General features: G+C 56.0%; 41 protein-coding genes across 41 annotated transcripts; 19 read left to right on the forward strand and 22 right to left on the reverse strand.

Moving 5' to 3' along the window:
- Nucleotides 1-88: 88 nt before the first annotated feature.
- ColSpa_03856 (uncharacterized protein) lies at nt 89-2,087 on the reverse strand (the record flags this gene model as incomplete). The annotated part of the gene is made up of 4 exons (XM_049270068.1): nt 89-658; nt 953-1,087; nt 1,155-1,301; nt 1,395-2,087. 4 exons carry the CDS (start codon nt 2,085-2,087, stop codon nt 89-91), a joined length of 1,545 nt encoding a protein of 514 aa, XP_049126025.1.
- A 2,709-nt stretch (nt 2,088-4,796) lies between these two features.
- On the forward strand, nt 4,797-5,519 carry ColSpa_03857 (uncharacterized protein; the record flags this gene model as incomplete). Its single annotated transcript, XM_049270069.1, has 2 exons — nt 4,797-5,143; nt 5,330-5,519. 2 exons carry the CDS (start codon nt 4,797-4,799, stop codon nt 5,517-5,519), a joined length of 537 nt encoding a protein of 178 aa, XP_049126026.1.
- A 2,648-nt stretch (nt 5,520-8,167) lies between these two features.
- ColSpa_03858 (uncharacterized protein) lies at nt 8,168-8,503 on the forward strand (the record flags this gene model as incomplete). Its single annotated transcript, XM_049270070.1, has 1 exon — nt 8,168-8,503. One exon carries the CDS (start codon nt 8,168-8,170, stop codon nt 8,501-8,503), a length of 336 nt encoding a protein of 111 aa, XP_049126027.1.
- A 5,986-nt stretch (nt 8,504-14,489) lies between these two features.
- ColSpa_03859 (3',5'-cyclic-nucleotide phosphodiesterase regA) lies at nt 14,490-17,283 on the forward strand (the record flags this gene model as incomplete). Its single annotated transcript, XM_049270071.1, has 4 exons — nt 14,490-14,661; nt 14,717-15,535; nt 15,596-16,191; nt 16,246-17,283. 4 exons carry the CDS (start codon nt 14,490-14,492, stop codon nt 17,281-17,283), a joined length of 2,625 nt encoding a protein of 874 aa, XP_049126028.1.
- Nucleotides 17,284-19,559: 2,276 nt separating this feature from the next.
- ColSpa_03860 (carboxypeptidase Y A) lies at nt 19,560-21,250 on the forward strand (the record flags this gene model as incomplete). Its single annotated transcript, XM_049270072.1, has 2 exons — nt 19,560-20,040; nt 20,094-21,250. The coding sequence occupies 2 exons, from the start codon at nt 19,560-19,562 to the stop codon at nt 21,248-21,250; spliced, it is 1,638 nt and encodes a 545-aa protein (XP_049126029.1).
- Nucleotides 21,251-24,162: 2,912 nt separating this feature from the next.
- ColSpa_03861 (40S ribosomal protein S18) lies at nt 24,163-24,942 on the reverse strand (the record flags this gene model as incomplete). Its single annotated transcript, XM_049270073.1, has 3 exons — nt 24,163-24,479; nt 24,602-24,700; nt 24,918-24,942. 3 exons carry the CDS (start codon nt 24,940-24,942, stop codon nt 24,163-24,165), a joined length of 441 nt encoding a protein of 146 aa, XP_049126030.1.
- Nucleotides 24,943-26,072: 1,130 nt separating this feature from the next.
- Nucleotides 26,073-27,507, reverse strand: ColSpa_03862 (uncharacterized protein; the record flags this gene model as incomplete). The annotated part of the gene is made up of 3 exons (XM_049270074.1): nt 26,073-26,966; nt 27,047-27,390; nt 27,450-27,507. 3 exons carry the CDS (start codon nt 27,505-27,507, stop codon nt 26,073-26,075), a joined length of 1,296 nt encoding a protein of 431 aa, XP_049126031.1.
- A 1,621-nt stretch (nt 27,508-29,128) lies between these two features.
- On the reverse strand, nt 29,129-31,552 carry ColSpa_03863 (putative O-acetyltransferase SAT14; the record flags this gene model as incomplete). The annotated part of the gene is made up of 1 exon (XM_049270075.1): nt 29,129-31,552. The coding sequence occupies one exon, from the start codon at nt 31,550-31,552 to the stop codon at nt 29,129-29,131; it is 2,424 nt and encodes an 807-aa protein (XP_049126032.1).
- A 2,065-nt stretch (nt 31,553-33,617) lies between these two features.
- On the reverse strand, nt 33,618-34,685 carry ColSpa_03864 (uncharacterized protein; the record flags this gene model as incomplete). The annotated part of the gene is made up of 2 exons (XM_049270076.1): nt 33,618-34,327; nt 34,400-34,685. 2 exons carry the CDS (start codon nt 34,683-34,685, stop codon nt 33,618-33,620), a joined length of 996 nt encoding a protein of 331 aa, XP_049126033.1.
- A 2,141-nt stretch (nt 34,686-36,826) lies between these two features.
- On the reverse strand, nt 36,827-37,252 carry ColSpa_03865 (uncharacterized protein; the record flags this gene model as incomplete). Its single annotated transcript, XM_049270077.1, has 1 exon — nt 36,827-37,252. One exon carries the CDS (start codon nt 37,250-37,252, stop codon nt 36,827-36,829), a length of 426 nt encoding a protein of 141 aa, XP_049126034.1.
- Nucleotides 37,253-38,450: 1,198 nt separating this feature from the next.
- ColSpa_03866 (uncharacterized protein) lies at nt 38,451-39,794 on the reverse strand (the record flags this gene model as incomplete). Its single annotated transcript, XM_049270078.1, has 1 exon — nt 38,451-39,794. The coding sequence occupies one exon, from the start codon at nt 39,792-39,794 to the stop codon at nt 38,451-38,453; it is 1,344 nt and encodes a 447-aa protein (XP_049126035.1).
- Nucleotides 39,795-41,389: 1,595 nt separating this feature from the next.
- Nucleotides 41,390-41,937, reverse strand: ColSpa_03867 (uncharacterized protein; the record flags this gene model as incomplete). The annotated part of the gene is made up of 2 exons (XM_049270079.1): nt 41,390-41,671; nt 41,722-41,937. 2 exons carry the CDS (start codon nt 41,935-41,937, stop codon nt 41,390-41,392), a joined length of 498 nt encoding a protein of 165 aa, XP_049126036.1.
- Nucleotides 41,938-43,328: 1,391 nt separating this feature from the next.
- Nucleotides 43,329-44,113, forward strand: ColSpa_03868 (mitochondrial import inner membrane translocase subunit tim23; the record flags this gene model as incomplete). The annotated part of the gene is made up of 2 exons (XM_049270080.1): nt 43,329-43,991; nt 44,051-44,113. 2 exons carry the CDS (start codon nt 43,329-43,331, stop codon nt 44,111-44,113), a joined length of 726 nt encoding a protein of 241 aa, XP_049126037.1.
- Nucleotides 44,114-44,660: 547 nt separating this feature from the next.
- Nucleotides 44,661-45,000, reverse strand: ColSpa_03869 (uncharacterized protein; the record flags this gene model as incomplete). The annotated part of the gene is made up of 2 exons (XM_049270081.1): nt 44,661-44,897; nt 44,953-45,000. The coding sequence occupies 2 exons, from the start codon at nt 44,998-45,000 to the stop codon at nt 44,661-44,663; spliced, it is 285 nt and encodes a 94-aa protein (XP_049126038.1).
- Nucleotides 45,001-46,838: 1,838 nt separating this feature from the next.
- ColSpa_03870 (uncharacterized protein) lies at nt 46,839-48,135 on the forward strand (the record flags this gene model as incomplete). The annotated part of the gene is made up of 2 exons (XM_049270082.1): nt 46,839-47,366; nt 47,653-48,135. 2 exons carry the CDS (start codon nt 46,839-46,841, stop codon nt 48,133-48,135), a joined length of 1,011 nt encoding a protein of 336 aa, XP_049126039.1.
- Nucleotides 48,136-49,276: 1,141 nt separating this feature from the next.
- ColSpa_03871 (uncharacterized protein) lies at nt 49,277-51,871 on the forward strand (the record flags this gene model as incomplete). The annotated part of the gene is made up of 2 exons (XM_049270083.1): nt 49,277-49,574; nt 49,647-51,871. 2 exons carry the CDS (start codon nt 49,277-49,279, stop codon nt 51,869-51,871), a joined length of 2,523 nt encoding a protein of 840 aa, XP_049126040.1.
- A 675-nt stretch (nt 51,872-52,546) lies between these two features.
- ColSpa_03872 (putative exo-1,4-beta-xylosidase bxlB) lies at nt 52,547-53,876 on the reverse strand (the record flags this gene model as incomplete). The annotated part of the gene is made up of 2 exons (XM_049270084.1): nt 52,547-52,834; nt 52,893-53,876. 2 exons carry the CDS (start codon nt 53,874-53,876, stop codon nt 52,547-52,549), a joined length of 1,272 nt encoding a protein of 423 aa, XP_049126041.1.
- A 2,280-nt stretch (nt 53,877-56,156) lies between these two features.
- Nucleotides 56,157-57,976, reverse strand: ColSpa_03873 (putative sterigmatocystin biosynthesis P450 monooxygenase STCB; the record flags this gene model as incomplete). Its single annotated transcript, XM_049270085.1, has 4 exons — nt 56,157-56,334; nt 56,403-57,066; nt 57,142-57,271; nt 57,347-57,976. 4 exons carry the CDS (start codon nt 57,974-57,976, stop codon nt 56,157-56,159), a joined length of 1,602 nt encoding a protein of 533 aa, XP_049126042.1.
- A 609-nt stretch (nt 57,977-58,585) lies between these two features.
- On the reverse strand, nt 58,586-58,914 carry ColSpa_03874 (uncharacterized protein; the record flags this gene model as incomplete). The annotated part of the gene is made up of 2 exons (XM_049270086.1): nt 58,586-58,812; nt 58,884-58,914. The coding sequence occupies 2 exons, from the start codon at nt 58,912-58,914 to the stop codon at nt 58,586-58,588; spliced, it is 258 nt and encodes an 85-aa protein (XP_049126043.1).
- A 546-nt stretch (nt 58,915-59,460) lies between these two features.
- ColSpa_03875 (UPF0619 GPI-anchored membrane protein) lies at nt 59,461-60,437 on the reverse strand (the record flags this gene model as incomplete). Its single annotated transcript, XM_049270087.1, has 3 exons — nt 59,461-59,737; nt 59,793-60,037; nt 60,093-60,437. 3 exons carry the CDS (start codon nt 60,435-60,437, stop codon nt 59,461-59,463), a joined length of 867 nt encoding a protein of 288 aa, XP_049126044.1.
- A 571-nt stretch (nt 60,438-61,008) lies between these two features.
- ColSpa_03876 (telomerase reverse transcriptase) lies at nt 61,009-64,284 on the forward strand (the record flags this gene model as incomplete). The annotated part of the gene is made up of 2 exons (XM_049270088.1): nt 61,009-61,080; nt 61,111-64,284. 2 exons carry the CDS (start codon nt 61,009-61,011, stop codon nt 64,282-64,284), a joined length of 3,246 nt encoding a protein of 1,081 aa, XP_049126045.1.
- A 2,502-nt stretch (nt 64,285-66,786) lies between these two features.
- On the forward strand, nt 66,787-68,695 carry ColSpa_03877 (putative amino-acid permease; the record flags this gene model as incomplete). Its single annotated transcript, XM_049270089.1, has 6 exons — nt 66,787-66,961; nt 67,018-67,088; nt 67,143-67,270; nt 67,327-67,840; nt 67,882-68,364; nt 68,456-68,695. The coding sequence occupies 6 exons, from the start codon at nt 66,787-66,789 to the stop codon at nt 68,693-68,695; spliced, it is 1,611 nt and encodes a 536-aa protein (XP_049126046.1).
- A 599-nt stretch (nt 68,696-69,294) lies between these two features.
- Nucleotides 69,295-71,265, reverse strand: ColSpa_03878 (uncharacterized protein; the record flags this gene model as incomplete). The annotated part of the gene is made up of 1 exon (XM_049270090.1): nt 69,295-71,265. One exon carries the CDS (start codon nt 71,263-71,265, stop codon nt 69,295-69,297), a length of 1,971 nt encoding a protein of 656 aa, XP_049126047.1.
- Nucleotides 71,266-71,496: 231 nt separating this feature from the next.
- ColSpa_03879 (serine/threonine-protein kinase prp4) lies at nt 71,497-72,580 on the reverse strand (the record flags this gene model as incomplete). Its single annotated transcript, XM_049270091.1, has 2 exons — nt 71,497-71,624; nt 71,674-72,580. The coding sequence occupies 2 exons, from the start codon at nt 72,578-72,580 to the stop codon at nt 71,497-71,499; spliced, it is 1,035 nt and encodes a 344-aa protein (XP_049126048.1).
- A 780-nt stretch (nt 72,581-73,360) lies between these two features.
- ColSpa_03880 (protein MAK11) lies at nt 73,361-74,830 on the forward strand (the record flags this gene model as incomplete). Its single annotated transcript, XM_049270092.1, has 1 exon — nt 73,361-74,830. The coding sequence occupies one exon, from the start codon at nt 73,361-73,363 to the stop codon at nt 74,828-74,830; it is 1,470 nt and encodes a 489-aa protein (XP_049126049.1).
- Nucleotides 74,831-75,791: 961 nt separating this feature from the next.
- Nucleotides 75,792-75,971, forward strand: ColSpa_03881 (uncharacterized protein; the record flags this gene model as incomplete). Its single annotated transcript, XM_049270093.1, has 1 exon — nt 75,792-75,971. The coding sequence occupies one exon, from the start codon at nt 75,792-75,794 to the stop codon at nt 75,969-75,971; it is 180 nt and encodes a 59-aa protein (XP_049126050.1).
- Nucleotides 75,972-77,564: 1,593 nt separating this feature from the next.
- ColSpa_03882 (uncharacterized protein) lies at nt 77,565-78,763 on the forward strand (the record flags this gene model as incomplete). Its single annotated transcript, XM_049270094.1, has 2 exons — nt 77,565-78,329; nt 78,413-78,763. The coding sequence occupies 2 exons, from the start codon at nt 77,565-77,567 to the stop codon at nt 78,761-78,763; spliced, it is 1,116 nt and encodes a 371-aa protein (XP_049126051.1).
- Nucleotides 78,764-79,559: 796 nt separating this feature from the next.
- ColSpa_03883 (uncharacterized protein) lies at nt 79,560-79,757 on the reverse strand (the record flags this gene model as incomplete). The annotated part of the gene is made up of 1 exon (XM_049270095.1): nt 79,560-79,757. The coding sequence occupies one exon, from the start codon at nt 79,755-79,757 to the stop codon at nt 79,560-79,562; it is 198 nt and encodes a 65-aa protein (XP_049126052.1).
- A 244-nt stretch (nt 79,758-80,001) lies between these two features.
- ColSpa_03884 (uncharacterized protein) lies at nt 80,002-80,238 on the reverse strand (the record flags this gene model as incomplete). The annotated part of the gene is made up of 1 exon (XM_049270096.1): nt 80,002-80,238. One exon carries the CDS (start codon nt 80,236-80,238, stop codon nt 80,002-80,004), a length of 237 nt encoding a protein of 78 aa, XP_049126053.1.
- Nucleotides 80,239-84,013: 3,775 nt separating this feature from the next.
- On the forward strand, nt 84,014-85,669 carry ColSpa_03885 (LON peptidase N-terminal domain and RING finger protein 1; the record flags this gene model as incomplete). The annotated part of the gene is made up of 1 exon (XM_049270097.1): nt 84,014-85,669. The coding sequence occupies one exon, from the start codon at nt 84,014-84,016 to the stop codon at nt 85,667-85,669; it is 1,656 nt and encodes a 551-aa protein (XP_049126054.1).
- A 2,022-nt stretch (nt 85,670-87,691) lies between these two features.
- Nucleotides 87,692-88,183, forward strand: ColSpa_03886 (uncharacterized protein; the record flags this gene model as incomplete). The annotated part of the gene is made up of 1 exon (XM_049270098.1): nt 87,692-88,183. One exon carries the CDS (start codon nt 87,692-87,694, stop codon nt 88,181-88,183), a length of 492 nt encoding a protein of 163 aa, XP_049126055.1.
- Nucleotides 88,184-88,724: 541 nt separating this feature from the next.
- On the reverse strand, nt 88,725-88,985 carry ColSpa_03887 (uncharacterized protein; the record flags this gene model as incomplete). The annotated part of the gene is made up of 1 exon (XM_049270099.1): nt 88,725-88,985. One exon carries the CDS (start codon nt 88,983-88,985, stop codon nt 88,725-88,727), a length of 261 nt encoding a protein of 86 aa, XP_049126056.1.
- A 446-nt stretch (nt 88,986-89,431) lies between these two features.
- ColSpa_03888 (uncharacterized protein) lies at nt 89,432-90,670 on the reverse strand (the record flags this gene model as incomplete). The annotated part of the gene is made up of 3 exons (XM_049270100.1): nt 89,432-90,346; nt 90,406-90,546; nt 90,605-90,670. 3 exons carry the CDS (start codon nt 90,668-90,670, stop codon nt 89,432-89,434), a joined length of 1,122 nt encoding a protein of 373 aa, XP_049126057.1.
- Nucleotides 90,671-94,610: 3,940 nt separating this feature from the next.
- On the forward strand, nt 94,611-96,380 carry ColSpa_03889 (oligouridylate-binding protein 1; the record flags this gene model as incomplete). Its single annotated transcript, XM_049270101.1, is given in 4 exon segments — nt 94,611-94,979; nt 95,095-95,208; nt 95,220-96,114; nt 96,181-96,380. 4 exon segments carry the CDS (start codon nt 94,611-94,613, stop codon nt 96,378-96,380), a joined length of 1,578 nt encoding a protein of 525 aa, XP_049126058.1.
- A 1,964-nt stretch (nt 96,381-98,344) lies between these two features.
- Nucleotides 98,345-98,962, reverse strand: ColSpa_03890 (uncharacterized protein; the record flags this gene model as incomplete). Its single annotated transcript, XM_049270102.1, has 1 exon — nt 98,345-98,962. The coding sequence occupies one exon, from the start codon at nt 98,960-98,962 to the stop codon at nt 98,345-98,347; it is 618 nt and encodes a 205-aa protein (XP_049126059.1).
- A 3,864-nt stretch (nt 98,963-102,826) lies between these two features.
- ColSpa_03891 (dual specificity protein kinase YAK1) lies at nt 102,827-105,743 on the forward strand (the record flags this gene model as incomplete). Its single annotated transcript, XM_049270103.1, has 5 exons — nt 102,827-103,594; nt 103,635-103,855; nt 103,930-104,089; nt 104,146-104,884; nt 104,938-105,743. The coding sequence occupies 5 exons, from the start codon at nt 102,827-102,829 to the stop codon at nt 105,741-105,743; spliced, it is 2,694 nt and encodes an 897-aa protein (XP_049126060.1).
- A 1,158-nt stretch (nt 105,744-106,901) lies between these two features.
- Nucleotides 106,902-108,399, forward strand: ColSpa_03892 (uncharacterized protein; the record flags this gene model as incomplete). The annotated part of the gene is made up of 2 exons (XM_049270104.1): nt 106,902-107,325; nt 107,378-108,399. The coding sequence occupies 2 exons, from the start codon at nt 106,902-106,904 to the stop codon at nt 108,397-108,399; spliced, it is 1,446 nt and encodes a 481-aa protein (XP_049126061.1).
- A 678-nt stretch (nt 108,400-109,077) lies between these two features.
- On the forward strand, nt 109,078-110,277 carry ColSpa_03893 (putative RNA-binding proteinc; the record flags this gene model as incomplete). The annotated part of the gene is made up of 4 exons (XM_049270105.1): nt 109,078-109,120; nt 109,143-109,330; nt 109,386-109,961; nt 110,038-110,277. 4 exons carry the CDS (start codon nt 109,078-109,080, stop codon nt 110,275-110,277), a joined length of 1,047 nt encoding a protein of 348 aa, XP_049126062.1.
- A 523-nt stretch (nt 110,278-110,800) lies between these two features.
- On the reverse strand, nt 110,801-111,694 carry ColSpa_03894 (uncharacterized protein; the record flags this gene model as incomplete). The annotated part of the gene is made up of 1 exon (XM_049270106.1): nt 110,801-111,694. The coding sequence occupies one exon, from the start codon at nt 111,692-111,694 to the stop codon at nt 110,801-110,803; it is 894 nt and encodes a 297-aa protein (XP_049126063.1).
- Nucleotides 111,695-111,702: 8 nt separating this feature from the next.
- On the reverse strand, nt 111,703-112,935 carry ColSpa_03895 (pentatricopeptide repeat-containing protein 2, mitochondrial; the record flags this gene model as incomplete). Its single annotated transcript, XM_049270107.1, has 1 exon — nt 111,703-112,935. One exon carries the CDS (start codon nt 112,933-112,935, stop codon nt 111,703-111,705), a length of 1,233 nt encoding a protein of 410 aa, XP_049126064.1.
- A 366-nt stretch (nt 112,936-113,301) lies between these two features.
- ColSpa_03896 (DNA polymerase alpha catalytic subunit) lies at nt 113,302-117,942 on the forward strand (the record flags this gene model as incomplete). The annotated part of the gene is made up of 5 exons (XM_049270108.1): nt 113,302-113,593; nt 113,652-113,755; nt 113,810-114,773; nt 114,851-116,142; nt 116,197-117,942. 5 exons carry the CDS (start codon nt 113,302-113,304, stop codon nt 117,940-117,942), a joined length of 4,398 nt encoding a protein of 1,465 aa, XP_049126065.1.
- Nucleotides 117,943-120,363: the final 2,421 nt, after the last annotated feature.

Consider the following 120,363-nt stretch of genomic DNA (forward strand, 5'->3'; position numbering starts at 1 on the left):
TGAACTCGGCTACTTTGCCGAGACGACCGATTCGGGTCTGCCAACCGGCTGGCACTCGGTGGACGACAACAAGACCTTCCGCCCTCTGTCATCCCGTGCCCCGGAGACCGAGCAGGACTCTAACAGCCCTGACTCCACCAACAGTGCGGACAGCGAGCGTGACAGCGTCAGCGAAGAGCAATCTCCGCAGTCCGTTGAGGAGCAGACCCGCATGGCAGACGAGTCGGAGGAGGATGAGCCCGTCCGAGTGATCAAGGTATGTGCAGGCAAAGCAAGATGTGAGGGCGGAACTAACAAGACCCAGCCTACCCGGGGCAGAGGCAACCACAAAGTTGGCGGCGCCCGCCGCAAGTTCAACAAGGGCAACAAGACGTACGGCAAGAAGGGCGGCAAGCGTCGCAACAAGGACATGCGCTCGAGCAAGGAGCAGTCCTTCCAGGTTGTCGACGTCGAGCCTCAGCCGTCGCCCTTGGACAACGTTCGCGGCGGCCCGCTTGTTCGCCTCGGCGAGGGCATCGTCGTCGACTGGAGCGAGGAGACCTGGGACTTGGTTTTCGGCAAGGAGTCGCGCGATGCGGAGGACAACCGTGGCCAGAAGACGTTTGGCGACGTGGAGAAGCTCAGAGACCCCGCCTTGGAGCAGAAGCGCAAGTCGCGTCTGGCGCGCAAGAAGCAGGGCATCACCCTCGAGGAATGCCTGGACGAGTTCGAGAAGGCCGAGGTCCTCTCCGAGCAGGACATGTGGTACTGCCCACGCTGCAAGGAGCACCGTCGTGCCAGCAAGAAGTTTGACCTCTGGAAGACGCCCGACATCCTCGTCGTTCATCTGAAGCGCTTCAGCAGCGCTGGCTGGCGCCGTGACAAGCTGGACGTCCTTGTCGACTTCCCCATCGAGGGTCTCGACCTGCACAAGCGTGTGCTCTGCCAGGAGACGGGCAAGGAAGAGATTTACGACCTCATCGCGGTGGACGACCACTTTGGTGGCCTCGGCGGCGGTCACTACACTGCCTATGGACGCAACTTTGTTGATGGCCAGTGGTACAACTATAATGGTGAGTGGACATCCACGACACGAGACGACAACGTGCTAACCTGTCGCAGATACGTCGGTCAGCAAGACTTCGCCAGAGAGCGTCGTCACTAGAGCTGCCTACCTGCTCTTCTACCGCCGTCGTTCCGAGGGCCCCCTGGGTGGTCCCCGCTTCAAGCAAATCTTTGAAAAGTTCGACAAGGCTGGCGAAGACGACGAGGAGGATGACACCGACTCGGGGGAAGATCAGCGTCTCGTCGGGGGCTCCTCCCTAACTGGATCGTCGAGACTTGGGATCGGAGCCGAAGCAACTCACCCGCGCGGAAATCGTGGTTTGGCTAGTAGCACAATGTCAACGACCAACCGCGGTGGCGATGATGAACTGCCGCCCTACGAAGGCAGCTCCAGCACCAACGTTGGCAGCGACAACATCCAAAACAGCATCGAGGATGAGGGCATTGGCATGACGGACTTCACCAGCGGCGCAAACGGATTCCAGGCCGCGCAGCCATGGAACTGGAACTCGCTGGAGTCCGCGGACGGAACCAACAACTCCCTCGGCATGGAGGGCTACGGCAGCGACGACGCCCAGCCCGACTCGTCGGATGATCGCGAGGTTGGCAACGACACGGACATTCAGTTCGACGAGACCATGGGAGACTACGAGACTGCCCAGGAGGAGGCCCCGCCGCCACCCGACTTTGGCGCCCAGGTCGGCCTCTCGGAGATTCAGAACGCCGCCTGGGACCGTCAGAACAAGACCCAGGTCATCTCTGTCCCGGCCGCTGACGCCGATGCCGCCTCTACGGAGGCGGCTGAGATCCACCTTGACGACGAGGTCGAGCAGCAACAATCCACCCGCACTCGGCCTTAGGCGTTCTAGGTGCTGGGCCTTCGAACCATAGGATACTGCGTATTTTTGTGAAAGAACGGGGGGGATGTTTGCCCGCTTTGGCGTCGCAAGGGAACGAATAAAAGCCCAGGCGCATATCAAGACACGAGCACGACTTTTCTGCTCATGGGGTTCATGAAGATGGGGATCAGGAGGGGGAGGCATTACACAAAAAAAGCAAGAGGATACAAATGAGGCGTAAATAGAGATAGAGCCCCCTCATGCCCTGGCATATGCGAGGCCGGCCTCGGGCCTCGCTTTCATTTTGTCGGAGTCTCGGATGCATGAGGCATGTGTGTATGACCTTTGAGTATTACGGCTCGCTATAGAGGGAATATAGCCGGATTCGTACCCAGCTGCTGCGTGGTGCCTTGTGACGGGATGTGAGGCTTTGGTTTGCCCCTTTGTCTTTTGTGAGCATGTGGCTGGACACTGCTACTGCATTGCTGCCGATGTTGTCCTTCAAGCAGAGATGCAAGACGCGTTCGTGTCTGGAACGGCACAGTACCGTCCCCCTCTCTGACCGGCGCCTTTTCAATGCGTGCAGGTTGCTCTTGGTGAGGTGGACTCGGCAAGGTGTCGTGAATTGGCCCGTGACTAAGGTCGCCTGGGGAGGAGACTCCGTTGGACAGGGGGGGGGGGGGAGGGGGGGTTGGCTGCGGCGACTGGGGCGAGCATGGGGTTTTCGGTCCTGGGGCCTTTCAAGGCAAGCTCTGTCTTTCCATCCTGTCTTGGACGTCTCTGGTGGTTGCGCGAGGGGTTTCCTCGGCTGCCGAGCGATTTCTACTGGAGACTTGCGTCGTGGGTCGTGCATTTCTCACCTACGGGGAAACGCACATGTTTTTGGGGACGTAGTGGAAAGGGGAGTGACTCGGTGGCGATGCTCTAGGTAAGAGATGGTCTGGGGTCCGGCGAGGTCGTTTGCCTGTGGTCTGGAGGCTGCTGGGTAAGAAACCCCTGGGCTGCTCTCAGGGCTGCTTCCATCGGCTCAAGGGCACGTGGGAGTGAGGCGGGCTATACACGCGTGGGCGAAGGGTCAATCGTTCTTCTTGTGTGCAAGACCTCGGTGGGACTTTGGCTTCTTGCATCTTTGTCTTGGTGCGCGGCTCTAGAGGCTCGAATAATGGAGGTGTTTGGTTCCATCTACGGCCCGAGTCGGATGTACACTGTCTGGTCTCGATTTCCAGAGTCCAGGAGTGGAATTCAAGCGTGATAAAGGGTGTTGAGGGATGGCAGTCAAGCCAACGGCATCGAGCAGTTTGTACAAGAGGGCATCGTCGGCCCTGGAAGCCGGAGGCTCTGGCCGGGGCCCAGCCGACCAACCAGCAGCTGTCACGACTAGGCTCGCAGATAGCGTCGCACTTATCTCGCAGAGCTGCAGAGTTTCGAAGAACGACGTTACTCATGTGCCGTCTGGAGGTGTGTTTCGCATGTCTGTTCCGGTATAGAGAAGGCTCCAGGTTCCATCTAACAACTCTACTAAACCGATGCAATTTCCCGGCGTGTGGCATTGGCTATCCTTAGTCCCTTGACCAGAGAGGCTTACCGGAGACACATGGGTAGCCGGAGGAACTATCACTTTAGACTGTTGGCAGTCTATTCTGGTGGACTTGATGCTGGTTTCGTGACTGTCGCCCTGCTTCCTTTCCATCTCCCTAGTACTAGGTCATGCAGGAGTGTAAGGGAGGCAGGGGGGATTCCGGCACGCCTTGTTTCCTTCCATTTGTCCAATCAACAAATATACTTCGAACACTTGGTAGGCAGGAACCAGTGAGGGTGTTCGTCTGGGTTTATCCGCATAAGTACCGACAAAGACGAAGATTGCTACAAGACAGAGATAAAGGCCACGCCGACCAAGCGTCTCCATTCGTGCGGACTCGGTGAAGCCAAGACTTGTGCCCATGGAGACCAGTCGTCCAAGCAGGCGGTGTTTTGTACCTCAAGCAAAGGACTTGGCCTAGTGGGTGGGAAGAGCTGACCAGAACCGCTCGTTGGACGAAAAGGTTGCGGCAATTTGGAATCCTCCTTGGGCCGTTACATCCAACCCATCTACTTCAACCGCACTCTGGCTCCTCCGTCCAGTGGCCCGAGACCGGGAGCAACACAAGTCGAAGCTTTGAAGCTAAACAGCGAGAAACAGTCTGTCGGCGCGGAAAGCACTTGTTTGTCGAATGCCTTCAGTTACTCGATTATTCCGTGGTCACTTCAACGGAGGAAGAATGCCACTAGGCAAACATCTGCCTCGTAGAGAACAACAACGGACCAAGCCTCGGGGAACGGACATGCCCTGACAAGCACGGCCACATTGCATATCAAGAGTCTTCTCCAAACTGTGTAACTCTATTTCTGTTTCCGCAGGCAACAAGCTATCTACAATATGCCCATATATTAGAAGGCTTGTGAGAAACTCTCCGCAATACAACATACACCATCTTTCACCCCCCACGCAGATTTTGGGGCGTTAGGAAGACGAAACACTAAGGTTGGACAAGTATACACTGCCATCCTCGTGCCCCCTGTTGAGCATGAGGAGGCTTGATCTGGGCTGTGAGCGCTGCTATCCATTCGGCATCCAACGGAGACCCAGACAGGTTTCCAGAACGGCTCTCATGACCGGCGAGGTTACCGTCACACGTCTCGCAGCTAAAGCACCTGAGCCAACCCATGGGTCTCTTGAATGCCAGAGAGTGACATCGTGTGCTGGTCCGGCCTTGCCTTCTCTGCCATAGCCGGCAAACGGACATTGACTCACTTACATGCCCCAAGTCGTTGTGGCACTTATACAACATGGAGTCAGAGTCACCAAGCCTTGAACCCGTACAAACTCCACGCCGGTCCGAGGATGTTACAGTTCAATTGGACTACATATAAACAATGGCGCATGGGGAGAAATGGAGCGGTCGATCAGCGGCTACGCCGTGCGTACGTCCAACACGCCAAGCAAGCACGGCAAGCTTCCATCATATTCAACATCTACGGAGGGATGTCGCCAGCCATCGTATCTCCAACAAGTACCAGCCTGGAACACACCCGGGGCCAAGGGCGACGACCAGACAGATCGCCGTCCTGGGGCGGATGATGCTCACTACACCCTCCGAGGCCCCTCAGGAGGCACGCCGGCCGCCGCCTCGCGACATCGACTCAACAAGGCTGCCCAGCCCCGAAGACCTTGAGGTCGTGGTGCCCTTCAACTCCCAGGATTATCCTGTGTTGCCGTGGTGGTATGACACTCTTAGCCATGCCTTCGTAGCTTCGTTACCGTGGAGAGGATGCTAGTACCCCCGCACCCGATAGCCCGGAATACCATCACAGCCCGCCAAGGTCAACGTCTCAGCGTCACTGACGTCCTCGTAGACTTTCAATCAACTCGAGGCACTGCGACGATGCTTGTCCTCGCCATCAAATAGGCGCAGCATCGAATCGACCCCCACCATCACAGTCCAGATTAAGCGCGGAGCGGAGCCGCAGCATGAGCGGTCCCTCGACCTCATCAGTAAGAAACGCCCCGTGCCCGCGATGGTCAAGCCCGTCCCAGCATGGTCCTCTACCGTTCCCGCGCCCACGCTTGCAGTCTCGCAGGACATTCTACTCCAGTAACCGCCAACCTCCCAAGCTCATATGCCAGAAACCAGCCCGCGTCTGGCGTAGAGAAGAGCCAACGCGAGCGGGGTTCTACTTGTAGACAAAACCGTGTCTCACGAGTGCTTCTAGCCCGCGAGCACTGATCACCGCTCAATGCCCACACCGTCCTGGACCAAACCCACTCGCCAGCCAACAACACCAACGATCAGAGCCCGCATGAGTCCACGGTCCTTATGCTGGCTAATGCCCCCAAGCCGGTCCGCGCCCCCGAGATCTTCCCACCTTATACAACCAGCCCTAGCGTCCGCCGGACTGCGCCTGGTATCCAAGAGCCCTGCCGGGCGAGCGGCCAACGTCTGGGCTGCCCTACCCGACACTCGCTTGCTCGACCCAGGTATGATAGCCATGAGGATGGGAGACGTGGGGCGGCCCAGAGCCCGGGGTCGCCCCTCCCGGAACCCGTACCGAACTTCGTCTCAAACGAAGGCATCCCGAAACTTATCAGGCGCCCATTGCTACCGTCAGCCTCTGTCTTGCCGTCTTTACAAAACTCCTGTCGCGGCTGAAGCGTTCCCCGGGCCGTCAGAAGGTTGCCGTGGGATGTGAGACGCGGCCTCTACCTTCTTCCGCACGCGCTACAGGCCGCTGCAGGCGAGGGTCAAGAGTTGCGACTTTAGGAAAAAGAAACAGTAGGGAACATTCGGCCCGTGTCTCTCCTCCCGTCTAAAAACAAATATACATAATAAAGAAGAAGGAAAAGAGAAGGAACGGTGATTTAAAACCACGCTCGTTGTGATCACGGCGGCCAAGACACGCAGAAATGGACCAAAAAAACAACAACGAAAAAAACAACAACAACAACAACAACAACCCCAAGGGTGAGAGCATGAGACGTTTAATCAGTTGTGCCATCCATAGTGGAAGCGATCTGTAGGAGAGTTTCTGATTAAGTGCTGAGGAAAGGCCGCTTGGACCGAGCACGGACGCTTGTCACATTGCGTGCACCAAGATACGAGCAAACAGATTTGCTTCTTTGCTTCTGCGCCTTTTCCCTCAGGGTTAATAGGATGTGGTTTAACGGCTAGAAGACTTCTCGACGTCTTGTCGAAAGAACCCTTTCCCTCCCTCGTCCGACATCTAATGGCGAGCATAAAGTCGGACGCTGATGATTCCAGAAAAACTCAAGGAGGGATGAAGGGCTTCGGGGACCCCGGAGGGACAGAGGATTTTTGGACGGATCGACAGGGCTGAAACGAACCGTGGGCAGCGAACCACCATGGGCCTCAACTCAGCGGTCTGGGATTCCCCCATGCCATTCGCATCCTCCAACCCCCTATTGCTTGCCTGCTAGATAAGGTTACTTTGTCGGGGTCGCTAACATCACAACTGCGTCGCGGGACCCAATCGTGCCGAGACCCTTATCTCCGCAGAGCGAGCTGAACGCGCATGTCCAGCCGGACAACTTGCCCATCTGAGAAGTCCCTCGGAAGGGCACGTGGCCAGCCGTGGACACCAAAGAGAGATAACGACATCATGGACGTCGGGGGAAACCACGGATGGAGAATTCATTTGGGGTATAGCATGGGCAATGGCGATATCTGCATCCTCCAATAACGGGCAGTAATAAGAGGTGATCGTTGTGCGGGGACACGGTGCATGTGTCTCAGGTTGGCGCACTGCGCCGAAGCAACGTCCAGTGAGGACGTAGAGCGGTCTGATGCTGAAAACTGACTTCGAGTTGAGAGGCTGTCATGACTGGATAGCAGTAGGCAAGCGTGATTGAGATCCACCAGTCAGTAGATAAGAGCGTAGATAGAATGAGTAATTTGGCGGCGACGAGTCGTCCAAACACCGACGTTGTGGTGAGGCGCTGGCCGGGATACCGCTCTATGGCCGATATGCAGGTTGCAAACAAGATGGGAGTTTTATCAAACATTGTGGTTGGGGCAACCAAGGCTTCTTGGCTCGGTTGCACACTCTCGTCCGGTGCAGGTGATCGACGGTGTGGGAGAGGAGGAATGCGGACGGCGGCATTTGTGCCGGCAGAAGAGTTCCTCGGAAGGCGCGGGCGCAGAACTGCGGGCGTGGTGATGAAGCCGATCAAGTCGCGGACCTTGAGTTGCGGCCGGGAATCTCAGGAAGCGGGGAAACGGGGCGTGTCAAGTCCTGAATTGCCAAGTCAGACAGTCACGGATTTTGAGGTCGCATGACTCCGTGGCCCGGCTGCGCACGTAGGGCGAGACGGATACGGCAAACTTGGTGTCAGAGTTAGGGAAAGAACCCTAAAAACCTCACCTGCAAGAGATTGGTGCAGACATGAGCACACTATGGGTTCAGTGAACAGACCACAGCCGTGTGGTCGATTTGCTGCCCTTGCAGGACAATGTCGTCGCCGCAAGGGGATCAATGGAACAAGTTCAAGCCTACGCACTTCTCCGCCAACCACATCGGTAATGGGCTGGAGGGGGGCTGGTTGTCGTTTATCGCCGTGGGCTACACGCGATGCCATTGGCGAGTGGGCGAGAGCTGAGATGAACCCTGGAGGCATTGCAGTAGATGCAACGAAAATGGCAGTGGTGACCTCCATTTGCGACCGGACAACCAAACGAAGATGGGTTTCGCCCAGACGGTAGAATCTGAGCTTGTTGAGAAACACACATGAGATGGTGTTAGAGCTGGTCACAAAACCACATTGGTCACTTGTTGGCTGGCTCAACTGCACTCAGCCGCCGGATGCCCTCGAATCACTTGTTGGAGGGCCAGCCGCGGAGGAGGAGGCCATGGCATGGATCATTGTCAAAAGATACAAGCAGTCTACGGTGCAAGATCTAGAGCGGGCCCAGTTGCCGACCGGAGGATACGCTAGACGAGAGGAAGACGACGCCTCGATGAGGAAGGTCGACGAGATAGACAGGTATGGGATAACGAGCCAAAGAGTGAGACTCGCCGAGCGCGGCAGGAGTGTGTTGGTCAGAATGGTACTGATTGTCGAGTGCTGAAGAAGGGTCGCGAATCGAATTATCGTTTTCATCCGAGAGGCTCTTTGATGTTTGTCATTCTTGTCGCAAACAGACGAAGGTTTTTCTTAACTTTCGTCAGAAGGATCGGGTAAATGCCAACTGGGTCGATCTCGTCTTGTGCGTCGCAGTGGCGGGACCAAGAGCGCAATGTGACGTAGGGAGCCGGGTGTAGAGTGGTAGGGTCTTGCCCACATGAAGCAAAGTGTTTCTTGACAGCCCTGGACCACGAATAAGATTTAGACGTCGGTGTCAAGGGCGGTCGGTATATGTCGGTCCTCTGTCGGTGTCGCAGTGTGAGGAGCGTCAACGGCTATGTGGACAGTGGAAAGTCTCGAGGATCCTAAAACCCTGCCACCTTTTCGCGAAATGCCCATCTCCGGCCAGATGCGGTTCCATTGGGGGCATACCGCGAAGTCGAGAGTTGGCGGCGGTTCCCACAAAGATTGATTGTGACTAAGAGTGTTTAGTCTCGCTTTTGGTTGGTCAACCGCTACCCTCAAAAAGAGTAAACCACCTAGGGTCGGCCATTGTCCAGATTTCCAGGGACGAGCGCTTTCTTGATGCGTGTTTGTGGGAACGTCGAGACCCAGATGGTGTCCAGCCTCTGAGGCAGAGGGAGAAGGCCTGTAGTTGGTTGCGGGTGTGCAGCTCTAGGCTAGTGTGTAGCGTGAGGGGACGCCCGTGTCGTCGCAGCTCTTGGCCTGCGGACGGGCAGGGTAGCGCCGGGATTCCTTGCCGTCTGATGAACGACCTGTACGCCTTCGCATCGTGTTCGATGCCGTGATGTGTAGGCATGACAGATGCGATGAATGTCGCAACGGCCGAAGCAGATGGTGGCGGTTTTGAGCGTACTTGGTGAGGGGAATCAGAGACCAGCCGATAGTGCGTATGTGCCCGACAGGGGCGCGAGTTCGTCGTGGTGTGCGGTGTTCCGCGTCGTATTACGGTCAGCCGAACCAAGGGGTACCAGGGCAGAACAGGGCAGAACCAAGCATGTGGCAGGCAATTAATCAAGGCGTGTGGAGCAGATCAGGGACGTTTTCCACCGAGGGATCACGAAAGGCGACGATGATGCCCGTAGCGAGGCATCTGTCTTTGCCCCTTCTCCGCCTCCCCATTGCTTCTGGAAGACACGAAGAAGAAATGGATCCGGGATCATCGGCGATACTACGAAAAGTGGATAGCAATCTGCGACCAGGGCAACAGAAGAGCCATGTTTGCCATGATGCCATGGTGAGAAAAGGTGGACGCAATGTGGATTCGTTGCGTGGCAGGCCGATCCCAGCCGCAGTTTGGTGCCTGTGGGAGGCGAGCATCGGCAACGCGAGTCGAGGTCTCTCAAGACGCTGTTTTCCTACTTGCTTGTCCACCGCGTGATGCGAAACTCCGAACGCTACGTAGTAGAGCAACCGTGATTGGGAAACGCGCAAGTAGCACAGGGACGATAGGTGGGAATGGGTCGATGCAAGGCAATCTGTGTTTGTGACCCGGTAGAGCAGATGGGCGGGAGTGAAACGTAAGTGCGGCAAGGCGAACGCATGCAGCGCGACTGATGACTGCAACATGAGATGAGGACGGCAGGCCTACATAGAGAACCAGCTCGCGGGGCTTGGGGACTGGCGGCGACCAAAGACGGAAGACCTGCTAGTTGCTGGTTGCTGACTGACACGTCTGGATGGGTGGACTGGAATGCGGTTGTGTTTGAACGGTTGGACGGTTCCGGTGGGTAGTAATGAGGATGGCATGGAGAGTTGATGAGGTAAAAAAGATCAGATATCGACGAGGCAGAGGATACTTTACCGAGCTGGTGGGTTGGAGCATGGGGGGGGGTGTCCGTTTGTTCCTCGGGCAAACAGACTGCGTTCGTGTCGATTGCGAGCCTTTGGTAAAGCGTCCCCATAGAATCCGTTAGTAAGATGAGGTCCCCTCCTCCGATACCGTGGGAGTCTTGGAACAGGGGGACTCCATTTTGGAGGGAGCATCCAGGCCTCGTCAGCGTTCTTGGTCTCCAACAAAAAATGAAGACGAAGATGAAGCAAAAACAACAAGCCATTTCTTTGCCCGGGATAACGTACCATCGAAGAAGGTGGAAGAAGAACTGTCTCATTGCCGCGCATTCCCAGCAGTCGGCTACGTACATGCGTTGGCTCTTGCCGTCGTGCCTCACTCAACTGGGGCAGGCACGCAGACCCGGGAGCGAAAACGTATACCTACTCTCCGTCCCGCCAACGGCGGTGGTGGTGGTCCGTAAAAGACGCAGCTGTGTTTGGTTTGCCCTCGCTGGCGCCTGCCCTCGCTGGGGAACCCGTACGGGGACCCGGGCACGTGACAGGGTAGCAGCCACTAGGAGTCACCCAGCAGGCCGCGCGAGCCACTCAGAGACGGCGGCGGGTGGGAAGGTGGGTGCCGAGGTGCCACTGTGCAACCGCTCTCCCTCCCGGGATGTGCCCTTCGCAGTGTTTCTAGTGTGCTTCTCTGGACTCACACAATCGCTCGGCCTGCCCTTTCCTTCTCCTCTTCGGTGCTTGGCCCCGGGCAGTCGCAGTCACCGTCATTGGATCCTAGCCCCTGTCCTTGCCTTTGACGTGCTTGTACCCTGCAAACCCTGTTTCCAGCGGTTCCAGTGTCAACCCCCCCTGGCGCGCCCCCTCCAAAAGTCTCCATAGTGGTCCCCTCGAAGGCTTCCATACTTTCGATCGATGTTCGAGAAGGCAGCCAGAAAACCGGGTGCAAGGCCCTTCCCCTTCCTTCTTGCCCTCTCCCACCGGCCCCCCGTTGTGCCGGCCCCCGTTGTGCCGGCCCCCCTGCCTCCTTCTCGCACGAACAGATAGATAAGCAACTGCCTACGTACATAGGCACTATAGTGCGTGCGTACACTCCAGCAGCTTGTCGGCTAGTCATCCAGCGACGCTCGTCGATTGCATCCTGTCTCGACCAAGCCACGGCTGGTTACGGAGTGTTTTTCGAAATTCTTACTCTGTCGAGTCGAGAGCACATCAGGTACTATGGTACGGATGCACAGGGTGAAGACAGCGTGGCAGGTGGGACGAGGTACCAGGTACAAGTATCTTTGGCAGGCTCGATTGGCGCTTTCCCCTCTCCGTGATCATCCCTTGCCCGCTGGGGCTCAGGCTTGTCTGAATTCGAATGTGGCATTTCTGATTCCGACCTGGGCTTTCCGCGTCTCTCCCTTTCCCTCTCTCTCTCTTTCTCTCTCGCTCCCGACCCACCGAACCTACCTACCTACCTAGTGTGCCTCTCCTATGGGTGCCGTGTAGCGTCCAGGTATCCGCTCTGGGGACTTCGAACTGAAGTCCACGGCCTTGCCCTGCGCACATACCTACACTGCCTGTGCCCGTTCACTGACAATCGTTGCAGCTGCCAGCGGTGGCGCGCCAGCACCATCCGGTCGAATCCGTCGCTCCTTGTCCGTTTGGTTGCGTGCCTCATGTCCGCACCCGTCGCGGTATCGGGTGCTCCTCGAGCCTCGAGACGGCTTTGGTTGCCACGCCGGGACATCGTGCATTTGCGTGCCAGTATTCTTCTCCAAAGCACCGGATCACAAGCTCTCCGTCCCGGCATATGCTTGTTGTTTCCCACGGCTCTCAGCTTGCGGCCATCTGTTGTGGGTACATGTGATGTGGAAATCAAACGAGAGAATAAGAGAGACAGAGCGATAGTCACAAAGTTTCCCGTCCAAGGCTCCGTGGCCTGAAGCCCATGGTGCCTCGCCCTGTCCTGTCCTGGCTTGTCTTGCCTTGCCCCACGTAGCGTTGCAGTCGTGCTGAGCAGTTCCGTCTCGAGGCCAAACTGGACTGCACCGCATCTGCATCTCCTTAACACACAGCACGGAGCAGCGCAATACCTGGGCTTTCAGTCTCTGTCTCTGCCTCTGGCCCTCCGAGTTTGTGACTGGAGGACGGCTTACTCTCTGTTGTGTCTGGGTTGTCTGGGCTGTTTCTTTGACGAGGACCTGCCACTGGCCCGCCTTACCAACTCTGGGTCGTCGTCTTCGGTCTCATCCCTCTGCATCCATCCATTCTTCCACAACATGCGCCAGTAAAACCTTGACCGTCTGGAACACACGTACGCTACGCGACCAGACTTGGCCCTTTCTCGCCTTGCGCGAGGTAACTTTTCCAGATCGGGATATCCGCTAGGCGCTACACACCACAGCTTGACACCCCGCCACTGTCATTGGATCTTTACCTCGACTGACCACCACCTTCGTCCTTGTCCTTCTCCTCTGCCAATCTCATCCGCATTCGCCAATTTCTCGCCCATTCCTCTTGTCCCATTCTCTCTTCTCTTCGACGTCCTCGTCGCCTTACATCCTCTCGTCTCTCTTCCCCCGTCCGACGACGTATGGGTATCACGAATAAGCAACAGGACGCCGGCATCACATCACACCCTGTCGCCCCCCTCTCACTTACTCATTCGCTCGAACTCAGAGTCGCCACCGGGAAGGGCGAGCGGGAAGGGGGAAAAAAGCATTTCGAAAGAGTCTGCACTTTTCAGTAAGTGGTCGTCGTTCGTTGTCTCGCGGAATTAGTCGCGCTCCTCTGGTCTCTCTTCCCTGTCTCGACGAGCCTTCCGTGTTGATTCCTGTTCTGCTCCTGCCTTGCTTTGTTGGGACCGAGTACTTGAAGGCGTGTGTGGTGGAGTGTGAGTACTACACGAACGGGAGGTGGAAGGCGAGGCGAGCCCACCCGCACAAGGAAGGCCTCTAAGCCTGAAAGGCAAGGAAGCTTGGTCTGGTGCTAGTGGAGGTGCCCCGTCCAAGACGCCGTACCGTGGTACCTTGCTGCGGTACTTCGCCGTTGCCGTCGCCGCCCTCGCTCTTTGCAGCTCTGCGCTGCGTAGAGCTGCGTACCTAGCCTTTCCAAGTCCTCTGCAGCCTGCCCGCCTACCCACCCCACCCACACGCATGCACACCACACATTCCCAGTCGTGGTGCTTGCACATACGCACACCACTCACACCCACGCAGCAACACACGCACATAGCACACACACACACACTCTCTCTCTCTCGCTCTCTCTTGCAGCGGCAGCGCAGAGTCTGTCTCTCCCGTCTTTCACACTCTCGCACCCACCCCCCCCCTTGCTTAACAATTTCGTACTCGACCCGGCCATTGTACTCCTCCTGCGACCCTGCAGTACCCAAACTCCAATCCTCCCCGTCCAAGTTACGCCCAGTTGCCCTCTTTCCCTTCTTCCCACCTCACGCCCGGTTCGTCCCAGCCCTGTTGTACGTAGTCTGCCTCCATGATATCACGTCCATTTGTCGTCGACTTCCTCTTGTGCTCCGCTTCTCTGTCGTCGAGTTTTTGCATCTACTCGTCCTCTCCCCTCTCCCTCTTTCATGCAAGACTAACAAGTCGACTCGGTCGCCTGTCAACAGCACCCAGCATAGCGAAGCCTCCACCTTCGTCTCGAGTACATAACGAACTTTCCGCGCGACGGTACCCGCAACTGCGAAACGACAAACCCGTCCCCCTCCCGATTGCTTCAACTCTCCAGTACAACGTCTGGATTGGTTCTTGCACACGTCGCCCATGATCTCGGCCAATCCGATTTCGTGCGACCGCGATCGATGTCAATTCTGGTGACCGTCGAAACGACTGCGCTGCCGCTCCATCGCCTGCGCCTGGGGGAACAAATCCATTGATGAGAGTTTTGCCTGACGCCCCAACCACGCTTGCGTTCCAATTGCCTCGATCCTTCCACTGTAAAGCGTACGGCTTTGAGCTGCTCGCCGCAGACTGCGCATCCACTGGGACACCTTGGGCATTGCGCCGCCGTGCTACGACTCTTGATAGGACCGGGTCGCCGTCCTCGACTTGCTCCGCTGCAAAGCCCATCGACTTGTATCTTGATCAATCGCATCGTCACGCTCATAAACTTCCCTTGCCCTAGTGGCCAGAGCGCTCCGGTCGCGAGACTGGTTGCTCCCCAAAGCCATGATGGACAATGCTACGTGCCACGTCGTCTACGTGAACCGCAAGGTTCTCCAGGACAGGCTTATCCGACCCGATGCGAAGGACACCCATTTATCCAACGGAAGCGCAACCGATGTGGAGGAGAATGACGATATTCAGAAAGACGCCACGCTGCTGCTGGAAACCTTTGGAGAAGGTAGGCTCGGATCGAATTCATACCCATAGCATAACGTACTAATGATCTGCCTCAGTCTACTTGTGTTCCACGGGCTCGGCATGCATCTCTACGCTCTTCCAGCTTTCGGACGATGCCATGATGGACCTGACGCCGACCCTTGTTCTTATTGACGTGCCCCACGATGAACGGCTACCCAAGATCCGCTCAAAGTCTAGATCGCCTTCGCCGCATTCTCGCCCAGCCACTGCCGATATCGACATTCATACCCCGGAAGAGGAGGTGTACGGCCTCAAACTGCTGCAGCGGATCATGACCGAGGCGCATCTCCGCAGCCTGTCTAGGCTGATCGTCCCGGTGCCCATCATCAGCTTTTCGGCCCCTGAGGACGCCGCGCCGGCTAGCGACGATGCGAAACCCAAGTCTTCGTCTGCAGTCGATCGCCGCTTAATCATTCGTTGTCTCGACCTCGGCGCTGTCGATGTCGTCATCAGCCCTCTGCATCTGAGGTGCATCACGAGTCTGGAGATCCACGCTTACCGGGCGCATAAGGAAGCTGCCAGAGAACAGCAGGAGATGCTCGAGGTACGCCGAGGACGCAAACGATCATGGGTCGGAGTGAACGAGGAGAAGCCCTTCTCCTACCTCAGGGAAGCCATGGTGTCTGGATTGATGAGGGGCATCTGCCGGTCTGGCGCTGATTCGGACGATGACCGGATCGCCAATGTAAGCATCTCCGTGTCCACCGATCGCCAAGCTGCGGTTGCTGCGGCCGTCGGCCAATGGCACTTTTGCGCGCACAGCTTCACGGACGACGAGCTCCTTGTAGCAGCCATGGTCATGTTCAAGCATGCTTTGACTATGCCGGAATTGGACCGTTGGCGAATACCGACAGGTGAGTGTCTTGCCCCCTTATCGCGGGCGCTTGCGGGCAGTTACTGATAACTCTCCTCAGATCAACTCATTACATTTTTGGTCGCCTGCCGGGCTGCATACAACAACTTTGTTCCCTACCACAACTTTCGGCACGTCGTCGACGTCTTGCAGGCCACCTTTCACTTCTTGGTCCGCATCGGCACCCTCGCGCCCTATCCTGTCGACCCCTTGGCAGAAGGAGACACGATCGAGAAGTCACCAATGGCAAGCCTGCTCCAGCCGTTTGAGGGCCTGACGCTCTTGATCACGGCGATAGGGCATGACGTTGGTCATCCTGGTGTCAACAACGGATTCCTAGTCACCCTCAACGCTCCCTTGGCGCAGTTGTACAACGACCGTTCCGTGCTCGAGTCGTTCCACTGCGCTGCTTACTCGCAGATCCTCCGAAGGTATTGGCCTAGCGCATTTGAAGACACCAAGATGAGGCACCTAATGATCAGCTCCATTCTTGCTACCGACATGGGTCTGCACTTTGACTACATGAAGAGGCTTGGGGACACCCAGGAGAAGCTGGGCGTTAACAACTCAATCGACGGGTGGAACGGGCGTATGCTGGAAGAGCAGAAGGCATTGGCTTGCTCCATACTCATCAAGTGCGCAGACATCAGCAATGTGGTAAGTAACGCGAATCTCCTTGGTATCGGCAGGAAATAACATTGCGGTCCGCAGGCAAGGAAACATGAAACCGCTCTGAAGTGGATGCACATTCTTTCGGACGAGTTTTCTCGCCAAGCCTCGATGGAGAGCGAACTGGACATCGCATCGTCGCTGCTCTCGGCTCCGAAGAAGGACACGATGTCGCTCTCCAAGGCGCAACTGAGCTTCATGAACATGTTTGCCATCCCTCTCTTCCAAGGTGTCGCGGACATCCTCCCGGCAATGAAGTACACGGTCGATGAGCTCGAGATCAATAAGGGTCTCTTCGAGCAGCGCATCCGAGACGAGCAGGCAAAAGAGGACCCCGTTCGCAAGAGGCTTCTCCGCGATGGAACATTCTCCCCGCGAACTATGAGTTTTGTTTCGGGACCAGAGAACAGCAAGGAGTCCATAACCCCGCGGGTGACCACGCCGCTAGCGGAGATCACCACGCCACCTTCGCTGGTGGACGAGTCACGGCAGGAGAATCAGGAGGTTGCTTCGGAGCTGGCGGATTCGGTGAACACGCCTTCGCAATCATCAGACACTCCGGAGGACTTCAAGGAGGCCAACGGGATTGTGACGTCGTTCGACTCAGTGGCAGACTTTGCAGCGAGCGACCCTTTCCACTGCCGTGACAGGGCGAGCAGCTCCCCCGACAACCACCACGGCCACAACGGGAAGCAACGATGTAGCGAGACAACGGACGGAAGCACGACAGGGCCATACACTGGAGATTGGGCCTCGCAGGCAACAAGTGCCACTACCGGCAAGATGCCTCTGTCACCAAGCACCCAGGGCACTAGCATTGTCAGCAGGGAATCCACGGAGCAGCTGCCGGGCGTGCCCACGATTTCGGAACCGAAACCTTTCGCCGAGTCCAAGCCCGAGCCTGCGTTTTTGGACCACGAGGTCAACGGCGCTCACATGTCGCAAGGGACTTTTGGCAAAGCGGAAGGCGCCAAGGTGGTGAAGAAGAAGTCTAGCAGATTCCGCATGAACGCTTTCCAGTTCTTCCGGCGGAACAGGGCGTCAAGCCCTTCCATGTCGGCCGCCGACACAGCCGGCTGATGATTGCGGAGGCTTGGAGCGAGTTTGGGCCGAATCTGGCAGCCGCAACTAGATGGCGCCCCATAGGCGTAGGAAACTCACACAACTGCGGTGGTTCACACAGATGTCCCAGTGTTCGATATACCCGAGCCACCCCGTTGTTAATCTAATCGCTATCAAAGATGGCCGGAGTAGCGTCGCACACAGACGAATCGGCTTGTAAAGCACAGTATACGGAGCTGGCTATATATGTACAGTATTGAGGACGGAGTTAATGCGTATTTGGGGTTTGAGTGTTTCGCCCAAAACCGGCGGCGATAACGAGGAGACACGACCGCGGAAGTCTTTGGGCTGGATGGCAGGGCCTACGACTTTGTTCTTGGGGGCCTCGACCGCCTGTTCAAGAGCAGGCTGGGTGGGAGGCCGGCGTTCTGGGCAAGTCGGCTGGCTGTGACGATACGGGCATCGGAACAGATGGAGAGGACATGGGGTTGGGGAACGACTGCGGCATGGTCACGTCTGATTTATTTATTTTCTTCTTGTCCAGGCCAAGAGGCATGCCCCAAGGGCAGAGTATGGAGGAGACATATGATGGCGTACGGCTGGAAAAGGCCGGCATCCACGGTAGATGAATACAAAGTCTGGCCAGCTCACTATGGCATTTGGTACTACGAACCTTTTTATTGTTCTTGCGAGTCGAAAATGTGGAAACGTCAAGACAATGATACTGCAGCGGTGTTATACTTGCCCATGCTAGCAGCGAAAGACATGTTTATAGGTCGTAGTGGGGGGCCGGAGTGGTGGGGGGATAGGTAGCTTTGGAGACCGCCAACAACTGCAAGACACGAGCAGAGAGCAGAGGATGAGCGTGTACTGACTGAAGTGAATTTAAGCGGACCAAACGACGGTCCGTAGAATGGGTGGCCGCAGAGGTTCTCACGCAGTTGGACTTGGGCCGGGGTCGGCGTTAGAGTCGTTGGGGCGGACGAGGTTTTGGCTGCGCAAGGATGCAGACGAAGAAGCCCACAGTGTACCGTGACCATGAGCGATACTGATGTGTTTTCGATCTCATTGCACGGAAATGGCCGAGATTGATGATGTATGGCACGTCTGCTATCCCCAAGGCCATCTCGGTTGCCCGTCAACTGGAGTGAGCTGGGTGTGAATCTTGGGCCTTGCTTGGTCTGCACCGCAGCCCGCACGCGACACCAGCCGATTGCTTAGGCGGGGCAGTGATTTGCGGGTTTGCCCCGGCATGCAATATACTCCATGGTTTCGCTGGCAAGTCTCCGGACAGCTCGCTAGATTCCCTGGGACTTCGTACATGCCTGCCATGGTCGGATGGTCCATGGCAACTGGTCACTAGGCAGTTCGCGGTTCGGCGTTTGTGTGCTGTCGTTGGGGGGGTTCCTGGAATCCTCCTCGTTTGGGGAGGGCGCTGTGAGGGGGGCTGGGGGTTGCAAAGGCGGCGAATCGGAATGCGTGATAGGCTTATCAGGCAGCGGCCAAGTGGAGTATCTACCGCAGCAAAAGGTCCCAGGTCCAGGCACAGGTTTCTTGTGCCTGAGGTCGTCGGGGTTGTGTACGGCGGTACCTGGCATGACGCAGACGACCAAGCCTGGGCGAGAGTGTTGAAACGTAAGCCCGCCACTACCAGAATTGCAGCGGGCAGGTGGTGGGACGATGTTAGCGAGTCTGCAACAGGCAGGTTCATGTTTTAGCGTCTGAGGCGCGCGGGGAGGGATCAGGTGGACAATGTTCCCGACTATCGTTTGGCCAACCCATGGGCCCTGGGGCTCGCCAACCAGTCATTGCTCTGCTTTCCGAGCTGGAGCTCCCCACAGCAACAAAGTGCATGAGCCATGACAGCGGTCCACGGGTGTGTCGAGCTGTTGCACGAGTGTCTGCCGCTGCGATTGCTGCTGCGACAGACAGCGGGCCCAGCTCGGCCAACGCACCCCAGCCGATAGCCAGCTTCACTGTCACTGCTTGGGGAGAGGGTGGGACATGCGCAGCAGCAGCGGCGGCGGCAGCAGCACCCAGTCAACCCGCCCACCTCCGTCATGTTTCATTTATTACGTCCGCGAGCTTCCTGCCTGTCTGCCACACCTTACGCCGAGCTCTCTCCTCCCAAACTCCCTCAACCTCCCCTCAACATCATCCTCTCCCTCCATCCTCTTTCCTTTCTTCTCCCCCATTCCCCCGTCGGATCCCATCACCGTCTTTCATCTCGTTTCCATCCCGAATCCCATCACCAGAGCTTGCGCCCCCAACTCCTCTTGAGCTAATTGCCCATCATGAGGTTTTCAACCTCCGCCCTCGTCCTCGGCGCCGCTTCCACCGCGGTGGCCCTGGACCAGCAGGTCCTTGGTGGCAATGACAGCCCCTTCGACTCCATCAAGGTCGCCGGCCAGAACTGGCTCTCGACCTTTGAGGACAAGTTCGGCAAGATGACCTCGGAGGCCAAGGCCGTCTGGGACGAGATCACCCTGCTCGCCCCCGACGCCGTCGAGGCCTTCAAGAAGAACGCCATCCCCCCCAAGCCCAAACCCGCCCACCGCAAGTCCGACAAGAAGTGGGACCACGTCGTCAAGGGCGCCGATGTCCAGAGCATGTGGGTTGAGAAGAACGGCGAGAAGCACCGCAAGATCGCCGGCGACCTCAAGAACTTCAACCTGCGCGCCAAGAACGTCGACCCCAAGGCCCTGGGCGTCGACAAGGTTAAGCAGTACAGCGGTTACCTCGACGATGAGGAGAACGACAAGCATCTCTTCTACTGTAAGTTGCCATCAGACGCCGGTCGCCCATCGTCACCATCTAACCTCGTGCAGGGTTCTTCGAGTCCCGCAACGACCCCAAGAACGACCCGGTCGTCTTGTGGCTCAACGGCGGCCCTGGCTGCTCTTCCCTGACCGGCCTGTTCATGGAGCTCGGCCCTGCTTCCATCGACAAGAAGCTCAAGATCGTCAACAACGAGTGGTCGTGGAACAACAACGCCTCCGTCATCTTCCTTGACCAGCCCGTCAACGTCGGCTACTCTTACTCCGGCTCCTCCGTCTCCAACACGGTCGCCGCCGGCAAGGACGTCTACGCCCTGCTCTCCCTCTTCTTCCACCAGTTCCCCGAGTACTCCAAGCAGGACTTCCACATTGCTGGCGAGTCGTACGCCGGCCACTACATTCCCGTCTTCGCCTCGGAGATCCTCTCCCACGAGGACCGCAACATCAACCTGAAGAGTGTTCTGATCGGCAACGGTCTGACCGACGGCTGGACCCAGTACGGCTACTACCGCCCCATGGCTTGCGGTGAGGGCGGCTACCCCGCCGTTCTCGACGAGGGCGAATGCCAGGCCATGGACAATGCTCTTCCCCGTTGCCAGAGCCTGATCAAGAACTGCTACGACTCGGGCAGTGTCTGGTCTTGCGTCCCCGCCAGCATCTACTGCAACAACGCCCTCATCGGCCCCTACCAGCGCACCGGCCAGAACGTCTACGACATCCGCGGCAAGTGCGAGGACAGCAGCAACCTCTGCTACTCTGCCCTTGGCTGGATCAGCGAGTACCTCAACCAGGATGAGGTCAAGGACGCCCTCGGTGCTGAGGTCGACAGCTACGACAGCTGCAACTTTGACATCAACCGCAACTTCCTCTTCGCTGGCGACTGGTTCCAACCCTTCCACCGCATCGTCCCCAAGCTTCTTGAGAAGATCCCTGTTCTCATCTACGCTGGTGACGCCGACTACATCTGCAACTGGCTCGGTAACCGCGCCTGGACCGAGGCTCTCGAGTGGCCTGGCCAGAAGGGCTTCAACAAGGCCGAGGTCAAGGGTCTGACCGTTGGCAAGGGTGACGAGTACGGAAAGGTCAAGTCCAGCGGCAACTTTACCTTCATGCAGCTCTACGGCGCCGGCCACATGGTCCCCATGGACCAGCCCGAGGCCTCGTCCGACTTTTTCAACCGCTGGCTTGGTGGTGAGTGGGTTGCGTAAATGCACTCACAGTAATGAGCTATGTACAAGACGAAGATTGAACAGCGTGTGGGGAATACTGTCGTAACAGTGAACGCTTGAATCGGTCCGTAGTACAAGACTGGGCATATTGGAGTTTGTCAATACGGGAGCACCCAATCGCCTCGGTTTATCGGTAGCGCCAGTGTCAGCCCGGCGCGGTAGAATCTAGTTACACTGTTAGAATATGACTCTTTTTTCTTTCCATTTTAGTAAACGTTATTTGGTGCTGAATCGAATACGTGATGCCGGATGGCGCACTTTTGACTAGTGGCAGCCGGAGATGAGTCGACATGACGGTATTAGTCACCGGCGTATTGCCAGGCTGGTGGTGCAGCTTTCCAGGCCCGGTCCCCGCAAAAACAACGTCAGACCAGCGCCGCCCGCCTGTCGTACAGATATTTCACCGCCCGCTGCCCCTCCTTGCAGCTGCGCCGTACCACGTCCTACCCCGCCAAAACTTTTCTGAGGACCCAAGTCCAACGTCACCAACGAAGCCGAACCAACCTCGTAATAACTGCCACAGACTCCCTACGCAGCACACACACACGCGCGCACACACCGCAGCAGACCTCGCCACGAGACGAGCCCACACGAACATAGAAAGAACGCATACGCACAAATCGACCCATCTACCGCCGCCACCATGTCGCGGATGATCAACCAGCCGTCGAACCAGATCAAGCTGACCAACGTGTCGCTGGTGCGCCTGAAGAAGGGCAAGAAGCGCTTCGAGATCGCGTGTTACAAGAACAAGGTCATGGAGTGGCGGTCCGGGATCGAGACGGACCTGGACAACGTGCTGCAGATCCCCAACGTGTTCCTCAACGTGTCCAAGGGCCAGACGGCGCCCAAGGAAGACCTGGAGAAGGCGTTTGGCAAGGGCAAGAGCACGGACGACATTGTGCTGGAGATACTGAAGAAGGGCGAGATGCAGGTGGGCGGGAAAGAGAGGGCGGAGCAGCTGGAGCGGGTGCACAACGAGGTCATTGGGATCGTGGCGAGCCGGCTCGTGGACCCGCGGACGAAGAGGGTGTACACGACGGGGATGATTGAGAAGGCCCTGGACATGCTGTCGTCAGCGGCGCACGGGGAGGAGGGCGGGGACCCGAAGAAGGCCGGGTCCAAGACGGCGAGCGGCGCGGGCACGCCGGCGGGAGGGAGGAGGGGGACGCGAAGCCGCGCGACAAGGGGTTCCACTGGACGGGCGTGACGACGACCAAGTCGGCCAAGTCGCAGGCGCTGGAGGCGATGAAGGCGCTGATCGCGGCGCAGCCGATCCCTGTGCAGAGGGCGCGGATGCGGCTGAGGGTGACGTGCGCGACGAGCGTGCTGAAGCAGGCCGTCAAGGAGAAGCCCGCCGCCGCGAAGGACAAGGGCAAGGGCGGGGACGACGACGACGAGCCCAAGCAGAAGCCCGGCACGGTCAAGGACCGGATCCTCGGGTTCGTCGAGCAGGTCGAGAGCCAGGACGTGCTGGGCAGCGAGTGGGAGGTCGTCGGATTCGTCGAGCCCGGCGCGTTCAAGGGGTTGGGCGACTTCATCGCCGGGGAGACAAGGGGGATGGGCAGGGTCGAGGTTCTGGATATGGCCGTCATCCACGAGGATTAAGGGGGCCTGGCATATGCGGAGGGGGTGGGGGAAGAAGAAAAGGAACGGCTTATGATTATCGATACCCCTTTAGACTAAGGGTCTTTGTCAGCTTCATAATGAACAATGAATCACTCATCACGACGTTTCCCGGCGTTCTTGGGGGTTGGAGGGGCCTGGTTGAGGGCGACGAGTAGCAGTTTGAGGGTTATTAGAGTACGAGCTTGGGATGGTCGAGAATTCCCACCAGGTGATGGACCACCTAGATAACATGGACGAGACGCTACACACACGGCATGCGGCACAAGACTCGCGCCAGGCGAGCTAACGCCGCGCCGACGTACGAGGTCTGACTTGCGGGCCGTCCGTCACTTCGAAGTCACATCGGCGGAGCGCTCTCGTCGCGAGGCAGCATGCTAGCCGTCGTCGACGTGAAGGCGCTTTGGGTCCGGGGCGGGGCCGACCTGACGAAACTACCGGCGGCACGGGCTCGGCTGAAGATCGCTGGGCGGCTCATGTGTTTCTCGTGAGAAGGGAAGGTGGCGGAGGGCATGGTAGAGGTATCTTTGAGAGTTGCGTGGCTGGTGTCTAGTTCATGGCTCTATCCTGAGCGAGATCTCGAACGCCTTGCTCGCGCAACACGCCCATCGAACCCCACACTCGCATCGGCACTCGAAGAAGGTCGGCTGGGAACTTTACGTTGTCCTCACGATGCCACGATCTATGAGGTGCGTCGTGTGGAGGCTCAACGGCACGCCGGGTAGTTTCCTGACGCTGGGCCGGAGCCACCGAGTTCGTCATGATACCCACAGGTCCGAACACGGGGCGGGCTCCGCCTCGCTTGGGAGTCGCACAGATTTTGCAAAAGCTGAAGACCGAGTGGCACGCTGCGGTATGTCACTGTTTCCACCAATCTGTCATGTTCTACGAGTCTGTCAAAAGATGTGCAACACCAGCGTTGCTACTGTAGCACTCAAATAACCCATACGTCACACATATCGCCTGCGGCGCCCTGGCTGATTCCCAGGCCGTGCAGGATCCAGTTGTCACTTCACATCACGTCGGGACGGGGTGTACTTTTTTAGCTTTTTGTTTTTTGGTATGATGGACTCTTCCGATTCGTTATCTAGAGACGCCACCATCCTGCGCAGAATAGCAATCCCCTCGTTGTAATGCCAGCAGCAGAGTTTGTCATCATGAGAAGTGATGAGAATGGAGAGAAAATGTCCAGCCGTATCGCGCCGCCATGATTGTTCCCCCCCACGCCCAAACCCCTGTTTTTATCATCCTCGGTAACGTAACGCTTAACCACCCTTCTTCTTGGAGACACCGACCGTACGGCCGCGGCGACCGGTGGTCTTGGTGTGCTGACCGCGGACGCGGAGGCCCCAGTAGTGACGGAGACCGCGGTGGGCGCGGATCTTCTTGAGGCGCTCGAGATCGTCACGGAGCTTGGAGGCGACGCCGTTGGCGAGAATCTGGCTGTCCTTGCCGTCGACGATGTCGCGCTGACGGTTAAGGAACCACCCGGGGATCTTGTACTGGGTGGGGTTCTGGATGATGGTGACGATACGCTCGAGCTCTTCCGAGGTGAGCTCACCGGCACGCTTGTTCAGGTCGACTGTGAGCGGGTTAGCGGCCGCCCTCTTGCTTCAATCCTTCCTCTGCTTCCTTCGCGTAAAGAGTGTGCCGGGGCAGTCCTCGTGCGCGGATTCTGCTGGCCGGCGGGAATCGTAGACGTACCATCGGCCTTCTTGCAAACAATGTTGGAGTAACGACGACCAACACCACCAATCTTGGTGAGCGCGTACATAACCTTCTCCTGACCACGAACGTTGGTGTCTGCGAGCAAAGAAACGTTAGCTACCAATCTCCTTCTTCCAGCTGTCGACTACTGCATCGCGATCGGGGATGGGTCGTCGGATTCTTCGATGGCGGTTGAGGGTGTGGCGTTGGAGGGGAGTACATACTCAGAAGACGGAGAATGAACTGGAAGTTCGCTGCAGCCGGATGGTTAGCAGTTGCACATTGTTCCGGGGATCGCAAAGGCAGGACGAACACTTCTCCCCCGAGACGAGCGACATGCTGGGCAACTGTCTTGCGAAGGCTGCTCCTAGATGTCGGGAAGTTTGATGATTGACGACGGATCGGTCGAAAGGTTAGTCTCTGGGTGCGAATCGACAGTGGTGGAGGGAAGGGACAATTTTTTGGGCGTGGGCTCGGTAGGGTAGGGTCACGTGTTTTCTAGGCGCCTCCTTCCCGCACAACCTGAGTTTTCCGGCGCTCTCATTGGCTGGTGGGTGCTGTGCGTTTACAAGACCGGCTTGTCTCCACCGAGGCACGCACAGTGGCAGAGGTGCGCTTGCAGGGGTCGGCGCTCGATTGGTCAGGGTCGCTTGGGGATGGTCTCGAACACACACTTTCCGAGTCCACAAGTCTGGCGGATGCATCCGACAACTCTGAGTGACAGGGAACGCCGTGGGCCTTGACCACAACTCTGGCTGCGAGAAGACAACGACTCGAAAACCAAACACTACGCATTTCTTGCTTCACTGCGTCGTTTATTGCTCCTTTTTTCTTGTTTCTCTACTCACACTGCCACCGAAACTTCTCGGCGCAGTTTCTATTCTTACTTGTCTGACTTTGAGGATGTACGCTTTGTGCTTCGCTCTTTTGCTTTACCTCACTAAGAGTCTCCAGCATACTGCCCGGGACCAGGCTTTGAGATAGTCGCGCGCCGTATTTGTCACCTTACGTTGAGAATCTGAGCAGCAGTGTCGCTAGCTCTCTGAGCATAAGTGTGCCTTGAGCGGCTCCGGAGTGTGCTCGACATAAGCAAGTTTATACAATGTCATTCATATAGAACAAGACATCACACAACGCTTCACAGACTCGTTAGAAGGTAATTGCTTCATTTGACCAAGGCACTTTGGGCTTCATTTGACCAAGGCACTTTGGTCAGTGCCAAGGTCCACTCATCTTTACAGTGCGTCTCATACGAAGTCGTTGAGGCGTTACCACTGAAACTTGTACAACCAGCATGAGCCATCATGACACGTTCTGGCATCGGGTTAATCCACTATCCCCTTCTCTCTCATGACTTACCGGACCAACGCCCCGTGTGATACAAGAAAACCATGCCCTTTCGACCTCGCTCCCTGCCCAAACCCAACATGTCTTCCTTTCCGACGCTTCACCCCCATCATCACGTCGGCTAAGCCGCCGCAGACACGGCCGGGGCCGGGGCCGGGGCCGGAGCAGCCTGGGGCTGTGCAGCACTCTGTCCTCCTGGGCTCGATCCCACAATGACCACTCCAGACCCGGTGGCTCCCTGCGGCGCTGGCGTGCCGGCGGCTTGGTTCGCCCCGACGGCTATGGCTGCTGCCGGCTGCGGGGCCGGGGCACTCTCCGGTGGCGGTGCCGCCACGGCCTGGGCAGGTGGGGCGCTTGTTTGAGGCGCCGCCGCGGGTTGCGCGGGAGGTTGCGCGGCGGCTGGCTGTGGCTGCGCCGCATTGTTGCCCTGGTAGATGCTCAGACCCGAAAGCGCCGCGTACTGCGCGGCGGCAATTTGCTGGAACGACGAGAAGATCTGGGCCGCGACTCCGGCCAGAGCTTGGTTTCCGCCCGCCGCCGTCGTCGCGCAGTCCGAGAGGAACGTCCCCGCGTTCTGCACAAAGAGGCCCTGCTGTCCAGGGAGGATGATGGCGGCCGGGTCCGGAACCGAGGTGAGTTGCGGGGCCTGCGTGCCGGCGGGGAGGATTACTGACTGCCCGATCTGACCGAAGGGTGCCGCCTGGTTGAAAGCGGCGAGGCTAAGGGTGCTGTCGTCGGCGGGGGCTGCGTTGGGGGCTTGGGCGTTGGAGTTGTTGGACCCGCCGACTGCCGGAGCGTTTTCCAACGCGACGTTGGCGGCGCCAAAGGCATTTGCCTGTGAGGAGGCAGCCTGCAGTGTCGAGATCTGCATGGGCGTCGGGTCTGTGACCATGACGAGAGTCTGGTTCCCCGGCACGCCGTTGTCGGCAAGGAGCTGGTTGACAAGGTATCGCTGGTTCTGCTGCCCCTGGTTCCTGTTGTCGACTAGGCCGGTGACGGTGACAATGACGGTGTTCTGTATCCGAATGAGCCCCCATTAGCATATCCGCTCACGTCGTGTCCAAACAAGCATAGGGAAGGGCAGGAGAGACTCACCGCCTGGGGGAACTGCGCCTTGAAGTGGTTGATCCGGATGTTGTCCTTGACGGTCTGCAGCTGCGTCGCTAGCGCGAGCTGCGACTGCACCAGCGCCGCGAGCTCCTGCTCGTTTTGCCGTTGCAGCTGGTTGATGGCGTCAAGGTTCTCCTGGACGACGATGATGTTGGGCCTGATGATGTTTTGGATGATGTTGATGTTTCCATTGTTATTGTTGTTATTGTTGTTGTTTTTATTGGCGTTCTTATTATTATTGTTGTTGTTGTTGTTCTTGTCGTTGTTCTTGCCTTGGTTCTGCTTCTGGTCTTGTCTCTTGACCGCGACTCTCGAGTCTTGCGCGGGTGCTGGGAATCGTCCAACGTCAGCCCGGCCTTTGGCCCAACATAATGTGCACAATGCTTACCAGCAGCAGCTAGGGAGCTGAAAGCCACCAGGGCGGCAACGATGTTTTTGAGATGCATGGCTGTTGGAGGCTCACGCGACGATTACGGGTTACGGTAGGAGAAAGGAACCAAAGAGTGTCGAAGGCACAGCCGACTCGAAACCGATGATTATGTTTACGAAAAGACTTGCAAACTATTAGGTGAGCTCTGGGGTTCACGAGAAAAGAAGGAAAACGGAGGGAGTGAAAGAAAGGGAAAGTGAAGGCGAGAGCCGACAGATCGTTTCCAACGAGGGCGATTATGATATACTCTGATCTACCGTCACGTTGTTGAGAAGCGATGTGAGCCATGTCCATATGAGCAGACCATTGACCTCATCCGTTCGCAAAGCACGCAGGCCATACCCATTCCCGCCCTCTGTCGATGAATCTCTTTTGCTGCCGGAAGCAAAAGTCCCGTCTTTCTGCACCATAGTCCACCCCAAATATCAAGCGAACGAGCGATTCGCAGGGTGTACGGGGCAGGGCGATCTAGTAGACATCGTCTCGTCATCCACCCCGGCCCCAGCCCAGAAGAGTAAAAGCGACGAGCTAGACCTCAAAAAAACCGCAGTCAAAATCTTCAGAAGGAGGCGGAAGGGCATATGCCTAGGGGTTTCCCGTCCCTTCGACAAGGAAAGGGCTGTTCGGGAGAGGGGTAGTAGGCTGTACGCCACCACGCTGCCACTCGAGGCCGGTCCCGCAAAACCCTACTTTGCCTGCCGTCCAACCTTGACAACCGCTTGACATGGCGTCACAGCCGTCTCAACCGTCCCATACCACATCATCGTCTCACCTGTCAAAGAAAACGCACAGTCATCGTCCCATCGAAGACAGGACGAGTTTCGGGATTGGCACCCGATCACCTCGTGTACCGACGGGCCCTTGCCCCGACCTCGCGACCCTACGCGAAACGGCAACCGGCAAAGGAGTCTCACTTGGGTCGATTTTTTTATATATATTTTTTTTGGCTGCCCTCTCGGCGACTGCCACTCGCCTCCAGCTGCCCCTTTGTGTGAGTCAGGACGGAGGCGAGGACAGACACAACGTCATGCGACGCACTCGGGCAACTCGTCGCGAAGATTCCCGGCGGCGCATCTGCGCATCTGTGTCGCTCGCCAAAAGGGATCGCAGCCAGAACAGAAACAGAAACAAGCAGCAGGTCGGGAACCTGTAAAGTCTGATTGCGTTGGCCCTTGGAAACCCAGAGGAATATCCGACCTGCTGTGCCGCTCTTTCGATGTGCGACCCAGCGACATCAAACTTGGAGAAATAAAGTGGCCTTTTGAGTTAGGCTCGAGCCGACACAACCACGCCAAGTCCAACGTTAGAGCATGAACTGTGCTCCGCTCTATCCGATGGCCATTTTGGCTTACGGAGTCGCCAAAGCTTGTTTTCACGCGGCCAGATTGGAATCTGAAGGGGGGGTGGGTGTCGAGCAGATACGAAACACAAAAGTGAGGGTTTCATCCCTGTCCCCGTCTGGCAAAGCAGGCAAGTTTATGCATGTAGCTCTCCGAGAGCTAGGGACTGTGTCATCCGCAACCCTGCGGCGTTGCCTCGTGTAATCGTTACTGCTATTAACTATTCCTTTGCTGTGCGGCGTGCCGGTCGCTTAGAGGGAAGTCTCCTGTTCCGGCCCCCAAGTCATGCAACTGCCATCAAGCGCCATAAAGCATGTTTCCAAACCACAACATGGCCAGCAAGCCCACGATCCTCAGCCGCAAGGCGCTGGGCGAGACAGATGAACCGTCTACCGTCCTCCCCTCTGCCGCCTTCTCCGCCGCCGCTGCACTCTGCCACGGAACAGGACTCCTCCTATCGTCCTTAACTGGCAAGGCCCTGCCCAACGAGATGTCTTCGGTCTGCTCCCTCTTCTGCGTCCCAGTCAGCCCGGAGACGATTGTCAGCGTGGCGCCGTGACACTTGGAAGAAGCCCAGACGAAGACGGCGGCAACGATTAGCACCTCCGCTTCCCTGGGAATACGGCTTCGGCTGCCAATCCTCAAGACTCCCGCCCCATCGCTTGCAAGCCAGATGTGGTGGTGCAAAACGTAAGCCTCCAGAGAAATCTGCCCTAGGGACGCTGCAAGTGGAATGTGGAGCTCACGCAGAGCTCCAAAAGAGTTCCTTACGATGATGGCCGACAGCACAAACCACGGGCTGGTGTATGGGTGGTAAGCGTTGTATGCGTCGTTGTTGCGGTAGACCTCGGTGATGAAAGCGAGTGTGATGAAAACAACGAGATAGGCAAAGGAGAAGAGGATCATTATCGGCTTCACCGGTATCGCGTCTCGTTCGGGATAGACAATCTCCAACAATGCACGGTCAAGCGCATTATTGGTCCTCTCGAACGACGCCTGGGAATTGACGCCGAGTTGGCGACGCCTGAGAACCGAGACTCGGTGTGTGGCCGCAGCCGTGAGTATGCCAAACCACGGGATGAAGCGATCCAGCTTGAAGTGCGCGCGAAGAATCTCCAAATCCCAGTAGATACCGCAGGTTGGTTTGAGCATCGACATGAGCCACTCCGGAACGCGCGTGCTTTGCACCAGGTAGGTTATGCAAGTAGCAAACGTGATAACTTTTAGGAAGAAAGTCACAGGGTTGCTGTTGGCCTTCTTGAAGCACGCCAAAGATGCGTAGGTGGCACCAAACCAAAAGGTCATTAGCGGCGCAGTGTAGACGATCCATTCGCTGGACGTTGTGAAGGCCAGGAGACAGGTGAGCAAATTCAGTCGACACAATACAAACGCAACTCTGCGCAGCGAGTAGTCCTCGGTCCGAAGGAAGTACATCGTTTGACCGTAGGTGAACAGGAAGATGAAAGTGGCGACGAGAAACTTGTGTACCTTATACATCGCCAGGGACTCGGATGCTGCGTGATAATTGTACATCAAAATAAACACCAGCATCCACCCTTTCCATTCATCCGTCTGCTCACGAGACAGGAACGACGTCGTTGTAAGGCCCCTTGTCGATGACCGGACGGGTACTCTGGAGCGGAGAGACAGTACTGCAAGCATTGCGAGACCGAACAAGGGCATGACGAAGTCGGACACATCAAAGTGTTTATCCTGTTTCGCAAGGACGTGAGTCCGGTCAGCGAGAAGGCAGTATACTGCGGCAACGAGCAGCGTCGCTACCGCCGTAAGGGTGTCCATGATACGGGACGTTCGAGGAGACGGAAACGCCTCCTGCTGCCGACTCAGAAATAGAACAGGTAGAGTCAGTATGTTGAGACCAAGAAGTAGAAGCTGCACTCGTCCAAGAGGTGGATACGGCACGCAACAGGTGATCTGGTTAGCGTACCCTCGTCTGATCAGCCCGGCATTGCAGTGAGCATTGAGAATGACGTCGAGCTTCCTTTCGGCAATGATGTCGACAGCATGAATACCATCATCGAGCAAGGCGTTGCCGTAACCCTCGGTCATGGCATGGTAACCCCAAACGATGTGCGATTGCTCAGACTGTTCCAAATGCTCCAGGTTCCAATTCATAGCGCCGATCCTCTCTGGCGTCATGGCTCGCGCGCGGGACGAGGTAAGCTTGTCGTAAGCGGGAATAGGCACGGGTGCGACGAGCACATGGTTGGATAATTCGTCAAACGCCGGCTGCGACTTGCTCTTGGGTAAGACCATCGATGCGTCGATGCTCTTGTGCAGGTACGGCAAGAGGACATTGATGCCTTCTCTGAAGAGCTCCAAATACCGATCACCGCCCTGGCGGGCCGCCCACAGACCTGAAGTGCCGACGACGATCAGGGCCGGCGAGTCCCTCCCCTCTTGTCGGACGAGTCTCTCGTAATCGGCGGAACCGGGACGTTCCCGGAATCGAGCCAATTGGTTGAAAAGGCCGGTGGAATTGAGCCACGGGTCCCATACAAACTCAAGTTTGACGCCTTCAACCTCTTTTGACAGATTCTGGTGCTTGTCAACAGAGACGGCAAAGTCGAGGATAGCTCTCTCGGCGACGTGGTGGTCGAGGCGCGTCATGGCAGCGAAGTAGATCTGGCGCATGGTCGAGTCGCCAACAATGATCAGATGACGGTCCTTGAAGCAGCTCGAGACATTATCTCGGGACATCTCGTGCATCCTGCAGCCGTGAGGCTCCCACTTCGCAAATACATCCCGAGGCAGGTTAGAGTCGGACCTGGAGTTGGCTCTGGAGCGCCATGTGCCATTAGAGAGCAGGGCGTTGCAATTATAGGGGTCATGTTGGCCTGAAACTCATGTCAGCCTCTCGATTCGGTTGAAGCTCGTCTGGGACCTGAAGTGGGGGCGGCTGGGGATCTGCATAATCGCACCGAAAATGAAATACTGATAAACGACAGACAGAAGCAGTATCACGAGGGAAGCCCGCGGGACGGTCCGGAGAAAGAAGGGCGAGGTCGCGGCCGAGGCAGCCAGTCCCTGGATGCGGAGCATCGGGGGCTACGGTACGAGGGATGAAAAGGAAGCACGCGATGCGCGAATCAATGCTCCGACTGGTGGCGGCGGCGGTGGTTGGCAGGAACCCGCATTCTCTTCCGTCTAGTGGTGACCCCGCTCCGGGCCGCTCGGGAGTATGCTTCGAGGATCGGGCGGTGAGACACTCGGTGATATCGTTGCTTCCAAGGCAAACACACGAAAAGGGGAGGGGATGGGGGGAGATTCGAGGTCAAGCTGCGGCGAGGTTGGAAGAAAGGAATCAGGTCGATTGCCCAAACCGCCAGGCGATCATCCAAGCGCGGCTGGTGTTTCCCTTATAACACCAGCAGTAGTCAAGGGCATCGAAGCCAAGAAGGGGACAGATGACAGGGCTGGCGCTGCCAAGGAGCCGCTACGGAAAGAGACCCGTTCATGTTTCTTGGGGTCTCACTACTCGGCCTGTCAGCCTGAAGGAAGGGTGGACAGGAGAGGCTGGGTCTCGGAGGAGGAAACACTGCCGACAAGATGGAGGGGGGAAATCACCGTCAACAAGCGAATTAGCGAGATGGACAACACCCCCAGATAAGACGCCAGAATGCTCACCAGGCCCCTTTCCGTGAATCCCTGTCGGGCGTTGAGGCAAGTTCTGAAAAAGGATAACCAACACGCGACCAGGCCACCTCGGTGTGGGGGAAGGAAGCATCTACCCGGGCACAGTGTCGTCATCAGGCACCACAGGCACAGTAAAAGCAGCCGCTAACCCCGCTATTGCCGCCAATGATATTGGACAGCGGTCGCCAACCGCCAGTTCCCAAAGTCCTTCCTCGACACTTCTAGGCCAGGCAAACACAGTGTGACCCACCTGCTTGGCCAGTGCTGCTACCCTGACGGCCAAGAAGGCGCCGCGCCTTTTTCTCGGCTAAAAGATTTTTCTTCCTCACTCTTCCTCCATGTCTCTCCGACACCATTCATCTGCGTTCAGCATTGCCTTCGCAACCAGCGGCGCAGTAGTCTTTGGTGTTTCTCAGACAAAGTCTCTCCCAGTCGTGCCCATCAGCTCGTGGTACCCTACTCGAAGCAAGTGGCATCGGCGAAGAAGGGCAATGAAAAAACACGACGCCGCGGAGAGAAAAGGTAGGTACGGCCCGCTTGTAGGCTAGAACAACACAAGCCTTGTCGTGATGATTGTTTTCCAACCCCTTGAAGCCGTCTTTTGCCATTGCTCGGTCAGTTTAGCCTCTTCGCCTTCTGATCTTGAGCCGGATACGCCGCGCCTCGTGTGCGGTTGTATGAGACAAGATCAACCTCCAGACAATGCTTTTTGAGTGCGTAACCTTTATTGTTGAAGTGAAGGCTTGCGTAATTTATCTGTTGTCACATCCCTTTGGTCAAATGTCCTTTGTCTTTCCATGCAATGATTTTTCGTTCTATCGAGTCTGCCTCTCTACATAGGAAAGAGACGAATAGCAAAGTGCAAAAGAAGAAGACGAGAAACCTTTGTTCCTCGATACCCATCAACTCGAAGTACCCGTCCATCCCCATTTCAAATCAAAGTAGTTGTTGCCCTTCGCGCTACTGGTTGCCAGCTGGAGGCCCCTCGTCAAAGTAGAGGTTGCTGACCAGACTCCGCTGCTGACCTCAGTCTCGCTTCGCACTTCATGCCTCATCTCCATTCCCCGTCAATCTTGGTTGCCGACCAAGGCCCTCAATGCTGGAGTGTCATCCTGCCCAGTGCCGCTGCTCAGCGAGAAGTGAGCGGTCGCCAGCCAGTGTGGACGACGGGCTTGGGCAGTAAGACAGTGGCCTCCAAAGCTGAGTGTAGACCCTGACGGTCGAAGTCGGTCAACTGAAGCTTCAGAGCCGAGTGAATATGCTGGACATCCACCTCCTTGACGCCCCGGATGGTGAAGAGCTCGTCAGCGCCGAGGCTGTCTGTGACCCTCTTGTGCTTGTAGTCGAGGGGGAAGCTAGCTTGGAGCTTCTCCTCGCGCTTGTTGAGGATGGCGGTGGTGCCCTTGGAGAGTTTAATGGTCAGCTCCGTGAGGTTGGGGCACTTGGCCAACTCCTTGAACGCTTCGTCAGACCTAGGACCGCACCAATGGACCTCGGCCTTACGCAGATAGTCGCGAAGACACCGGTTGGTGTGAAGCTGGCTGAGGAGGTCGCAGCAACAGGCGAAGTATTGGGCCTGCCGCTCGTAGTAAATGGGATAAAACTCGTCACGCAGCGCTCTGCCGAGTATCTTGTAGATCGCCCACTGCTTGCCCGTCAGGAATCCCACATGGGCTCTCTCAGGGTTGGCACAGTTGCACGGGTACACCTGCTGAGACCGCTTGATCGGGGGCATGCGGCAGCTCTTGGGCTCGGAGTCGATGATCATGCCCAACACACGGGCTCGAAGCTCTCGGGGCAACTTCATGAAGGGGAAGTGGTTGTTGGGAGGAGGCCGATCTGTGACGCAAAGATCAGGTCCTGTCTTGACCTTGCAACGGCAACAAAGGGGGGTGATTGGGAAACACTTACTGGCGATCTCCAAAATCTCGGTGCACATCTGAATGACCAGAACGCAGATTTCAACCTCCTCCTGCTTCTTCGCCATCATAGTCGTGCACTTCCGAATAGTATCAATCATCGATTGGCGTCTGCCAGGGCTCAGGCGCAGCATGCGGCCGATCTCGGCCTCATCGATGGAGGTGCACTTATAGTCTTCTAGGGCTTGCAGCATTACCTTGGCATTCGCCGAGAGGCCGAGGCGCTTGGGGACGTTGCGCACCGTCAGGACATACCACGAGTCCATGCCGAGAACCATCTTGGCGATTTTCCTCCTCTGATGAGGTGAAGGCTTTTTGGTGTTATGTCTTTGGTAGTCCTTGGAGTGGATCGATCTGTTATCGATCAGCTCGGTGTGTGTCTGATGACGAGACCGATTTTATCTTCACAGGATGAAGCTGGCGTTTTCTTTGAGATGGGATGAACTGCCGAAAGGCCTGCGACGTGGAGATGAAAAGGGAATGCGGTGCACAGCTTCGGGAGATGCGATCGATACGGCAGCTGTGAAGGTTGTTTGTGAGGAATGAGTGTATGTTCTTGAGAGTGAGCCGACCGGGTTTCTATGTTGCCCTAATTCTGAGCAATTAATAAGGTGTTCGTTCTACTTGTCGTCAAAGTCAAGAAAGATGTTATTATGAGATTCTGGTTTGATAAGCGCGTCGGGGGAAGACGTGGAGGCAACGTGAAGAGGTAGTGTGATGATGGAGATGTTGAAGAGCAAGAGAAGACATACCTGTGACGGTGACTGTGGTGCCTAGTCAAAGCAAGCACGTTAACGCAGGCGCGTTGCGGTTGTCGTGTTGAGCGTGAAGACGGATGATTGTCGGTGAAGATGTGTGTGGACTTTGTTTTTGTGTCTTTTGTTGAATGTCCTATCAAGTCTGTATGAGTTAGATCCAAGTTTCAACCACGCTGGTGGTGATGAAGGAAACAGTTGGGTGAAGACGCATAATAATCTTTAGAGTGATGCCCCGAGATACCGGCGCAGCATGGGTAGACGAGTTGTGGCCGGTGCGATGAGAATTACCTACACTGAGTTTCAAAACTCTGACCAATGTAGAAATGGTATTTGCCTCGGCGAGTATTCGCCCAGTAGGCTTGATGTGAGGATGGGCCGAGAGGGTTAGACCGTCACGAGCGAAGATTCGGCCTTTTGCCAGAAGTTGGAGTGTGACGGAATCAGGAGAAAAGGGAAGACGCTGGGCGGGGAAAAGAAACAATACGTATCTAATTTACGCCTTGGGTGAGGCAGGTGTGGTGCAGGAAGGGCAGCGCGGAAGGTACGATGGGTAGGAACAGGGCGGAATCAGATGAGTTTGTAGAATTCCAATCACCTTAACACTTACACCAAAAGGATGGCTTGCTAAAGACGGCGCAAGGCTCGCCCGTGACGAAGAAGAAAGGAACTTCCTGTTCGACAAGATGGGGGATGTGTTCACGGTACTGCGGAATGCCGTCGAACAATTGTGGGCAGATAGGTACTAGAGACGATAGCGGCAATAGACAAAGCTAACGTATGTTGTTAAAGCTGAGTCTGTGATAATATGTGTGAAACAGGGAACGAGAAGTACGAGCTCAAGCACTAGATAAATACGCAGATGGGACATGTTGTTATAATACGGCGGGTTGCCTTTGAATCACAGCATTGAAGGGAGATGAGACTAAATATCACGAGCCGGCTGGTCAGCCCGCTTATTCCTCCGCCAAAGCATGGGATGTATATCTTACGAAGATGTAAAGAGAAGGAAGTCAAGGTAAAGTGCAATGATATTCCGCTGGCGCATACATACAGCAGCCCTTCTAGTAAGGAACATCAGTGCGAAAATAACCCCAAGCGTGGCAAAACACCTACGAAATAATTCCATGCAGGTAGATATTATTCTGCGGGCTACGATGCACAAAGTCTTCGGCCAAAGTATGTGAACGCTGCTTTGTGGTGATAGAAACGGACAGCCTCGATCCTTTGAGGATGATACCAGAGCAGCGGGGCTCCAGAGACAAGGCGTTTGATGCAGAGCACGTTGCAACAATGATCCCGCGAGGCTAGGTGTGTATGGTAAATAGAGTATCATTTTTTCACCGTTGTCGTCGACACCAAAGTCGGAGATAAGTCCTGCTTCCTGCAGTCTCTCTATATATAAGCGACATTGACAAGTCCATACAGCTTTCCAAGCACCCGTCCAATTGTAACTCGAGTCTTCTCATTAGGGGTAACATTATTCAAACACTTAGCCTCCCCCGGTATGAAAGGGTAGCTTTTTGCTCCTAGAAATCCAAACCCGAAAACTCCAAGGCGATGCCGAAATAAAATGTGTTTTACACCGTGTCGACCGGGCACTCCGTCCCTAGATGTCTCTGAGACGGGTGGCCCCGGATGAGAACGAACCCTCGCGCCGAGGCTCAGGATCTCTCATCCTCTTCCGGCACGGACCGGAACTGCCGTCGGCGAGGTGAGGGGTTCATCCGGAGCGGGCTATCGTCCACATCCACGCTGTTGTGTCGTGACGTGCCGGGGCTAACGTTGATGCTGCTGTAACTCGTGTGATGGTCGCGGCTCATCTGCCGCTGGCCCTTGCCGAAAGTCATGGTGAAGCCATTGAGGATCTCCTGGTGTCTGATGTTGGTCTCGTTGAAGGGCCGCTCGCGCGGGTCGCTCTTCTCATCCTTCATAGGCTTCTTCTTGGGCTTCTCCTCCTTCGTTGAGCGCCAGCCGAATGTCTTGGCCAGGCGGAGGGCGGGTGATTTTGGTGGTTCGGAACCGTCCGGCTCGCCCTGGCTGGGCTCGCAAATGGACTTGCGGCGACGGAAGTGATCCCGGATGGCCATTGTGTGATACGGGAGGGAGGTGATGGTAGGGTTTCGAGCAGTAAGCGATGGAAGCTAAGAAAGATGGTTGCAAGTGTTGTTCCTCCGAGTCGGTTGGATGTTTGTAAAAGAGACTGATCCGAGTGAGCTAGACTCGAGTCTTATCTGGGCGTTGTAGATGGTGGTCTGAGGGGCCAAGCGAGAACGGGAAGGGTAGGGGACCCTCGATGGTATTTAAAGATGCGCGACCAAAGGCGAAAGACCCTTGGCAGCATGGGAGCGAGACGGATGTGGCAACTGCAAAGAAAGCACCGTTGAGAAGGGACCAGACAGTGGGATGGGCGTCGTTCGATAGCCCCCTTCCTAGACCTTGCGTTGCATCGGCCGGGGGCTGTTTGTTAGCCGCTGCTTTCACCACCCGCAAGCCATATGCAGGGCCTCCATCCGACAGACTAACACTTCCACTCCATCCGCGCCGGGGATCGACCTTCCAGCCCGCGCTATTCTGTGCGTTTGAGTGGTAAGCTTCCTGTATGGCGCACCGCGCTTCCGGCAGTATGCAGGGGGCAGAGGGGGGGTTCTGCAAATGCGGGGCAACGTCATTCCAAAAACCTCTGACCTAACCATTGTTCTTGGCCAAGCTCCCTCGTCGTGCCCGAAGGTGGTGGGCCTGATTCCCGATGCTCTCCTCTTGCTGCTGATCGAGACAGATCGTCGACGTGGCGGGGTCACGGTCTGCCGACGGTCTCGACCCGACTTCTGGACTCATTGTTCTGGAAGCCGGCTGTCCAAAAGTGTGTTCTTTCAGGAAAACCGAACCGTCCCTGATGGTCTTGGCTAGGCCACTTAGCGCAACCAAGGTCCAGATTCCAGCCATGTCTCACTTCGTTGCCAGGCTGAACCAGGCACCTTTAACACGCTACTGCCGTAAGCAACGAAACGCGGCTTTGGGAGGGAGCAAAAAACCCGAGCATGTACATACTAAAAGAGTATCAACTCGTGTATTTTGTTTTATCTCCGAATCTTCCTAGCTGATTCCGGAACGCCGCTGGGAGCCAAATTACAACCGTCCGACAGCTTCCGGACACGAGCCATGGCCGTCGTCAGGCTGTTTTATTCCGCTCGATTTCGTAGAGAGTGATGTACACAAACAAAGGGCATTGCGTAGGACAAGAATTCCGAAACTTCTCACACTGCTATGACTCTACAATTCACCCGCTCATCGAGATGTGCACTCAGCTCCGAAAACACCAGCACTGCTAGATCCAAGCCCGCCCAAAGCTGTCAAGCCCCATGTCAATGCTGCGGACTCCCAGTCCAGGTCGCTATCGGGCAGCTCGTCGCCCTCCACCGCGGTCCGACTTTCCGCGGGGCTCGGCTTGTATGCATCTTCCGGTGCCTCCTCGGGTTCTTCCGTGTGCTTTCGGGCTCGGCCTCGGCGGGTGGTTCTAGACCCAGGTGTCTCTGAAATTGTCGTCTCTTCGGACTTGACTTTGGATGGGCGGCCTCTACGTCGAGTGGTGTTGGTGCCGGTGTGGCTGGACAATTCCGATTCCGGCGCTGGCTTTTCGGTTTCTTCCAGTAGTTTAGGTGGTGGCTGCGCACTCGAAAGGTCCTTCTGGACGAACGGAGTCGCAGAGGCTAGAATATCGTTCAAATCCAACCCACGTGTTGCCGCCCACAACCCTTGGCTGGCTCCGCTGAGCAAAACGTCCCACGCCACAGCAGCTACAACAGGATGATCGGATGCTGATCCCAGAATCTTCCCGATCGCCGTTGTAGTCCGCTCCCACGTCGAGCGCCTCCCTTTGTCAAACGGGAGGAATCGACTGTGGCGGTGGAAGTGAGCATCCGGCGTATTGTAAAGCAGGCCAAGTGCGGTCTCCTTAGCATGGAACGCAAAGCTAGCCGTAGACACAAATCGAAACAGCTCAACGAAGATTCCATAAGCTCCATGAGGGTCATCGTACACCGTTCCCCAGCTGGCTGGAACAACGGAAGGGATGACGATGGGAGCGAACGAAAGAATTCGCCCGGCCACTGCAATCTTGGCAAAAGTGGCCGTGCCAGCCGTTGAGGGTGCCCAGTAGATCAGGACATATGTGGTGCAGAACGACGCCAGGAGCAAGGCCGGGTGCGGGAGCCAGCTTGCAGGCTTCGGGGGCAGCAATCTGTAGCGCAAACGTCCCAATGTGGAAGTTGGGCGCTCTTGACGTCCGGCGGCGGTCGGAGCTGGCGTGAGAAGCAGTGCCAAATAGAACAGATTCTGGGCGAAAGACAAGCTGACGAGATGTGCCAGCGCAAGGTAGGCCCAAACAGAAGGAATATTACGCCGTCTTCCTTCAACGGCCAGCAGCAAGCTCCATGAGATTGTCGCAAGTTCGATCTGCTGACCCCACCAGAACCGACGAGCCTTCTCCGTGATGATCTCCAGAGCGTCCAAGTGGACTGGAGTATCGGTCAACCAGCGACCGGGATAAACCCGAGTCGCGTTTTCTCCGGGGAAGAACCCATGATCGCCATAGAAGCTAAAGAGTGGTGAGTAAGCCGGACAAAGGAACATGACGAAGGCGAGACGAACCGAACTGGGGCTTCAACTCCGCGCTGATCCGCCCAGACGCGATATGAAAGCTTCGTATAGCTCAAAGTCCAGTAACCTGCGAGAGACAAGCTGACGAGAGCCAAGCCTGCAAAAAGAGGTGCAAGCGCTGAACGTCGATCGAGCCTTGCTCTTGTCCTCTGAGACGGCGGCTGATCGTGATACGCTTTGTACAAGCTTCGAGCAACAGTGAAACCGAGATGTGTCACTGCAAGCGCGTGACCGCCGACAAGGCTCAAAGGCAAATACCTGACGACCATGTTAGATGACAACACTCAGGTAAACCGCCGATCAGGGCAAACGCACTTCACTCCCGGCTCAAGGGGCACCGGCGCCATGTTTTCTTGGACTGGCTGACTATCTGCCGCTCTTTGATGGATGTTGTAATGTCGCAAGGCAGTGGAAGAGTTGGCTACTCTGAAGAAAAAGGTGAAGAAGCTTGACCTCTACGGTCAGGGGATGCATGTGCGGCGCGCGTCATCGTCATACAATTGCATGCGTTCCTTGGAAGCTCACTCGACAGTAGCTCCCGCTGTTATTGATCTCAGATTGGTCCGTACAACTACCTACATCATTCATAACAAATGCCGTTTCGTCATGTAGCGGTACTAGCCAGGGTCTCGAGCGGCAAGTGGAACCAAAGGTTGAGCACGGACCTGGTACCTGGCCTGGTCGGGCCGGAGAAACAGAAGCGGCGGGAGCACTAGCGCGGAATCGCAGCCAGCCCCACCCCTCGCCGGCCATAAAAATCTCTTCTCACGATGCGAAGACGCCTTTCCTTCTTTCTTCTTCACTACATCAGTATGGGTTAAACTTACACCGTCATGTGTATTTTAATTCTAATGGCGGCTCCGCTATGCGGCTTGCTGAGGGTTGTCCTGTTCTCCGTGGATTTCCTTCCGTTCCCGGCCCCCTAAATAAAACACCATGTGAACACCTTTCCTTATCAGCCGAGTACGACGACTCTTCCTGGTATTTGACTGTGGGGTGGTCTCAACATCCTTTTAAGGAGCAACCTGGGTTTTTTGAAGAGGCAGCTTAAAATGCCTGTGATCCAGCCTGTGATCCAAATACTTAAATACGGCACCCTTGCTTTCGGCAGCACTCGGCCTGTGTCCCAAATTTGAACCCGCTGAACGCAAAACCCTTCGCATGAAGGCGGGACCATACCGCTGCTGTCAAGATCTCCAATATGCTGATTTGTGGGGTACCGCTCCTCTTCAGCCGGGGTGGTCTGGCGTTTGCGTCTCGATTTTACTCACCAGCTACAACATCCACGACGGACTTCAACGCACTGAGACTCATAATGAGCCAAACGGCTAAGATGGGCGATGGCTTGAGGTTTTCCGTGTTATGGTAAGCGCGTCAGTTCAGACCCGAGACCATCAGTCTTGGGGCGTGAAACCAGTCAAAAGATAGATACACATTCCTTGATTGGACGTTTTGCCCAACAGCCATCCTGGCATCGGCTGCTACATTTTCTCATGCTGAAGCGATGAAGTTTGTTACCACACGACCTAAGTCCCTTCAGAAATGGTTCTGCTCGTCTGATCGGCTGATCAGATGTAAGCACCGCCACGGCTGCCACGACCGTTTTTCCAGACCAAAAAAACAAAAACAACGGTGGCCATCGCAAAACCAAAAGTCACAAATTGCATAGCCTGATCAGCGGTCGCCTTCTTGCAATTGTCCATAAGTCGGCCCATCGTCATTTCTTCGCGCGCAGTCGATCTTTTGACTCGGACAGCTCCCCCGTTGAGTAGAACGTTGTCTGACAGCATATCATACTCCTCCTGGGTTTTGGGGTCGCAAGTCACTCCACGCAACCCAATAGCAAAGGCCTACTTCAACATTAGCGACCACCTATGACATTGGGTATTGTCAGACGTACGATACCACCACCGAGGAGCAACAGTCCACTCAGAGCATCGGCAGCCATGACAACGAGAGCTGGGATAGCGTCAATGAACGCAGAGGCAAGGCCCAGGATAGCCACTGCCAGCCCGAATCCGCCAGCAAATGTTCCATATTTTGTCGTTGTCGGGGCGTCACCAACCACCTGGCCCTTTACAAGATCGACGGATAGACCGATGACAACGATGGCCATGATGCCCTACGCAACGGTCACATATGAGCCATCAAGATATCCGGGGGTATTACGAATTCAGATGCCACGAACCTGGAGGGCCCACACGCCTATGCTGATAAAGTTCAACATCCTTCTTGGTGGTTGGACAATGCTGATGTAATGTAGTCTGTCAGTGATTTGGGCCTTTGTCGGGGCGACTCAATGGCTTTTTTTTTTAAACCGATATGTCAGCCTAAAACTCGAGCAGGTAACATACAAGACAAGAAATGACAAGACAAGGACGATGCCATGACAAGGAAGGGGAATAACATGGCCCGTTATATATTGTGACTCAGTCGAAGACGAGGTTGGTTCACATCATGCGGTGACACTCAATGGGATAGGCAACTAACAGTCAAACGGAGATCTTGGGCGGCCCCCAAGGGCTAAGGCGGCACAGAAACAAGTTTCCCATGCCGCCCCCAAAATTGGTGTGGCACATCAACTGATGTTCCTGCAGGTTTGCGCTTCAAGAAATGAGTTTTGGTGGTCTTTTCGCTGGCGACTTGCAGATCAGGCGATATTTGCTAGGTTCCGATAGGGCGTTTATGCCCATCGTCGTGCCACAAAGAACCCGTCTTCCCCCCCCAGCTTCGAAAGAGGGCTTCGACTTTGCAGCAGACCAGCGGGCATGCGGCAAGCCTCGCTACGATCAAGGATTTCGATATGATTTTGCATAATGGATAGTCTTGGGCTGGTCAACAGACCAGTGTGATGAAAGGCTTCGGTTGGAAGAAGAAATTGATTCAGGGGCGTTTAGGTGCAGGACAGAAACCAACGGTGACCGTCTGCCACGGCTGAGCTGAGAGGACCAACAAACAGCCGCTGGGTGGCCGGGATAAAATGTCGTTGTTTGCTCGTCTAAATTTGGAAATAATATTTCAGGCAACCGCTCTGTCCGTTGCCTGACGTTCGGCCGAGTTTACCCCGGGACATATAGGACAGACACGCCCGTACTGTTGTCACATCATTTTCGAATTCGTCTCTCTCCTCGAGGGGACTGTAATGAAGGGAGTTGGACGCTTAGCTAACATGTCCCCACCTGTCGAATATTGCTGGCTGACTCATCACAAGAGCTTAATGGAACAGCGACGATGAGGTAAGCCGGAGAATCCAAAGTCGAGCCTTCCGAGAGATAGCCGGAATAAGTGGGGGTTCGATTCCAAAGTCGAATGCAGCAAGTTGCACCCGTCACTTTCCACTGCCACTGCACCTCGAACGCACGGTCCAAGTCGCGACTGGTCTGCCCAAATTTTTTCGATAGCTTCCATCATCGGCCTGCTCGCAAGCCCACGCCTCCTGTCCGTCCACACGTCCCAAACTCCGATCCCCGGCTTCATCCCATCCGCCCAACGTCCATAACCTTCGCCATGTCGTCGCTCTGGGATACTCTTTCCGGTCGCAAGTCCTCTCAGAAGGATGCCGGCGCTCCTCAGACCTCTCCCGCCGCCCAAGAACCCACAACCACCTTCAACAGCCCGCCCGCGACCACCACCCAGTTCGACCCTTCAGCAGGATCTGGCGTCGAGTCTTTCCTCCAAAGTTCCGCCTTCGCCGACCCGGCGCAACTACACCCCCTCTCTGGCCTGAACAAGGACACGCTCGAATATCTCTCCCTCGAAGATGCGACCCTGGCTGACGCCCCTGGCCAGTCTGTCCTCCCCTCTCGAGGCTTCACCGATGACCTTTGCTACGGAACCGGTGTCACATACTTGGCGGCCCTGTCGATAGGAGGCGCCTGGGGTCTGCAGGAGGGCCTGAGAAGGTCCGCCAACCAGCCGCCGAAGCTGCGCCTCAACTCGGTGCTCAACGCCGTCACCCGCCGTGGTCCCTTCCTCGGTAACTCGGCCGGTGTCGTAGCCATCACCTACAACCTGTTCAACTCTGGTATCGGCTACTTCAGAGGGAAGCACGACGCCGCCAACACCATCTTGGCCGGCGCGCTCAGCGGAATGGTTTTCAAGAGCACACGGGGTGTGCGGCCCATGCTGATCTCCGGTGGTATCGTGGCCTCCGTGGCTGGTACCTGGGCTGTAAGTTTAGGCCTTTGTAAACTCTGTCGGTTGACATGACGCTAACTTCCCTTCCATAGGTTATTCGCAGCACCTTCTTTTCCGCCCCCGAGCCTGCGCACTCCGAGCGAGCCACCTTGTAATTTTATGACATAAAAAAAACCTCACGAATCATCTTCGTTGAACCCCCCGCCAATAATGAAAGTCCATTACCTCTGCGGACCACAATGGATCCGTGGACGACACCGCTCGCCCGATACGAGCTTCTTCTGTCTGTTGTTTGAGTAGGAAATTTAGAGCGCCTTAGAGGAGTCTTGGGCATTGTGACGAACGATCTCTCCTCTAGCGGACCCGTGTACAGTATTTTAGGAAGGAGCGTTAGAAGACCGCATCACTGGGTGGTAGTGGGCGTTCGGTACCTGTCAACAAAAGACAACATCACACGTTCTTCTCAACCTCTCTAAGAATCACGGCCTGGTTATGATCCCACCTACCATCTGATGGGCACGGAGCTTCACTGACATCCGGTCATATACGAATTTGCATCTATGGTTTAAGTACACCAGACTATCGACAACTCAAACATGCCAACGCCAGTCATAAAGGTATGGCAAGTAAGTACTGTTTGGCGGGTGCACATACATGTTTTCAGTGCTCTCCCACAAGGCCATGGTCTATACCAGCGTCGAATCATACACCAACCCCTTCCTCAACCTGTGGATAGTCTTCCTCCGTCATGTCTTTGTGCTTGAGGCTTTCGGTTCGCTCCACAGGTGCTGCGAGCTTGTCAAAGTCAACAGGCTCGTTGAACAACAAGCCGATGCTGACTTCAGATCCGGCAATTTCCAAAGTCGGGTCTAACAAGGGAACCCTGCCCTCCAGCTTTCGAATATCGGGCAGTAGCTTCTTGAGTTTTACTTGCCAAAGCTGTAGCACGTCAACAACCAACTTACTAGTTATGAGACGAGATGGGCAAACAAACCTTGGCCACAGCAACGGATTTTCCTTCCATCTGGCCCTGTATCTTCATCTTATTAAAGGCGTCCGTGCCGTCGATGTCCGTCAAGTGCTCCTAGCTTTCAGGACTAGCCATAGAACGGCTAGAATCAACAGTCGTATATACCCAAATGTCTTTCTTGGTGCCAAGGTCCTGAATCCAAGTCTGGTACAAGGTGGCTGCAGCTCTTCGCGGAGGGCTCGGGTAGGACTGAAAGACCTTTTCGATTCTGAGAAGATAGTGTTGCCGCACATCTGCCCAACCGTCGTCCTCTAAGCCTGTCATGGAGGCATAATCCACCTCTATTCGTTTTGTAAAGGCGCCAAAGCCCATCCACCTGGGCCAAGCTGATTCTTGTGAGACTACATGCCCTGTCATGTCAAGGTGGACGAGGATGATGTTGAGACACTCGCTAGCGAGAAGCGGAGAGGCACGGAAACTTGACAGTCTGATTTGGGCAACGTGTTGGGCCTGCGTTGCAAAGCTTAGTATGACTCCCTATTTGGCCAAGGGGTGGACGGCCATGTGCGATATTGTCAAACCTTTTCTTTAAGCCAGTAGCCGTTGCGGATTGACTGCAATTCACACTTGGGCTTTCTGGTGTCCACGAAGCTGAAAGGTCCACCTACCAGAACCAGGGGTTCGTCTTCAGAGGCGTAGTCGGCAACCTCCACATCCAGGCACTCATGCAGGGCCAACAGCTGGTGGTCTGATAACGATCGGATCGATGATTGTAATTCGTTGTGCCGCAAAACCAAGGATTCATTGAGGTGCTGTGTTTCTCTGGGGAGCGGTCCCGAGACGTCGCCGGGCAAAAATATGTATCCGCCGAGATTGTGGGACACGTAGATTCCTCCTCCGGGTGATGACCATGGCCTGTAGTCGTGAAATTGAACGTGTCGTGACCTTGCTCGCACATTGTCCAGCTCGAGGTCGATAAGCCTGTCTGCAAGTATCCGGATTGCCGGAGCCGGTTCCATCACGAATGGTTATGGCTCAAGTGTCGGCTGGTGATATGCTAAGCCGAGATGATTCAAGTAAGAGAGAAAGCAAGGTCGCAGACGGAGATGGTGTTTGGTGTAAAAGCTGGCGGCCGGCCCTTTGTTCAAGGTAGGTGCCCTGCAAGGGTCCTGCAAGACCGAATTTACCAGCTGCCTCAGACCCGATGCTGACTTCACCTTCTCCTTTAATCAAACCTTTAATTCGAAAAAGCTGGGCAACAAGACGCGCTTCTCCAAAACCTTCTTCTCGTTACACCACGTCTGTACCAAGTACCGTCAACATGTGTGGATGTTGGCCACTTTCGAAGGCTCATTACGACAATGAAGATCCACCACTCGTGTATCGGCACGTTTGGGACGGCCAGAGATACGTCATGGAGCTTGTAAGTCGGATGTTTCTTACTGTCTTGCTATTTCTCCCCCATTCGCTCGACAGCATGTTTGAGCATTGATGACGGCCTGCCCTTACCCGACTTTATCCATCATCTCCGAATTTTGTAGACACCTCGACAAGTTTTCTCATCGTCTCACTAAAGTGAGCGGCTGGTGTAAGCCGCAGATATTGAGCCGCAGCGGGTTATCGTGCGGTTGGGTGAAGGAGATCAAAGGGGCTCTCGCAATGGACTAGAGCACAAATCTTCCCCTCCTTCCATCTTTGGAACAACTTCACCCTTTACTCATCCACCCAAGGATGAGGAATGAGGTGGAAGAACTCATATCATCCGGCCTTTCACCCATAAAAGCCTGCCATCTACGGAGGTCTGGATTCTTCCCCTGGATTGGATTTTGCTCCTCGAAACAAAACGAGCCAGACCCTCGAGAGAAACGCCGTCAACGCCTAAGTTCTAATCGAAAACTGCCACATTCGACATGAAGTCCCCGAAAACAAGGTCGGCTGCCAACAACACCGGCCCCCGCCAGGTGCGCTTCAAGAACGACAACAGTAGCCACAGTACCTCCTACCAAATCACCCAGGAAACCGACACCTCGACCGCTCCTGCCTTCAGTGGCACCGTGGACGAGCCCGGTGAAGACATCGGTGTTTTTATCCACACTTCAACTAACCCCTCCGCCTCAGTCAATTTTGACCACAACGTCCCTGCTGCCACTCCTCACTTCGGTCAGGCGCCTCACCCGCACATCAACCCGTTCATTCCCCACAACTCGGTCCATCACGGCTTCGTCGGCGAAACAAACGCCTTTGCACCTTTCAGCAAATACAACCCGTACGGCCTCCAGGCTCCTCAACACGTCAACATGGCCGACTACCAGAATGTCGCCCCTCCTGCTGGTGGACTTCACTTCCAGCCGCCTGTCCCAGACACCACCCACGGCGTCATGCAGCACATCTACGTGCCTCGCTTTGACAACGGCATGCCTCCCGGCGCTGTTTATCATGTCGGTCTCCCTCAAGCCCAGGTCTTCCCGTTGACTCCTCTTGTTGCTCCGCGAGCAACTCCAGTCCTTATTGGCCCACCTTTTTTTTTTGTTCAGTATTATGCAAGTAGCCAACAACCTGTACGCTGATTCTGTTCGATGTTTCGGATGTCTTCTGAACCAAGCGGCTCATGAGATGGTTTGAGAATTTTGGTTTTCGTCGGTGACTGGGCGTCTCGTTCTCATCTCACTTTGCTCGTCCAGTCTTTTTCAGAGTCTTGTGCTGACTTCAGATCTTTAGCAACAGCCTGCCAACAATGTCACGTATATTGGCCAGGCTCCTTCGAACCCCCACTTCGTCATGGCCCAGCAGCCAGTCATGCAGCCCGGTATAGCTATTCCAAGCCAGCCCATCATGCTCCAGGCTCCCTCTGTTGCCATGAACGCTCCCTCCATGTTCCAGGGTGCTCCCCCCATGGGTATGCAGATACCGGGCGGCTGTGGTGTCCCGGTCTTTGCAGGTAATGCTCACCTTCCTCCCGATGTCACCGGATTCGGCAGAACCGCTGGCGAGATTGCTTTGGAGCAAGCTCAGTTCGCCCATGCGAACGGTCTTTTTGAGCCCCAAGACTTCAAACCCGCTGATGACGACCCGTCCCGTTACTATCCTGTTCGAGAGGTTGACGGTAACTGGACCCAGCGCAATCGTTTCACTATTGACAACCTTGGCGACTGCCGCTGGTACATCACCAACGAGGGATATTTCTACGCCGTCCGTCTGCCCAATTAGATGAAACGTTTGATCAGGGTAGGTCTGTCCGAACCGAGGTCTAGAGCATGATGCACTAACATTCAGCGAGGCCACCCAGCCCGAGATGCCATGGCGTGGAGGTCTTCGATGATAGTGCGGTACAAACTCGCTTGTAAGCTCTCATATAGAGGAAATGAGATGTAAACACTGACAGCGGTAGACGAGTTCAACTTTTTGGCACACTCTCCTTAGGTCCGACGCTTCCCTGTTTAGAGGTCTCTTGAGGTACCCCATCGTTACCACTCAGTCCATCAAGGTAGGCCCACCGGAACCAAGTGCTCTTTTCTCGAAAATGATACAAAAGTAGAAGCTGGTTACTACGGAAATGATTCCCACTTTACGAGAACGGCTGGTGGAATCACTATTGGTGGATAGGAGGTTGACTTTGGATGGTCGGGTTGGGAGACTGGAGAGCTTTTATTTCCTATGGCCACAGGTCACGCAGTACTTGCGATGATCAGTTGTCGTGTTGAATGTGTCAGAGACTGGGGGTGGATTTCAATAGGTGGTTTGGAAGTAGATCAACATTTCTACGCAGAGGGCCATTGCTGATCTCTCCGGAGAAGTCAGAAGCCCTCTCACACCAATCCTAAACAAATCGCACCCTTCAAGAAACAGATTTGAGCCTTGTCCATGGAAACCAAAGCACAAAAAAAATGGTGATTTTGCCCTTTTAGTTTGTAGATCGCCCTCTTATCTTGACGGTCAAATTGGGCTGGATATCGTCTGGCGCTTACATTTGCTAGACTACCTTAGTCTGAGGAAACAGTATAACACAGCCGCAAGTGGCCTTCAAACAATTGCCCTCGTTCCTGTTATGTACATACGAAATAATGAGGATCCTAAAGCGTTGGGAGAAACTTTTGGGCCGCACTTTCCTAAACTTGATGGTCTAACCTTTTGACTCTCCTTCACCTTGCCCTTTCTCCACGCTAACGTTTTCTTCGGTCACAGAACGCCCTAGTGGTCTCTCCTTCAGCTTTTTCCTCTGTCATCCTTTTACACGCTCGATCTCGAGTATAGTCAACGACCTTCATTATAGCTTGCGTCGATGACTAGAGTTGATCTACTTTGCAGAATTTCTGACCGGGCCACCTAGACAATCAACCAAACCACCGCCATGACGCGCAAGACCCGGAGTTCTACCATCTGCGAGTGGGCTCTTGGGGTAAGCGTTGAAGAGTATTGCAACTATGTCGACCGACGCAGAAGCAGAAAGTCCAGCGGCAGACAGCGCATCAGCGTCGAGATCTCAACCGACGACGAGTCTGAAGAAGACACCGTTAAGATTACGTACCCTCGCGCCAACCTCAGCAAGAACTCCAATACCCAATTTTCCGGTATCAAGAAGGTCCGCTTCGACAAGCTGGCGCCAAAGTCTGCGATGAGGACGGCCGACTCGGACGCTAACTCTGAAGGTGATTCTAAACCCCAATCGGTCTGCAATTAGCAGGGCTATGTAAGAGAACAGCTGAAACTAAACACTACAGAAAAAGACAAGAAGAAACCAGCCAAGGTTGAGGACACATCCGAGTCCGAGTCAGAGTCCAAATCGAAGAAGAAAGGAGACAAATCAGCCAAGAAGAACAAGAAGGTAGTAGAATCTTCATCAGAAAGCGAGGAGACCGAAACTGAGACGACAGAGACCGATACCGAGACGGATGAGAGCGAGGAAGAGGCACCGTCGCCATCTAAGAAGAAGAAGAAGGACGTTGACGCTTCTAAGAAGCAAGAAAAGACAAAGGACACCAAGAAGCCCTCGAAGAAGAGCATTGACAATACCGCTTCGGGCGACGTCGAGCTGAACAACGTTGGCCCTTCCAACAATGGGGGAAGAGAGAAGGATGCAAGTAAAAGGAAGGAGAAACACAAGAACGTCGACGAGACCCGGAAGCTGAGGCCCGAGGCAGCTTTGTCTCCGCACTTGCGTCGGCCCAATCTCATCATGCCGGTCCGCGCCGAGGTCCTCCAGGTCGAGCACACCATCGAGGGCGTCGAAGACCCCCGACCCAACGCCTTCCACGATCCTCAGCATGGTGTTGTCCGTGTCTACCACGGTCCAGCTTACGGCAACCCGTACGGAATGTTGTATCCTGCCCGCAACCCGAACAAGGCTCCTTTGCCTGTGGGCGTACCCCATCCCCTGGAGAACCCCTACTTTCACGGATTCGCTAACACCACAAACCCCGGAGACAATCACTTCAGAGGCCAGTCGCCGTGGGGCGCCGTCCCAGTAACCTGTATGCCTGGAGGGCCGCCCGTTATGGCGCCGGTCGACCCGACGCAGACGCAGATGCAGATGCCGTCGTGGTGGGCTCCCATGTCTCCAACAAAGGCCGGCTGGCCGAAGGGATCTCCGAAGCCCGTTATGTCGGGAGCTATCCAAGGTGATGGGGGATCTACTGGCGCCGTGAACAAGGATAAAGGATGGGATACCAATGTTGGACCTCGGCAGAACAAGACCCCTTCTCCTCTAACAAAGCCAGCCAGTCCCAACAAAGTTGCTCCTGCCTCCCCTATCAATATCAATCTGACAGTGAACCCGAACACTCCCTGGGCTGCCTTCGCCGGCGACAATGGCAAGAAGTCCACTCCGGATAAGAACGGACAACAAACAAGTGGCGGTGGATCCAATGGAAGCAAAAAGTCATGGGGATCGAAGAAAACAACAGATTGGAAACCGATCGCCAGTGGCCAACACCCGGATCTTGGATGGGGCACTCCCACGAAGAGCCATGGAAGCACCAAGGGAAGCAATTCAGCCTGGGCGCAGACAGGCGGCGCAAACAACGATCACTGGGGCGCGGGTGGCGGCAACGGAAGTAACAGTGGATGGAACACTTCGGGCAACGGCCAGAACAACGATGCTCAAGCAACTTTTGGAGGTGATGGCTGGACAACGACGAATGATACCACCTGGGGTGGCTCGAACAACAATCAAGCGGCGGCCATGCACGGAGACGGATGGGGGGCGTCTAATGACCAGTCGGGCGATGCTTGGGTCAATACCGGGGGCAAGTACAACAACTGGTCAACGGGCTCGAATCACTCCGGCTCGAAGAAGTCAAACAGAAGCCAGCATGGCAGCAGCAGCAACCGCGGCCCAAGCGGCCAAACACAGCCGGCTACCGATTGGGATGGGCAGGGCAACAATGTCGGCTACTCGGGGCATACCGCCTCGAATGGCTCGAACAAGTCTAACAAGTCCAAGAAGAACACGCCGCCGCCCTCTACCAACGGCGGCTGGGACAACAATGCCGGTCCTACCACCAACAGCCCTGTGGGTGACTATTCCAACAAGAGCAATCGATCCAAGCACGATGCCAAAAAGGCGTCCAACAACGGCGACGAGTGGGCCACGAACAGCACCTCGGCTTGGACCACCGACAACAACGCCGTGCCGACGAACAACAACAGCCCGAACAACTCCCATACGTCGAAGAATAACTCGAACAGCGGAGGCAAGGGCGACGACCAGTGGTTAACGGCGGGTGGCGGTGCCGGATGGGGTCCCGAGACCACGAGCGGCGACAACTGGAACCCGACCGCCACAGAGATGAGCAAGGCGTCGAGTGGCAGCAAGAGCATGCCAGGCGCCTGGGACAACACTCCCCCTGGTTTGACACGTCTATGGCCCAGTCGACTGGCGGTGCGGCGGATAACTGGTGAAGCTGGTGTCGATGCCGGAGCTCAACCGAAGCTGACCAAGCGATAGACATTTGGCGGAGGAAAAGGGGGCTTGTGTTAATGAATGGCAGTTTAAGAGGGCACGCAAACGGGGTTGCTTGCGTCGGATGTTCTCGACCCCCTTGCCTCGGACGCGGTTCCGAGGTTCGAGGATATCGTTCTTTTTGAGATTGCATCACTTGAGGCGAGACGAGTGGCAGAGCGCTACCGGGAGATGTATTCGGGGACAGGGAAATATGGCGTTAGGCAGCATGAGAGACGGGGTTCATTCACATTAGGTTTAGAGATTTACCATGCGGACGCGAGAGTGACGGGCCGTGATATCGGGCGCTTCTCCTGGGAGTCGGGTCAGCCGAGAACGAAAGAGTTTCGAGCCAGAATCAGACATAGACCATTGACAACGAAACCATTTGTGCCGACCTGAAAAGAGTGGACATTTTGCCAATTTGCTGCAATCTACAGGACGTGTGCTACCTAAAGCCATGACCGCCCGTGATCCAACACGAGAGACGTCCCATGGGGAATGAGACGAGCCAGTCGCGGGAGCATCTGGGAATCAAAAGAGAACAAAAACGATTTGAGGATACTAGACAGGGTTGCGATGCGAATCAAAAGTCAGCGCCGAACACACGAAGGTCGTCAACGAGCGAAGCGCCGTCCCAAAGAAACGCCTCCGCGGCTAAACTCCGCCAAAGCGCGCCTTCTACTCCTCCTCGTCGCTCGACTCCTCCTCCGAGGCCTCCTCGAGCCACTTGATGAAGGGCTCGGCGGCCTTGCGGACCTTCTTGGAGGTGGACAGGTCAGTGTACTTCTTGCTGGCCTTGCTGCCCCACTTGACGGCGACCTCCTCACTGAGCAGGTCGTGGTTGTAGTACAGCTGGAGGATCTTGACAATCTGGTTGTAGATGTCTGGGTGGTCCTTGCCGAGCTGGCCGATGAGGCGCTCGGTACCGCCGAGAAGGGCCTTCTCGTGGCGGTCAGAGGTGATGAACTAGGGGAGGCAGGTCAGTAAGGGGGTCAAACATCACGGATGACGAGAGTGAACGAACCTGCTTCATCATGCCGGCGCGCTTGGGGATCTGGGCGACAATGTTCTCGTCAAAGATGGTCTGGACCAGGACGAGCACGGCGCGGTGCTTGGTCTCGATGCCGAGCTCCTTGGCCTTGACAAAGATGTCGATGGAGTCGACCTTGTCGATGCTGCCCTTGGAGGAGGCCTCGTCCTGAATCCAGGTGCCGAACTCGTCGTAGACGGTGTTGCCGGCGGCCTCACCGTCCTCGTCCTCGTCGTCGCCAATGTTGAGCTTCTGCTTGAACTCGCCAGGGAGCTGGGCCTGGCGGGCCTTGACGGCCTCCTCGCTCATGTCGACGGCCCACTCGTGCTCCTGCGTCTCGAGGTTATCGATCTCAGGGGCCTCCTTCTTCATCTTCTCCAACTCGTCGTCGCTACCAACATCCTGGTCGTCGGCGTCGTTGGACCCATTCTCGGATCCCTCGCCGCCGCTTCCGCTTCCCTGGCCGTTCTCCTTGTTGGCGCCGTTGGCCTTCGCGCGGCGGGCGGCCTTGCGCTCGGCCTTGTCCTTCTTGCCCTTCTTCGGCTGGTTCTTCAAGATGTAACCGCTGAGCTTCAGGCGGAGATCGACCTCGGAGCGCTGGCCGCAGGCCTTGCAGTCGAGAAGGATACGTCCGTCCTTGATGTTGACGTCGGTCTCGGGGTTCTTGCACTTCTTGCAGAGAACGAACTTGTTGATGAAGCCGTCGAGGTGGTCCTGCAGCTTGGCGGCATTGTGGGAGCCGTTGATGATCCAGCGGTCGTCGGCGGGGTCGACGTTGGTCTGGGCACCGAGCTCGAAGCCGAAGTACTTGATGACATAGGCACCGGGACGGGCGAGGGACTGAGCAACGCTGCTCAGGTTGACGACAACGGTCTTGATGCCGTTGCCCTTGCCCTCGATCTTGGTGACAATCTTCTCCATCTTGTAGCGATAGAAAGCGTCCTTGACATCGCGACGAACGTTGATGAGGGAAGCCATGATTGCGGTATTGATAGTGGGACGACTGAAGAGTCTTGTTGGGAAGTTATTGGTATAGAAGGCTGGTTAGAGTGGGAAGTAATGGGCTCGCGAAGCTGGTGGTGCAGTCGGTTGAGCGGACGGGTAGCATGAAGAAGCCGGAAGGTCGTTGGTTATGATCGGAATCGACGGTATGGCGACGAGGCTGGTTCGGGGAGGAGCAAGAAGGCGGACTCAATGCTCAAGGGTTTTTTTGATGGACATGTGGTAAAGCGAGACTGGATCGTCTTTGCTGTCGAGAATTCATGAACTCCTCTGGGTAACGGGATTTCAACCGACGGAACTGATGTTGGGGCTACAAGGTTTCCGCGCTATGCGAAATGATTGCAGCTTGGGGACAAAGTGTCTGAAGACGGTGGTATTGTCGTGCTGATACATAAACTGCTATGTGCCGTGTACCGCGTGAGGGTGTCGTTGTATGTTCAACTCTCGCGGGGGTGAGGACTCGGTGGTCGTTAACGCTGCGAGAGAGGATGCTGCTGGTGTACGGTTGCTGACGATACTGTGTTGTGTTTGGGCGAAGGTGGCGATATTTTCTCAGGAGGAGAGGGGGAGCAGAGGTTTTGTACGGGTTGCAGAGTTTACCGCGAGCGGGCACGACGTGCAGATGATGCCTAAGCAGGGCGGTGAAGTGGGAACTGCGCAAGGTGGGTTTAAGATAATTGCGATATGTGCTCGATGGATCTCCGAGCGGAGGGTTTTTGTGCGGTTTTTTTTCTTTCTTGTGGGTGGAAAGAGGAGAAAACGGAGGTGACTGGGTAGTGGGCGAAGAGTTTTGAAAAAAAAAGGTTGGAGTGGAGTGTGGTGGGAGGAGGCGAGAGACAGGAACAGGACAGAGAGTCAGGACATTTGGAGACACATGAAAAACGGTTTTAGAAAAAAAAAATTGCTTAACAATGGGCCGAGCACTGGTACGTTGCTACCTACTTAGGCAACGAACTGCCAATTACAGCACCCGGTCCTGCCAATACAGCTGCCTCAGCGCACCCTATTCACTATAGGGGCCCTTTGTCGAGGATGTACAACGTAGAGTACCTACCACCTACCTACCTACCTTGCCGAGACCGAGGCTGCGGGCGGGAAGTTTGGCGGCCTGGCAGCCTGGCGGGCCCCTGCCTTGTGCCTGTCAATGGCGCGCCACCCTCTAAACTCTGGAGCAAGCCGCCTCTGGGACTTAAGTCCGACTCGGAGGTCGTCGCGGTCTTTGTCGGTTGCCCCACGCGCGCCACCGGACCAGTCCAGTGCCTAGAATGCACCACGCACCACTCTTGGACAATATGCAGCCCAACCAACCCACTTGCTGCCCTGGCCCCTCCCGATTCATTTGGCCTCACTCCAAATGTTACTCTGCGCCCTGTGCGGTTTTCCATACATTGCTTGAAAACCAACCCCGCACTCCAAAGACGACATCAGCCCAGCCCGTGTACATGTGTTGCCCATCTGGTTCTTGCAGCTCTTTTCGATGTTTCATAGGCGGATGTGTCTCTCCCCACCCCGCCCAGCTTGGAAAACTGTCAGGCAACACTTGAGACGAGGTAAGGGGCGAGGCTTCTTGAATGACATTCAAAGGGAAACTGCGACAGCTCCGTGCCAGGGCACGGACTATCAAGCAGCGTGTTCCCCCGCCTCAGGAAGCGCAAATCCTACAGCAAATGTGTGAGCTTCAGGACGGTGACACTGGGACGGGATACAAAGGAAACAACAAGCGACCAAACGAACATGGGCGAAATCCCATTTGCCATCACCTGTGGGCCAGCCAAATCACATTTCAGCTTTGTAGGTACCATACGCACCCGCAGTCGCAGTCTGCAGCCCGCACGCCATTGCTCGCCTCGCCTCGCCTAACACCGGCCAACCAAGCCGGGCCACTCACTGCAAGTCATCCTTCACTTACAACTTGGCCTGGCAGGGCGGGAGGGGCCAGGCTGCCTGAGTCGTTCACGTAACCATTTCTGGCCCCAGTGAGGCCAAACGGGGTAGCATTTCTTAAGTCACTGTTCATTGGCCAACGTGCTTGTGAGGTTCTATTGTCGTTGTTGAGCTAGACAGGAGCATGCCAAGTTGTCTCATCCGTCACGAGGCACGATCCCTTTTTATTATTCACGTTTCTTCCCCAGATGCACCCCGTGTTTTTTATCAAGAGTGTTCAAACGCTTGAAGGAACGCCTAGCCGTTGGCTATCCGATTCTCTGGCAATGAACGCCTTCTGTTTCATATCCTCCTATTCATAGCCAAAAGGCACTATTCTTGTTTCTCACCAACAGGGACAAACTGCAGCAAACACCTCTGGCCCAGCGGCCGCGATGAGATGAGCTGGTCCGACATGGCCATCGACTCCGCCGTCATCGACCTCTCGGGGAGCGTCGTGTATCGGGAGTAGATGTCCGCCAGGAGCGTCTTCATCTCGGCGAGTGCTAGACTACACGAACTGAAATCAGCGACGAGCGCTCTCACTTGCACATAAGGGGACAGGCACGAGCAACTCACTGCTTTCCAACACAGCCCCTGCCTCCGTTGGCAAACGCAAACATGAGCCGCTTCCTCTCGGCGTCACCCGTCGCCTCCATCCACCTGTTCGGATCAAACACGTCGGGCTCGGGAAACACTTCCTCGTTGATGCGGTGGACAGAGTACGCCTGGCAACTGACAACAGTCCCCTCCGGGATGGAATACCCGTCAATGGTCCGCCCGCCCCGGGGCACGTACCGCGGCAGGGACATGGGTATGGCGGGGAAGCACCGCAGGCCCTCCTGCACAACGGCATCCAGGAACGGCAGCCTGTCGAACGCCGCGGCGCCCGCGGCCCCGGCGTTCTCCCTCAGCTCCCGCCGCAGCGCCTCCTGGAACCGCAGCGAACGCGGCTGCGAGAGCTCCCACATGAGGAAGCACAGCCCGTCGCCCGTCGTGTCGATGCCCGCCGCCATGTGGTCGAGGCACTCGCCCGCCATGTCGAGCTGATCCAGCCCCTGCTGGCCGCCGCTCGACTTCTCGTGCAGCCGGCTCAGAAGCGTGAACGAGGCCGGGTCGAGCTTCTTGCTGGACTCGATGACGAAGGTGTCGGCGAGGGGCGTCTCGCGCGGCTTAGCGAAGAGGTAGAGGATCCTGGAGAGGAGCTTGTGCAGCGTAGGGCTGTAGTGCTGGACGAGGCGGTCTGCGCGACGGGCGAAGACGGGAGTATTAGTCCGATCAGTGATCATTGCGCATGGCCTTGGGTGTTACTACTCACTCTGCAGGCTGTCATCGGCGGCGACCTGATGCATCATCTCCTCATCCGCCTCGTTCTCGAGGCAATTACTGCCGTACGGGTGGAACAGGTGATGTGTGACGCAGTCGCAAGCGTACGAGTGAAGACTCATCTAGCGGGGAGACGGCGGTCAATGGACCCGTCCAACGGAAGTGTTGCTTTGTTGCTGCAAGGCATCCCGACTTACAAAGATGTCGTGGCTCTTGCCTACGGACGCCTCGCATCGGTTGATGAACCGTTGCGACCTCTCCTGGATCCCGCTCAGGGGCGCCGGCCGCAGGACGTTGCTGTTCGCGTACCGGTCTGCGATGATTCTCTTCCGCTTCGCGTGCTGGCGACATGGTAAGCTGATTTCCTTCTGCTTTTCAAGTCGAATCATAATCATGACGCCCCGGGGGGGCGTACATCTTCCTTGTTCAGCGTTGTGAACATGGTCCTGAAAATGTAAGCGAATGCCGCCTTCATCAAACACAATGCCCATCACACACCTCCGTCCATAGACTCTGAACAGGTCGTAAAACTCCGTCTTGTCGTAGCCGCTGCCGCCAGAGCAGTAAATCTCCTTGACGGCCTCGTAGGAGGTGAAGCAGGCCTCGTTCGGCGCGACCCGGACGACCGGGCCATACTTTTGGTGCAGGCCGTGGACGTATCTCGTCCTGTTGGCGCGCAGCTCGTGCCATTTCAGGACGAGGGACGTGAAGGCCGATATCCGCGGGCCGGGCACTTTCCACAGCGGCGACGAGACGCAGCGGACGAGGTAGACTGCGACGAGCACGGCGGAGGCCGCTCCGAGGAATAGGGGAGAAAGCAGCAACATCTTGCGGTTTTCCTCCTCCGGTAAAAGGGAATGCCTCGTCCGTCAAAAGAAAGTGAGAGGCGCAACAGGGAGTCCAAAAAGGCAGACCGTTGAGTCGTGGGCGACGCCGGGGCCTCTTATCAGCTCCGGCCCGGGGACGATAGCGCTGGCTCAATCAAATGGTTTCGATTCGTAAATGGCCAAGCGCCGGCGCCGATAGGGGAGCCCGAGGGATGGGTTTTAGGTAACAGGAACCCACTGCGAACCCCAAACGAGGGGTGAGGGGCACTGTCACAACACCGATTACCCCTCCATACCTGGCCTCGGACGCAGAGGGGATAGGGGTGGTGACAGTGTCGTGGAGTTTGGCTGCAAAAGTCTCTTCGCTGCCTGCTTCTCAGAAGGCATTTGAGCAAAAGTACGAAGAGAGAGGTTGTGACAGTTTCTGGATTCAACTCATGGTTCCTCTACGCCGTCGCCGCCCGCCCGCCCGCCCGCTGCCTTTCATCCAGGCCCCAAGCCAAGACCAACTAACGCCCCGCCAGTCTCTGCAACCCAACTCCAGCCCCGGATCATACAAGTACAGCCGTCATTTCATAGTAGCAGCTCACGCAACAAGCCGGCAGCTCCTCACAGCTCGTCCCGCCTCTTAGTACCCTGTGTCGTCTTGTCATTGGAACTGCCTCCGCCAAACAAGCCGCTCAACCAAGACATACCAGGAATGGACACCGTTCCCGCCGGGGGGTACTCCTTGCCGTTGACCGTGACCTTGGGCGTGCAGGTGCACCACTGGTCCTCGGGCACGCCGCTGAGAGCCGCGGGGATGTGCGCGCCGCAGCCGCGCCAGGTCGCCTTTGCTGGTTAGGGGGTCGCGCGTTAGTGACTATTGCAAGTCTGAGCTGTATGAGTAGCTTGGGGTTCGTCTTACAGCAGGTCGAGCAGGTGACTCCGAAGCACATCTTGAAAATGAGAAAAATGCTAGTGCTGGAAAAGATGAGTTGGTGGGGGTGGGATCGGATTCGATAGCCGAGATGCTTATGAGATGAAGTGGGAGGCTGATGATTCAGATGAGATTAAGGTAGTGTCTTTTTTAGGTTGAACGATTGGAGCTAAGCGGATACATCCTGTGCCATGAGATGCCCAGGGATTAAGTATTCGCGGTGCCCGCGATCGCATAACCAGCCCGCACTTGGGGTCGCCGACCTGCATTGAGCATCGCCGCGGGCCATTGACCGAAAAGAGTGGGGTCTCGGCGCCCAACCCTACGTATCGCCGACCTCGCTCTTAATCCGGGGAAGTAGGGACTATTGCACAAAGCTGGACTCTGTTTGGGACTTTGGAGGTTTTCATAAAAGACGAACAAAGGTTTCTTTGAGGATCATCTCATGCCATACTCGATGACCGCTGTCAATATGCATCTGAACTAAAAGTCGGTCACTCCTGGATGCTGCTTGTTGAGGACCAGCTAAGTGCTTCGACATGTGGTAGACAGACACGGCGAAGTTTCACACTTGCTGGAGGAACTGAACCACCCGCTCTGCCAACCATTGCTGCGAATCTGGGTTCTTCACCGTGTGGCTTGCACCGGGGATCAAACCAGACAACTCATGGACCTTGGGGCTCGTCTTCTTCCACGAGTCGACCAGAGCTTGCTTGTCGATCTTGGCAGGAACGAACTCGTCCTCGGCGGACTGCAAGGCCATTACAGGCTGTTGGAACCGGTTCCAGACCTCAGATACGAACGACTCTTCAAGATCGGATGAGAAATAGTCGTCGTCGCCACTTTATCCCAGGTTAGTAGTGTGGGCTGTGACAGTGTGTGGACGAGGTCGCTTACCCCTTGGCTGCAAGAGAGTGCCAGCGGTACGCTGTCATAGGTGTCGAGAAGAAGGACGGCAAAAGATCTTTGGGAATCGCCTCGCCCTTCTTGCCCTCGGCTATTAACTCTTCTGCGCGCTTCAGGCTCTTCTGCAGCCACTCGGGATCAACAGAGTCAACGATACTCTCTCTATCGGAAACGGGGCCTTGGAGGATGAAGCCATCAACGGGGTCCTCCGTGTGCTTGGTGTATTCTGCGCAGTCCTGGTAAAGTGAGCAAAGAAATCCCGCACATGTCTCTGTGACTTATTCCGCGCACCTGGCACCCGGTTGAGTGGCCCATGAGGACAACCTTCTTTTTGCCGATACCTCGGAGATACCTCACGAGGGCCGAGATGTCCTCAACATCGTTCTTCAGACTTGAATAGCCGTAGCCGGAGAATGAGCTTCTCATCCGGATCTCAAAGATGGACCAGTCCTGTTCCGTCTTCTCCAGGTGCGTGGCGAGGGTTTTGGTGTATAAAACAGTATGGGGGCCATCGCTGAGACCTCCTATGAAGAGTATGGCATTCGAAGCTCCAGAAGGGCCAATCTCGTAGGCGCTGGCATGCGACGTCGGGGACTCGTAAGGGTGGACAATGCAAGGGAATGGCACTGAGGCCATTTTGCTTGCGATGGGTAGAGAACAAAGTCTGATTATTGGAAATTTTATTACTGCTGGGCTTTGTTGTTTGGATTGGGAATGCCCATGCAAACGTGGTTGTCGCGAGATGCAATCACCTCACTGCAGAGTTGGAGGGGATCCCCCAGTTGACGTAATACAGTGGAGGAAGTTCTTGGTGGGGGAGCTGCTACCTGTGCTCAGTGCTGGGCCTGCTGTTGCGAGCTCACAGCTTCCATAAGGTACCCTGGATGTCTACGAGCGACCCCCTGGCACAGCCATCTCATCTGGTAGTGGGGTTTGTCGCTACCTTAGTTATACTGGAAAAGGGTCCCGATTGGACCGCCGCAGTTAGGAACGTTGCTCAGGACGTGCTTTCTCACATCAACAAAGCAAAGTTGCCTTCTGATGTCTTTGCGCAACGACACGGCTTGTTTCTCAACTACACTCAATATCACTGCATCATCATTCTTCTTCTCAAAGGGCATACAAATTTGTCCTCTCATATTGAAACCTCAGTTGAACAACACCACGGACCCCCTTGGGACTGGCATGAGCGGAGTGATACCTCACAATGGCGACTAGTTCGGCCAACGCAAACCCAGCCCGGAATGAGTTCTTCCAGCAGGCTCGTGTCCCTTACCCGGTCATGGATACTCGCTAACTTCCTTACCAGCTTAAGCCATGCTGCGTCTCCATCAGTCAGCTAGCGATCCGGCACCAGGGCGAAACGTCCGCCTTGAAACGGCTCTCCGACTTGACCGAGGAATTGCTTACTATCCTTAACGATCAAGTCAACAGAGACGCCGCCGTATTTGACGAAAAGCTTGCCGACTACGTCTTCTTTCCGCTCTCCCATGTCTTCCGCAGTCATGACCAGTACCCCAAGCGCCTCATTGAAGTTGCAATCAAGTGTCTCACCATCGTCATCATCCATGGTTGGAAGTCGAACATATCGCCTCAGATCTTGCAGCAGCTCCTCATCCTACTCACTTTCATCGTTGGAGGAGTACCTGGGCGAGAGGAAGCCCGTGACCTGCCCGAGGAAACCGAACTCGAATCACTGAGGGCCCTGACCGCCCTCATCACCGTGGCTGGCACTTCGGCTAAAGCAGCAGCGGCGCTGACCGAAGAAAAGCTGATTCCAACACTGGGACACACCATTACCGTACTTCTGGAATGCGTCGCGAATGGCAGGACACCGGCAATCCAGCTGGAAGCTCTGCGCACACTCGGCTGCTTTTACACGGGCATCAAGGATCAAGCCGCACTCGCCTCCTTCCTCCCGGGAATCGTATCTTCTTTGACGAAGCTCCTTGCAAAGCCCTCGAGAGAGAAGAGCAGAGTTCTGATTGCTTCCGTGCAGTCAATGAAACAGGTTCTCGTGCAAGTTCTTGGTGATGTCAGGACTCGAAGCATTGCTGCAAGGCCGACCACCAACGCCTCTCCCGATGCCGACAAGGGGGATATATTGAGCCCGGCATGGCTGAACGCCACCAAGGCTCAAATCAAGTTGGCCCTAGCCACCGTGCTAAAGCTTCGTACGCATGATTCGCAAGATTTGCGCGAAGCTTTGCTGGCGCTATGCTTGGGGCTTCTCGACGAGTGCCATACCTCGCTGGAAAATTGCTCTTCGGTCCTCGTAGAAACCGCCATGATTCTGTTACCAACCAACCAGACTTCATCCATCGCAGCAACAAGTCTACAGGACCTGGCAATTATCTATCCCGAGCTTGGCGAAACCGTCAAAGTTACCTGCTACAACTGGATCACGAGTTTGCCCAGAATCATGCAGTCTGCTGACGAAGGCAAGAAACAAACAGCCGTTCAAAATCTGATGAGGGGCATGTCCCTTGTGAGCAGCCTCCAGTTGGACTCGTCACTCCTGGACGAATCCATAGCAGCGGCTTTACGGGACAGCGTTACTTCTTTGGTGACTGGAGTCAAGCCAGGTAAAGTGTTGGATCAGGTAGCAACAGATGCTTCGTGGTACAACCAAGATATAGTGAAGGCCGGCGATACGTCAAGACAATACCAGAGCGTCCTGTTGAGCCAAGAGAGTCAGTTAGGTACAAGATCGGCGATGCTCGAGTTGCTCGCCAACGTGGGCCCGGCTTCTCAACAAACCAAGCTCGCTGCCGAAATGTTGGACTACGCCAGAGATTCGACAGGGGATATCCAAACATCGTCCTTCTGGTTGAGCTTCGAACTTCTCAAGACCGCATTGGCTCGGTCCAGCGACCTAGATGATCTCCTGGACTTCTCCTCACTGAGCCTTGCCGGCGACAATACCGACTCGGTCTTTCAGGAACTCTACTCGTTTGCCGTGGTGTTGCTTGACTCTCACTCAGAAATGTCCGAGGTCGACTGGAGGCAGGAGGCTACCGCACTCGAGGTCACTTCTTTTGCAGCCTCTCGATCCGGCGAGGCATTCAGACCGGAACTCATCGATGTGCTGTACCCGATCACGACCTTCTTGGGTTCTTCAATTCCACAATTGAGAGAGCATGCCATCACAACTTTAAACGTCCTAGCTGCTTCCTGCGGCTATACCAGTGTCTCTGAACTGATCATCGAGAACGTTGACTACATGATCAACTCGATCTCCTTGCGCCTCAATACCTTCGACATCTCTCCAGCATCTACGAAGGTGTTGATCATGATGACTCGGCTGACGGGGCCGCGTCTGCTCCCTTATCTGGATGATGTCGTGGCTTCAGTGTTCGCGGCCTTGGACAACTATCACGGCTATCCCGTTTTTGTGGAGAGCCTCTTCGCGGTTCTCAAGGAGATTGTAAATCAGGGTGCTAAGTCTGATAAACTTCTCCTCGAGGGCCGTAAGAACGGGCCTGGGAGTCATAGAAAGGCAGAGAGTGACCCGGTGACAGTCGATGACATTGTTCGTTTACTGGAGAAGCGTCGCGAGAGAGAGGCTGCAGCCTCGGCTATCGATGCCAATCTCGAAAATGCCGGCGGTCATCCCCAAAGTCCCTGGGGCGCCGGGAACAGCAAGACCGTGGAAGATCATGAGGACGATGAAGGTGCAGCCGGCAATGAAGTCGGCAAGGAGAGACCGCCGAAAACACCGACGTATACCCTCCTGGAAAGAATCACGGGCTTGACGCAACATTATCTTACATCGCCAAGCCCCACGTTGCGGAAGTCCTTGCTCGACCTGTTGGCCACAGTTTCTCCAGCTCTCTCGGGCGACGAGGACTCGTTTCTTCCTTTGATTAATGCTGTATGGCCAGTGGTCATCAACAGGCTATATGACGAGGAGGCTTTTGTCACAATTTCAGCATCCGACGCTCTCTCCGTCCTTTGCACCACAGCCGGCGACTTTTTGGGCTCCAGGATCAAGACAGAATGGTGGGATGGGCTTGGCAAGTGGTGCCGCGCAAAAAAGCTGGAGGCCGCTCGTTCTCAGGGCAGGGGAAGGGCGCCTCAGGGAATTACCAAGTCAGGTCGGGCGACAGCACCTACGAGTCAGGGTCTCATCATTCCTATTCGATCAGGAAGCGATCTGCTCGGTCATCAGTCTACAGAAATGACCAACAGCTCGACCTCCGGCGGCTTGGGAAAATTCGCTCAAGCCGCGCAAATATGGGAGGCAGTGGTTCGTCTGCTAACAGCTATCGTCTCGCATGTTCGACTCGAGGCAGAGGTATTCGACGAGTTCCTGGAGCTCTTGACCGAAGTAATCATTCAGAATCCCGAGACACGCCAGGCGTTTGAGGCAGTCAATGCCGATGCAGTTTGGCTGGTCCTATATCAGCAAGGACATGTCGAGCCTCTGAAGACGCCACAACTCGAGGGCTACACCTTTCCGCCGATGACTGGATTGAGCTGAGCGAAACCGTGGAAGAGGGCTAGCCATGATACTGCGCCGAGTACTACGCCGAGTGAATTCCCACGGGATATCTCGACGTATTACCTCAGCGAAGCTTTCGGTTTCTTGCAGAAAACTCTCCTACGGTATTAAGCTATTGAGTGAAAGACCAGAGCCATTGAAGCTCAGAGCAGCTGTGGCATTCAATCAGAAGTCGCCAACCGGGAGCCAGCCGGCCGCTTGGGAGAAGCTAGAAGGCCGCTAGAATGTTACACTGCGTCTGGACTGGCGCCAGGATACCACTTATGCACGAGGGCCAGAGATCCAACCGGTTGCAGCTGAGCGTGTTGAAACTGTATGGAAAGCGGCATTCGATTGCAGGGCCCTAGGTGAATCACGACGCCCGGTTAATGTACATCGTACGCGCAAGCGGTCATGATTGTCGGCTGACGCGGGGTTGTAAACCATTCCCAATCTCTTCGGCGAGTCCGAGCTCTACTATGGCAGGGGATTGCTGATAAGAACACAACCATCCAATATGATAAGGGAATAGCCGACGTAAAGGGACGAAATTACGATGAAGAATGTCAAATCTCTCTAAACCCCGTTTTTGATGCCAACGTTGTCGAGGAAGCACAGAAATCAAGTGCTCCATCGACCCCGTTCCCATATGGGGTGGGCATGCGAGTAGTGGGCCAAGGTGTTACCCTGGAAATGTCTGCAGACAGCAGACAGGAAGCAGCCACTACCCCAGATCTCCACGAACGATTATTAAATGGGCAGATGGACCCTGGGCTGGGTTAGCGATCGAACACCAACAGGATGTCGCATGTCCTAGAGAAACCAGCCTCGATCCTTACTCCTGGCAAATATTATCTAGGCGATAGATTGGCGGTATACCTATGTTCTAGAGCACATTGACAAACGATGGGGATTGATGGGAGCTAGGTACAGAGGGCCAAGGGGCTAGGAGCGGCAAGAGATCCATCACATTGCTTGGCTCTCGTTCTGGCCAATGATGTCCCCAAAATCTGCAGCCGCCAAAGCTTGAATTTTCTCGGCGCCCAGAGACCTTGAAACTTCACGCTTCGATTACCTCAACTTCCATTCCAAACGAGTCTCTGTTGGTTGCAACTTTACTACAGACGACTGGAGTAAAAGGTGTGCACCCCGGCACGATAACCGATAATGTGCGCTGTTAACTTGATTTGAAATTACGACGGGACTGGACGCTATCACCAGACAGATTGACCCGAGTCAGATCGTGGCACCATACCCTTTTGCATCCGGGGACGCTACCCTTCACCCGCTATCCAATCACAGCGCCGTCCACCCCCTTCTGTCCTGTTTGGAATGGCCTTCTAGAACGAATAGCACGTAGCGAAAGCATGCGTCAATTGTTTGTCAGATACGGGTTGTGGCGACAATAACGTCGTCAATACTTTGCCAGCGCCACTGGCGTTGGAAGCTCGCGTGCTCGAGCGTTATCACTAAAGAAGGAACGCTCTTTACGCCCCCCCGGAGCTTCTAACCGTTTCTTGACCAGAGGCCGAGCCAGTAGATAGGATGTTTTGATCCCACAACGACAAGAGTAATGTAGATCCCCCACTGTCAAAGTTAAACATTTCGAGTCGCCTGCCTATGCTCTGGAGCGTCAAAAGACAAAGAGCATTCAGACGGCAAAGCACGGGAGACAGACGAAGCAACGTTCAACAAGGGCTCGATTCTCAAATGGCATTGGTCTCGTATTGGGACAACCTTCAGTTTTACCTTCCTTATCTATACCGCTGCATGTCCAGGCTAGCTTATCATCGCCGCAGGGGCACGGAGCAAGGGGTGGCTGGTCTAGAGAACCTGTGGAGGTCGGCCGGGGGAAATGCCAGAACCTAGAGTACCGCCGAGAAAGCCAAGATATCAAACTCTCTCGAGCCAATCACTGGCTTCGTCCCAACGACTTACCACCACCACCACCATGCGAGATGTTGACCAAGCTTTGCCCCAGAGCTGAGCTAAGGCACACGCAATGTCCTGATTGAGCAGTACCTGTACGCACGCCGTGGCGGGTGACAATGGAACCGCCCTAGGCTGTACCCAATCTGCTTCGGCTCTGGTCCCTTTGGGGGTGGGCCGTCTTATCGTCGGTGAAAGCTTGTGTTGTCGACCCTCGCCTGAGATGTCAAGGGTCTAGGCCTCACGAACTGCCTGCCTCCCTTGTGTAAGACCAGACTAACGCAACGGCGTGGCCGGGTGAGTGGTATGTTAGAGTCCTGGCCCCATGGCACTGGAACATCTCATGGCAGGCAACAGGGGCCAAGCGAAGGTTGCACCGTACCAAACGTCCCAACTACTGCCTCCCGCTCCTGTTGCGAGCCGTCGATTCCTCTTCTATCCGTTGCGTATATATATCAAGGCCCGCTTGGCACAGACACCCAGAAGTTCACAACCTGTGCTTTTGTCCTTCACCGGCTCGTCCGTCTCTGCTCTATCAACGATTTCGAGGCACACTTGGAATTGTTCGCCAAAATGTCTTCCCAACCCGTCGTCGTCGATGACGAGAAGAACTACGTCAAAGACCCTGCCGTGAAGAGCCAGCCCGACAGCTATGATGGTTCCCACGATGAGGAGGTCGGCGTCGTCGGCAAGGGCCGGCCCCTTCAAAGGAATCTCCAGAACCGACACATGCAGATGATCGCTATCGGTATGGTTCGACTTGCACAAACAAGGTTTACCCGATTACTGACTTGCATCACACAGGCGGTGCGATTGGTGCTGGTCTCTTCGTCGGATCCGGTGGTGCTCTCCGAAGTGGTGGCCCGGCTGCTCTGGTATGCCTCTTTTGTTCCACGCTGAGTTATTGGTACTAACCAGGAGACGAACAGATCATTGGCTATATGATTGTTGGAGTCATGTTGATGTTCACAACCCAAGCCCTTGCTGAGATGGCTGTCCTGTACCCCGTCAACGGTGCCTTCTACACCTACGTCTGCCGATTCGTCGACCCTTCCTGGTGAGTTTCCAAAGCAACCCGCGCATACGCTGTAAGTCTCCTCTAACTAGTCGTAGGGGTTTCGCCATGGGTTGGGACTACGCCATCGCCTGGCTGACCGTCCTCCCCTTCGAACTCGTCGCCGCCAGTATCACCATCAAGTTCTGGCGTGACGACCTCAACATGGGTATCTGGGTCGCTGTCTTCCTCATCGTCCTGGCCATCATCCAGATCTTTGGCGTCCGAGGCTACGGCGAGGTCGAGTTCGTCCTCTCCCTCATCAAGATCGCCGCCTGCACGGGCTTCATCATCCTCGGCATCATCATCAACTGCGGTGGCGTCGGCGACAAGGGATACATCGGTGCCAAGTACTGGCACGACCCGGGCGCTTTCCAGAACGGCTTCAACGGCTTCGCCGGCGTTTTCGTCGTTGCGGCCTTCGCCTTTGGCGGTACGGAGCTGGTCGGTCTCGCCGCCGCCGAGTCGGCTAACCCGCGCAAGGCCGTCCCCATGGCTAGCAAGCAGGTCTTTTGGCGCATTGCCTTCTTCTACATTGTCAACCTCTTCATTCTCGGCCTCATCATCCCGCCAGTGACCCGCGTCTCATGGGCTCCTCGGGCGCCAACACAAAGGCCTCTCCCTTCGTTCTCGCGATCCAGGACGCCGGCATCAAGGTCCTACCCTCCATCTTCAACGCCGTCATCACCATCTCCGTCATCTCCGTCGCCAACAGCTGCACTTTCGGTTCCACCCGCACAATGCAGGCCATGGCCGAGGGCGGCATGGCCCCGCGCTTCCTCGCCTACATTGACAAGCACGGTCGTCCCATCTGGTGCGTCCTGATCCAGCTTGCCTTTGGTCTGCTCGCCTTCATTGGTGAGTCTGCCGACAGCAGCACCGTCTTCTCCTGGCTCCTCGCCCTCTCCGGTCTCTCGTACTTCTTCGTCTGGGGCTCCATTTGCCTGGCGCACATCCGTATGCGCATGGCCTGGAAGCTGCAGGGCTACACCCTCGAGCAGATCCCCTACAAAGTGCCCCTGGGCATCTGGGGCAGCTCTATCGGTTTGTTCCTGAACATCATCTGCCTCATTGCCACCTTCTACAACGCTCTCTACGTAAGTGCCCTCTATCCCATATCTTCCTTTAGCCCTCGGGCAATCCCAGGCATCATCAGAGAAGAAGACATCGCTAACAGACCCGTGTCAGCCCTCCCCCAACGCACAGCCCGACGCCGAGGCCTTCTTCACGGCTTACCTTGCCGCCCCCATCGTCCTCTTCCTCTACATCCTCTGGAAGCTCATCTCTCGCGACTGGACCCTCTACGTGCCCCTCCGCGACATCGACCTCAAGACGGGCGTCATCCTGGCCGACCCCAGCACCGACGAGCCCGAGCCCGAGAAGACCTGGGCCAACCTCCCCACCCGCATTGCTCGCGCCCTGTTCTAGCCGACGGCGGCGACAGCAAGCACCATCTCGAATGCGTGCGACCCTCCATCATCATCGCTTGAGATAATATTGTGTAAAAAGCGTGTGGGGAGACGGGTGTGGAAAAGGAGGCGAGTTGGAAAGCAAGACATGTACCTAGAGTCTGAGAAGCGGTGGAACCGTCACATTAAAAAGATACCAATAATTGAGTTTCCGTCAGCTGTTTTAAAAAAGACTTCGCCCCCATTGTCAGTGAGCTCGCAATGTGAACTCCTCACGTTTACAGTGGCGAGAACGCATTCTTTTCGACGCAACCAACTTCTGCCACCCTACGTAGGGCTGCTGGACAAGAATACAGCTGTCGGACGAAGAGCTCAGACGCGGTTCTACTGCACGTGTAGACACATTTGCATTCGGCAGTGTCCTTTAAACACAGAAACATATGTACAAGAAAGTGCTCTATTGAAAAAGGACGTCGACTCGGCACGGCGCTGCTCGCGCGCAAAACATTTGACGATCTCTACGCTCGCTTGTCCAGTGTATATATTCAGTTCTAAACCCAACCGCTTCCATCGAACGCGATCCGGCACTCAGAGACCCGCTGTAGCCAGCATGGTGGGCTATCTACTAGTTCGCTGCTCGCCCGCTTCCGCTGCGAGGTCTCGCTCCACCATCTCGATCGAGCCCAGACTAGGGAACCGCTTCGAGAAGTCCTGGACGTAGTCGTCCTTCTCCTTAGCCGACATCTCCAGCACCGGTCGCCCGGGGAGCCCCACGCCGACAAGATGGTCCGAAGACATGGAGGGGGGAGCCTGTGATTGCTTCGGCGGCGAGCCGGGCCGACCACCGGTCGGTAGGCTGTTGAGGTGCATCGGCTTTCGGGGCGCTACCGGCCGCGGGCCGGGCGTGGACCGTCCCGCTGTCGGCAGGGGCTCGCTTGCAGACGGCCGCACCTTGTTGACCATCACGTCCTGCGAACTGGACGGCGTCATAGGCCGAGGCTTGACGCCGCCGACTGGCTTCCTGGGAATGTCCGGGAGTTGCTTGTCCAGTCGGCCTGCAGCAGGACCCGCGTCTGTGTAAACGCCGTATCCTTGAGCGGTGCGCGGGACCTGGGCGGAAGACTTCTGACCCTCGCTCAACAGGTTTTGTACCCTATTCTGGATGCTGACAGCCCGAGACACTCCGCCAATACTCTTTGGCAGAGGCGCAGAGCTGCCTGGGCCTGAACCCTGGTTAGAAAAACGTTGGCGGTACTCCGCGGCCGCAGCCTCGACCCGGCGTTCCTCCTCCTCGAGGCGCAGGCGTTCGAGCTCCCGTCTCATTGCGGGTGTGTCTTCGATCTCTTCGTGCCCCTTACCATCGTCAGTCCGGCCATCGGTGGCCTCCGATCCTTCAATGGGAGTCAACGCGCTGCGGTCCAGTTGCTTGAGCGGCGACGGAGTTCGAGCAGGCGGTGGTGCTTGATTTCCCTCGAACCGTTTGAACGCATCACCAAACTTCCCGGCAAGTATGTTCTTCGTCCCAGACAAAGAACCGAGACTTCCACGTTTACCGTGTTTCGAATGCCGGTCTCTCTTCTTTGAGTCCGACTCCTCCATGCTGCGCAGGAACTCAACATTGGATTCAATGTGGGCTTCCTCCTCTGGCTCCGCCATTGCAGGTGATGGTACTTTGTCAGGAAACTTCTGAGACATGAGACTAGGGGAAGGAAGGGGCTTTGAGGAGCTTTCTTTCTCGCGCAGGAAGTCTAGGTTTGACTCAAGATGGGTGCTGATAGGCCTGGGACGGCCGTCGATTGATCTTCTCGGTTGGGCGCTTGAATCCAGAAGCTCCAAGCTTGGCCGTCCGCCTTCCAATGACGGCCGCGATGACGACGGATGTCGGACGTGGGTCGGGCGGAGCTGGTAGGAAGGGTTACGAGGGAGTGGCCCTTCTTCTCCGCCCGGCCGCGACGGCGCGTTGTGGTCTTGCTGGCGGGGAAGGCTGGTCGACCGGTGGTGGTCTGACGTGGGAACACGCCACACCGGCATTTGCTGTGGAGGCTGTTGTTCTACAGGCGGAGAAGTCGTCATTGTGCCGGTTGATACATATCTGGATGGCTGTGGTTGAGGCTGGTACTGAGCCTGAGATTGAGACGAGATGGCCTGCAATTCGGGGTTCTTGTTGATAATGGCATGCGCTCTGCTCATCTCGGTTGGCTTTGGAGGAGCAGATGCCGTCTTGGTAAGTCCAACGGTGACCGGAGGAGGGGATTTAACCGTCGGTGGTGTATAAGAAGCGGCGACGGTTGGGGCAACAGTCCTCGGCCGCACCGGCTCCGAGTTCTTTGGTGGGGACTGGGCCGCCGGATACGCTTGATGCACAGGCTTCTCAGCCGGTTGCGGGACCGGGACTCTCTGCTGCTGCGCAGGAGGGGGAGTGTGCGAGTCAAAGTTGAATTTCGAACCTTGCTCATGCAGAATGGAAAACTGATCCAAAGGTGGGAAGCGAGACGCAAACTCGTCGACGTCTCCGACCGCAGCCGTCGACGTTGCAGCAGCGGCTGGCGCATCCAGAGCGGCGAACGGATCCCCGTCAGTCACCCGCATGGGAGATGGGCCGGGTTTGGCAGTCTGTTGAGATTGGGGTTGTTGACTAGCAGCTGGTAACCTTCCTCTCCTCATAGGTACTATATCAGGAATAGCCTGCTCCTGTTGTGGAGGAGGGGAGAAAACAGCGCCAACAACTGGCTTAGATTGGGGCTTGCCCGCCACTGAAGACTGACTCTGTGGCTCCGAGCGTTGTTTCCCAGCGTATATCTGTCACATCTTAGTCAAGCGTCAAAGAGGCAAAACTTTGGGCGAACCAACATCTTGAATGGGGACATCACGCCCCTGCATAGCACATCCTTCGCGGAGGACCTGGTAGATGTTTGGCCGGGCCTGTGGGCTCTCACGCAGCATAGATCCTGATTCACATTAGTGACTGAAGTACGAACCACGTCTACGCGAACTTACCAATAAGTTTCTTCAGCCGGTCTGAGAACACGGGGTAACTGGGGTATTTGAAGCTTGCATTGAGAATAGCCAATTGCCCCTGGTCCTCAAAAGGCGTCGTGTAGTAGCACAACTTGTACAGTAAAACGCCCAAAGCCCAAATATCAGATTTCTCGTCGATAGGCAGCTTCCGGTAGACGTCAATCATCTCCGGACTTCGATACTGCATGGTGGTGTGCTTTTGCACGTCCTCATCCAGGAGCCTGCACTCAACGACTGTCTGGGGCGCGGGTTTGGGCGGCGCAGCGGATCCAAAATCGCAAAGCTTGAAACGCTTCTGGGAGCCGTGGGTGAGAATCAAGACGTTTTCGACTTTCAAGTCGCGGTGAAGCAGTGGCGGCTTGAGGTAGTGCATACAAGCGACTCCCTCGGCAATGTCTGTAAAGATGTGGAGGATCTCGGGCTCAGTCAGGCGGTGCTGGAGACGCGTGTTCATAAAGTCGATCAGGCCGCCTCCGTTGCAGTGCTCCATGAGCAAGAACACCTCGTAGCCTCCTCCTCGCATCTCAGATGCATGGGAATCGATGTACGTAACGATAGGGCGATGACCCTTGAGCCGCTTCATGGTCTCGACCTCGGTTCGCATGCTTCGTAGGGAATCCTTATCGGGGACAGCCACTCTCTTCAGGACAGCCATGTCCGTGCCATCGACGGCTTTCGGGAGCTTGACCAGATAAACGTGGGCGAAACCTCCCTCGGACAGATATTTCTGGATCACCACCCTATGACCACCGACTTGGATCTTCGTGCCGGGTGCGAAGGTGCCAGCAGGCGCCGTGGCTACAGGGGCAGGCATTGGAGCGCCATATGTGGCAGGATTGGCAACTCGCGGGGCCGCAGCGGGCATGTGATGACCGTACGATGCCATGTTGGCTGTATTCGTTCGAGGATGTGTCGTCGGCAGGAGGTGTCGTGTCGCCGCCCGAGGCAGCGGAGACTTGGCAGGCGGAGGGTGAGCGGGAGGTCGAGGTCGGTGAGAGGATGGAGGAGCGAAAGGATGGGAGGACTACGAGAGCGACAGTGGCATCGAAGAGCGTTAGCGACCCGGGCAAGGCACAATCAAGCCATTCTTTGGGTGTCGATGGTGTCTACTGTTGTCTTTGATGAGTTGGTTCTAGGTTGCCGTTAAGCTGGACCCAACCTTGGACATGCGTAGTGCGTGGTTCGCAGGTAGTTACGGAGTGTCCATCAGCCGCTATTAGTGGTGGAGCGCTGGCATAAGGCCTTGGGGAGCTAACCAAGACCCTGGCACACTCTGTTCCATGTTTCGCAATGCAGTCGGGGAAGTGTCGGGTAAATGCAGCCTACAGCTATCATTGGCTATTCTGTCGATGTCAGCGGGCTGCACCAGGCGGCACCAAGTGTAAATCTCCTCCAATTCCGAAAACGGTCAGGCCGAGATCCAGATTCCGTGGTGGGGGTGTCACTCTGTCCCTTCAGCTTGAGGCACTCTTACGTAGTTGCTTATCGATACGCGATAACGATAACGAACTTGTCGAGCGACCGATAATTTTTTATTTTTTTTTCCTGCTTGGGGTGTCTCGAGCCTCTTGGTTTGCGCTGCAGAGCTGCACCTTTTTTTTGTCTGATCTTCCACGCTAGAAAACCCTACACACGCCTAAACAGACAACCACGAAGACGATTCAAAATGGCGGCAAAGAGAAAGAGAGTCGAGATCGCGGAGACGACCCCTGCCGCCAAAACGGCACCTGCGAAAAAGGCCAAGGCGACTACCACCAATGGCTCGACTTCGAAAGAGACAACCTCAAGCGCTGCCCCGGCCGAAGAGTTGACGATCCAGATCGTGACAGGCTCCTATGACAGAGTCCTCCACGGCATCGCTGCTACGATAAAGCCCGAGGGCAAGGTCGAATTCGCCGACACATTCCTTTTCTCCGCGCATACTTCAGCCATCCGTTGCATCGCCCTGTCGCCTCTCTCGGCACCCGTCCCCGGCCAGGGCCAGAAGGTACTGCTGGCATCCGGCAGCACAGACGAGCGCATCAACCTCTACAACCTGTCGGCGCACCCCCCGAGCCGCAAGAACCAGGAGCTTCTGTCCGCCGTCTCCGCTCGGCCGATCCTCGAGAACCCCAAGAACCGCGAGGTCGGAACGTTACTGCACCACTCGTCGAGCATCACCAGGCTGGCCTTCCCTACGCGGTCAAAACTGCTTTCCTCGAGCGAGGACTCCACCATCGCTGTCGCGAGAACGAGAGACTGGTCTGTCTTGTCGACGATCAAGGCGCCCATAGCCCAGCCCTCCGGCAGGCCCAGCGGTGACACTGCACCCTTTGGCGGTACGCCTTCTGGTGTCAATGACTTTGCCATCCACCCTAGTATGAAGTTGATGATCAGCGTCAGCAAGGGCGAGCGGTGCATGCGGTTGTGGAACCTAGTCACTGGAAAGAAGGCCGGCGTCTTGAACTTTAGCCGCAGCATGTTGCAGGAGGTTGGAGAGGGCAGAGTCTCAACCGGCGAAGGCCGGCGGGTAGTTTGGGGAAAGGCGGACGGCGAGGACGAGTTCGCGGTTGGGTTCGACCGAGACGTCGTCGTCTTCGGCATGGACAGTGTCCCCAAGTGCCGCGTCATGTCCGATACGCGGACCAAGATTCACGACTTGTCCTACATCACCATTGACGGCGAAACCGAATCGAGTTTATTGACAGTCTCCACCGAGGACGGACGGATTCTGTTTTTCTCTACGGCATCAAACGACCTGAAGAAGCCCGACTCTGAGGACAAAACACTGTCGAGTGCCAAGTTGGTTGCTCAGATCGGTGGCAAGGAGGATGGCGTGATTGGTCGCATCAAGGACACGGCTTTTCTGCAAGTCAAGGAGAACGATTCGACGACGTTGTTCGTTATTGCCGGCAGCAGCGATGGCAAGGTGCGATTGTGGACGGTTGGCGCGGAGGAGCTCAAGGCCAGCAAGAGCAAGGGCAAAGGCAAGACCGAGGCGAAGCAAGCTGGTAAGCTGCTGGGAATGTACAGCACAAACAACCGCATCACCTGCGTGGCGGCATTCACCATGATACCCCGGCCGGAGGGAGTGGAGGAGAGCGAGGACGAGGCTGACGAGGACTCGGATGATTCCGACGATGACGACGAAGAGTAGAATCAAAAAAGTAAATGTGCAAACAACAACGATAATTCGAGATATCCAATTCAATTGCTGTACCCGTACCTACTTCAACCGAGAGACAGCGAGAGAGTGTGTGTGTATGTGCGTATGCCTGACTATGAAGTTCAAACAGCGGACGGAGGCTCGGTCCCGACTCACCGTCGCCCGACGTTGCCTCCTCGGGTTGGCTCGTGCAGGGAGTCCCGCTGATCGGCGCGTCGGGCGTGTCTCGTATTAGTCTGCAGATTGCATGCTAATCCCCAGTTCTGTCTTTGTAGCACGCGCGCCCATTTCCATTTAGGCACGTCTTAGTGGGCTAAAGGTCGAGGGTCCGACCTTCTCCAAGGTTTCGACGGGATTAGAGCGAGAACGCAACCGAGGGAGAAAAAGGAAAAACTTGGCCATCCGCAAGAAACACACACGAGCGCGGCAGCACGTTTGTCTGAGGTGAGATGAGAGGCGTCGTCTAGTGTGCGATGCCCCGGGCCTCAGCTGTGTCTCCCGAGTCCCCCGTCCGTCTGTATGCCTCCCTCGAAAGTCGCAGACGAGGTGGGAGATGAGTGTGGTAAGTATTTTTAAGGGGGGCGAGAGGGAGAGCGGCAAGACATTGGACCCCGACGGGAAGCGAGGCTATCGCCGTCCTCCCGTTCCCCCTGGTTTCTGCCCTGATTGATGGCCGTATGCGTGCACTCGACTTTCGCTCTAGTCAAGACCCAAGAACCGAGTTTTCTTTCCCTAGCATTCCTCCCCAACTTTTCAGACATTTGGTCAGGGAACAATGCTGAGCATGCGGACTCCTCGGGAACCACCGAAGAGGCTAACCTCTCTCTCTTTCCCCTCAAATACCATGCCTTACATCAGCCACTGAGATAATGCAGACCGTGACCCTCACAATTCCAGGGTCGTACCGGCGGGGCCCAAAGGCACATGCTAGAGAGCCGAAACTCCATTTCTCATGCCGCCGCAGTCACAAGACGCCGCGCAGGGACGGGAGGTTGGAAGCGGCACACATGGTGAGGAGAAGCAATATGCAAAGGTGCAGCAGCGCCCGGTCAGGTACGACGTGAGGAGAGGAGAGGAGGCGGTGGCTCAAGGGAAACGGAGAATTGAACCGGGGTGGCAGATTGTGGGGTAGCGGCGAATCAGCAGGCCAAGAAAGTCATTTCAACACCCGAATCTGGCGGGCAACCAGTCATGTGGCTCCACTTGGGGGACAATCCCTATTGCATGCAGTTGGGGCTTGGCGCCGGTCTCCTCCATACCCCTAGCTTCGACTCATTTGCCCTTTCTACATAGACCTATGCTAATACCCTGTCCTCAACAGCGGAGAGCCACGTAAAAGCGCAAAATGTGTGAAATATGCAGTTTCGGCCCATTGGACTGGTCCTGAGGCAACGGGGGGGGGATCTTTACCTTGCCAGGCCACTCAATGGCAAGCGTAGTGCATATGCATGCAGAGCTGAGGGGAGAGCAATGCAAGTGTTGTACAGTATCTGATGCAAGTGAAGAGAGCATCGAAGAGAAAAATGGCAGCGCAGGGGACGAAAGCATGGGTAGGTCTCCATAATGTACAAAACATGGTTGTTCCGCACTCGAGAGGTACATATGTCGAATGGGAAAACCGTGCAGATCTAGGCATGTGAATATTTCCCATCCCTTCCGGTGCAACTCCCCTCTCTCTCTCTCTCGCTTCCTCACATTTGATCTCGGTCCCGGCTGCCGCAGTTCTGTCTTCCCTAGACAAGTCTTTCCCTTCCCGTCTTGTCCGCGCCCGACTCTACTGCCGTTGCTGGTTCCCCCATCAAGCCACACAACGCAGCGACCACACCACCACCACGCCGAAATTCCCCTCTTCTCGTCCGTCGCCCGCATCTGTTTTACCTTTGTGTTTGGTCGCTGTCGTCGTCCCGAGCAAAGACGCGCCAGTAGCACGCACCGCACACCCCGTACATCCACACTCCGACGCACGCACTCACGCACACACGGCCTCTGCAGACCAGACCACTCATGCTGACCTGGCTGTCACGGACACGAGCAAGCCACGGCGAACTGGCCTCTGGGAGATGATGCCGCCGCCGCCGCCGCCGCCGCCTCCACCTTCATTCCCGTCGCCTTACCGCATGCTCCATTTTCGTCGCATTGCCAGTCGGTAGCCTTAGTCGGTCCCTATTGCATACTCGTCTTTCCTACTGCTCCCCTCTTTCCATCCCTCCACTCTTCCCACCACCCACGAGAACCTTGACCGGGGCTTGTCTTGCATCAGCTCCTCCGAGCTCGACCTCTCATGCTCCATAGTCAGCTCGTCGTGTTTCCCAACAATTTCTCAACCCTGGATTCTGCCTTACAGCCTTTACACAACTCCCAACTCGTAAAGCTCGTAAAGCTGTCGACCCTCCGCTGTTCGTCCCAACTCTTCATCCATCACTAGCTTGAGGCCATTCTGTAGCCCACGTGAGGCGAGACAGTTGCCTCTTCATCTGATTTTACCTGTGACGACAACAAATCCTGCCACAAGGACGTTTGCGGGGACGATCCATCCATCTACATAAACATTAACATCGCGGACGCCCTCGTACGTGCGCCCTGTCTCTCTGGTGTTAGCACGCCCTCTCTCCCACTTCCCCATCTACGAACCCACTCACCAGCTGGATGTCTAACCCTTTTGTCCTAGAGTCTCCAGCCAGTCTTCTCTACTTGTCTACCCACGAAATCGATTCACACCAGCATCATGGCTGACGACGGCCCCCGTCTCATACGGCCCATCCCACGCCGGCCCTTCGACTTTAACCATGCGAATCCGACTCCTCCAGAAGACAACTCGTCATCACCTAGCCCCAACCCCGAGATCGATCTGTCTAGACTGCAAAACGGCCAGGCGGCGTCGTCGGAATCCGGGTCCATACCACGGGCCCAGTCTGTGTTGAACTTGACGGCCTCAACGCTGTTCGGCATATACTCCCCAACGTCCTACGGGAAGGATCGCTCCTACAACGACCGGGACGAACCAGAAACCCCATGGGGGACCGGGGCCCAGACACCAGTCAAGCAGGCGGGTGTTGACGATGCAACTTTTGAGTTCATGGAGGACCGCTCGAACCTGATGCGCCGGCGGTCGTCACATCGGAATGGAGTCAAAGCCCCCTCGTCGTCAACCGCGGCCACCGCGCTGTTCACCATCTCTCGAGTTGCACTACTCTTTGTGATCGGTATGGGGTACGGCATGATGGTCACCCGGCTGCAGAACGAGCACCGATTCTCGTCCTTCCAAGTCGAAAGCATGGTCAAGCCCGGCTACGACTGGCAGTATCTGACGCTGTGGGGCTTGTCCGGCGTGGTCCTCGGCGGCCTTCTCCCTTGGTTCGACGGCGTGTGGGAGGATACCTTTGGAAGAGAAGAAGAGGCTGGCAGCCCGCCAGAAGATGGCAGCCCGGTAAAGGACTGGGCTCTGGTCGTCCGCAGCATAGGCGCTTTCGTCGGTATCGTTTTCGCCATTGTAAGTTGCTCTTCCATATTGGCATTGGGGACCAAGAATCTAAAAATGAGCAGCGTAAGCTTCCTTGGGCATCGACTTTGCAGGTGTCCCTTACGTTGGCGCTTGTCAACCCATTTCTGTGGTACTTGATTGACCGCTCGAAACCCGGTTTCCTGCTTTCGGCGGCTGTTGGCCTTGCCGGATCAGCGGTGCTGATGGGCATCAACCCCGACGTAATGCCAACGCCGTCGTCCCTGACCTACCGAAACGAGTCAGAGAGGGCCTATTCGGAACCCATCACTCTCGGGGGTCTCGCCAGCCAGGAAACCATAGAGACAGGCATTTGGATGCTAAGCGTTCTGTTCTGCAGTTGCGTCTGCTTTGGAAACATTGGCAGGCGATTGGCGCTGAACAAGTCGGCCACCGCACGTGGGCGATGGGCCGGAATTAGATGAAGGACGGCGTTCATGTATAACGGTTCGTTTGTTTCGGGACTGGGTGATTTCGGATCACAAAGTGCGTTACTTTTGGCTGGACGAAAATTCTCGGAATAGGTAAAAAAGAGAGCATACCCAGACGGATAGGGGCACTCTGACGATGGATATCGTCGAGTGCATTGCTGTATCGATTATGAAACAGCGTAATGAGACTTCAGCGCTGATAATCTGCCGAACCATTCGGTGGCTGTCTTTGGAACCCACATCCTCTTATTTCTCGCGTGCCTGAATAAGGTGACCAACGTGGCGACTGCGGCTCCGAAGCTACCACCTCGCCCGTGTGTGGTTATTTGTGGCTCCATTGGAATCCATTCGCGGCCTGAGTATTTCTTTACCCGTCCGTCAGCTCATGAACCGCGCGCAGCCACGTACGTACACCATTCCCAGGTCAACGGGTTGCAGCGACGACAGCTAGCTCACGCCGTCCTGCTTCATACACAGCCGTCATTCCATGGCAAAGCTACACCTGTCCACCCCTCGTGCAACTCATATTCGGCTACTACCTTACTACATTCTTTGTGGGGAACATTCTCCTAGCTCAATATTTGCACCATCGTTCCTTTTTTGGCGATTTCTCCTCCTCCGCCGTCACTTGCTTGACTGTTGTAACATTCCAACCGCTTGTTTCGTCCATGGGGTTTCCCCTTTTGAATCTTAAAAGTTCTTTGTCATCTCCCTTCCCCCCTCTCCCGACTGTTGTAAAACACACACGCGTCCCTCTACACGCCCTGTTTGACCGGGGGCGCTGCGCCTTTCACTGGCCCTGGGCAATGGCATCAACGACAGCCTGCGCCCTGGCGGTGATGTCGCTGCCGTAGTCCACCTGCGGGAGGCCCATCATGGTGAGCAGCTTTGGATTGCCGACCATCTCGTTGACCGTGATGGATCGCCCACACACGTCGGCGAAGGACTCGGCCGCAGCGTCTGGGCCGGTTCGACCTGGGATCCCCATGTCAGTTGGCAACACCAAAAAAAGATAAAGAAAGAGAAGAGACGGAAAATGCTCCTCTTTTTCTTCCCCGGGTTTCTTTGGTTTGGGTGTTTTTTTCATCTCTTCGTCCCTCCGTGCATACGGCCGGCCGGCTTGGCCCGTTGGAGGGTGGGGTACGGGTACGGCGTCCGGCACCGCCCATGTGCGGGCCTGCTGCCAGAGCAGTGGTATGCTCGGGCGGAGTGGGGGCGGGTGCGGGTATATCCTAACCTGATTTCTGCTGCGGGATCTGCTCTGGGTGCTGCACGGGCTCACCGTCACGGATGTGATCGAGCTCGGTCATGATGTAACGGGAGCGGTTGACAAAGTCCCAGACGTGGAAGAGACCCCTGTGGGGGTTCGGCGGGATCCAGGCTGGGTGGGCCTCGAGGGCCGCGATGAGGTCGGAGAGCTTCTCGGTGATGGCGGCCCGTACCTCGGGGGACGGGAGTGTGGTTGTCATCTTGGCCTTATATCCGGGTGCGAAGAACGGCGAGGTCGAATACAATGGGCGAGGACAGATAGAAGAAGCGGATGTGACGATGTCGGGTCGTGGGAACCGTCAAAGAGTTTGGCTGGAAAGAGGCTGCAAGACGAAGCTACACGCAATGGGCACCGGTTCGTAGGGTAGAGGAACAGGAACAGAAAAATTCAAAAAAATCTCTGCAGAGCCTCTCCATTGTCGAATAAACTGTCACATGGCGAGTTTCCTCATCTGTGAGTTGTCGGTGAGGGTAAACCAGGGTTTGGAACGCGTTGCCGCGTTATTGTGGCATGTCCCATCGCACAGACTCGGCTGGACAAAGAGCAAGCCACAGCTTCACTCGAATTAGGTTGCGTGCTGCTGAGGGGAAGTGGGTGGAGTCGAAATGGCGGGATCTGGGTGACTAGGTTGAATGGAGGGGTTCGAGGGGTTGATGGGGTCAATGGCTGGTCCAGAACCGAAGATCTGCTCTGGTTCTGGAATATCAATTGCAGAGTCATTATACCTATATGATGGGCAATGTGTATGGTTGCACAGAGACTTCTGTCGAACATCAACAGCCGCAGAGCTAACCCCCTCCCGTTTCCCGGCTTTCGTTGGTGTGGCGCTTTCTTTCCTTTTTCTCTATTTGGAGAACCCCGACCCTTGAGAACTAAGCAAGTCGGGTAGGACAACTGGTCTTTGGACCGAGACAATGCTCTTCTGGCCGAACCATGCAGGTTTTCGGACATCAAACCTTGGGGGCTGTCATGGAGCGGACGATCCTGCAAGAGCTAGTACGGAAAGATTGGTTATCCCACATACTAGTGCCTGTACAGAGGTAGGCACCTAGTTGAGGATGTGTTCATGAGGCTGAAGCAGTGGAATAGGATAAAGCTCCCCCCCCCCCCCCCCACTCTCATCTCATAGCTCTCTTCTGGGCATAGGCGCAGCCAGAAGAGCGCTACCGGAAAGCCGGTTCCTCCGACCCTTCAAACGAGTTGCTAGGGAGCAGCACGTCTATTCATTACGCCCGGCAACCCGAAATGTGTGGTTCCGACTGGCTATCTTGTGGCCAGCGACAGACTTGGAAAGGTGTCGGAGTGGCGACTGAAGAGAGCTTGATAGGTTTTATTGTTAGTGCTCGAGTGGCACGAGGTATGCCAGTAGCCTCATGACTTTGCGCCACTACATTGCTCAAGCAAGGCTGAATCGAGATCCTGCGGGACTTCCTCCAGACCCAAGAGGCTAGACCACTCAGAGTCTTTGCTGGGCGTCGTCCGTGAGAATAAGCCTGCTGTGTTCTAGGGCTGCTGCGACCAGTCTCGGCCGGTGCTGGTGACCAGTAGATGGTAGGGTCCATGGAGAACACGGCAGGGCTAAACCGAGCTTGCGCCTGACCAAATCGTCCTGTTGCAGATGGTGATGGACAAGATCCGAGACACATTGGCTCGAAAGAAAAGTCAGGCTTGCGCTTGCGAGGTTGTCAGACAAGTCAGGACCACGGGGATTGCCCAGACTGGGTTGCCGAAGCAGAAAAGGGATTGGAGGTACAAGAAGCAAGGGCAGCGAATGGCAGGGGCGAAAGGTATTGCAGTCATGACGCACTGGATCTTGGACTTGAGGTGCATCTGAGTGGGTGCCGTAGCGAACAGGGCGCTGAAAAAGCGCTGGACCCTGGCCCGCCCGAGGCGTGTCTGCGCTGTCTTGGGTGCGTGCAGCTGCTAGCGCCGATTGCTGACCATGTTGGAATCGAGCAGGATCGTTAAAAGCAGTTGCGATCACTTCCAGAGACGCCCATCTTCAGACTTCGTCCGACTCGAGGTGGGAGGGAAAAACGCAGTTCTGTGTGGGAATACGGGCCACGGTCATGTCGTTGCCTCATGTTCCCTGATGGAACAGGAGAGGCGTCCGCCCAGCGGTACACCCGATGTCGCGGTACTTGTCGGCATGGATACAGCATGGTGAATGGTCACGCTTGCTGATGTCAGGGTCCTGGGGCTCGCTCGCATCGAGATCTGCTTGCGGCCATAACAATACCTAGACCAAACAACAACAGCTGGCGGTCCGTCTGTGAGGGATTCGCTGGCCTGGGAAACGGACCCCTTGCATTTGTTGAACCCTTGGGTGGAATTCCATAACAACAGAAAAAAGAAGTGACTAGTTGGCTGCACATCGTCTTCGGCCGAGAGATGGGCAAGAAAGGAGAGAGCAACATACCTACCGGTAGCACCACAGCCACGGAGACGGTCCGTTCTCCGAACATCACGTGGCGAATGCTGCCTCACTTGTCGCTGAGGTAAGCAGTGGCCTCATCAAGTGTGCCTTCCCGAGCCCGCAGAGAAAATCAAGGAGGGGCATCAGACGTTCGATTGCGTCATACTGCTGATTCATACTTTGCGACTGACAACCCGAGGCGCAACTCGCCTAGAACCCAGTCGGTACGGTACAGTAAGCTCTTGCGTGAGGTGAAGAAGACACGTCCATTCAAGAGACACAAATGCGTTCCATGCAAACATTGAAAGAACTGAAGAGGTTTGGATACAGACCGATTTGCTCATGGGTAGTCGTCTTGGGATGCGCGAAGTCTGCCCCATAAAATATGGACGCTGTCCAGCGACCGGGGACTGCCTCATTGATAGTTATTAACGCACCACGGCGAACCCAAAGGCAACTCTTAACCGGTCGATCTGCCCGCCAATGCCAGCCGTTGAGAAGAGTAAACCTGTTTAGAAAAAAAAATTGCCTTAGTCGAGCTAGTTTGTCCCAAGATTGGTCCTGACTTTCTTCTCTATTGTTCATTTATTCCTCCCCCATTGGGCCAGCGGTGTCGTCACAACTAGGCTGGGATTTGGCTACTGACAACAGGCCGCTAAGCCTTTTTTCGCCTAGACGTAAGGGGCCCCGTCCAGGGCACTTGGGAAAAGCCCGCCCATGCGTCGCCTGCCGCGACTTCTCGCGTTGGAAGTACCGGTACTTGACATGACCTTGGGAATATCGACATGGTCCGCCGGGCCTGGCGCTGTCCGGGGGCGGCTCTCTTGCTGCTTCCCCGTTCCCATTGTGTTGCTGCTTGCTGATTTCCCGTGTTGTGCTGCTGCTGTTGCTCTCTCCTGCTGCGGGTGCCGCTCCCCAATCGCAGTCGCCGTCCGCCCCTTCTCTTTTTCCCAATTTCATTGACCTCATTGCACGGCCACACCATCCCCGATGCACCCCTCCTAACCCGTCCAGACGCCCAGCGAATTGGTAACAGACGTTAAATGTATGACGCCTGCCAGCGGCTCTCCTCCATCGTTACCTTCGCGCCCCAGAGGTACCCTTCCTGTGCGACGGACACCTGCCTGGTACATCCATCCTGCCATTTCTCCAGCATCTAGCTCCGGCCCTCGGTCTACTAGCTTTGCCGGCGTCCCTTCACCTGTCCGCTTTTGATCTCGTTCAGGCGCATCATGAGATCCGCTCGCTTCTGGAACCTCTGCAGCTCTGGTGATCCCGCATATATGACCCCTGGTCGCAATCCCCCACGTCCCATCTTCCCTGTTGGACCATACATACGTCCCAGAGGTCCCTCGAAAACACCATTCGTCGTCGTCGTCCACTACCCAAACTTGGCGACAACACACATAGATACCTGAAACTTCAACAATATTCGTTGCATACAAACAAGAGGAGGAACCGACTTCGTCAGCCCCGAGAGACGACGATACGAGCCGATCGAGTAGATCCACCGAAACCCGCCACCCACACCAGCAACGAAGCTGGAGGAGAAGACTTCATGTCCTCCGACCAGCCGCGGGTCGTCGAGAGCAGACCATCGGCCCTGACGTCCAACCCGGTGCACGAAGCCGAGGACGAAAAGGACCATGGCACTGTCGAACGTCCGCTGTTGGCCGACCAAGTCCGGGACGTCATCCGCCTGATTCAATGTCGAAAATGCTCCCGCCCCCTCCAAGAGCCTGTCACGCTGCCATGCGGCCGAAGCCTGTGCAAACACTGTCTCCCTGAGACGCACACCCGAGAAAACATATCCTATCCCGCCACGCCAAATAGGTTACAGGGCTTCGAGTGTCCCTATCAAGAATGCGGTCGAAATCATGCCGTGGGTGATTGCGGCGTCGATGTCATCCTCACCAAGGCAATCAACAATTTCAAGACCGAGATGGAAAAAGCAAGAGAGACCGTCACAACAGCTGAGATATCTACGCATGTTGTTATACAACGCCCAAGTGCTGGACAGACGGGTACCGACGTCGACGATGAGACAACATCCAGAGTTGTCAAAGGAGGGCCTTTGGTCGCCGTTTATACGCTGGCGGGCTCGGGTGAGTTGGACTACAACTCGAACGTCACATTTGCGGAAGTATCTTCGCTCGGAGATGAAGCAGCCTCCATCGATAACAGGACGTTCTCCAAGGTCAAAGAGTCAGTCCGCACAGAGATGGACTGCCAGGTCTGCTATGCCTTGTTTTACGATCCCCTGACGACCGTGTGCGGCCACACTTTCTGCCGGTCGTGTCTTCATCGAGTCTTGGACCACTCATCATACTGTCCTATCTGTCGACGGGGCTTGTCGGTTAGCCCTTTACTTTACAGGGAATCATGCCCTTCGAACGAGCATCTGAAGACCATCATTCAGACTTTCTGGGCCGATGCCGTCCTTACAAGAGGTGATGCTTTGGCTGCCGAGGCCCTAAACAGACACCGAGAGTTTGACATTCCCATCTTCGTCTGCACCCTGTCATTTCCTATGATGCCGACATTCCTTCATGTGTTTGAGCCACGCTATCGTCTGATGATTCGCCGCGCTTTGGAAGGCGACAGAACATTCGGCATGGTGTTGCCGCAACGGCCGAGGACTGCCAACGACACACATTTCGTGGAATACGGAACGTTGCTGCGCATCGTAAACGCCGAGTACTTTGCGGACGGCAGAAGTCTCATTGAAACGACTGGCATCTCCCGTTTTAGAATTACGAGGCATGGGATTCTGGATGGATACCTGGTGGGGAAGATCGAAAGAGTTGACGATATTTCCATCGCGGAGGAAGAAGACCTAGAGGCAAACGAGACACAGCAAGCCTTGGAGAGGTACGAGAGCGCTGCCACACATCAGAGCGAAGATTCAACGACGTCAAGACCACCCATGACTACCCCTGAAGATCTTTCAACGATGCCAACGAGTGAGCTACTGTCTTTGGGCGTCTCATTTGTTGAGAGGATGCGACAACAAAGCGTGCCCTGGCTGGCGCAACGAATGTTGACGATATATGGGGAGTGCCCCAACGATCCGGCCCTCTTTCCATGGTGGTTTGCTAGCATCCTACCTGCCAAGGAATATGAGAAGTACAAGCTGCTCGAAACAAGGAGCGTTCGAGAGAGACTCAAGATCTGCTGCGGCTGGATCTTGGAGTGGGAGTCAAGCAGTTGGTGAGTGTTCCATGCCCGAGCTTTTCCGTGTCGTTCATCCCTTTTTCGGGGTTTGCCCGCATCATTTCCAACATCTCTTGTACACCCCGCTTGCGGGGTTTCAGTGCGGGAGGTGTTGCTGCCCCCGTTTGCTTGTTATCAGACAATGAAACAGACGGGCTAAGATGCAGAAACTCTCAGGGGGGGCCCTTATTGACGGCCGCTCAGGTCCCTCTCAGACTGCAGGATCTTCTGATGCTGGGGACGAGCTCAGCTATGGGCATTGGAGGTCGAACGCGGGAGGTCTCGGAGTGACACGGCCAGATGAGGTTAAGGTGGCGGCCGACAAGGGCACGCTTTTCCTACGGTATCTCCCTCAGCGTCAGGGTATGGGGTGGTGGTGATGATTACATCTTTTCGCATTTGCATGGCGGCATTGGGCATCCACTGGGAATCCTTCGCGGCATAACATCACGACATGATACAGATACCAAATTGGGCTACGTAGGTATGCTAGACAGCCATGTCAAATGGAGAGTTGAAGAACTCTTTCTCGTCAGTTCAGTGTGAGAGTACATGACGATAAACGAACTGACTGCAACGTGAAGTGATTAGTATGTTGGATGTTAGTCAGGAGGATAACAAATATATTTCTTCCTCCCTCTATACTGTACACTACCTTCCGAGTTAGACTGAAGGTCCAAGGGAGTGACCAAATATAACAAACAACGCGAGGCGTCAAAAAGAATGAATAGCTGTGAGATTGGCTGGTGTGAGTTGAAGGATCCATGGCATAGGTTGGTAAAGCGATCTTGACTGCGACGCACCCTCATGTAGCAATATCGGCTCGATATTGCTTGATACTCCTTCCACATGTGTTTGGTGCCAGAATTTTAAACAGGTGAATATATAGAGGGCACTCTGGTTTCTCCTTCCTACGCTTTCAGCGGCTGCCTTTTAATACTGCGTCGATGGTTCGCCGACCGAACTGTACTTCACCTTCCCTCTCTACCTCCTTCCTCCTTCTTTCCTAAGTACAGCATACCTCCCATTGGCTTCCATCTTTTGTCAGAGACAAGACTAGAAATCTTCTTGCCACCTCCAACTCACAATTCTCTTTCTTTTCTTCGTCACCACTCAAGTCCCCATCCACACCCAACACCAACGCGTCGCATAATCCTCATCGTCGTCGTCGTAGGTACCTTCGGCCATCAACTTTCCTCTTTGTTACCCCTAACATGATGCACTAGGCAATTACGCACAAGACGGTAGAACAAGAAGATTGCGCCACGACGTAAGAAGGCCAAGATCAAGATCACCAGAGTCAGGGACAAGAAGACGATGGGTGAAAAGGTTGGCGCCAGAGATGACGCCGAACATATGACACAGGATGAGGGGATGATTTCATCCCAGCCAACAGAGAAAGGTCTTGGAGAGAACTACTTCCACCGCCTTCCGATTGAGGTAAATTTCGCACAATAAAGCTCTGTATGTGCAACTAGGCTAACACTCTTGTCTGGCGTAGATACGTCAGATGATTTACGCCATAGCCGTCGTGGAGAACGAGCCCATTTATCCTCTTCAGGTCGAATCCCGAGCGAACAAGTTCAACGGAGGCAAGACTGCTACAAAGGCTTTCACTAGTCTGCTTCTGACCTGCCGGGTGTTCTATAAAGAGGTTCTAAGCCGTCCTGACTTTTACCGGGTATGCACACTTTTCACGAAGGTCTCGAGAGTGCTTTCCCTGATACTCATGCAGGAAAATACGTTCGGTTTTATCAATTTCCAATATTCAACCAACTTTCTGGCGGCCTTATCTCCAGCCCGTCGTTCTATGATACGTAAAATGGAGTTTGCCGTGTCCTTCTGGAGCAGCTATAGAAGCAGCAGTCTCCTGCAAGCAACGGTCACGCTGCTTTCCCACTGTATCTCTTTTCAGACGCTGAGTATAGTCGTTCAGGTCGACAGTTACCTCTGGATGTACAGAAATCGTCCTGAAAGCCTCCTCACAACGCTGCTGGGATTTCCAGAGGACCGCCTATTAATGATGTCAAACGGGGATGACTGGAGAAGACTGCGCACTGCGAGAGTTCAACATTTCGAATTATCAATTTCAAGACCCTTCACTCCGCAGCGCAGGGAGATTCTGTTCAGTGGGTTGGGCGCCTCTACCGACCACAGGAGTCTCAGATTTTCCGGAGAGCATGGATTCGAGGACACAAACGCTGCAGTGGTCAAGAAGGTTCAACGCCTCAACACGTGCCTATTGGAGGCTGGTACACACTGCAGCCCACAGTACGCCATAAATAAGCCAGTCTTGGGTAGCCGCCTGCAGGAAGCACTGCTCCGCTCAGAACTCGACGTCTACGGGGACAATCGTGTTGGCCAGTCTCATCAGTCCGGTATGGTGTCCAGCGGAACCCGAAGTCGGAAGTTAAGAGCGAAACAGGTGTCTTCGAACGGGGTTATGCCAAGGGTTGCTAAGAACCCGAAGTACATTGACGCTTACGAGGACGAGGATGATATTGTGGAAGCTTGAGGCTTGAGCTAGACGGAAGCAGTCTACATAGTTGGATTGCCTAGACGTTATCAAACCACTATCCATACATTTAGACACCCTGGCGATAGTCTATTAAAATCTGCCCTCAGTCGTTCTTATAACCCTGCGAGTAACGAATTTGCAAATCGACTGCTATATCTCGTCTTTGGCATCATGTGTTTCGTTCTAATTGACCGGTTTATCCCAGTTGTTCTGACAGTCCTAGCTACATTTAGAGGGCGTACCGTTTGCGATAAAAGAACAGACAATAAGACTGTATGTTCAAGATATTTACAACAGCATGGACTAAGCAAGAACCTCGACTTGGATTGGTACTACAGGGAAAGATGGGGCCTAAGAGGCCGTTGAAAAACCATTAGAAAAAAAGGGTAAGAAACATTTGTGTCCCTCTTTACGACCTGGCGATCCCAATGTTGAGCACGTCACTCTTCGAGTTTATAGGCAACAACGGGGCGTCTCCACTTTGGTCTGCCGGTCAAAGGCATCGTGCCGTCGCGTGTCTTGGGAAGGAGAGTGGTCTTCAACCGGAACGTCCAAGATTGTAGCCCGCACGGCGTTTGGAGTCGAAGGCATCGGTCCAAGAGTTCCCAGACAGGCTGATCGATGTCTGGATCGCCGAGTGAGATGGCCGCAGCGCCGGGTTCTGGATACTTGATGTCGTTCTGGATCGCGAGAGCGAGAGTGCAGAGCGGGCACCGTCACCATCGACGACGGCACGCGGATTGCTTCCGTGGTGCTGCGTCTCTTTGGAAACCTCCTCATGGCGCTTCCCGGCGAGCATGGCTCTGTCATTACATTGCATCTTGTTACCCAGTTTCCCCATGCAGCGAGCCTACAAGGACCGGATGGGATACATCTGTCACTTAGGACTGCGCTGTTGGACGGTGTGGTTGTATTCCGCAGTAAGAACATCTGGCATACGCATCTGACATGCCCCAGGCGAGCAGAATGCGCATCGAAATGAACACACACTGCGTTGAGTCGACGAAGGATAACAGTAGTAGTACATTGTAGTTACCAGAATGGCCAAAAGCATGAGTAGTCAAGTTGATATTTTGAAGGCATAGTGAGAGCATCCATCCTTTTCAAAGCCTTCTGCCCTTGTGCGACAAATGAAAACTTTTCTCCGCCTCTCCAGCCAGATGCCAAAGGGCCGGACATGCTTATCCTAACAAGTAAACGCCAAAGCCCGTGGGCTGCACGATGAGCCTGGTTTGCCCTCACAGCCTACTGGATCTGGAAAAAGTCCTCGTCGAACTTTCCATGCTCCATCTCCGTGTCGTCAAAGAACATCATGTCGTCAAAGTTGTTGCCGTCCCCACCTTCGCCGCCCATGTTCATGTCGAGGTCCATGTCGTCCATGCCCGTGCCGTCGTCGAGGGCGAACAGGTCGTCTAGGCTCGAGTCCTGCTTCTCCATCTTGGCCTCCGCGGGCTTCTGCTGGTCGACTGCTGCGGGCGGCGCTGGCGCGGTTTCAGCCTTTGGTTCCTGCTTCGCGGCGTTGTTGTCGGAAGGAAGCAGGTTGTCGAGGGACAGGAGGTCGCCGCCCATGTCGCCCGAGCCGAACGACATGTCCATTGGCGCCTCCTGCGCCCGGGGCTGGGGTTGTGAGTCGTTGTTGGCGGGTGCCAGACTGAAGGTCATGTCCGTGAAGTGGAATTCGGTGTCATTCGCTTCGTTGCCGCCGCCCGCGTCGCCGCCGTCGCCACCGTCCCCGCCGATGCCGAACAAGTCGTCCATCGGCGCTTCCGGGGCGCCCGAGGGCTGGGGTTGTGATGCGGGCGGGGTGGGCTTCGACTCCAACTTGACCTCACCCATAGGTGCCATCATAGCCGGCGGCGCAGGAGTTGTCTCCTGCTTCACCGGCTGCGCGGGTTCCGACGGTGGCTGGAAGCTGACGCCCATATCGGGGAACGGAGCCATCGGCGGAGCTGCACTCGGTTCAGCGGGGGGGACCCGGTGCGGGCCCGAATCCTCCGTGACCTCGGTCTTGTTCTCAGGGGACGGTTCCCGAGACGATGAGTCGAGGTCGATGGCCATGGGGGATTTAGTCTGCGCCTCTATCGGCGCAGGCTGTTCTACGGGCTGTCGTTCCTGCCGGAACCGGTCCAGGTCTCTCTGCAACGCCGCCTTTGCTCTCATCTGCCGTTGGCGTCAGTACTGGTGTCACGGTCGAGATGGCCTCCAGCAGAACAACTCACTATCTCACTCTCAAGGTCATCCAGCTTCCAATGAAAGGTCTCGATGAGCTCCGGGATCTTTGTCTGTAGCGAAATCTGAGCCTGGAGCTGAGATCTGCCTTCCTTACTTTGGGATCTCAATGCCTTGCCTGTTTGGATGAGCTGTGAGTGAAAGTTAGACATGACGTTCTTGAATTTGATCCGGTGTGGGCACACGCACCACATCGTTGAGGAGTCCATGCAGGGCTTCTGCAGACTCGGCGTCGGCCGGCTTCGAGTTTGCCATTGCGGCGGAAGGAGGCCGGTGGCGGCGTGTTCAGCGGTTGTAGACGAGGGCCGAGGTGGTGCAGTATGCTAAAAAATAAAAAAGGAACAATCGGAAATGGGTATCAAAAGATGGAGCGCTGCCGAGATGTAGATGGATTAAGTGACGCGCAGGGAGTAACGAAAGAGTACAGCTTGAAGCGAGTAAAGGATAGAAAGACGAGGTGTAGCGAATCGTCGATTGTGTGGGCGGTGAATGAGAGCCTGGCTAGTAGCCTCTATCCAATTCAAAGAAATCCGAAGCCGAATGAAAGCTGGACCGGTGCGGCTTATGGGTTAACCAGTTGTCTCCGAGGCACGACAACGACTCACTCATCAACCACAAACGACGATGTTTGATGTCGTCTGAAGCCAGTCGCCCAGCCTCCGATTCCGACCAGGCGGTACGTACCTTTTCGGATTCTGAAGACCAGCAAAGAGGCTCGGGCGCTGTCCATGGGCCAAGGGGCTGCAACCTCAGGCTCAACCAATGGAAAAGCGTTCTGCCACATTCAGTTTGCGCCACGTTCAGAATCACAGCTTTCCAGCGCCAAACAGGACGCACTGTGATCCCCAGAAGCAACCCCGCACCTGCCGCACGGTACGGGCGTGGACGCAATGCAAGGTGGGCGGCAGGCGCCAGCACGCGGCGACGGTAGGGGAGTTTCCCCTCTCTGTTTCTGGTTCCCGACTGTGGTCCCCCACCTTTCCTCCCATGCATCAGATCATGGCCATAACGTGGAATTTTTTTTTGGGACGAAGGCAATTGAAGGGCAATGGCCTGGCTAACTCGAAGCTCAAGGGTGCCTTTCTCCTTGTCCACGGGCAGAGGCCTCGCAGCTCACGCCATGGGCCCAATCCAGCTCCAGCACAGGTTGATCCAATCCAGTGAGCATAAGCACGCTGAAACCCGTCCGCTGGCATTCGCCTCCAACACGGACATTGGATCCCCCCAATTGACGAGTTAGAGCACACTATGCCTCGCACCAACAATCGGTCGAATATGAGGCCCTGGGGCCATTCCGGATCAAGGAGACACCTCCTCGATATCGCGGAGAACCGTTATTGCGGACAGCGGAAGACAAGGGCCAAGCCCACCGCCCGAGGTATGGGTAACCCTAACCCGACATCGGTGGACTCCCACCCAGAAAAGTGTTCGTCCCATCCGCGAGCCAGGAGTCGTCCTCCCGGGAAATTGGTTATGTCCTGCACCGAAGAGTTTCGCAATCCAACTGCCCGGTCCCCCATGCTTGCATCTCCAGCCGTCTTGGAGGTGCTTTTATGCACGCTGGAGTTGCGGCAAGCTTAGTTGCTATGGTAAGGAGGAAAAAAAAAGTACGGTTGCGAGATGACCAAATGGGCAAATGTCAAGCCCGGTGACATGGAACTGGATGCCAGCTTCCCAGCGATCAATCAAGAGCGGCGTTGCCTTCGGGGTCAGTGCAAGTCCCGAGTTGAGTTGCAGCTGTCTGCTGTTGATTGACTGCGTGCAACAGGTTGAGAAGCGCTGTCGCGATACCCGAGCACTGCACGACAGCATGTCGGGGTCGAGGGGCCGGCCTATTATCCAACAAGTGCAAGAGCCGCCTGGCATTCGACTGCATCCCGGGCTTCGAGAATATCTTCCCTTGTACGAGCGTGTCTCTGTGTGTCTACGGCGAGTAGGGAGATGCCAGAATAGGGAGTGAACCGAGGACGGGCCGGGATATCCTTTCTAAGAAGGCAAATCGTTTGATATGGTGATCGGTTGTGATTCCTGCATTGGCCCTTAGGACCCTCCATGTAGCGATGCGTTTGCTGCCATGATCCCGTCTCAAGGCCGAGAGACGCATTGGGTCAAGTCATGTTTGCTTGCGCGTGCATTTCGAACTTCATGAGAGCTCATCTCGTCTGGCCCGTCTGCAGCCGCCGCCCTTGTTTGACTGTGACGGGTTCGCGACTAACTGTAATCCACGCCCGCGTATGGGATTCAATGCAGCTATATGTGCTTTATTATATGGCACTCGACGACCCCAGCAAACTGTCGGCGACTGCACTGTTGATGAAAGTTAGCCCCAGCCTCTCCCGACTAGGCCGGACTCAGTCTAATTTATTCATTGTCCTCTTTCATGGTGCAATCCGTAAAAGCTCCACGTTGTCAGCGGCCGTCTGTGCCAGTCACGCTTCTGCCCTTTGCCCAACCAAGATTAGCGCCAGTCGGGTCGGACATCACATCTGCTGCAGCAACACCCCTTTTTCTGCTGCCATCCCATCTCGTCCCACGCCACAGGCCTTGACCTAGCCGAGAAACTCTCGCGAAGTGTTATGGACAGATGGCTTAGGCGCCGCAGGACGGGATTTTCAGGTACTGGGTACCAACAGCAACGAGGGAGCAAACAGGCGAAGCGAAGAGAAGAGAAGGGGGGTTGCGTGCCCCTCCAGCCGGGGGGCCAACTACAGCCACCCGTTTTCTAAGTAGCACTACCCAGGGCCGACTGGCAGTAGTGGACAGCTGTACCCAGTGAAGAGGCACGGCTGGGCAAGCAAGAGCCTGGCCGTGGGCAGGACGGGGGCCTCTAGCAGGCCAATCCCAAGGCCCGGGGCTGGCGGTGGGCACCGAACAGGCTGGCGGTGGGCACCGAACAGGCTGCCCTTGCCGCTTTGCTGGCGAGGTGAGCCTAGCGAGGCACAGTAAATCGGCAGGTATCTTTTGGCGGCGCCATGCGGCGAAGGGGTACATTGGCGTGCAGCTAGGCGACGGAGGCCATGTAGGTACCTCTAGGGAAAATGGCAGGGTACCTGGGCCGAGAAGCTCCAACTGTTGGATTGGATTGGATTGCGGTGCAGGTGCTGCAAGGTGCAGGTGCGCGCTGCGCTGTAGGAATTTCTGGCTCGCACCGCAGTCGCCAACTCGCCATGCCGTGATGAAAGTCCCCTCATCCGCCCTTCTTTCTCCCTCTTTCCATCTGCTCCCCTCCCCTCCTCACCCCCATCGCAGATTCTCCTCTCCACGTTGTTAGGAAACCGTCCTCTCTCCTCTCCTCTCCTCTCCTCTCGGACCGGGTTTTGTTGCGATTCCATTTTCAGGGGGTTCCAGTCCTCATTTTCCCGCCTGTTTCCTTGGTGCTTGCCTCCGCTTATCATTTCCAACGCTTCCGTCTCCAGTCTCCAGTCTCCTCTTTCTGCGCCTGTCATCTCATCTACTACAGCACCGCACAGCTCGGCTCAGCACAGCACGCACAGCACGCACCGCACGCACTGCACAGTAGACAGTACTTTGGAGCTTTCTCTCGGCATCTCTCTTATCATTCGCCCTTCCCCTTGTCTCTACTATCCGCTTAAGCGTCTCTCTTGTCACGTTGGGTCGACGTCCTTTTTAGCTGCTTGTGCCGTCCCCACGTCCACATTTTTTCCTGTCGACTTTCGGTGTCTCCCTCTTTCACGTCAGGTTCAAGGCCAAGTCATATCGTTCCATTCCGAATAGATCGCAAACCAGGCAAGACTCGACATCTTGGTATCTTTCGCCGAGACGAGTCCACCGCACCAACTTTGACGAGGAACTCCTAATTGTCCCACCCGTCACTTTTTCTTCCCTCGATCCCGCTCCTTTAGCCTCGTTGCTTGCTTGCTTGCTGCCTGCTTTTGGGGTTCAGGGTCACGTCAGTCTTGGAACATCTCTCTTCTTCAACAAGACTGCGTCCGCCCCTCCTTACGCCGCTACCAAGCTTCATCTAACCGCTTGTTCCTCGAGTTTCGTCGTTCAAATTCGCACCGTTGCACACGGCGGACCCGCGCAAGACCAGACTAGAGCTACGCTGTTCTAGCTAGCCGAGCCCCTCCTCTAATATCGCTATTGGCACTCAGTACACGACACCGAACTTTCCAAGCTACGAGATCCAACTTGTCGCACGAACACCCTCTAATATCAACAAAAAAAAGACACAATGGCGGACAACGGACCTGCTTCGAACGCGGCACAGCTGCCCCCTCCTCCCCAGCCGAATGCTGGCGCTCCAGGCTACGAGAATGGCCAGAACGGCCAGGCCAACCCGGCGCATATGCCGCCTCCTCCCCTCCATATCCCGCAGAACACCAACCCGATCCCGACTGCCATCACCTCGCCCATGTCTGGCGTCGACAAGGTCATGTCGCCCGGCAGCGCTGGGGGCTTCGGCCGCCGCGCCGCCCCCGAGCCCAACAAGCGTGCGTTGTACGTCGGAGGCTTGGACCAACGGGTGACCGAGGACGTCCTGCGCCAGATCTTCGAGACGACTGGCCACGTCCAGAATGTCAAGATCATCCCGGACAAGAATGTGCGTACCTGAAAACACCTTCTTCCATGGCCCAAGGATGCAGTTGGCGGTCAAGGCGAAAGCTGGCACCCGAACCATCGCAACCTCTCTGCCCCTGATATCATTCGCGATATAGCTGACCGTGTATCGACAGGCTAAGGGCTACAACTACGGGTTCGTCGAATATGATGACCCCGGTGCGGCTGAGCGCGCCATGCAGACCTTGAACGGAAGACGCGTGCACCAATCTGTACGACAGAGCCTTACCCCGCTGGTGCGAGGCGGAAGCTGACCGATTGCCAGGAAATCCGAGTCAACTGGGCATACCAGTCCAACACCTCTAGCAAGGAGGACACCTCGAACCACTTCCACATCTTCGTTGGCGATCTCAGCAACGAGGTGAACGACGAGGTCCTGACCCAGGCTTTCTCCGCCTTTGGCTCCGTCTCGGAGGCTCGCGTGATGTGGGACATGAAGACGGGACGCTCCCGCGGATACGGTTTCGTTGCGTTCAGAGACCGACCGGACGCCGAGAAGGCTCTCAGCTCCATGGACGGAGAATGGCTCGGCTCGCGGGCCATCCGTTGCAACTGGGCCAACCAGAAGGGCCAGCCGTCCATTGCGCAGCAGCAGGCTATGCAGGCCATGGGCCTGACGCCTACGACGCCCTTCGGCCATCACCAGTTCCCGGCTCACGGCGTTGCCAGCTACGAGGTTGTCCTCGCTCAGACGCCCTCGTGGCAGACGACCTGCTACGTCGGCAACCTGACCCCTTACACCACGCCAAACGACGTTGTTCCTCTTTTCCAAAACTTTGGCTATGTTGTCGAATCCCGTTTCCAGGCGGACCGAGGATTCGCTTTCATCAAGATGGACAGCCACGAAAGCGCGGCCATGGCCATCTGCCAGATGAACGGATATAATGTTAATGGACGCCCCCTGAAGTGCAGCGTAAGTTTACTCGGAGCGAATTTCTTCCTGATAAAGTTGGAGAACAGCACTGACATTTCCCGCGTGAAGTGGGGCAAGGACAAGACGCCGAACCCTCAAGGCGGCGCGGCCGGCTTTGATCCTTCGCAACAGGCGTACAGCCCCCAGAGCGCCTCCGGACCGGCCTACCCCGGCACCCCGACGGCCTACTTCCCGCAATACGGTGGTAAGAGCTCGATCGCAACCCCAGTCGTTGCAGCGGACCCCTCCGAGCTAACGCAATGTTGTACAGGTCAATACGGCGGACAGCACGGTAGCTACGGCGGCCCGGCCGCTCAATCCCCCGCCGGTTATGGAGCGCAGCCCATGGGCTATGGCGGACCGCAGAGCGCCGGAGGCTATGGCCGTGGTCAGCAGCCTCCCAACGCCCAGTGGCCTCAGGGCCCCCAGGGACAGAACTTCAACAACGGCTTTGCCGGGTATCAGGGCTGATCTGACGACACAACTCTTGCGGTGAGCGGGAGTGCACAGCGTTGCATTTCGCATGAAACGAGCGCATCCATGTGCGAGAGCACCCACACAGCGTTGCAAGGTCCGAGGGGTGCTTTTGTGGAGTTTTCCCAATGTTTTTGATGGCAGAATGGCATGACCAACACATCTCCCATGTTTTCTCAAAAATCATTTCCCTGTCAAGGCGTCTCTCTATCTCAAATCTCTCCTCTCATCTGCGATGAGGGACATATGTCGGTTTCTCTTGTGTGAGCACTGGGAATGCGATGGGGAGGGACATCATGTGCATTTTCCCGAGACGTTTCTCTCTTGTCTTCTTCGTATCTTTCTTCTACGGCCTAGTGATTCCCACAAGTCACGATATTTTCCTTATGCAGTCATTTCTCTCAACCTGTCGGGGGCAGAGGCAGACTTCTGATATGCTGTTCCGTTGCCAAAAACAAAAAGTTTGCTGCTTTGTTCTATCATGGATACCTCTTCAGCATGACGGATCTGTTGGATGACGAGTTATGACCTTTTCTATTTTCTCTACTACTACTCTTACACTATTGGACACGAGTGCCCTATGCGCGTGGTCTCCCGGCTACTTGGGTGCACCATTAGAAACGACCAGACACCAGATTTTGACGAAACATGACTTTGAACGAGGAGACAAGAGGAAAGAGACGGGCGGGCGGGCGGATGAGGGAGACCAAATGGGATGGGGATGCATTGCGGTTGGTTGAGAATGAGAGAGGGTAGCGCCAAAAAAGCTTGAACAACGCGAAGTGAAAAGAAATTACAGAGACTGCAAGACAGCCGAGACTTTTCCCCTCCCAACAGCCCATGGGCGATGAAGCTGACGTTGATGTGCATGCGTGACTGGGTGCTGCCTGAGGGGGGAGGGTTGGTTATCGATTTACTGGGACGTGAGCGTGGGGGGAGGGGGCAAAGGCGGCGCGGGGAGGATGAGGGGACGGTGGCTGAAGAGGTACATGTACCACCCTCTTGAGGGGGCAATGTGAACTGCATGTAGGGACTGGTTAACAGGAGAGCCCAGAGGCCGATGGAGCCGGGGCTGCATATCGTCGACGGCAAGGGGGCGGTGATTGGACGCCTCCTGAGATGGTGCTCGCATGTCTTATTAAGTGGGATGCCTACGTCTCGGCGTCGAGCATGTGAGATTGGGGGGAGCCGACCAGAGCAAGCCCCGTGGACGGTCCAGCTGCGACGCAGCTTTTGTTTTGTTGTGTTTGTCCTGGCTTGCAGAGGCTCGCGGAACGACTTGGGGCGTGGGGGTTCGCAGAGGTGGACGGCGGGCCGGACCCGTCTCCTCTTGAACCAGTATCAGGGCGATGCCGCCGGAAACCTTAGGAGAAGGACGTGTCTTTGTCTAGGGTTGTCACTGGGCTTCGCCAGGCGAGATACAAGACTATTGAGCAATGAAACTAGCATCAACGTGCCTGGAGGTTCAGCACGAACCTAGACGGAGAGTGCGTGGGTAGGGTTCGGGTTGGGGCGACGTTCAGCTTCATGGACGAGCACATGCAACGTGTATTGGATATCATTTTTTTTTGTTGCCAAAGTCTAGGCTTGCCTCGGAGGATGTCAAAGGCGGTTTTTGAATGCCGCGTGCTCGCCCCAAGTAGCTGTCATATCCAAGGAAAGGCCGTTCGGAACTGCCATCGTTCAGAGTCGGGATCCGGAGTGTCTTGTGCAGTGACCCAGTTACGTCTTCCACCTCTGGCTCTAATTCCATTGGTTAATTCTGGTGACGGTCCTTTTCCTGGCAGGACTGGTCGGTTCTCGCAGCTGGTTGTTGATGCGAAATCCTTCCTATAGGGTTCCCGATGTTCGATTGATGAGTTCGTTTTGAGCTAGGAAACGTCTGCTTCTTCTCTAGTGAGCATAGAGGCCGCCTGTAGATGGCTTGGGGTTCATGAATGATCAATCGATCGCCAATGAGCCTACAGCTTCGCTTTCTCGATCCTCTCCTGCTCCGCCCAAGCCTTGTTGATGCGAATGTTCTCCCAGAACCGCCATGCTCCAAGGGCCGCCGCCGCCGGCGGACACGCGAGGAGCAGCCAACTCCACCAAACGGGACTCGACGCTTGAACGTGGCGGATGGCCTCGCCAATGTCCCTCTTCAGGTCCTCCTTGGAGCCGTCGTTCCAGAGCACGACACCCCTGCCGGGGCCCCGGGCCTCGCATCTCCTCGCCTTGAGCCTCACGTCCGTCTGGCTTCGCACGCGGTTCTCGGCGTCCTCGCGGCTGAGGTGAGGGTCGCGTGCCATGAGGCGCTGCATCTGCACCTCCGGGTCCTTGACCGCGACGACGAACACGGTACCGCAGAGGCGGTCGAGCCCACTCTCAAACAGTAGGGGGACGTCGAGCAGGACAGCCCAGTGTCCACTGATGTAGGCGCGGAAGATGGCCTTGTACATCTCGGCGCGGACGGCCGGGTGGACGATGCCGTTGAGGACGGCGCGGTCGCGCTTGAGATCCTCGGTATCGCCGAAAACGCGCTTGCCGAGGGCCGGCCGGTTGAGGGGTCGTCCCTTGCCGTTGGGCCCGGCCTCCGGCATGGTGTCGGAGACCGGGACGAGGAGGTCCGGGGTGGTGGGGAGAAAGTGCTTTACGATGGCAGCATAGCCCTTTGTCCCCGGCTCGACGACTTTCTTGGCGAGAACATCGGCGTCGACGAGGGGGATGGAGTAGGGGGGTTGGAGAGGATGGATGAAACGGTGGACTTGCCCGTTGCGATGGAACCTGTTAGTCCGATAAAGAGCATCTTGCAGATGTGCGGTTGGCCCCGTGTCGGCGTGCGTCTTGGTCCAACTTGTTTAATTATCTAAGTGTTGGTTTGGAGTCCGTTTGTATTGGGATGTAGCGTTGTTCTCTCCAGCGTTGTGGTAATGAGATGGGGGGCCTGAGACGAGGAAGCGATGAAGCTGGTGATGCCGATGGTGGAGTGGACTGATGACGGGACCGAGGCAGTCTGAGGTGACGACGGTTGGGTCAGGTACCTGGAGGCTCGAGGTTCGGTGAGGTTCGGTGTGCCGGCCAATTGACGTGCTTAATGCTTGTGCCAAGTGCGGTTAAGCGAGTGGTATGAGTCTCGGGTGGTGAGACGGGCTCTAGACCAATTCGGTATCTTCATTATGTTGTTTTCTCATTCCATGGATGGAACAAACCGAATCAACCGTCCCTTTTTTCGTGAGCCAGAGCAATCATTGATACACCGTTGTGCAGACTATGGTCTCACCCTTCAGTGCGCCACAGAGTTCCAGGAACCGCTACCGTCATCAACCAGGCCATGCCAGTCGCTGCCATGCCAGTCGCTTAGTGAGAGCTGGACAGCTTGCGTGCGTTTAGCGCTGTGGCCTAGGTAGGGTCTCCGGCCGGGATGAGCTGTGTCCCGCTGGCGGAGATGTCTGCATCTTCTGGGGACGGCATCAGAACGACCAGTTGTTTCTTGTTCCTTGGCCGGAGGCGACAACTTTTGGCGATAACGTGCTTGGACAGGTGTGGGTGGACGGACGATCGCGCGTATTTGAGATGATGGTTTTTTTTTTGTTTCGGGTAAACTTGGCAACGGATCTCTCTGCTGAGCCAGTCACACCACAGAAGGTGTCGAGGGCCGGAATTTGATAGCCGCCATGGATTCGACGTGGCATTGGACTTGCATTCTATGGAGTTTTTTTTTTGGCACCTGCAGAGCTGCTGCTGCTGCTGCTGCTGCAATGGAGAATGAATTGCTTACGGATACACCCAAGACAGCCCATAATGCTGTTACGTATGAGCTCATGAAGTGCTGGGCGGGGTTGTTTGGCCGGTAGTAGTACCTCTACTTGAGGGGCAGCCTTTCGTTTGATGAACAGATGGATGGTCCTCAGCACATAGGTATTAGCATTGCTCAGATCCGGTCTCAGCTTTTTCTTTCTCAAAGGCTGGAATTCTCGCTGGGAGCGGATGGTCGGAACGTCTGGCACGTTGGGCTTGGTTTAGCCAAGGCCACCACTTTTATGCTCCGGCCCCTCGCATCACCATGCGCTCGTTGTTGTGAATTTGTGAACTTTCCAGCTACTTGGCGCTGGCCGTGACGGGAATCTCGCTCAGTTGGTATTGATGGCCAAGAGACGTTGCAACCTACGCAGCACCAAGGGCCTTGTACAGGATCCCGCTCCGCTGGAGGGGATCCATGAACGGACGGATTGGATAGCAGGTGGTCCCACGGCGTCGCTGCCGTCGCCTCTGTCGTCGTCAGGTTGTCGCAGCCACTTGATGACCCTGGAGGCGCTAATGACTATTGCGGATACCTGAGCTTGAGTAGGCAAGGTTGCTTGGGGCGTTCCAGCCTCTTTCTCCACATGCTCACGTCCTCATGTCGGCGCAACATGCACAGGTTTTGTGTGCGAACCCCGTTGACACCGTGGGTGTCGGCCCCCAAGAAAAAAAGGACTTTGAAGAAACCGGACTTATCCAGGACCGGTGTTGTAGAGGTTGTACCTAGTGGCAAAGGAGAAAAAGGCTGCTGAAGGAGGATAGGCAAGACCACAAGAGGGGAGGGAGACGGAAAGCGAAGCAGTGTTGAAGAATAATAAGAGCGACCTTTTCCCCCCCTGCCCTGGTCCCCTCTCCTCCACCCCTCGCTGTGCACCGGCCAACCCGTGTGCCTGCCTTGTGTCTTGCGTATGGAAACCCAATGCCCAACCGTCTGACGTACTTGGGCCTGGGTACCCTGCCGGCTTTGAAGCTCCCCTTGGGCTTCCAGGTTAGCAAGTGGCCCTAGCCCCCCAATGCCCCCTCCGTTCTCCCTGCTCTGCCTGATTGTTTTGATGCCGGATAGGCTCCGGACTACGTACAGCTCCACGACTCTACGACTCTGCTTGAAGTTGAGCAATAGATACGGTGCCTGAATTGGCCTGTTTTGCGGATTGTTGGAGACGGTCCCTAGGGGTTTGTCATAGTTCCGTGCACAGCAGCATGGAAGACCAAGGGACTCGTTAGGGAGCTGAATCGAGTGAGACGGGGATTGGTCTGGTCTGCTCCCGTCCGTTGGCATTGTTACACAGCAGTACCTCGCCGTGTCTCCAAGCGTTCCCTCCTTCCTATATGCGGTATTGATTTTAAATTACTCGCCGTCTCTGTTGTCTCGCGGCTCTCTCTCACACACTCTCTCTGACCTGATTCTAACTGCTTGCTCTTGTACCCCTGCTGCGACTGCAATCTGCCGACTACGCTGCGTTTTGTCAAGTCTGCCTCCCCATCTTTGGCAGGGGGCCTTTGAAATTCGTACCCAGCTCCCGTCCCCAGAGCTTCCAAAGGTACCTTTAATGGCTTATCTGGTGCGACGATACTTGCCTATTGGATGATCCTTGCCTGTCCTCTCCAACTCCGTCAGTCCCCGCCCTCGTTCGCGCGCCGTCTCTCTTCAGTTTCCGTCCTGCTGTGTCGCAAGCGACCATCGTCGCCCGCGGACGCTCGCATCCACGTCCACCCTCTCCACCACTTCAACTCCCCTCCCCTCCCCTCCTCCCCCCCATATCGCGCCGCACCCCTCCCACCCCAGTCCTCGTGCTGTTTATGCCCATCGCCGTCTCTCCCCCCTCCAATGCACATGTTCATTGGAAAACAACAATTTTCTCTCATCGCCCAGGCCGTCAGTCGAATCACTTGTAGCCTGCCGTCTTCAATTCTCATGATGAATTGTTAGGGGAAAATAACACACCCTCAAAACTTTATTCCCACCAAGAGAGTTTGGGCCGTGTCAGCCCAATTCCGCCAAACACTCTCCTTGGCAACCCTCAGAGCTCGCTCGATTGCGCACCTATTCCTCTGGGGTCTGCGCTGCTTGGTCTGCAGTCTGCGCTCTGCAAGCTGTTCACACTCGCCCTCTGTGCCTGATGCAGTCTGAGCCAGTCAACCCGCACACAACTCAAGCAGCCATACCTTAGTCGGCCTGACCATACCTTCTTACCTTACGTGTACCGTACCCTCCCATACCTCCCGTACCCTCCCATCCTGCCATCCCCATCCCCGTCTCTCCCCAAACTTGCCCAGCGCCGTCCATACTGCACCGCGACGCACCAGCACCACACCAGCACCACACCAACAGACCAACGGATCAGCCCGGACGGGGACACGACAGAGCGACAGTCCACCACCCAGCGACTTGACGCTCTCTACATACATTACTTGACTTTCCCTGCGAGTCCGCGCTCTGCGACTTGCCCTCCAACCTTACCAAGCCCAGTCCGGCTTGGCCCCATTCGCCCGCTTAACGCGTCCAGTCGAAACCACCGACGACATCAGCCAAACCGCTCGGCCAGCCCTTTTTTTCCTTTCAACATCAACCACCACCACCCAGCCCTCCGCCATCCAAACCAACCCGATCCCGACCGACTGCATCGCCCTCCTTTCCGAGTCAACATCGCTCCCTGCCCGCCATGGACTCCCAGTGGCAGCAGGGCTATGCCGACTCGGCCGGCTCTGCGAGGAGATACAATGGCAGCGGCGCCCAGAGGCCCGGGGGAGATTACAACGGCCAGCCAGCGCCGCAAGGTCAGCCGCCTGCCGGCTTCAAGTACGACCAGTACCAGAGCCCTGGAGGAATGTCTTCTCATGCCGCCAGCGCTGCCACCTCGCCCATGTCCACCCCCCAGATGCGCGATAATAACGGCGACATTCCCATGCACGACGTCCAGGAATCGTACACTGGCATGAAATACCCCATGAGACCCCATCATCAGTCTCACGTCTCTGGCAGTCGCTCGTCCACTCTCTACTCGCCCCAGGAGCCATCTGCTGCTGCCCAACGATACTCGCCTATGGAGGCCCTGTCCCCCACCTCGCCCTACGCACCAAAGTCCGCGCAAGGCCAGTTCGCTTCGCCCCCGGGCCAACGACAGTCTCCCACGAGGCAATCCGATTACATGCCCCAGAGTCCTCACTACGGTGGACGCCAGCAACCTCCGCAGCTCCCCCCGATTGCGCCATACGGCTCCGCTCACGACGGTTACCCGTCTGCCGTCGTCGCCAACATTGACGGCGCCTTTGCCGCCGACCCCAAATCGCCGCGTCGCCCGATCCCGCAGCCCATGCCCCGAGGACCTGCCCCGGAATTCAGGCAATGCAGAGCCCCGACCGACCTTCGGCCAAAGGTCAACGCCCAGCCACCCTTCCGGCGCGCGAACCCAGAAGGGGGATTCATCAGCGTAAGCGCATCTGCCCCGCCTTGCACCAGAAATGACCCAGGCTAACCCGCACGCCTCTCAGCCCCTCCAAGCTCTGACGGTGCACCTGCCTGCCACCTACAGGATATGCAACCCGAACTTCAAGTACGAGTCGTCGCGCAACCCTCGCCGTGTCTTGACCAAGCCGAGCAAGGGCGTCAAGAACGATGGATACGACAACGAAGACAGCGACTATATCCTCTACGTGAACGATATTCTGGGCTCAGAAGAAGCCGGCCACAAGTACGTCCACAGCAGGCGCTGAGGCGCCCTCTCCCACTACCCCCTTTGAGCACTTGCACTGACCTGTGACGTAGGAATCGGTACCTTATCCTCGATGTTTTGGGCCAGGGCACCTTCGGTCAAGTTGTCAAGTGTCAAAACCTCAAGACGCAGGAAGTGGTCGCTGTCAAGGTCATCAAGAACCGGACTGCGTATTTCAACCAGAGTATGATGGAGGTGTCGGTTTTGGACTTGGTAAGCTTGCCCTGCTCCACAGAGTCGCAACATGACAGCTAATTCCATCCTCGCAGCTCAACACCAAGCTCGATAAGAACGACGATCACCATCTTTTGCGACTCAAAGACACCTTTATCCACCGCCAACATTTGTGCCTCGTCTTCGAGCTGCTCAGCGTCAACCTGTACGAGTTGATTAAGCAGAACCAGTTCCGAGGTCTAAGCACGACTCTCGTCCGCGTTTTTGCCCAACAACTTCTCAACGGTCTGGCCCTTTTGAATAAGGCGCGACTCATCCACTGCGATCTGAAGCCCGAAAACATCCTGCTCAAGAACCTCGAGAGCCCCATAATCAAGATCATCGACTTCGGTTCGGCATGTGATGAACGACAAACAGTTTACACCTACATTCAGTCGAGATTCTATCGATCCCCCGAAGTCCTGTTGGGATTGCCCTACTCGTCAGCCATCGACATGTGGTCTCTCGGCTGCATTGTCGTGGAGCTGTTTCTAGGTCTCCCCCTCTTCCCAGGCTCCTCCGAGTATAACCAAGTTTCACGAATCGTCGACATGCTCGGAAACCCGCCCAACTGGATGATCGAGATGGGTAAGCAAGCCGGCGAGTTCTTCGAGAAGAGGCAGGACGAGTTCGGTCGACGGACGTACCAGTTGAAGAGCATGGAGCAGTATGCCCGGGAACACTCGACCAAGGAGCAGCCGAGCAAGAAGTACTTCCAAGCGAACACCCTGCCCGAGATCATCAAATCCTACCCTATGCCCCGCAAGAACATGAAGCAGAGCGAGATCGACAGAGGTAAGTTATGGTGCTCGAACCGCGTCGGTGGCAATCACTAACATGGCGGATAGAAATGAACAACAGAATCGCCTTCATTGACTTTGTCCGAGGACTTCTGAACATCAACCCCTTGGAGCGTTGGTCCCCGCAGCAGGCCAAGTTGCACCCGTTCATTACCCAGCAAAAGTTTACTGGACCTTTTGTACCACCAATGAACTTGAAGTCCAGCTCCCTCAACCGGTCTCCGGCACCGGGCACGCAACAGCAGCAGCAAGCCGAAGCATTGAGCAAGCAGAGGGCGCAGGCAGCTCAAGCACAGGCAAACTCTGCTGCACAGGGAGCTTACGCCCAGATGGCTGCTCAATACCAACAGCCTGGACACTCGCAGCAGCCACCCATCTACAACAACCAGCAAATGTACTCGCCGGGCGGCAGTCACGCATCTCAACCACCACCCTACGGAGCTCAGCAAGGTGCCTACGGTCAGATGGTTATGCCGCAACAACCAGCGCAAATGCCTCCTGGCCCCTATGGCAATGTGTCTCAGCAGCCTGGCCTGTATCCTCAACAAGGCATGCGACCGGCGCGCCAACGTGCTTCGACCATGGAGCAACAGCAGAGTGGCATCCCGGCCGCGATCCAGCGCGTCGCTAGCCACCTCGACCCGAGCCAGCCGATCCGCCTGCAACCCAGCCCTGCTTACTATCCTCCTCCTGCGGACGGTGGCATGGCTGGCATGGAGAATGCGGCTCAACGAGCGGGTAGACGTGGAAGTCGCGCGCAGCAAGGAGGAAGAGGCAACCGGGATTTTATCCGCAACCTTGAGGAGCGGACGCTGGAGGAAGGGTTCATGGGAAACCAGAACCCTTGGCATTGATGTCTGGATGACTTAACCACAAGTTACCAAACTTTTTCGAAACAGTACATCTTCGATTACACTCGCGTTGAAGGGTGTCTCCTCTGTCGCCTGGACAACACCCGGCGACGACATCAGCGCAACCCCGAGAAATCGCTGCAGCATGTCCAAGTCAGCGCGATGAACAGGAAGAGCCCAGCGCCGTTAGTTCGCAATCGGTTTAATGTAAGATACCCGGTGGCCTCGAAGAAGCGAACCTGTCAAGACTGCCATATAAGACCTGTTGCAAAGGGGCCATCTAAGGAAATGCGGTGTTCATGCCGGCTGCAGTGGGGCGACGCAACATACACATGGACGGGAGCTTTGATGGGATGATGCATGAGGGAAGGGGAACGGTGGACGTTATTGGGTTGGCAAGGAAAGAAGCCTCCGCGGTGGGGTGGAAGGAATAGGCAGGGGGAACTAAACGGCCAGCAACGACACGAGACACGCCTTGACACGCACCGTTCCTAACTACCTACCTTACCTACCTTTTCTTCCTGAGCTTCAAAAGGGTCCCGGATACAGCAAGGTTGGCTTTGCAAGTTGTTTGACTGATGCGGAAGTGACGCCGATATCATGGGAGACGAGGTTGCCGATGTGCGACATGTGCCTACTCAATCAATGTTAAAGATACCAGGTGTTACCCCCGCATTTGTTGGATTGACTGCCCGCGCAAGAGCTGGAGAAAGGGCTGGTGATATGGCTTTCCCCTTACCATCAATTTTGCCGTTGCCATCCTTTATTGTTAGCGGTGGAGCTTCGTATCGTGCCTGCGTTCTGCTCGCCAAGTGGCTGAGTATTCCCACATCGCAGTAGTCTTTCTGTTGTCACGGCTTTTCCATGTATGTGTATCTGGCAGCTGCCAACAAGGTCTTTGCCTAACTCTCTGGTAGCGTGAGCTTGCAGGGTGGTCAAGTACATGTCTCGCTACTCGTCCGGACCGCCGTGCTTCACCTCATACTTCACCATCGCATTTTGGTACCATCGTCGGGACCACGACGTTTGGCTTATTGGGTTTTCTCGTCAGCTTTTACCGACCAGTATCTAACAACGCCACGGACCTTGCACCGGGCATCCTCATTGGCCTCAGGCTAGGCAACCTCATACCGTTTTGACCAAAACCCTACGCATGCAGCCATGGAGCATCCTCTTGTACAACAGAGGGAGGCGGGTGCTGCCCCTCGAAAGCCCTCGTCCGCATCTTCGTCCAAGCGCCACTCGAAGGTTGACTCGGCCTTTGACGCCAAAAACCGATCGAGTGCTGACACCACTATGGACTCGACCAAGAGTACAAATCGACGCTCAATCCGCTCTGTCCTCAAAGTCTCGTGGGGAAAAACTGTTACCAAAATTCTTGGTAAATGGGATAGACAAGGTGCTACTCCGGACGCAAAACCCGCCTCCGGACCTGATGCCATCAACGAGGAAAAGTGTGAATTCGTTCAGATAGGGGATAAACAACCCGAGGAGCTGCTCAGTCGACCCGATTCTTCTAAGCTTCCGCGCCCAGAGTCCGTCACTGTTATCGACGTGACTGCGTTGACCCGCAACAAGAACAGAGGTAACACTGCAGCTCGTTCTTTCTCTGGCTTCTTGCTGACACCGGAGTCTAGGCTTACCCAAGCGCCGAAGTTTGGGGAACTTCTTTGGTTCTGTTAGATCTCGCAATACGCTCAAGAAGAGAGGCAAGTCCCCAGAGGGTCTTGCGGGCACGATAGGTTCCAGTCTTTCGACGCAATCCCCGGCAAAGGAGTCTGCAGTCTCCGACAATGCCCCTCCCACGCTGCCAAAGCTGCCACCCTCTGAAGATTTGAGATCTAGCTTTCAGGAGAATCTCAAAGACGACTCCGAAAGCCCCCAAAGCTGCTCTTTGACACCGCATCCGCGAGATCTCGCCCCTACGAGACCTCCCTTGAAGGACCAAGCCGTACAGACACCATTGACATCTATCGCCGAACGCACTGATGCGAAGGGGAAGGGGAAGCATAATCCGTTATTGCCAGGAATGGTGGACCTTCGTACCGGACACGAGCTTATGTGGAAAACATCCACCAACTCTGACGTTCAGTCAGTGCACAAGTGTAATGTAACAGCATGCGGCTCAGAGGCTAACTGTCAATGGGACCGAACCCGACCAGAGACAGAGGTTACCAAACAGCTCAAGCAAGTATCGCCCATAGTGGAAACTGCAGATCCCCCGAACACTACGCACACACGCGACCTCATTCAGATTCCTCGCATTGCGAGAAAGCAGGAGGTACGCCGTAGTCTGAAGGGAGATCAGGCTTTCATCTATGCAGGCAGGAAGGTCTACTGGGTAACTGCGGCGAACAACCGGTGTGGGACTGAGGCATCCAGCAGTGCTGCTACTCCGAGAGACGACGACGTCAAATCTATCACTGCTGAAAAAGACATCGAGGACCCTATTGTTGCTGACACCGACATCATCGACGTGCCTCAAGGCTCTGGTGGCAAGAACTTGAAGAGAAAGGCGAAAAGCCTGACGTTCGTTAGACAACTTGAAGTACGAGCTGATGATAGTCCCCATACCGCGCCACGTAGAATGACCTTTAAGATGGATCTGCGTGGGACCGATAGCGATCTAGACGGGCCCGAAGGCTTCTTTTCACGGTGATTCGGACGACGGCAATGACGCGGCTGTCATCTCGAAGACGAACGAGTAGTCGTTATTTGTCTGGTTTCTTGGTGGGCATGGACTATCGAGTATGGATATTGCAAATGGCTTGGCATGGGATACAGTCTCCGTATCCCGAAGTTTGTTTGTTGTACAGGGCAGAGCAACGGTCAAACCAATATCAAGGTCGAATAAAGCAGACGTTGAGACCACGGACTCTAAAGCCACACCCGCAGTGCGATCCAGGACCATGATGGCCGCATGGAAAAAAGGTACGTACATGTGTCTTACCGGCCGAGAGTGGAGACACCTGAACACGCTCCATGACCTCGCAAATCAACGCGCCTAGCGAGCGCCCAGCACCCAGGTCAGCCTCAACTTAACTTTGTTTCCCATGTAGGGTCCATCCGAATGCAAAGTATCCATTCTCCGAAACCTGCCTTGCCCGCCTTTTCTGGACATATCTCCTTTGCTGCCACGACCTTGCTCTCCCACCAAGCGTCGTAGTCCTCTCGGTCACCTCTTCGACCTCCCATTGCTACAGCGCATCCCTCCAGCGACTTGACATACCATCTCGCTGGTAATCGATCTTTGACTTTTGCGACGGACAACATCCAACCTCGGGGCTTCTCCATCCTAATCCAATCACTACAATTACCGACGAAGGAAGGCTTCACAATGGCGAAGGTTGCGACCGACTTTGAGCGAATCATCCAAGAAGGTAGGACCACCCTCCCTTCCAGGGTCCTTGGTGCCACTTGTCGAACTGGTCGCTAAATGGGGTCTTTTTTGCTCGACTGCAGGACGAGAGAGAAAGAAGAACGAGGCGCTGGCACAGAAGATATTCTCCAAGGATAGACGACAGAGCGCCCCTACCAAGCTCAAGCCTGGCGCAGGCCCGTCGCTTGCGAGCCGAGTCGGCGTGAAGAAGGTAAGGCCCCTTTTCTTCTACCGGTCGCTTGTTTGCAAGCTACGCATGCTGACAGCTACCGCCCCCTCATCAGCAGCGCACCGCCTCCCTCGGTCCCAAGGCCCTCCCCGCCGGCAACATCGATGGCGACTGGACACACGACCTCCACGGAACCGTGAACGGCAGCGGCGGCGGTGGCGGCAGGGGACGTAACAACGGTGGCAATGCCGGCGCAGGCGGTCTCGCGTCGCGCATCTCGGCCCCGGGAGGCAGACCCGCGCCCGCTGCAGCCGCGAACAGCAGACGAGGCGACAGACGTGGGGACCAGAGGGCCGCCAAGGTCGCCGCGGCCATTGAGCGCTCAGGCGGCATGGCCGACGTGCAGATGACCTCCGCGCCCATCAGCGCACCGACCGGTCCCGCCGTGAAGAAGGGTCTCTCGATCCGAGGATTGGCAGGTCCGTTTGCAGTCATGGCGCAGAACTTTGCGCCGGGGACGACGGCAGCAGATATCGAGAGCGCGATGACGCCCGTCGGCGGAGAGATGCTGAGCTGTCGGATCATCAAGACGAGCCCGCTGATTGTGGCGGAGATGGTGTTTGCGACCAAGGAGGGTGGAGATGCGGTCATTGATACGTTCAACAACCAGACGGTATGTTATTAGTCCTTTTGGGTCCAAGGGGCGAGCTCGGGTCAGTCATGGAATGCTAACGGTTTGAGAATTGCAGGCCGACGGGCGGATCATCAAGGTCTACCCCAAGCCCGGCGGCTACAAGGAGTCCGTCGCGGCCAACGGCTCGCGCCCCGCGAACGTCCGGTCGACGTCGAGCCATGTCGTTGACGGCACGAACGGGTTTCCCGAGCAGATGGAGGAGGACGACGGCGGCCTGTACAGCGACCGGATGGTTGGTGGCGGCAACAGCGGCAACCGCAGAGGCCGCGGCTTCAACCGCGGCGGACGCAGATGAGGCATGAATGAGAAAGGGGGTGTGTGGCTCAGATGATACATTAAACAACAGAAAGGGATCTTCTACTTTGGGCGTTATTCAAGAGCGGGCTTGGGAAAGGTCGAACACCTAGGCGACTCATGTCTGTATTTGCATGCTGGTTCTTCTTGGAGGGGGAAGAGCCTCCTGGATCTCTCAATGGATTGTCGAGAGCGGGCAAACGACGCCCTTTTTTGGGAGGCATGTGTACTAATAGACTATGGGAACTTTGCTCTCTTTTTTCTTTTCGCTAACCAACGTGGTCGTTGAGGATCCCGGATCTGTCAACCACTGCCGGCTATATCTCCTGCCAAGCCGCCGAGGCAGATGTACGACTTTATGACGATGACGCCCGAGATTGTGTGCATAGGCCGTTGCTTTTCAACATTTGGTATTGCAGATTTGGGTATTGTATAATGTGACTTGGCCGCGCAAACCCCGATCATTCTAATGGTACACGACACCGATATCCTACATGTTGTCACAACTCGAGCGAAACAGCCGCTCAAATCTCCCACATCTTGCCCTCGCCACGATCCATGAACGCATCATCCGCGACGGGGTCCTCCTTCTGCTGGTTCGGGTCGGTGAACTCGACTACGAAGCGGTTGAGGTCGTTGCGCTTCTGCTTGAGCTGCTCGACGGCCTCGTCGTCGGCGAGCCTGTTCTCGTTGACGACCTTGTCGACGGCGCCAATCATCTTGCGGGCGAGCTCGACCAGCTCCTCGACCGCCGCGTCGCGCCTCCTCGGCGCCTTGGACGACGGCTTGCCTCCCGTCTGGGACTTGGGCTTGAGCACCGCGTCCTTTGCGGACGTGAAGGGCGCCCAGAGCTTGTTCACCGCGGCGGCGAGCTGCTCGCCGTACGCGCGCTTCGCCTCCTCGAGCTTGCCCTCCTTGGCCATCTGGCGGAAGTGGAAGTGGGACATCATGCCGACCTTGAGGTACACGTGGAGGGCGCGCACGTCGAGCGGCGTCGCCCCCTTGGAGGCGGCGGCGTGCGACGTCATCTTGTCCAGGACGACGTTTGCGTTCTCAAAGGCGTTCTTGTTCATGTTGTCGTTGATGCAAGCCGAGAGGGCGCGGCGGTACATGATGGGCAGCGTCGACTCGTCGGGAAGGTTCTGCACCGCCTTGGCGGCGTCGCGGCTCGACCCGTTGCGCTCGTAGATGCGGAGGAGCTGGTGCCAGTTGTCCGAGTCGGGCTTGAGGCCGTAGTAGTAGACAAAGAGCTCCCAGTACCGCACAGCCAGCTTGGCCTGCTTGTTTTCGCGGAGGAGCGTGAGGACCAAGGAGAGGGTGTTGCAGCCCGGCACGGCATATTTGGTTTTCGGCGTTGTCGAGGGGACGGGTTTCCGTGACGCCGAGTCGGTGGCGGCGGCGGCGACGATGCCCTTCATGCCTTCGTTCATGCGCAGGGGTAGTCCTTGTCGGGCTTCTCGCGCGTCATGTCACGGACGCTCATGGTCTCCTCGAGCAGGGGCATGATCTCGGCCTTTTCCTTCCTGCCGCCGAGGAGCAGCACGCGGCCCATGGCGCAGATCAGGTCCTCGTCGAGGTCCAGGGCGCCCTTGCGCCAGTTGCGCATGATCTCCTCCCAGATGGCCTTGCACCTCTTGATCGTCTGCGCCGTCGCGTCGATGGTCTCCTGAAGGGACCGGCCCTTCTGCTTGTCCGGGTTCTCTGCCTCGGCGCGCAGGGTGTTGATGATGGCCGTGTACGTGTACGCCGTGGTCTTGCGGCCCGCTCGGGCGTCGGCCGTGTCGGCGATGGAGAACATGGCGTCGACGTCGCCCGCGCGGCCGCAGACCTGGAGCACGGCGTTGAGGTGGAACGAGTTGGCGCGCACGGTCGAGCCCTCCTTGAGGAGCGAGTTGTAGAGGGCGACGGCCTTGGGCACGGCGGCTTTCGGGTCGAGCGACTTGGCGCAGCCGCTGAGGAGGATGGTGTAGGTGCGGTCGTTGGGCAGCTGGCCCCGTTTCTTCATGTCGTTGAAGAGCTTGATGGCGGCGTTGACGCGCTTCTTGTCGCGGATCTGGTACTCGATCAGGTGGTTCCAGGCCACAACGACCTGTTTGGTCTTGCTGGAGCGGTGGACGAGGAGGAGGGCCTCGTCGAAGCGGTCCTTCTTGAGGGTCGCCTCGACGCGCTGGGCGATCTTGAAGGGGTCGTCCATATGTTTGAGGTGCTGGTCAACGGCCCATTCTAGCTTGCGCCTCCTGGTCTTCTCGGCGACGTCGTCGGCATCTTCGGGGTTTCCTGGGCTTTTCCGCGCCTCCTTCAGGAAAGCGGCCCCGGAGGCTGTGGTGTGGGATCGTTGCTGGAGCTGATGGTGCACCGGGAGGCCATGTTGGAGGGCCGGGATTGTAGCGGATGCTTCGGGGAAAGGGGACTTGCTGGAGATTGGCTGAAGCGCTCGTCTGAGGCACGCTTTGCAAGACAGCATCTTGGACTGGTTTTCCAAGGATTGTGGACGATCGAAGCTTTCGATGTTCACCTCCGGGGCCAGCGCCGGGAAATTTTGCGACGAGTTGCCAAAGCTCCTTATCTTATCGGCGAGCTCCCAACGACGTTCGGGGTACAAGGTACTTGCAGCAGGAACCAATCCTGCATGGTACGTATAGCGTGTCGCGCAGTCCATTGACGTTGGTTGCGGGGCGGGCCTCTTCGACTACTACCCCACCAAAACGACCTTGGACCAATTGGGTCAAGGCCAATGGAACTAATTAAGCAGCCTGGCAAAGCGACGCGTCGCCAAACACGAGACGCGATTTCTTCGCGCGCCGCCCCTGGCCATCTGCCAAATTATAGTGCATATGAATCCGTGCTTCTGCGTATCCCACCCACAACAGGCGTGCTCCGTTCTCCAGACATAACACAACCAAAGACGCCAATTCTCAGTCCCAGATCGCCGGCACTGATCGCTTGTTTATATCATGAATTAGATTTCCCTCAGGGCCTCTGAATTCTTAATAATACCTTACATCCTCAGTCACGCCTGCCTATCATGCCCAAGGTCGACAGGCGCTCGAAGCTCGCAGAGCTTCGGGCTCTCCGAGCGGCCGGCAAGAGAGCCAACTACGAAGTCGAAGAGGTTGACGAGCTGTACGAGGAGGTTGACGAGAACCAATACAAGAAGATTATCCGGGACCGCCTCGACCAGGACGACTTCGTTGTCGACGATAACGGCGAGGGATATGCCGACGACGGCCGGGAGGAGTGGGATCGCGCTCCTCAATACTACTCGGACAGCGAGGATGAGATGCCAGTGAAGGGCCGAGGCAGGCCAAGCAAAGCATGTAAGCAACCCGAGCCTTTCTGCCCTTCGAAGCAGAGCAAACTGCTGACACTCAGCAGCAAAGAAGCAGCGCGAGGACGAGGAAGCCAAGCGAGACGCCAACGACAGAGACATTAGCGAATACTTTACAAAGGGCGCCACCAAGGCCCAGGCAAAGCCAAAGGTTCGTAGGACACACCCAGCTTCGCAGAAGTGGCTCTTTTGACACCATAGACAGGTTGCCAAAACAGAGGAAGACGACGCATTCCTTGCCGATTTGCTTGGCGAGGTCGACGCCAACATTCCCGCTCCCGCCTCTCGCTCAGCCAAGCGCAACAGATCTCCAGAACGACGACGAGCCCGCGTGCTCTCACCCGCTCCCGAGGCCAGACAACGTGTCACCAAGAGAACGAAGACCGTGGACGACAGATTATCATCTCCCGCCATCGACGACTTGGCAGCCGATGATGGCTATCTCCCACCCATGGGCGACGACAGGGACGACAGCCCAGCTCCGATCACAGTGGATGACGTTCCCATGTCCGACCCCGCGCCATCATCGCCTGCTGCCAAGGTAGCGCAGCGCAAGGGCTTGGTTAAGCAAGAGCCCAAGGACGACGACGATGAGGACATGATGGAGGTCGCCCACGCCGGTACGGTTACCGCTGCCAGCGTCAATATTGCGGGGTCAAGGCCACCGAAGAAGCTGGTAAAGCCCGATCCCTACCCAACTCCTATGAGTTCGTCCCCGGTCAAGCCCGCTGCCGCAGCAATCGACTCGTCCGCCTGGAACAACATCACAGACCAGCTTAACGTCGTCACAAGCTCTCCTGCGGAGGCTAGAACCGTCGGCAAGATTGACTACAAGGACGCCATCGAGGAAGACGGCAGCCTCAACATGTTCTGGACCGATTACACTGAGGTCAATGGCAGTCTCTGCCTTTTCGGCAAGGTCTTGAACAAGAAGACTGGGCTGTACGTCAGTTGTTTCGTCAAGGTCGACAACATCCTCCGCAAGCTGTTCTTCCTTCCCCGCCAAACAAAGGTACAAGGCGGCGAAGAAACAGGTGAGGAGGTCGAGATGATGGACGTGTACTCCGAGGTCGACTCGATCATGACCAAGATGAACGTTGGCATGTACAAGATCAAGGCCTGCACCCGCAAGTATGCATTCGAGCTACCGGGGATCCCAAGGAAGCCCAGTACTTGAAGTGCCTCTACCCATACACAAGTAAGTTGTCGTACAAAACGACCAAAGAACATTTCTAATCACAAACAGAGCCTGTCATTGATGGGTCGGCCACTGGTGAAACCTTCTCGCATGTCTTTGGAACGAACACCGCGCTCTTTGAGCAGTTTGTATTGTGGAAGAACATTATGGGCCCTTGCTGGCTGAAGATTACCGATGCCGACTTTGGTGCCCTCAAGAACGCCTCTCATTGCAAGCTCGAGGTGCTGGTTGAGCACCCTAACATGGTATCGACACTCAACGAGTCTACGGACAACCTCGATGCCCCGCCCCTGACCTTGATGAGTCTGGCCTTGCGGACGGCCTTCAACGCCAAGGCTAACAAGCAAGAAATCCTCGCGATCAGCGCCCGAATCTACGAGAAGGCATCCTTGAATGACACCACCCCAGCCGAGAAGCTCCCTTGCCGGACATTCACCCTCATCCGGCCTCACGGAACAGCGTTTCCTCTTGGGTTTGAAACACTGGCAAAGGAGCGGAAGAGAGGCCTCATCAAGACTTTCCGCCAAGAGTCCGAGATTCTGATGTTCTTCCTTGCTCAGCTTGATGTTGTGGATCCGGACGTCATTCTGGGACATCAGCTGGAAGGCGTCGACTACAGTGTTCTGCTTAACCGTCTGCACGAGAAGAAGACTCACCAGTGGTCTCGTCTTGGCCGGCTCAAGCGCACGCAGTGGCCGGCTTCCATGAACAAGGTGGGCGGCAACGTTTTCGCCGAGAGGCAGATCATGTCTGGCCGTCTGCTTTGCGACCTCGCCAACGATGCCGGAAAGTCTGCCATGTACAAGTGCCAGTCGTGGAGCTTGACGGAAATGTGCAGTCTTTACCTGCCGGGCAACAACCTCAGGCAGGACATTGACAACGAAGCGGCACTCAAGACCTGGGCAACTCAGTCCAAGGAGGGCATGATGAACTACGTAACCCATATGGAAACCGACACCCACTTCATCACCGCGCTGGCTTTGCAGGTCCAACTCCTCCCCCTGACCAAGGTCCTTACCAACTTGGCTGGTAACTCTTGGGCAAGAACCCTCACCGGTACTCGTGCAGAGCGGAACGAGTACATTTTGCTTCACGAGTTCCATCGCAACAAGTACATCTGCCCTGACAAGCAGACATTCAGGGGCAGAATGGCCCAGGAAGAAAACCAGGACGATGAGGGTGAAGGCAAGAAGAAGGACAAGTACAAGGGTGGTCTCGTTTTCGAGCCCGAGAAGGGCCTATACGACAAGTTTGTCCTGGTCATGGACTTTAACTCTCTGTACCCCTCCATTATCCAGGAGTTCAACATTTGCTTCACGACTGTGGACAGATCCGCAATGGTAAGTCTACCAGTCGCCATGACTCCGATGTCAGAAGCTAATCTATCTAAACAGGAACAAGATGAAGATGCTGTGCCCGAAGTCCCTAAAGACCAGGACCAAGGAATTCTGCCCAGACTCATTGCCACGCTTGTCAGCCGAAGAAAGCAAGTCAAGGCTCTGATGAAGGACAAGAGCGCGACGCAGGACCAGCTCGCCACTTGGGATATCAAACAGCTTGCGCTGAAGCTTACGGCCAACTCCATGTACGGATGCTTGGGATACACCAAATCCCGCTTCTACGCACGCCCCCTTGCCGTCTTGACCACGTACAAGGGTCGTGAGATTCTGCGCAGCACCAAGGAGCTCGCCGAGAGCAACCAGCTCCAGGTCATCTACGGAGACACGGATTCCGTCATGATCAATGCCAACGTCGAGAACGTATCGGATGCCTTCAAGGTCGGCCAAGAGTTCAAGAAGGCTGTCAATGAGCGGTACAGGCTTCTTGAAATCGACATTGACAACGTCTTCCGTCGCATCCTGCTTCAAGCCAAGAAGAAGTACGCCGCCATCAACCTGGTCGAGAAGGACGGCAAGTACATTGAGAAGATGGAAGTCAAGGGTCTTGACATGAAGCGTCGCGAGTACTGCGGTCTATCCAAGGAGATCTCCAGCAAGATTCTTAATGAGATTCTTTCCGGCGACGAGACGGAAAAGTCTATTGCCCGCATCCACGAATATCTCACAGAGATCTCCGGCAAGATGCGCGAGCAGGCCATCCCAGTCCAAAAGTACATCATCTTCACGCAGCTCGGCAAGGCTCCCACGGAGTATCCCAACGCGGACTCGATGCCCCAGGTCCAAGTCGCCCTCAGGGAGATTGCCAAGGGAAAGAACGTCCGCCGCGGCGATGTCATCTCCTACATCATCACCGGAGACCCCCAGAGCTCCGACCCCGCCCCGAAGAGAGCGTATACGCCGCCGGACGTCATGAAGGCCGATTCTGGCCTCTCCCCGGACGTCGAGTGGTACCTCGGCAAGCAAATCTTCCCGCCGGTCGAGCGTCTTTGCGCGAACATTGTCGGTACCTCGAGCTCTCGGCTTGCAGAGTGCTTGGGACTCGATATCCGCAAGTACAAGTCGGTCCAAGATCAGCAACAGGGCGGCTCGAACAACGACGTCGAGATCCACCCCCTGGAGTCGCAGATCCCCGACGATGTCCGCTTTGCCGAGTGTGCCCGCCTATCCCTCCGCTGCCGCAAGTGCAAGGCCTCTTCGGCGTTCGAGGGCCTGCTGGCGCAGCCCGACCGCATCTCGGCATCGGGCGTGCTCTGCGGGTCCTGCGGTGCGAGCATCTCGACTCTCTCGATCGTGGCACAGCTCGAGCATGCCCTCCGTACCCAGATGGCACGGTACTACGAGGGTTGGCTGGTGTGCGACGATTCGGCCTGCGGCACGCGCACGCGGCAGATGAACGTCTACGGCACCCGCTGCCTGGGCCCCAAGGGTCTCGCCCGGGACTGCCTGGGCCGGATGCGCTACGAGTACACAGAGAAGGCCATATACAACCAGCTCGTGTACTACGCCAGCCTGTGGGACGTTGACAAGGCCAAAGCCAAAGCCTCGGCCGAGAGCAGCAATGACCTCTCGCGCGAAGACAAGGACAAGATCCTCGCGATGGCGGAACACAACCGCGTCCGCTTCGGCACGGTCAAGGGCGTGGTGGACAAGTACCTCGACAAGTGCGGCAGGCAATGGGTCGCCATGGACACTCTGTTCGCCAAGTTGGGCTTCAACAAGCTTATTGCCGCGGCCGCATAGGCGCCCGGGAGGCTACGAGGAACTGCACACTGGAACGGCTGATGATGACACTGGGATGGGTATGGTTCGCGGACATGACGATGCTTTTGAGGAGTTGGGCTAGGCCTGTTTTGTCTATTGGTCTATTTTGCTTGCCTTTATAGTTGTTCGACTTGGTCTTGGTCGATTTGGGGGGACTTTGACCTTGGGAACTCCAGGAGCCCGGAGTCTGGGTGAGCTTGGGATGCGGCGGCAACTTTCTCCAGTTGACCGCGTGATATATATACATATTGTTTGCGAGAGCCGTAGGAAACAAGCATAATCTCACACAAACGTCTGATGCAGAACACGTTGGCCCATCTACTGTCATAGAGTTGTCGAGATCCCCATTCTCTATCCGTCTCGCTGTCCTGTGTCCGTCATGCGTCAACAGTTCCAACCTCCCGTCGTGGTTGGTAGGACAACACGGGGTGGATGGGCTCCGCAAGGGCGCATCAGGGTACGGCAGGGGTGAGTTGGCTTCCGACCCTGAGGCTATCGACAGGAGGAAAAGCCCTCATGCACAAGGGCACCTTGTTCACGCACACACAAAGCCACCTTTCCCCGCCAACCAATCGACAAGGTACGGATTGTTTACGAGATCACCCATCACTTCAGTGCAAGCTTGTCAAAGGACACAAGAAAAAGTTTGTGAACTATGTAGTCTTTTTTCTCCCTCTCTGCACACTCTGGTCCACTGGCCCCCAGGCTTCGTTGCCGAATTAAATGTACAAGTTCGGAGGAAAAGCACTCAAGTCCTCCCCTCCCGTCCGGTCGGTTACCCTTGCGCCGGTCCACTTCACCACCCCACTCCCCTAAGTTGATGTGCCCAAGCCGGGACCAGATTCACCGTTGGCGACCGGTGACCCCAGCGCAGCCAAGGCTCTCTAACTCGGAATGCATCTCTTGTGGTATAAGTCAAGAGATGCCAGGACCGGCGCCGTTTCCCTCCCGAGGCCGGGAGCAACACACCTTCGGACCATGCCACAGGATGTCGTAGTATGAGAGGGCCTGCCGAGTGTGACCCGAGCCCATGCCAAAAGGAAAAGAAAAAAAAAGACGAGAAAATCTTCTGAACAAATCCCAGAATTCCCCTTTTTTGCATAAAGACAGGATCCACGACCTAGCCGAAGCTCCCTTTGTATGCTTTTTGATGTCCGCCTGTAGAAAGAGCAACGCGTGCGCAACTAGTTTTGTGCGCATGAGCTCTCCATTGCTGGATGGACTCTCCCAAGGTCGTCCTCTTCTTCCGTGCGTCTGGCTCCCTCTGCATTCAACCCGTTTCGTAACCACCATCCCCCCACCCACGTAGCCAGGCACGTAAAAGATGACCCATAAAGCGTCGTGAACTCGTATTAGAAAAGGAATAAAAACACAATGTGTTGAGAGACCGCATCGGGGTTGATGCCGTCGGTTGAAGAGAGAGCCGGAATGTAGTGGAAAATTTACATCCGGAGTCCGAAGATGTCGGAAAACCTCTCTTCTCGTTGAGAAATCATCTCAGTGAGTCGTCTATGTCGGTATTCTTCTCGAGGTATCATGGTCCGCAGCAAAGATCAGGGTAACTTTTGAAAAACGAACTCTGAAAACCCTAAGTGTAAATGCACCAAACAGCCCCCGCCCCCTGTCTATTTGCTGAAATGCAATGACTTGATGGAAAAGGAAATGCTCGGCTACTCTCTTCATTTGCTCTCGGCAGCAGTGCTGTCGGGAACAGCCTTGGACAGTGCGGGGGAGGCAGCAGTCGAAGGAGGAGAGGCCGGGTTTTCGCTGTCCAGGTTGGCGAGCGCACTGTAGTTACGGTTAGCGGCTTGGCATTTGGCAATAGAAACGGCATGAAGAGGGAGCTTACCTGAAGGCGTTGGTGTGTTGGGTGGTGGGCGGCGTTCCGGTGCGGGATGAAGCACCAGAATCCTCACCAGGTCGGCCAAGGGAGCCGCCAGGTCCAAGTCTGCGACCGCTGTTGCTGCGCGAGCTGAACATGGAGGTGGGGCCGAGAGAGATGTTGCCACTGGCGGCTCTGCTGGTAGAGCCCTTCAGGCGGCGCAGATCGTCCATACCAACCTGGTTGGACTGGGCCTGCATGTAGCCGGACGAGAAGTTGCGAGAGTCGCCACGGCCCATGTTGGGGCGGCCACCGGGACCGCGCTGGCTGCCGCCACGCTGGTTCTCTTGTGCCTTCTGCAGAGCGGCTGCCTCGGCCTGTCGTTCTGTTAGCACGGAATATGATGATGGGGAGACGGGTGATGCATACCTCTGCGCGGATCTCGTCGAGGGTCTTGGGGCCCTTGTTGGCCTCCTTGGAAGCCCAGCCGGACTTGCGGAGGTCGATGACGTCCAAAAGCATGAACTTCAATCTGCTGGCAAGCTCGGGCATATCCATCATGTGCTGGATACGGTCGA

The sequence above is a fragment of the Colletotrichum spaethianum genome, assembly GCF_022836535.1.
Source record: "Colletotrichum spaethianum MAFF 239500 DNA, contig08, whole genome shotgun sequence".
Taxonomy (NCBI): Eukaryota; Fungi; Ascomycota; class Sordariomycetes; order Glomerellales; family Glomerellaceae; genus Colletotrichum; species Colletotrichum spaethianum.